Genomic DNA, 134,532 nt, shown 5'->3' with positions numbered 1-134,532 from the left:
TCCGAAGAAGCACGCTTACTTAACCCCCTATTAACAAACGTAATTTAAGTATCGCTTTTGCCTTTTGACACTTTTCGGCTGCATTAACGCATTGCGAGAACCAAAATTGCGCTTAAAGGGTGCGCTTTTGGGAACTCGATGCTGTTTACCGCACTCAGGATTGTTGAGAGAGTGCGAGCAGGGATGCGATACCAGGCGGCAACATTCTTCTTTCTCCCGAGCGGAGACGGCATACTAAATTGTGAACTTTTATTGAAAATGCACAACATTTGGGGTTTCGCGCTAACAGTAGCACTCATCACCGACGAACTGCTACCACAAATAGAAGTGGCGACGCGCGACTACACGCCGACAGGACGGCCTAGTCCCTCAAAACATGTCTGGAGCCGAAACCGCACTCACACGTGGAAACGCACGGTAGTTGGCGGTGCGGGCAAAAATATAGTTACTCTTTCTAGCTGCAGTGGTGTCAAGCTACACAAGCAGAACCAGAAGTTAGTGCTACGTTAGTCACGGGATGGTGCTAGCCCCTCCGTTCATCATCACCATCATCATCATTAATTTCGTAATAAGGCGATTCCAGACGTTTTCATTGCTGCTGGCTCCTTACGGTAGCGCTATTATTGACTAAAGTAGTTCATATCTCCGGCCGATTTTTCATTCAAAGAAGAAAAAACAATGACTGATCAGCTCACCGACTTCGTCATATCAAGGTTAACCGCCGCGACGTTTCGTTACATAGCGTTCAAAAACGCAGAGGCTTCGGTGGGGCTGCAATGGGGAATTGAAAAACTTCGTTAAATGCAGGAATCCGTTACATAAGGGTTCGCTACGTCAAAGTTTAACTGTATTTCTTCTGGTTGTTGTGGTTGTTGGATTCGACGCATTTAGGAGCCGGGGATGAGCTCTGGGCTGAGGCGACGGCCTCCCGGCCTCAGTGGTTTTCCCGGGAATTCACCCACGCCCTCACGAATTGTGCAAACTGTTCCATTTATGTTTGTACGGGTACAAACGAAGCTCGCTTGGTCGCCGTTGTCCGAAGAATCACAACGGGAAGCTCTACGAAGCAGGCGAAGTGCCTGTGCGGGTTTCACCGCAAAGTCGCGCACCGTCACCCGAGACCGTAGAGCGAATCTCCGTCGACAGGGGGTGCTGTGATGCCTATGGTCTAACGGTAGCGGCTGCTCAGTGCGCGAACGCGTGAGCTTTGTGCTGGGGCGGTATTCTGAAGTTTTGTCCGTTTTGTTCCCGTTTCAAAAGTGTCCGTTTTGAGCGAGCCCTGATTGTCTAAAAGCGAACACCCGGATGTGCCGCAACGCAAGCACGACGGAGCTGCTGCGTTGAGCCGCGGCTTCTCGGAACAGACGATTTTTCATCGCCTTGTTGTTGGCTCGCCAACGGAACGAAGGGGGGGAGTAAGGGGGCAATAAATTGGCAATAGCAATGTTGACTTGTTCAAAATGCCTGCAGAAGCAATCCGCCTCTCGAATAGCACGCCCTTCGTTTCTTCGCTACCGGTGGCTTTCAGTGAGCGGGCCGTAACGAACAGTAACTGCGGTAATGAAGAAACGCAGTCGCTGTCGCAGCGCTCGGTCACACAGGGAAATAAACGATCGTCTGCGAGCTTGATTGCTGCCGAGCAGACGGCCAAAATTTCACAAGCACTCTGCATGGAATATACAAACTTTTATTGGTGCTTGAAAAATACACATACCAGCTTAAAGTTTGTAGACTTGACGCGAAGCAGACAAGTAGTTAAAAAACGAAAATCTCCACCACGCACGCAGGTTTTCAATCGCAGAGTAGCAAAGAAATGCCAACGAAAGGCTCGCTTGAATATGCCACAAGTGCGTCGATGCAAAAATACGTAACTGAGGGTTATCATCTTGATTCACGGTCACTGCCATGGACAAAATACATTCAAATAAACACATAAAATGTAGTTTTAAATAGGTTTACTTGTTATAAATGCGTTTCCAAAAGAAATTGTACGAAATTCAAGCCAAGCCCACCTACAACGGAATGTACGTCACATCGAGTTAATACTACTGGCTCTAGAGGAAAATCTGCCCCGCCAGTCCGTGTATTGAAACCGTGCTAAACCTGAGCGCAGCCATGATGCCACCCTCACAGCGTTGCCCGCCGTCTTTTTGCCTACTAGAGTTGGCGGCAGTAGTGGGTATTCACCTAGCAACCAACGAATTCCATCATGGCACCCCGATGTTGCGGGATACAGCGACAGGTGCGGAGCACAAGGGTACGGACTGCCTCCAATTCGTGGAGCAATACATGGCGGCCAGACTGGACACACATGTGCGGGACACCCCCAGCCTCAAAGAGACAGCAGCGGGGCACCTTTGAAACAATCACACAGGGTGAGCTGCAACGTGCCTTGCACCTCTCGGGACAGACTGCCGCAGGACTTGACGGGATCCCCCCCCCCCCCTTCCCCACGGCTCTTGAAGAGGATGGGGCCAAAAATTCGGCCGCTGTTGCTGGATGCTCTGAATGCAGTCGTGTGCGATGGTGTCATCCCGGATGAATGGAAGACGCCCCTGATCAGGATCATATACAAGAAAGGTGGTTAAAAGTGCCGGCCTGAAAGCTACCGACCCATCACGGTCACCTCAGCCTTGTACAGACTCCTGGGCCACATCCTGTGTGCACGTGCGATGGCCTGGGCGGAAAAGGACCAAGTTTTGGGGGAGCTGCAAAATGGTTTCCGACCCGGGCGGTGCTTGGAGGACAACCTGTTTGTTGTAACGCAGGCAATGAAGATTGCCGCAAAAGAAAAACGCACTCTCCTGCTTGCCTTTCTAGACATCGCACAGGCATATGACACTGTGAAACACCCCAAGCTGTGGGAGACCCTCAGGGATCTTGGCCTGCCGGACGAGTTCTTGCGGCTGCTGATCAGCCTATACAGTGGCACGCAGGTGGTGATCCACTGGTGAGACTCGCTCACAGGACCAGTAGAGGTGTCTCGAGGGCTGCGCCAGGGTTGCCCGCTCTCCCCGCTCCTGTTCATGCTATTCCTGGCCGGAATGGATGGGCGCCTCCAGAAGAGTGGGCTGGGGTTTGACCTCAGTTACATGGAAAACGGAGGGCGGCGTGTACGCAGGTTGCCCGCCCTGTTCTACGCCGAAGACATTGTTTTGCTGGCGGGGAGCACGCAGGAGCTGCAATCCACACTCGACATCGTGTCCAGCGAGGGCGCGTCGTTGGGGCTCCGCTTCAACGCCAGGAAGTCCGCCACCATGTCATGTCGCCCAATCGAGGACATTGAGGACCCACCACTGCTCTAGCAGGATTACCCAATACAGTGGACCACCAGGTATAAATACCTCGGTGTAACGAACTCAAATGAACCCCACTACAGCGCGGCCTACGAAGAGGACCTTCGGGCGAAGGCGGCTGCTTGGCGGGCCTTCCTCGAGTCGCGCGCCCTATGGGCCTTCAGCCGCCTCGAGGTGTCCCGGGCACTGTGGAAAGCGGTGGCGGTACCGGCGCTCACTTTCGGGAACGCCGTGCTCTGCTTGTCGTCGTCCTCCCGCCAGGCAATGGAGACACGGCAGCGAGAGGTCGGGCGGGCTGCGCTGTGTGTGCACGGCTTTGTGCCGAACGAGGCGGTGCAGGGGGACATGGGTTGGTCCTCCTTTGAGGCGCCCGAGGCAGTGGCCAAACTAGCTTTCGAGAAGCGGCTCAGCGAGATTCCCGATGGACGATGGACTCAAGCCTTAAAAATGTATTGCGGTATAACTAAAATGAAAAAAAAATTAGTTTTTTAACTTATAGTTATAAATATTTTACATAAATACGAAATAAAATGGCAGCAAGGCAGACCCAGAACCAGAACCAAGCAGCAGACCACCTGAGCGGGACGGTTCTTTCCTCCCTGAGAAAGTTGCCGTGCTCAAAAGCAGCGTTTTTAGTTGATTTAATAGCCGTTCTCTGAAGCACTTCCTGTAACAATCACGCGCAACCTACAGGTGTGCTTCTATAGGTCGACGCGCAAGGCCTTTGCTGTATGGTTGTACCTTGGCTGTACCTCTTTCACGCGCATATGAGCGCCTATGCGTTTTATTCTTGTACACGCAAAAATAAAACATTGGGCTGACCGAATCAACATGAAAGCACACATGCGCTTCCGCATGTATCCCAATCACAGCCATTCTTGGACATTTTTAGGACTATCCCAGTGCGGAAGTCCCAGGGATGCCCATAGGCTGTGCTTTATGGGACATGGGATTTAGGTCCTTTTTTGGGATGTCCTTAGAATGTTTGGTGTTGTCTGGGCTGTTTGCATCACTTTTTCTAAGTACACTCTCCCAAACTGCACTCGAAATTTTTCGCCGAATAGAGAAAGATTTTTTCCATTTATGCATTGAAATGGGTGTGTTCGTTGATGTTTTTTGAGTGGCATATTTTTTAACGAGCATACAAATATCGGCAAGTGATCACTTATTTCCGCTGCAATTACCCCACTTCTTAATTTGTCGGAACTTATGTTCGTTATGAAAAGATCGCTCAATGACGATGAAGTTGGCGTTATTCTAGTAGGAAGGTTGATCACATTTGAAAGACCGCTAGAGGTTAACAGCACATCTAATTTGGTTTGTGTGAAATTGTGCCCGATCATATTTATATTCAAATCGCCACCTAAGATGACGTCAAACCTATTTCTACCTACAAAATCTAGAAATAACTCAAGAAAATCAAAAAAAGGGGGTGTCATCCCGCTCGGGGGTCGATAGCAGACAGCAAGTATTACACCATCTACTTGAACACAGAGGAATTCACAGTCGTTTTCGACTACACAAAATTCTTCTATCAATTCGCAATTGAAACCTTGTTTTACTAAAATACAAACACCGCCACCACGACTGCATGTGCGATCATATAGGATGTCTTGTAAGACGGAAGACAGAAAACATTTAATTCATCGGTAGTCCACGTTTCGCTTAACATTATGACATCAAGGTCATGCCCTACTTGCTGGAACAAAGAAGTTAGGTTAGACTCCTTACTTGTAATAGATTGCACATTCAGATGAAAAAATTTGAAGGATTTCAAATATGTCCTCCCTAAAGCAGTTTCACAGTCATGGGGCAAAATATACTATTCAAGAGGTTTATTTGGCATGTTAATTCATTTTGCTTAGCTAAGTTATGACACCAGCTTGCTTAAGTCACCAACACACGTGACAACTGCATCTTTGTCTCGGTCAGCCTTCCTTACAAGCACTCGTCCGTTGTTGTGCCGCACACACTTAAAATGTGCCTCTTTCGCCCAGTTTTTGGCCTCGAAAAGCAGAGCATGGGTTCTTCGTGTCAAGTTTTCTAGTATGAATGGGCTGTCATGGGAGCGTAGAAGCTTCTTTCGGTTTTGCCACCAGTTCTCTCGATCTGCAAGCTTGGCAAAGCAGCAGATTATGCCCGGGATGTTATCTCGCCTCGCTGGTAGGCGGTGAATTGTGACTACATCATCCTTCGAAAGGGGTGGAACCTCGAGTACTTCTCCGATAGCGCATTTATTTTAGCCCGCAAGTCCTCATTTTTTGTCACTTCCAATCCATGAAATTCTAGGTTAGGTTGTCGGCTCCTCCACTCTAGACTGTCAACTACAGAATCAGGTTTAGCGATTTCTTTATCTCGAATTTCAAGTTTGTTTAGCCTGCGATGCATGTCTTTCACGGCCCGTTCATGTTGCTCTTTACGGGCCAGGAGTTCGTCATACTCCTCACTCATGAACTGCAGCGAATCCTCAATCTTTTCGACCGTTGCTTTCACTTCCAGTAGCTGATCTAGCTTTTCATTAATGGTTTTCAGCCATATTCTTATATCTTGCATGTCAGAATCGATGCTCAACTTTTCAACTGGTGTGAGCGCATTTTTGCACCTCTGCACGTCGCACAGCTCCAAGCTTTGCAGTAGACTTCGCCCTTTGCCTTGACAGTCTTTGCTGAAATACCAGCACACTTGCCAATGTGGAATCTGCAGTCGCATTCTCTACATGCAATAGACACATCAGACTCAGTGAATGCTTCTTGGCATTTCTGACACGCCGCGTTAGAAGACATAGTCACACTTTGGCAGCAACAGCAGCAGTGAAACAAATTTGAATACAGTTGTAAGGTTAAGATAAACACCAACCTGCAAAGATTACGCAGCGACGCTCAGAAACAGTGTCGCTGCTCCTGCTGCCGCTGCTGCCAATGTGACGACCGGAGTGCGCAGCTTGCTTCTTATAGCACGCAGACTCGACAAAAGCGCCCGCTGATGTAGCGGCGGTGTCACGGTCCGTATTGGACCCGCTCATATGGATTCTGATGACCGGCGATACCCTGGCCGTAATGGTTTCCTGCTGCGACGGCGCGTCACGGCACAGTGGCGTTTCTTTAATCTGCAAAGATTACGCAGCGAGGGCCCTATTCTCGACTGCACAAATTGCCGGCATTTCGCCCGTGTTTTTTTGCGTAAGCACGACGTAAGCAATCAGTGACGTGCTGCGCCTATAGCTATGACGACATGCAGTGTAATTTGACGAGTCACTCATAAAGATCGCTACCAAGCTATAAAATATTGTGCAAGAAAGATATAAAAACACTTGGCATGTACTATAAAAATTAAGACGGTAGCTGAGGCTGACAAGAAAAACACATTTCTGCGGGTCAAATTTGGGGCCAACACCACAAGGCGATCGAGTAACGTTGATCCAAAAGCGAGCGAAAGGCGGCTGTCGAGCTAAAGAACATCACACATTTTTTTTACCGTATCTATTTATTTCTTTCAATCGCTTTTATTAACATAGCTTGGCTCTCTGCTTCAATGCAAGCTTTGTTGCGTTATCACCTTCCCTGCCGCCACCGCCGCCACGCCATCGTCTGCTGCTATGTTACAAGTTCAAGGCGTGATCACAGAAAAAATTCCCCCGCATTTCCCCGAGGGGGAGAATGTGAAAGTGCGAATGCACGGTTGTCGGCCCGCTTGCGGCGCTTGCGCTCGGCCCCCGCAGCCCACCGCCTCGCCGCCTTCTCTTCCATCTCTTCCATCGGGTTTGTAGTATCACGTGTACACCACGCAGTTATCAAGCCGCTATAACGCCGCTGAGTCGCCAACGCACGCCGCTGACGACGTAGTTTGAATGCGTTAAAGATATAAGGCGCGTTACTAACACTGACATCAGCGTCGCGTCCAAAAAATGAAAATATTTTAGTAGTCAGCACTGTACCCTAGAGTGGAACAGTGATTTTATGTCTTAGTGTAATGGGTTTGTTTTGTTGTTGTGTATTATGTTTGTAACAGCGGTGTTTGTCTGGAAATAAAGAAAAAAAAAAGCGTCCGTGGCTTAGTCGGTAGAGCGTCGCGCTGCGGCCGCAAAGTCCTCGGATCGAAACCTGGCGCCGGATGCTGTTTTTTTTTATATAGAGAGGACTGCGTTAAAGATATAAGGCGCGTTACTAACACTGATATCAGCGTCCCCGCGATTCTGTACGCAGCGCGCATCACCACCATCGATGCCGGCTCGATACAGAGGCTACACCGGTCGTGGGCGGTGTTTGTTTGGCGGTCACAATACGAGCCCATGCGCCGAACGAATCTCTTCTGGAGCGCGGAGGGGGGAGGCATAGGACTGATAAACGTAGAACTCAAGCTCGTCGTCCAGCGCTTCATTTTCTTCCGCGACCAGGTTGACCCGTTCCTTCAAGCGGCCATCCAATGCCTAGGCTCCTTTCACTTGCGGCCGTGGCTTGCCACGTCAGCGTCTGTCGATCACGGCTCTCGCATCACCGGGTTCTACGGGGAGATAGCGAACGCGGTGGCATCACTGCAGACCTATTTTTCTTGGGAATACCTGCTCACTGTGAACCCAAGAAAGTTATACTGGGACTTAGTAGCGCAGACTTTGCCACCACCTCTGTACCGTCAGCCTCCGGTCCCTCAGGGTGGAGGCGATGTGCTCAAGCGAGTCAGGCAATCGCCCATCCCAGTCGGCACAAAAGATTTTTTTTTTCGTTTCCACGCGGCAGTGTTGCCAGTCATGGCGCGTCAGCAGGAGCGGGGCTTCTTCCTTCCCTGGGGCGCCGGATGCCTCCTGTGTGGCAAACCTGAAACCGCAGAACACGCTTTCCTTAACTGCAACACAGCGATGTATTTCTGGCACGAAATACAATCGTGCTTCAGAACATCGTGGAACGTCACTTGGACGGGCCTCAAGTTCCTGTGCGTGGACACAGAGCACCCCGCTTTCCGTGATTGTGTCCTAGCCATTGGACTCCACTCCCTCTGGAAAGCGAGGGTAGACGCAGTGGAGTGCGCCCTCCACCCACAACCCGCATGGCGACACTTTCTGCGGGAGGTCCAATGGACGGTTAGTGCATTGGGCACATCTGACTGTGACCTGGAACTGCGAAGGAAGCTCGCCCGAGGCAGCCATGCGCTGAAGCGCTACAAAACCAATGAGGAAAGACGCAGGAAGGGACACGTCTAATCCATTAATAAAATAAAAAATGTGATTGGACCGTTTAACGAGCCAGCGCATCTACGTTGACCAGCCCCTCTTTTGAGGTACAAGAGAGATTAGCGCCAGCTAATAGGACACTCACAATTCCTTCAGCCCTTGTTTTTTTTGTATAGTCTGTGTTGCTGTTCTCTTTGTCCTTCTTTTTTGTTTGGTTTCTCTTTGCCTTTGTGTCTTTTTTCTTCTCCTGGATTTACGTTTGCTGTCATCTTACCACTCAAACATGTAACGGACACATCCGCTGTCAGAGCTGCTCCTGAACCATGTGTAACACTCGGCATAACGTGTATATTTATGTGTAAATAAAGTTATTGTTTCAAAAAAAAAAAAAAAGTCGCGTCCGTGGCGTAGTCGATAGAGCGTCGCGCTGCGGCCGCAAAGTCCTCGGATCGAAACCTGGCGCCGGATGTTGTTTTTTTTTTTTTTATATATAGAGAGGAGGACTGCGGACGCCGCCGCCGCCGCCGCCGCCGCCGGCGGTGGAAGGTTTGGGGTCGCTTATAAAGTGCATTCGCACTTAAAAGACGGCCGCGACCATCGCTTCTATGACACATAAGAGCAGCGAAGCGCTACGCCTGATAACCGCGGAGCGCACCGATGTCGCCGATTCACTCATTCGTCAAGCTCGACTGCAATAAGCGCTGTAATGAACTAAATAGTCACTTTTCATTGTTATTTTTCTCTCGAGTTCGATCATGTGACCCAACAGCTTACTAGGACAAGTATGGACAAATGCCATGCATTGGGTTCTCTTTGTCATGGAGAGGCTTGTACTGCCCTCTTATGTTGCGGTTACGCCAAACAAATAATTTTTATTTCATTACCAAACATAAAAGCAAAATACTGCACGTTATTTGTATGTTCCATGATCACTGACTTGGAAGCAGTTTAAACTATAATTTGTTTCGGTAGGAAACATGCTTTAAACAGCGCGCATGCGAAACTGCGCCTGCTGCAAATTGCCGCACATTTCGCGGCGCCGTAAGCCGGGGCAATACTATGCCCTATTTTGCTTGTATTTTTCGACAAAAACAGCCGCAATTTTCAAGCTGTTACGTAGCATTACGTCACTTTTACGCAGGCTGAAGTTGCCAATGCATGACGTAATCGTTCCCGCCAACTGTTTAAAATACGTCGCGCCTTCTCAGCCAATCACAGAGGGGGGGTGTATTACAAGCAGTATTGCTGTTGAATAGCAAAGACAGGCTTACGTTGTCATGTCCGCTGCATTTAGTCTGGTTTTTCATTGCCGGCCAAGAATTATGCGCCTTTAGTAACGAGAAATGAGGCAAACTTTAGAACTGGTGTCCGTAGACGACATGAAACGTCAAAATGACGACAGCACACACAATCGCTTTGTCAACCGGAAGCACGTGACCAAAATTGAAAGCCAATCAAAAAAGACTTCCTGAAAATTGCCTGAATTGCCGGCAATTTGTGCAGTCGAGAATAGGGACCCGAGGCTCAGAAACAGTGTCGCTGCTCCTGCTGCCGCTGCTGCCAATGTGACGGCCGCAGTGCGCAGCTTGCTTCTTATAAAATGGATTGTTGGGCGAGTTGGTTCATGGCTTCAAGAAAATTAAAAAGAGCGCAAAGGACGAGGACAAAGAAACACAGTAGACGGGACGCGCGCTCACTACCAACTAGTTTATTTCGAAAACCCTTCCCACATATAAATGTCAATACATCAGGGGCGCGCCTGCGCACAGAAGACCTAAAAAAGGCAAGCCACATGCGCGCTACCGATTACGGCACAAAAGGCGGAACTCACTCTCCCGCAAATACACCGATGTCTGGCTGACACAATCTGTGCCCCTTTTTTTAATATGGTATGCCTCCAAAAGTTCACGTGCCACCGTATCCCTGCTGCGGCCCAGTATCCTCAACTGATCAAACAGAGGCACGCATTTACATTCTTCAGAGGCACGCATTTACATTTACATGCTTCAGTGAGAAAGCTGCCGTGGCGATTTCAAAGAACTTTGTTCCCGTAAAGGCCAGAGTGGCAAAAGCAAAGACTAAGGCCGTGAACAAGTGCAACCAGCTTGAGCTGAAGAAGCTCGCAAAGAACATTTTGGGGAGCAAAGGTAATTGTCTGTCAATTTTCTTTACCGCGAAGACCCATAAAGAGGGGGCACCCTTTAGAGCTATTGTTAGCGAGAAGGGATCCTGGCAGCTGCACGTTAGCCGGTACCTGCTTAAACATTTGGGTGGTTTGACCATCCAAGACCCCTTTGCAACAAGAAAGTCACTTGATGTGATTGAATTTTTACGCGACAATGTCTCTATAGGGTATTTATTCTCGGTGGATGTGGAAGACCTTTTTTACTCGATCCCACACAATGAATTGTTTGTCGCTGTTAGAGAGTGCATAGAAGAGAATGGTGCCATACCCTTTCAAAATAGTGCTGGAATATGCGTTGACGACTTTATGTCCCTCTTGGAGTTTTATTTAGGTGCCACGGTCGTGTCCTTTGATAGCAAGTTATATGTGCAGAAACGAGGTATCTGCATTGGGTCATGTGTGGCGCCGGTACTTTGCAATATTTTTTTGTCGGCTGTTGACAGAAGTCTGCACAGTGCTTTTAATGGAAGCGAAGTGCTTAAAGTTTTTAGATATGTAGATGATATTTAGTTGTTTTTAAGAAGCTGGATTTTATCGATTTTAATGATGGTTTTAATAGCTTTACGGATGGGTGCAAAGAAGTGTTGGACACTTTCAACGAGATGGGACAAGGTTTGTCTTTTACACACGAACTGCCTGCCGAGGGGAACTTGCAATTTTTAGATCTTAAGCTTTCTGTTATGCAATCTCATGTATGCTGGGCGTACAACCCACGCTCCCGCAAACCACTGCTGCCGTTCAATTCGGCCCACTCAAAGACTGTTAAACGAGCAATTGCTAAGCTCGGTCTGGAATCCGCCCTCCAAAAGTCTTGCGATCATGCCGCCCACACCAGTTTTCAACAACAGATTCAGAGGTTGCGGTCGTCAGGGTATCCAAATACCATCCTGGTGGCGACTGCAGAATCCCTGCTGCAGAAACTAAAAGGCACGGCGAGGGAAAAAGAAAGGCAAAAGAGCACCGAGAGGCCCGAAGTGATTCCATATATCCACAAGGTGACACATAACCTTAAGAAAGTGGCGAACAGGCACAATGTACCCGTTGTTTTTTCAGCGCCGCGAAAGCTGGCAAAGTTGTGCGCGCGCATCCATGGGGATGCCAGGAAAGGGGCTGCCTGTGGTAAAAAGCACGCACTGCGTTATGTGGATTGCGCAGTGGCTGCAGTATATGAGTTGCCACTGGACTGCGGCAAGTCCTACATAGGACAAACCGGCCGATGTGTCAATGACCGGGCCCGCGAACATGAGCTGTCCCTCACAAAGGATTCCGGTGCGAATCTTCCGGCGCACTGCGCAGAATGTAAATGCGTGCCTCTGTTTGATCAGTTGAAGATACTGGGCCGCAGCAGGGATACGGTGGCACGTGAACTTTTGGAGGCATACCATATTAAAAAAAGGGGCACAGATTGTGTCAGCCAGACATCGGTGTATTTGCGGGAGAGTGAGTTCCGCCTTTTGTGCCGTAATCGGTAGCGCGCATGTGGCTTGCCTTTTTTAGGTCTTCTGTGCGCAGGCGCGCCCCTGATGTATTGACATTTATATGTGGGAAGGGTTTTCGAAATAAACTAGTTGATAGTGAGCGCGCGTCCCGTCTACTGTGTTTCTTTGTCCTCGTCCTTTGCGCTCTTTTTAATTTTGTTGCTTCTTATACCACGCAGACTCGACAACAGCGCCCGCTGATGTAGCGGCGGTGTCCCGGTCCGGATTGGGCCCGCTGATATGGATCCTGATGACCGGCGATACCCTGGCCGTAGTGATTTCCTACTGTGACTGGGCGTCACGGCAAACTGGCGTTTTTTTAATCTCAGAGATTACGCATGGAGGCTCAAAAACATTGTCGGTGCTTCAAATTTAAATGCAAATAACTCATTCTGCAAGGCCCGCCTAACTGGCGTTTGCTTTTGCTGGCCTCAGCCAATCGCACAGCTGGGAATATTACGTCATAGGTTCTAGTGCGGGAAAGGGGGTAGCATGGCCATTCTCTTTTTTTCTAATAATATAACCTGATTGAGTGAAGTTTGTGTTAAAAGTGGTGTCAGTGTTATTCTAACGAGGCAATCTTTCAAATAAACCAAACTTTCATTTTCTCTGCATGGCCTCTTTAATTACGCTGCATAAAGTAACAAACTCTGCATCATTAGAATCTGATGCATAGTTTTCGGTAGCGTTAGCAATGCTCCATTATCGGGACTCTTTCTCACAAAGGAGCATTTTCCTTTGATATATAATTCTTGGGTAGTCATGCAGGTAGCAAATTCTCTATTGAAAATATAATGGTACCAGATATGAAGGAAGAAAGGTCTCTATATAAATATTTCTCGATAAATTTGCAACCAGTATCCAAAAATTTATTCTGATTATATTTCTTAGAACTTGCATACAAGGGTTCATTTCACTGCTTATGCATGTGTATTTTCTAACTAGCGTATGTTCTTACAGACTGCAGGAGGTGTACTAATCGAGGATCTAGGCCACCATATTAACGACATGTTGCTGGGAAGCATTCCTTCTTATTTGTTTTCTTATGTGTTTTCTGTTCAGCGTCTGGCCATGCCCGGCTGTGTTATCTGTGTTCAAAGTGGAGCATGTGTTACCATCCTTTTTGTATGCTGCGCAGAATCAGAAGCAATTGCAATCAACCGATAAAGCTCTTGGATCGAAGCTGTTTTGTGGTACCCTATTTGATAGAAAGAGTCAGCACTAGGCTAGAATGTTCTTCATTGATCACCAGTATTCTCAACCTCGTCAAACAGTTCCAGATTGAATTGCATGGAAAAATAAATGCTCGCATGGAAAATGCCATGGCATTCGATTTGCCAACACTTGCTTGTGCATGTCACTTTGTTGACTGCTCCTTCACTGCTTGCGTGTTCTTTGAGTTGTTTGCTCCAACACACTTTGCTCCAATAAACTTTGTTTTTGAAGAAACATGTATCGTCTTAGGCTACATGACAATATTCACCCAGCACTGCGCGCAGTACTGTAAGGTGGCTATAATAAAAATGAAATCAGAAGCAATTGCAATCAGTTTCTGTCGGCACTTTTGGCTTGGTCAAGGTAAGACAATGTCTCAATGATTGTTATTTCAACCGATAAAGCTCTTGGATCGAAGCTGTTTTGTGGTACCCTAAATGTACTAATGTTTCACCGCATAATTCTCTCTTTCTGGATCATCAATGTTCAAATCTAATATTTTTGCTTAGCAGTAATTGCTTTTCACATGTAAGTTTTATGATCCTGAAATGACAATGGTAGTTTGAATGTTTGGTGATAACAGATATCAATAAACTTGCTTTGAAATGGTGGGGAGTGTTCATTGATATGTCGAGTTTAAATTGAAAATTCGGTTTGCGCTATGATCTCACAAAGTTTTATATGCAATTCCGCTTTTACAACGCTTCTGCTTAAATTAGCTTGGTCTATGCTAGTGAAATATAAAAAATGCCCCTAAATCTTAGCTACATAGGAGTAGATCTTTCTTGCAATGAGTACTGGCTTTATTTATTTATTTATTTATTTATTTATTTATTTATTTATTTATTTATTTATTTATTTATACATACTGCAGCCCAATTGGGCTATCGCAGGAGTGGGTTGGTACATAAATGCAAAACACTTTTCTGCACAGAATAACACAAAAAAACACAACACATTAATATTCACTTATTCATAAAATTTACACATAATAGATAATAAGTACGGCAAGACATTGAAATTATGCAAAACTGACATACCACAATCAATTTAAATTCTGCAAAAATTTTTCCAAAGGCAATGACCTAATTTCACCTGGTAGTAGGTTCCATTTTTCAATTGTTCGCGGGAAGAAGCTGTACTTAAATAGATTAGTTCGTGGAGAAAAAGTTGCAAGGTTGAGTTTGTGGCTATTTCTGGTAGATTTAGGTTCATCGGTTGACAAATAGCTATTCCGTTGTGAGTAGCGCGGAGTATTCGTAAGAATATGTAAAAGTTTAAGACATTCGCGTTCACAGCGCTCGGACAGGGGTTGTAATTCTAGTGTAGCAAGGTGGGATGACGGCGAAAAGCTCCAATCGAAACGGCGGAAAATGAAACGAATGCATTTTTTCTGAACAGATTCAAGTTTGTTAATTTTGGATACTTTATAAGGGTTCCAGGTGGTACAGGCGTATTCTAAGATGGGTCGGATAAGCGTTTTATATGTTAGCAATTTTGTTTCGAGTGGAGCTTCCCGCAATGTACGATTTAGGTAGCCTAACTTTTTTAGAGCTTTGTTGCATGTATAATCAATGTGCCTTGACCAAGACAATTTAGGTGTGAAGATAACGCCCAGGTACTTATATTCGTTCACCCGCTGCAGGGAAGAGCCGTTGAAAGAATAATTAAACAAAGAAACGGAACTGCGTGTACTGAAAAATAAAGTGACTGTTTTTGTAAAGTTAATATTCATTTGCCACGTCTGGCACCACCTGCAAAATTGAGCAAAAGAATCATTTAGCAAAATATGATCATTCGTGTTAATTACATTGTACAACACGGAATCGTCAGCATAGAGTCGGATGTTTGCGGATATATAATTAGGCAGATCATTTATGTACAATAAGAACAAAAGTGGCCCCAGGATCGAACCCTGGGGAACTCCGGATGACACATGCGCTACCGACGAATTTGTGGAGTTAAACGAAACTTACTGGGAGCGATCATGTAAAAAGCTAGCAATCCAATCAACTAAGGCCGAGTTGTTAAGTATAAGCGAAGTTTATGAAGAAGTTTTGAATGGGTAACGGTGTCGAAAGCCTTAGATAAGTCTATAAAAATTGCGTCAAGTTGATTTCCTTTGTCAAGAGCGTGGGCAATGTCATGGGAAAATTCAACAAGCTGAGTTATTGTACTAAAGCCGTGACGAAAACCATGCTGGACGTTACACAAAATGTAATTGCATTCAAGAAACTCCATAATATGACTGAAGATTATATGTTCGAGAAGGTTACATGATTGAGACGTTAATGAAATCGGACGATAGTTCAATGGTGACTGCTTGTTGCCGGATTTAAACATGGGAAATATTTTAGCCAATTTCCATGCTAACGGGACAGTCGCAGTAGATGAAGATTTATTAAAAATTACAGTTAAATACCCGCTCGTCCAGACACAATATCTAACCAGAAAAGCATTCCATCAGGACCGCAGGATTTCTTATTGTCCAGGTGCAAAATTAAATTTAGAACCCCCTCGACAGACACGGTTATATCGCCAATTGAGCAATACGACTCATGTGGGAAATCGGGTATTTCGAAGTTGTCTGTTATGAATACTGACTGGAAATACTCATTGAAGGCAGTGACGCTAGTTATAGGGTCACTAGACGGGACATGGTTAACTAGGATAGTATTAGTAGAGGCTGAAGAGGGTATAATTGAACTCCAAAATTTCCTAGGGTTAGTTTTCAGTAAACCTTTTAATGTAACCTTAAAGTAAAAATCTTTAGATGAATTCATTTTGAGGCGGAGCTCTTCTTTAGCTTCGTTAAATTCGGCGTTTTTAAGGGGATCACCTTTTCGTTTTGCACACCTTAACCTCGCAACACGACGCGACAGGTGAAGTATATCACGCGAGATCCTTGGAGGCGAGGATTTTTCTTTTTTGTTTTAAGGGGCACAAAGCGCTGTAGACAGGCTGCAACAATATTTTCGAACGAAGCCACCAAGAAATTCACATCATTCGATAAACTAAGTTGTTCGAAATTGTCAAAAGAATCGCTTAAATAATCGATAATGGAGGAGTCATCGGCGCGTGAAAAATCAGGAAATGTAGAGTAAACAAAGCAATTGTTGCGAACCGGAACGGGTATGGAAACAAGAACAGCCATGTGATCTGAAATGCCATCAGTAACCTCGCATTCATAGCCGTTATCTAATAGATGGGGACTAACAAATGCTAAATCCAAAACTGTGGCACCTCTAGTGTTGGCTTCGACGATTTGTTTCAAACCAAAGGATAATGAAAAATCTAAAAGAACTTTGCTTATTTCCACGTCATAACCAGTGAGAGATAAAGAAGGCCACAGAATACCGGGAGCGTTGAAATCGCCGAGACAGATCAGGCTTGAAGACGAGATATGCTCGTGCATGAACGTACCCATTGGACCACAGATATCCGTAGAACATCCGTTTTACAGCCGAACGTCCAAGTCCCGCGCTCGACGTCTGGTGGACGTACTTCGGATGTATTTTTCTGGGAAACGTGAGCGTCCGTTCAATTTGGTCCGACGGACGTCCGAGCTCTGTATGGTTGAAGCAATATTCATCGATCATGTTAGTAACTCATCGTAATTAGTCTCGCATTAATTATGTTCGGGAGGCAAACAATTTGTAAGCTCAGAAAACAATTGTAGTAGCTGTAACCGTCGCGCCTTTCTGGCTCGCGCACAAATAACTCGTTGCGGCCCGAACGGGTCAACCAGGTCCACTTTACCATCGCCTCCTGTATTTTTACAGGAGGCGATGACTTTACATAGTTATGTTCGAATTAAAAAAAAAACGACAGCAGATATCGTAAAGTTTTATAAAAACAGTTGGGTTGATATGCAATGTTGTACTGTTTGATTTGCTGCTAATTAGGCTAAAAAGTATTTTTTTGTGTTACTAAAGTTTTTCATTGTTTTTCTTTGTGCGATGCAAAGCCAACACTGATCAAGACACGTCAAGCCGTATAGCCATAGCCATTCGCGTTTGTTTGCAAGTTGCAAAGCGCCAACGAACTTCGATTATCTTAGAGAAAGAAACCCTGCTGCTTTCTTCTAGACATCTTTTTACGTCCTCAACGAAAGGTAAGACATTTTTATAAGTGCCGGTGAGTGGGGAGGGGGCGGGGAAATCGTCTTTAGCTTTCCGTGTACTGCAAATGCCGTACTAGCCGTACGCTGTGCCGAAGTTAGGCATAACTGGCTTAGCGCGTTTTGAATGACAGCGTAAAAATGCGCTCAGGGAATCACCTTTTCTTCGCAAACATAGGCGCGGTAAATTAGTTATACCGTTTTCTTAAAGCTATCAGCGGTACGTTGAGCATGCCCGCGTTCACATTCAGCCCGGCGCTACCTACGACGTGGTGTGCGCAGTGGCTACTTTTACGTTCACCTCAGGTTTACGGAAAAGGTTGTAACAATTTTTACTGTGTGAGCTCGTTGCGGAAATGCGTTATGCATTGGCCTTGAGGTGAAATGTATGCACGGTGTCACGAAACGTGTAAGAAGCCGTAAGGTGCGCTGTAGGGGGGGAGGGGGTGGGTATAGATAGACGCCGTCTAAGCGCGTAGGTGAAAAGCATGCATCGTATCGAAACGCACCCCACTGACTCTCCCAAGCTTGGAGTTGGGCCACTTGGTATATTAAAAATATTGAAATATGAGGGGTGGGGGCAGGCATTTAGCCTGGCCAATCAGGCTTTCGGTGCGCATAGTTACGTCCCCCCACAACAGCCAGTCACCGTGTGAATGTATTGCGTATAAAGGCCCATTCATACTTGCGACAGGAGCAACAAAAGCGGTGCTGATTTCTGTTCTTGTTGCTGCGATCTACATTAGCTGTAGATTCGATCCAACCAAAATAGTTCAAAAGCAGGCTAAAATTCTTTTTGTGTGTCTAATGCTGTAGCCATATATGGGACTACATAAACCATGAAGTTTGAATTTACATGTATTTGACTTCTGTCGGGTGGCTGCAGAAAGAAACCTGTAATTGTTGCTTTTTGTTTTGCAGGTGCTGACCGAGGAGTTGGGGAAAAGTTTGAGCCAAGATGTTCCTGGCATGAATCGTGATGGGCACATGAAAGGTTGTACTTACTTTGGGAGTTGTAAAGCGTTAAATAAAGAATTTTCAAGCTTTGCGACATTGTATCTGTTTTGCATTCCGTACTTTGCAACATGTAATATTTCATTCAGTATATTTGTTTTAGTAGCCTGCTTAACTGTTCAACTTCTTTTTCAAGCTAAGTCTTTGTTCTTTAGCGTGCATTGATGGAAGTTTTGTCTTTAGCAATTTAATGGAAATATCCCAAACATATTCGGTATGAATTCATAAAGCTTAATAGCGTAGGTTTCAGTTTTCTAGTAAACTTCAGAACCTGTACTTGCTGTAAATTTCAGTGCTTTATTGATAACATGCCTTGAATTACTCCAGCTTTAAGAATACTCAATACAAAAGCCCCTTCTGTAGCTTGTTTTGGCAAAACCCTAATTATAAGTGCTTGTACCACACACGGTGTGGACCGACAGCTCCACACCCTATTCATACTTTTCTTGGCAAGAGTGGGAGGGAGGAGGATAGACAGCATCGTAATGTGGTGTTGGGCCCTCAGAAGAGTGGGAGAAGTGATGCTTGCAGTAGCATAATACAGTTGAAAGTTGCGAGCTTATCGTAACCCCTTTTCAATGACGATAAGCTTGCAACGTTCCACTGTATTATGCTTCTGTAACGTCACTGTTCGCACTCTTGGCAAGAAATATGAATAGGGTGTGGAGTTGTCTGTCCACAGAGTGCATGGGGCAAGCATTTATAATTAGGGTTGTGCCAAAACAAGCTACAGAAGAGGCTTTTGTATCAAGTATTCTTAAAGGGGCACTGACACAAAAATTTTTCATGTTGTTTTTATTGTTGCGATAAGTAGCTAGTGACCTACTTATAAACTGTAGAAACCTCATTTACTTCAGCGTGTGACGGTTGTTTAATTAGAGGCATTTTCAATGCGGCCAGTCGCAGTTTCGGTTTCAGCGAGTGCCGCGAAACGATGGATTTTGTGGATTTTGTGTGAACAAAGCTGACCACGTGACCGTCGGAGGGATATCACAGAGCAGAGCCGCCGTAGCACTGTCGAATCCGCATCGACGGCAGTTTCTGCGAATGCCCCCACGTACTGATCTCGTGAGGCGCTCAATTAAAAAGCGACCGTGGATGTGACGCAGGCGCTGCGAGTGCAAATGCTATCGCGGCTAAAGAACGACGCGCGACGCTCGAGACGGTGGGTGGCAAGACGCGCGCTGGGAGCAGCCGGCCGGTCTGCCTACAGGTCCGCCTACAGATTTTTTGGGCTTAGCACTGCGGCTGATATTCGAGTGCCGCTCTCGTAAGCAGTGCAGATGACAATTTTTAATGCAACCCGCCATCGCATCATTAACTCTTTTCTCAAGTAAGCCACCATGGTCGAGACTTGGGGACAATTTCGTGCAGCGGTAACAAGCTATCACTCGAGCTACCTGCGCCGGCCTGGGCCACTTCGCGGCCGTGGCCGCCGCCTGCACAGCGACCGTGCGGCTAGCTCAGTGGGCTTTTCGTGCCTCCAGGGCGTTTTCGCATCCAATGGTAAGAAACAGTAATAGAAACAGAGTGCCTGGAATCGCTGTAGAACTTTCGTCGCGGCCAGCTGCCCGATTAGCCGACGAAATCACGGCGCCTCCGCCGCCAACGATCGGGTCGTTCGTTCTCGAGAGCAGAAGCTCCGCCCTCCGGCCCTCCTATTGGAGCGGCGAGCCAGGCGAGCCGGCGAAAAACGCCGGCAGTGCGGAAGCGGCAAACACAAACTCGTGACGTGTTTGGACGTTGTTTATTTACACAATAACCTCGGGATGTCGATTGCGCGTGGTCCTCTGCTTGCTGCTCGGTTGTGTTTCGCACACTTTAAAATTGATTTTAAATATGTTCTAGGCTGTATTCGCCGCTGATATTTTGCAGATGATATATATGTGTTCCCACCAATCTATCTCCGAAGTTATCGCGCCTTCAAAATTTTGTGTCAGTGCCCCTTTAAAGCTGGAGTACGGCTTCGAGGCATGTTATCAACAAAGCACTGAAGTTTACAGAGAGTACAGGTTCTCCCTGATTCGAAAAATTTAGGATTAGAAGCGGACGTCCAATATCCAAATTTTGTTATCCCCTGGAAGTCCCCTGTACATCTCGGTTTGTAAATGTCCGATTTTGAACATCCGCCGGATGTCGGGAAATCTGGCTAGGACGTCTGTCGGACGTTCGTAGGATGAGAAATTCCTTTGCATCGGACCATCCCACGGACGTCCCTAAAACGTCCGCTGGCTTTCTGTTGATGTCTAACGGACGTCCAAATGTTCGACACTGGATGTCCAACGGATGTTTTATAGACGTCTGTGGTCCAATGGGTACTAAGGGCGAGCATCTGAGCTACGTTCGATGACGATAGATAACACGAAAGGTAATGGAAAGTTCGCGAAAAAGATTTTGCACCAAACGGATTCGGTGTCAGGCGGGCTGGGGAGTACTAGAAATTGAAGGTCAGACCGCAAAAATAACGCAACACCTCGCCTCTCCCATGTCGCCGATCAGTTCTAAGAACAGCGAAACCTGGTGGTGTTATCTCGCTGTCGTAAACGTTATCGTGTAACCATGACTCAGTCACGCCAACAATATGGGGTGAATGGGTGGTGACCAGTGAAAGAAAATTTGGGAATTTATTAACTAAGCTTCAGGCATTAACATTAAGGAAGCGCAATTGCTCTTGTATGTTACTTGGCGTCAGGGGGTTACAGTAGCAGCGTTGGACGCGGCTTTTGGAGGGCGAGAAGGAACCCTGACGAGGGTGTTAGTATTATCGTCCCAGTTGTACCGAACTTTATCAATAAACGCGTGGTCGAAGCTTAAGTGAACCATCGAGCCATTATCACGGAAGGGCTTAGCTGCCTCCCATATTTTTTTCCGGATTGAACGTATGCGTTTAGAAAAGTCTTCTGAAATGTGAAAGTCAGAATCTTTAAGCTTGTGGCCATTTTTGAGGACGTTTGTTTTTTCGCGGTATTCAAGAAATTTCATTATAACTGGGCGCGGGCGATCAGCATGCTTCCGGCCAATCCTGTGGCACCTTTCAATACTCGGACAATCGATTTCAAGCTCTTTCCCGAACCACGCGGAAATGTTAGACAGCAGAATGTCGTGGGTTTCATCAGGCACCTTAGGAAAGCCGTGCAACAGCAAGTTATTACGGCGGGAACGATTTTCTAACTCATCATTGCTCAAAGAGAGTTGGTCGATTTTGATTTTTAGTTGATGAAGCTCACTTTCCACATTGCCGTTGAGCGTGGCAGATGGAAGGGCGGCAGGAACCGACTCCAGTGCGGAGACGCGTGCCTCTAGGGCGTCAAACCGGGAGTGGTTCATTTGATTAAAGTTCTTGATTTCTGTTATTTCCTGCGATATGCGTTTCTGCCCCTTAATTAATTCCGCAAGCATTTGAGGTACGGCCGACAAGTCAACAGCATTGGCTTCTGGGGCCACGGTTTCCTCAGCCGTAGAAAAGTTTCGCAAACGAGTATCAGAGGCCGGAACGTCCTTTCCCTTGTGTTGCTTATTGGGCCCAGGGTTAAGTTTCAACATCGCCACACAAAAGAAGGCTCCTGACGCAGTAAATTACGGCACAGCATAAATTCACACAATCATGAGAACAGGTGCAATCGTGTGGGCAAGAAAACAGCAGCAGAAAACGATTATCGGAGCGAATGCATTTCGCATTGTTCAGGTAACCTGCCTGCGCAAAAAGCAGAAAGCGGTTGAACATCACGCTAGCGCTGCTGTGTTCTTGCCCACTGAAGAAGGCAGCCGTCGAGGACACTTTTATAAGCTCTGCTGGGGTAGTCACCATGCCGAAGTCAGCGATGATTGGAGGGGCCAGAGTGACGTCACGGAAGATAGGGGTGCGCAGACCATCAGCTGGCGGGGCGATGAACAGGCCAGGACTATCTACAGTGAAGTAGATAGGGTCGTCCAGGCCCGTGCAAGCCGAATTTTCCACGTGCATAAGCATTGTCGGAGAACGGCTGACGAACACATCGGCATCGCAGCGAAGATAGCGGGACGGGCCGGGCACGGGAACGCACAGCAGGCAAAAAAAATTCCCCCGCATTTCCCCGAGGAGGAGAATGTGAAAGTGCGAATGCACGGTTGTCGGCCCGCTTGCGGCGCTTGCGCTCGGCCCCCGCAGCCCACCGCCTCGCCGCCTTCTCTTCCATCTCTTCCATCGGGTTTGTAGTATCACGTGTACACCACGCAGTTATCAAGCCGCTATAACGCCGCTGAGTCGCCAACGCACGCCGCTGACGACGTAGTTTGAATGCGTTAAAGATATAAGGCGCGTTACTAACACTGATATCAGCGTCGCGTCCGTGGCTTTTGCCGCGCATGTAGCATTTGCGAAGCACGCAACGTCCTCGAGTAACAAGCGGCTGATGTTTTCCAACAAAAAAAATAGCACTTGGATCAGAGGGGGCGTTTTCGTTCGAACGGTCCTCTTGCCTGCAAACACAGTTAAAGTCACCGAGAAAAATAAGCTTCCTGTCACACTCGAGAAGTTTAACTATATCCTCAAAAAAAATACGGCGCTCTTTGGGCTTTGTGGGCGCATAAACACACACAACTCTAAAAGGCTGTTGGTGATACACGAAATCACAGCAGACGAAACGGCCCTCTGAGCAGGCCTTAACGCTTTCAACCACGCAGTTTTTCGCCTTTCTTATAAACAAGCAACAGCCTCCAGAAGTTCCAGCCGCATGGCTAACGCACACGTAATACGCATCAAGGAACGGTTGCACCATGGTGTCTGTATGTTGCTCGGATTCAATTTTAGTTTCTTGCACGGCTAGCAAATCAATTTGCATTTCCTCCATTAGCTTCCGAAGCTGAAGTTGACGCTTCCTTGAACCAAGGCCTCGTACATTTAGCGTCGCTACTTGGAGGGGTGTATCGGCTGTCACCGATAATGAGTTACACACAGACACCATGATTTACATTTTAGCGGGAAACACAAGACTCAGTGCTTCTTAAAACGCGTCGCGGACTGTGACCGCGGTTGGTGCGATTCAAACTTGCCCTTTTTTTTTGTTGATATTTTCCATTCTTTCTCTAGGCGGGCGAGGCGTCGCTCTTCGCTCAATGTTGCATCCCGGCGTCGCTTTGCTGACTCGTCTCGACGTCCGGTGTTCTGTGCCTTCGTGCCCTCGTCCTCCGTTAGATACTCTCCGCTATGCAGTGTCCGTGTGGAAACACATGAGTGCTGGCTCACTGCGTCGTCGTCGTCCGCGCTGTCTTCGTGTTGCTGCTCGATGGGTGCGTCCTCCTTAGTGGCCTCGGGTGTACTTGCAACCCAGTCGCTGGTCTGTGGCTCGAGCTGTGACCCGTTGGCGGTTTGCTCCTCGCTTACTTTTGCAGTGTCAAGGGGCGTTTGGTCGCCAGCCACGTTCACTCGGTTTACGTCGTTCTCCGTCGCTGCCGCGGCCAAAGCTGTCGACGCCGCTGCCCTCTCCGCTTCTTCGTCATCCATGACTTCAGGATGTACTTCCGGTTCATCAGCAGGGCCGGTGACATTGGCGTAGGTCCTTACACATTCGTCTGAGAGGTGACCAAAAAGCTTACACTTCGAGCACCTCGGTGTTCGGCACTCTTTTCGCATGTGTCCTCTACGCTTGCACCGCAGGCACTGAGGCGCACGACCCGGCACGACGACAAGAACGGAGCCTCCGTAGAACTTGAACAGGTGGGGCAAATTGTCGGTGGTGAGGTCCTCACGCAGAGTCATGCGGACGAGGCGTGTCGTCGACTCCGCAGTCTCAAAGCCGGCTGCCCCCCATGCGTCTTGGCGAACGTCCTTCACTTCACCAAACTCTGTGAACACCCTGCGTATCGAGGCATCCGGAACGTGAAAGGGTACCCAATGTAGCTTGATGGTAACTTCTTGTTGAATGGGGTCTATGACGGCGCAGTAACGCCCCTTCACTTTCAGTCCTCCCGCGTCCACCAGCCGTTGGCGCGCCTCCGGTGTCTTCAGCTTTATCAGCCAGACATGGCCCATTTTAAAGGGCCCTATTCCTGCGATGTCCTTGAGCACGCCCATTTCTTGTAAAGGCGTGCGAAAGTCCTCAATCCGGTATGGTCTCCCACCAAGGTCACAGTGAAGAATTAAACAAGCTTTCATCGAGTCTTCCGACGATATCGTCGGCAGCAAAAACCTGTACCCCGAAGGCGCAGAAGGAAACCGTTCACCGCGGCCGGACATGGCCGCTGAAACGCCTGGCGCGGAGCCAGCCATCCGCACGTCCGTTCGCTGAGCCGTCCGTTCGCCGGTTGAAAATTCACACATTTTCAAGGAGCTAGCCATGCCAGATTAGATAGGATTTATGTGTCGGCAGAGCTAGGCCCCTCGTGCAATGATTATTCAGTCGAACCCGTCTCGTTTTCAGATCATTGTTTGGTTACCGCGCCTGTCGGAGGCAAAAAACAAAGCAGGGAAAAGTTTAACTGGACCCTTTGGAAATTAAATGAAAAGCTCCTTAAGGATGACAAGTTTCTTTCCATGATTAACGCAGAGCGAGATGAACTTTTTCACACGGAAGGCAAGAACTGTATCGAGAAGTGGGAGTGCTTTAAGCAAGAAGTGAAGATTGTAGCTATTGAGCGTTCTACTGAAATTCGACGTGAAGAAAGAAAACAAGAGAAGGATTTACGCAACGTGCTTAAACAGCTGACAGATGAGGAGACAAAAATGCCCGGTCTGTTTATGGCTGACATGCGCAGTGTAAAAGAAAAAATAGAAGCCATCGAAGTAGAAAAGTACAAGGGGGCGGCAATAAGGGCCCGTTCAGAGAACCTTATGGCCGGGGAAATGCCAACGAAGCGCTCACTGTCAGACGAAAAAAGGCAGGCAAAGAAGAACGAAATTGGGGGAATAGAATAGAAAGGATCCGAAGTCCGTGAACAAGCTGAAATTGAAAAAGCTTTTTTCGAATACTACAAAGATCTTTTTTCCTGTAAACAGGCACCGGATGGGTTTGAGAGCTCATTTCTTAGCCTTTTGCCCCAATTAGAAAAAGAGACAACTGAGAGTTTAGGTAGCCCCATAAGCGTGGAGGAAATCGAAGACGCGATAAACAATTTAAATAACGGGAAATCGCCGGGACCAGACGGGTTAGGTACTGCGTTCTATAAATTATTCAAGAAGGATGTGGCGCCTATTTTATATGAAGTTTTCCGTGAATCCTTCAGCTTTGGTTTTTTACCTCCGTCCTTCTCAAAAGCACATACAATTCTGATTCCCAAGAGTGACGATGCAGAACAATTGTCAAAAGTCACTGGCTATAGGCCCATTACCCTGACTAACACTGATTACAAAGTGTTCACGAAGGTACTGGCTAAGCGAATTCAGGGGGTCATCCAAACGTTGGTCGGGCCCCATCAAACTTGCGGGATAAAAGGACGAACCATTTATACCAACATCCATGTTGCACGGAGTATTCTGGAAGCATGTGACATGGATTTTAGGAGGGTGGCGATGATACAAATTGATTTTGAAAAGGCGTTTGATAAGGTGTCCCATTCCATTCTTTTCAAAATCCTGGAACGCGCAGGACTTGGAAAAGTTATACTTGACGGAGTTAAAATGGCCTACCATAAGTGCACAACTACGATTTTAGTCAACCGACGACTAACACAGAGTATAGATGTGTGTGCCTCAATACGACAAGGCTGCGCACTTTCCTCTCTTCTTTTCGCGCTTTACTTGGAACCTTTATGTAGAAGAATTAACAACAGTACCGGCATACAGGGTTTTACACTAGAATCGTCCGAAGTCAGAGTAATGGCATACGCAGATGATGTTGTTTTTTTTTTTGCGTTAACAAACAAAGTGTTTCAAATGCCTTGGACATAACACAGGAGTTCTGTGATGTCACGGGCAGTTCAGTTAATTACAAGAAGTGTGTCGGCCTCTGGCATGGCGATTGGCTGCAATTTCCACGCATCTTCAAGGGTGTCACGTGGTCATCAAAACCAACGTCTTATCTAGGAGTACCGCTGCAGCATTACCGTGATAACAAGACTTACTGGTGTGAAAAGGCACAGGAAATACGAGAACGGACAGGGAACTGGGGGGGTCGTAATCTGTCCATCTTTGCTCGTGTCACGATCTGTAATGTTTTTCTAGTGGCCAAGATTTGGTATGTTATGCAGGCTTTGTTTTGTTCCCGTTTGAATATTCAGAAGTTTCACCGCATTTTTGCCGTGTTCGTTTGGAATTCAACGTTCGAAAGAACTAGTCGTACTAATCTTTTTAGAAAGCTCAAAGGGGGTGGGCTAGCTTTGCCCCATCTCTTTTTAAGACAGGTTGTGTCGCGTTTTTTCTTTTTGCGGGACCAGTCTAACCCTTTCTTGCGAACTTTTATGCAGTTTGCTTTGGGTGATGCTTTGCCTGACTTTCTGGTTACTTCTGCTGTTGTGGCTCGTTACAGCGTTAGTCGTTTTTTGAAGGAAGTGATTTTTTCATATCGGTTTCTCACGGCACGCTTCTCGCGTGATTTTCTTTCTTCCGTGACACGTAAAAAATTGATGGGGGATTTGATCGAATGTTTATTTCCCGAACCCTTGTATCGTTCTATTTACAATGCGGGCCCAGGTCAGGATGTCTTGAAGAGAGTGAAGAAAATGCCAGTGCCGGGGGGAATTAAGACTTTCTTCTTTAAGATGCACACAGAAATTCTTCCGGTTATGACGTGGATGGCTGCCAAGGAGCTCTTCTTGCCGTGGGGTGCGGACTGTTCACTCTGCAGGAAACCGGAGAGTATTGAACACGTATTCCTGGACTGCTGGGACGCAGTTTTTTTTGGGGATGTCCTGCAGCGCACCTTAAAGAAAGAACTGCCTTTGACGCCCCATGGAATTCGATACCTCGCTATAGGTCCAGATGTTTTGCCCTACGACCTGTTCTTCCTCCTGGGCCTACATGCTATGTGGAGGAGCCGTATGGATGTGCGTAATGCAGATGTAAATGCTCGATCTGTATGTTGTTATTTTGTAGAAAGCATATGCAAATTACGCGAGGTGTTCCACAGAGCAGGCTATGATGAAGAAATATTGTCTCTAATGGATGACTTGGCTGTCATGAAAGTACATTTCTTTTAACTGCTCGCTCAAAGCGATGCAGTCCCCCCTTTTTCTTTTCCTTCTTTCCTTTCTTGTTTTATCAGTCATTGTGGCTGGTATTGTTGTATATGTGTTGTTTTGTCCTTTTCGGCAATAAAAAAAAAAAAAAAAAAAGTCGCGTCCGTGGCTTAGTCGGTAGAGCGTCGCGCTGCGGCCGCAAAGTCCTTGGATCGAAACCTGGCGCCGGATGCTGTTTTTTTTTTATATAGAGAGGAGGACTGCGGACGCCGCCGCCGCCGCCGCCGCCGCCGGCGGTGGAAGGTTTGGGGTCGCTTATAAAGTGCATTCGCACTTAAAAAATCGCGCCAATCCACCTTGTGAATGTGGTTGGAAAGCAAAGCTTTAAACGGCACCTATAACGATTACCCATGCGACGTCACTTAAATTCACTCACATCGCTCTACAAATAGTAAAACAAGAGAAAAGTGAAATGCACTTAACCACACCATTTATTGCTTCAAAGAGATATTTTTGGTAAGGTTAAATCAATGCATGAAGAATGAACGGTGTTTGGTTGAGTTGTATGGGTGCAGCACAAGAGAGGAAACGTTTTTTTATAAAATTAAAGCTCCAACCCGGTGTTAGACGATCTGACTTCTCCGTCTCTGCGCCGCGGACGGAGGCGACGAGGTTTGCGGCAGAGATGGAGGAGAAGGAGGAAGAAATACTTCTGTTCAGAATTCCGAACGGCCCAGAGTGCAACCCTGGTGAGTGATTCCTTCTTCTGTGGGGCCCATATGCAGCACCGCGCGGCCTGTGTTCTGTCCACCCGCTGAAGCTGGGTAGGTAGAGAAGGCCTGGACAGCAGCATCTCCCATTGCTCTTCTTGGGTAGTTGACGGAAAGAGAGGAGGGTGCTCAGGGCTAAAGTCGCACACCCCTATCACGGGTGGGAGTGTTCCTACTTCTGAGCAAAATTTACATTCAGCGTCGTAGCGATTCGGATGCATTAGGTGAAGACGCGTAGCCCGGACTGTATGAGCCGTAGGGTAGTTTGTTGTTCTCTGGAAAGGTAAGGGTAAGGCGAAGGTACGCTCTGTCTCAGAAGGCGATAATGCTTGGTTATCTCCCTGAACGTGACAAAGGGGTGACTGTCCTCGTGCAGCTCCATAGCACGGGAGGTAAAAGCGCAGGCTTGTTGGGTGGACGTATTTGTTGCCCTCCATTAAAGCGTGAGGGGGTGTCCAGATGAGCTGAATGGAAACGTTTGGGGAGGGGTTGTTTAGCACGGGCAGTGCAGGTCAGGACACCCAACCCGGCTGGTAATTCCAGTAGGCTTGCTGGGAATTGGTGACTACCCTCCGAACCCCTGGTTGAGTGAGAGCCAGGGTGATGGCTGCCTCTTCTGCTGCCATCATTTCTTGGGTCTTAAGCGAGGTACACGCGAGGAGGTTGGTTCTGGAGGTAGCCACGATGATGGCGTATTGCTGCCCTCGATGATTGGAGGCGTCTGTGTAGATAACTGCATGATCCCCACCGAGGGTGGTGTTTAGCGCTTGAGCCCATGCTTTTCGGTGACCCTCCTCATGTGAGGGGTTCATATTTCTATGCAAAGGGAACATCTTTAGTTTTAGTGGCCAAGAGTCTGGGAGTACGTCAAGCGGAGTGACATTCTGGGCTGCCCAGCCAATCTGGTGAAGCGTGCGGTTACCCACCGCAGTTCTGAGTCGGACCTTCTGGTTAGAAAGATGGCCGTCTATCAGCTCTTCCACCATGTTGTGTAACCCCGTGCTAAGCAGCCTCTGTGTGGACGCACTCATGAGAATACCAATGGCCCGCTCGACCGCCTTTCTAATCATTATATAAAGCATCTCTATGTCTTCCTTGTTGAGAAGAAGACAGGGGGTTGAAGTAAGTGCTCTGGAGAGGACAAAGGCTTCAATTAATCGAAAGGTACCGGATTCCTTTAGGCCTCGCTTCTTGGTGGCGACTCGCCTGATCATGTGTGTGATTTGATTAATGCTGTTTTTGAGGCGCTGCAAATAGACGTCACTCTTGGTGTTAGCGTCGAGATGTAGGCCCAGGATCTTGATGCTGGGGATTGGAGTGATGGCCTGGCAATCAAGGAGTATTTGAATGTATTCCTTGATTTGGCGTGAGGGCGGACGACAAGGAGCTGCGATTTTTTACGTGAACACTGGAGGCCACAGGCTTTAGCACACTGGCGTACTAGAAGTGAGATTCCATGCATTGGTGTGAGCTTCCTTTAGTTTTTGTAGCTGTTATCACATGAGCAAGGTGCGCGCAGGGCCGCTAGATGGGCGTGAGTGGTCGCGTGACCTTTCACGTGGCATTCAGCGAGAACGCAGGGGGTAAACCCGTAGACGTGCTTGGTGAGTACACCACCTGTCTGCCCTGTCTTCGCGTGGGCTCGTAGCTAAATCGGCAAGACAACGGGCTCTCGCTTTGTTCCAGGTTCCTCTTAGTTCCAGGTTCCTCTCTTAGTTCCAGGTTCGATTCCCAGCGGTGCCGGTAAATTCTTTAATTTCTTCGCTGTAGTTTTCTGGTGACACCAACGGTCGCGAAAGAACCCTTGGGAGGTAGAGGTAAAAAGCTTTGCTTTAAAAACTGCGCAAAAAGCAGAAAGCGGTTGAGCATCATGCTAGCGCTGCTGTGTTCTTGCCCACTTATGTATACCTTGCATTGAAATATTCATAATATGGTCTTGTATTATGAAAATTTCTGGTCTGGGAACCACAATTGCAGTCTGCGAGCCACAAGCCAATTTCGGGAGAGTACAAAAATTTGTCATTTAGGGTGCACAACGGTACAAGTGACTAAAACCAGGTAATTGAGTTTGCTTAGCAACTTGAGCATACATGTTGCAGTTGAAATTTAGAACGGAATTGTTTTGGCTAGGGCGTGTGAAATGTAAACCTGCATTGTATTGCCACAAATCTTAAATGGACAGACAGCCGATTTTTGTCGCGTATATGTTCTCTAGCTCATATGAAAGCCAGCGTTTTATATAGCCCGGTAACCACAAGCAATTTTTGAAAAAATCGGCGGAAATATTTTTAATTTGGCCGCAAACTTCCTGAAATCAGAAGGGTGGCGGTTCGTAGCGTCGAAACTTGGCGCTACAATATGTGTCCCTGCAGCGTTTTATATAGCCCGGTAACCACAAGCAATTTTTGAAAAAATCGGCGGAAATATTTTTAATTTGGCAGCAAACTTCCTGAAATCAGAAGGGTGGCGTTTCGTAGCGTCAAAACTTGGCGCTACAGTATGTGTCCCTGTCACGTGACCTGCAAACCTAGCAGCTACTGTAAGTGCTGAAACGTTTATTTAAGTATTGAAAACCTTTTAACACAAGTATTTGTGCAAGGTTAAATTGCATATGTATTTCTAAACATTAATTTGAAAATTTTTAAAGACACGCCGCCCGCCACCGCTGGGTTGCTCTCAGTGTGGCTAACTGAGCCACCATGCCCAGAATCAACGCCAGCGTTCAGTAAACAGAGCCAGTGAAGGAGCTTTGACAATTCTGCCTGAGTCAGAGGCGTTGGTTCTGCCAAAATATTTTATTTCAGTTTCCAAATACGCCATTGGCAGCTTAAAAAAAACGTCGCGCCCCGGGAGAATCGAACTTCCCACCTCCACAACGTGAAGCCAGATTCTGCCTATCGTCTATCCCAACAGATGGCGCATTCGTGCAAAATAGACCGTTGCATTAAAAAACACATAACGGAAAAGAAAAGCCGGTGATTCAAACTTTTTTAGCTGGGGACAAGTTTTTAAATATCGTTTTTCATTTTGCATACAGACGAAAGTATGTTGCCAAGCTACTCTATGTCATGGTTGCAGTATGATTTTTGGGAGGGACACATACGGCTCGCCGATCTAAAAATTTCACTTTAAAAAGTTCAAGGGCGTTATCAGAAAAACCGTTTCTCGTCAAGATGCTTTAAGTGATGCCCTTTCATTTGGGATAGAGAATATATACTCGACAAAAATCGGTTGTCTGTCCCTTTAAAATATATTTCTTCCACATGGTACACTAATAACTGCTGAGTCAGTTGCAGTTTTGCTTGTTTACCTGTCGCTATGAAGTAAGGAAGACAAATCACTTGCACAAATCTTAGCGCGTAGAGAAAAAACTATCAGCACTTGAAGCCTGCTGTAAAGGAAAAGGTGAGACGTAGGCGAACGTCGACAATAAGTTGTTTTGAAATGCCACTTTTTTACCCCAGTGGGAATGGAGTGGCTACTGAGAGGTGGTTTTAAAGGGGGAGAAGACCAATGACTAGTTGAGGGTGAGAAATAATTTGATTGCAGAGAACGGACTGTGACAATGCAGAATAGGAGAAGTTAAAACTCGGTGGAAGAGGCAATCATTCTGCAATGGACATGAACTTATGAGGATGGAATGGACAATGGTGAAATGCGATAGCACTCACAATATGAATGTGCTGTTTTCATACGAAGAATGTAATATGCCTGGTGAGGATGTAAACTTGCATTAAATGCGATTCTGGCCTTCCTCGATTATCATATTTAAACTTGATCCCCATGGACTCTCTGAGATGCTGTTCCGTATGATACGTACCTGTATTAGGCCTGTGGGGCTCCCTGCCCAAAAAGTGCCAGCAGACGATCGGACGTCTAAATTGAGTAGGCCCAGAATAGGCAAAACTGGTAGAAGTGCTCTCAAATGTTATAGAATGTAATTCGTATCAGGAGAGGGTAGTTTATTCTATGTATAGACGCAGTAATACTCACAGCTGGGGTAGACAGCTCTCAACGTTGTGAAAAATTGGGTGTGTGAGAAAGTACACAAGAATGGGTATTCACTGTGATAGTATTTACAATTTACAACATTAGTGAACTGCTTCATAACTACGGATGTGCTAATATCAAATTTAGGACTGCTAATGAAATACAAATATTAAAAACTAATTGTGAATCTAATATTTTCAACCACACATATCTTTGCTTTGTGAGTGTAGTGCTAAAACAAAGCCAAAAAAAATATCTTAGACAGTCAGGACTGAACAGATTTGAGTATCGAGTTGAATGGTACGACTACAAGATGGCAACACAGTGAAACAAAAATCTGGCATGCACTGCAATGAAAAGACGCGGGTTTGCTCCACAACTGGCTGTGAATACAGGCTGCAGTACCTCCAGTCATTGAAAAAGGGACCCTTGTTATGCATGTTAGTGGCTGGTGTCACCGGACTGCGAGCCAACGAGTAATTCTTGATTCTTCAATTCTCCTACCACATCAACAGTGAAATTCAGCGTATAAATTTTACCCAACTACCGTTACACCTCGGCAAACATACACCAGCGTTAGCATGCTCATTTTTTTGCAGGGCTAACCATGTTCAGCCTTTTTGCTCAGCTTCAACGTCGCGCAAACAAGCCAACCCACGGGGGCAGGTCGTGCAGTGAAGCTTTAAAGTTTGTAAGTCCTGCGGCAGAGCCAGCTTTAACTGCTCTAATATTGGTTCATCTTTGTCGAAAGTAAGATGATCACGCATTTGTGACCTGCGGTAAATAAACAGAAATATTCAGAACATTCTGTTGGTATATAATTGCATCTATCTAAATCCAAAAAATAAAATATTCGCCTTCCCGGACCGCTGGAGTTGTACACACAGAAGGCAAAAAGAAAGGAAGGAACAGTATGAGAAAGGCAGGGAGATTTAGCCAGGAAAAGTCCGGTTGATTACCCTACATGTACACCGCCAAATTGCACGCGGAAAACCGATTGGCAAGAAACAGCCACGTCGTGCGTTTCTTTAAGTTGGACTGTGCCGTGGTCAATCATGTTTTCTTTCGTGAATGTGTGCAACCCAATGAAGCTGAAACAGAATCACTGCAGCTGATCCGCCTCTATAAAAATTATGCAGCCTACCCATTTTGACGGTGATGTTGTTTACGTTGGTGGTTAATTAGGATGGTGAACGTGTGCAGCGAAACCCCGCCGAGCAATAACGTCATCGCGCGTGCCGGTGCCGCCCTTTGTAAACTACGTCCAATGGTAACAAGCGATGAGTGAGCCACCCTGCGACGCATTATTTACTGGTTAAGGCGCGACGGACGAAAATTTACCCTCCGAAATTGTCCTATCAGATGACGATGACGAAATTACTCGATCGTACTGAACATAAAAAAACACATTACAGTCAAAACGAACAACGCTTTTAGAATTTTTTTGATCTTCCGAACAAATTCAGGTTCCCGCGCAGGTGCCCATACGGCTCAATGCTTTTATAAACTCGGTGTAACGAAAAAGATTCAGCACTATTCCAGATTTAGCGAAGTATTTCCAGAAACAGACACATAAAAATGCAATTTCGAATGCCTTTCGTACCAATGCCACGAATATTATTGCAGAACGCCAGGAAAAGAAAAAAACGAGGCATAGCTATATATATAGTTTCGTTTCAACGGAGCTCTACGAGATAAGCTAGCTCAACGCATTCGCTGCAATAACGATGTCATGGTAGCTTCTGTGATGCGCCTCCTTTCAGACGTCTATAGAATTCACTACTTGTAAAACCACATTCCCGATATTACAAAGTTCTCTATTTAACGAAATGCTGCCCGGGGAATTCGTTACGTCGGCTTTTAGCTGTACGGTTATGGCCGAGTGCTAATTGCCCTTTGTTGGTCTAACAACGACACCACGCAGAAAACTCAGCCGAGCTAGTCTCCTGGCATAACCACGCTTGAACCTAGCCGAACCAAGAATAAGCTAGGTGGGGCCGCCAGTTTTGCCGTTTGCCCAGTCTTGGCGACACTAGTGAGAAGCTGCCCCTCTAGTGCAAAGCTCCCCCGGCAACTTTGTGATTTGTAGTTTGCTGGCAGCACAATGACGAAATATGCGAAGCAGTATTTCCATTGCGTCGTTGCCTGGCCGTCGAGGTTTCCATATACAAATCAAGCTCTTGCTGTCAAACTTACTGGAATGCTGGCGCGAAATTTTCGTGTTATATATATTTTTTCGCTGCTATGGGTGCCTACCAGCCCACTAAGAGTGGGCTGGTAGGCACCCATAGAGTGGCATATTAGATGGTCGATGGCAGCGTCAATAATTGTTTGCAACCTCATTGGAAAGCATTGAACACAGTTCTGGGTAGTCGCCGCTATAACAATGTTCCTAAAACGCTTACTATCAAGTTCCAACAATTAGAAGCGCGAGAGCTTGCTGAATGTTTCAAGACATTATTTGGTAAATAGAATTTCCCCGTGCGATAACTCCTTAGAAACAATGAGTACTTGGTGATGTTGCTATCCAAATGGCATTTTCTTTAATCCTAATGATTATGCCATTGAAAATTATGCCATTGAAAAATAGCCGAGCGTTAAGCATTGATAATTTGCAAATAAAACCCGTAAAATATTTATTTTTTATTTATTTATTTACACATACTGCCAATCCCAATTAGGGATTATTGCAGGAAGGGCACATACATTGTGGAAGTGCGAGATTTATACAAAGGGTACTCACTGAAATATTGCAATACGAGTGAAACAAAACCGACAGCAATACATTTTATGACTATATCAGTACATCATAACTACATCAATACCATAGGACATCAATACCAACTAGTATTGAAAAAAGAATAGTGAGCACTTCAAACAGTGTACAGGAAAAAAAAAAACTCAGTTTTGACATTCCAAAGACAATAAGTAACATTCAAGCAGGGATGAAAAAGTTTCCAATGATGGACTGTTTGTTATACTGATTGGCAAATTATTCCACTCACTAATTGCTAGTGGAAAAAAAGAATATTTAAGACAGTCAGTACGGCACTGATATTCATTTAGTGTCTGTGAATGCTTTTGTCGTGTTGGCCTTGTTTCTGCGTATGAGATGTACTTCGAACTGTCTATGTTTAGCTGTTCGTGAACTAATTGATACAGGAATTTCTGACGTGCCAGTTTAGCGCGGTTTTTTATTGTTAAGAGACCTGCTTTTTTTTAAAGTTCTGTGGGTGAGTCTGTCATTCTGTACTTGTTATAAACAAATCTTATCGCTTTTCGATGTATTCGTTCTAGGGCATTTATGAGATTGTTTGTATAGGGAAACCACGCGACGTTTGCATATTCTAAGACGGGTCTGACGAATGCTTTGTAGGCGAGAAGTCTGGTTTCATGTGGTGCAGAACCGAGACTTCTACGAAGGAAAAACAGTCGTTTTAATGCAGCTGATGTGACATGGCTAATGTGAGTATCCCATCTAAAATCTTGTGTTAAAGTTAAACCTAGATATTTGTGTTCAGTCACTACCGGAAGTGGAGAGTTATTTATAACGTAAACGAATTCAGATACATGCTTTTTTCTGGTTATCCTCAAGAGAGCGGATTTTTTAACATTCAGGGTCATTTGCCAGAGAGCACACCAGCTAGATATGTACTGCAAGGCATTGTTCAATTTTACATGATCTTCTGGGGCGTTAATTTCTTGGTAAAGTATACAGTCATCGGCGAAAAGCCTCACATTAACACCAATGCCAGCACGTAAATCATTAATGAAGATCAGGAATAAAATGGGTGCCAAAACACTGCCCTGTGGTACACCTGACGTAACATTGGCTATGGTAGAACTTTCGCGATTGACTTGCACGTACTGCGTTCGGTTACTCAGATAATTGTCTATCCAGTCAGTAAGTGGACCTGTGTCTATTGTTGCTTCTAATTTTCTTACAAGTTTTTTGTGTGGCACCCGATCAAAAGCCTTTGAGAAATCCAATAGAATAAAATCGGTTTGTTTTCTGCAGTCTACATTGAGGGAGATACCGTGAATTAGTTCAACCAGTTGGGTAACTGTGGATAGTCCTTTGCGAAAACCGTGTTGTAATGGCGATAAGATGCGATTGTGGTCAAGGTACAATGTTAGATGTTTAAGAATTATATGTTCCAGTAGTTTGCAGGTTGTGCTGGTTAGTGAGATGGGTCTGAAGTTTGATGGGTCAGCTTCGCTACCAGATTTATGAACAGGGGCTACCTTTGCGATTTTCCATTCTTGGGGGAGGGAACTGGTTGATAGGGACTTATTAAAAAGTATACACAAGTATTTGGCTACGCATTCAGCATATCTCCTAAGAAATTCGTTCGGCAAGTTGTCCGGACCGGCACCCTTTTTAGTACCTAATTTTAACAACAAATTACGCACTCCGGACTCTGTCACAACAAGTGGTTCAATATGTCGGTGGTTGCAAATGTCAACATCAGGCACATTTCCGTCATCAATCGTGAAAACAGATTGAAAATAGTTATTTAGCAAGTTTGCTTTATCTTTGCTTTCTTCCGGGGCCACGGGCCTGTTACGGTTTTTAGGATTGAGGTAGTTCCAGAACTTCTGGGGAGACGTTTTCAAAAAGTTGGGTAGCGTACTCGTAAAATAGTTTGCTTTGGACATTTTTATTTGGGATTTCATGTTACTAATAGCTTGACTCAACTTGTTCCGAATTTGTGGCGTAGGTTTTGCCTTCAAAGTTTTTCTGTGGCGTTTTACTTTACGCTTGGAATGAATAATTTCACGCGTTATCCAGGGATTATGTTTTCTTGTTTTCTTTGTTTTAGACGGCACATAGTTAAGAACGCAGTGTGTTACGACCGCTTTGAACCTTGCCCATAGGGTTTCTATATTTGTGTCTGAATCATTCGCAAGTAGTTCAAACGAAGCAAGTTCATGGAAAAGATGATCAAGTATGCTGGTGTCATCGGCATGGTTAAAGTCAAGATATGTAGTAAAGGAGTTAACCGGTATTGGGATGTCAAATATAGAAACAGAGCCTTGAATAACTTCGTGGTCCGATACGCCTTCAAGAATTACGATCTGTGCTTGATCTGCAGGAAAATGATCACTTAAAAACACCAAGTCAAGTACATTAGAACAGCACCCTTGAACACGGGTAGGCTGTTTTACAATTTGGGAGAGATTAAATGTCAACATGATATCAAGGAGCACATCCGAGCATGCGCTGTGGTGTTGCATTGTTTGCCAGTTTATATCGGGTAAATTAAAATCGCCGAGCAAGATTAGCCTGGCTCCGAGAACATGCCGATGCATATACGTGTGCAATGCTTGCAAGCTATCCTTGTCTGAAGATGGGCTGCGATAAACGCAGCCAACAAATACTGGGCGAGAAGTGAAGAGAAGCTTGCAAACTATTGCCTCGACTCCGGTAACCTCAGGAAGTATTTCAAAGGAAAGGTCTTTTTTTATGAGGATGGCCACGCCTCCCCCACGTGTCGGCCTATCTTTACGAATGATAACGTAGTTGGGGGGTGTTACCTCAAAATCCTTTATGTCATTTGTCAGCCACGTTTCTGTCAAAGCTACGAAGTCCGGTTCAATTCCAAGAAGTAAGGATTCAAGCGGTACTAATTTTTGAAGCATGCTGCGGGTGTTAATGTTAAGAAATGTTACTTCTTTCGTTGGCTGCGGCGTTGTGGCTTGCCTGGTGCTTTCGCTTCGTCGTTTTTTTCATGGTTGATGCTGTGACGGCGAGCGGTTATGAGCGCAATAGCATTTGTTTCCTCATCCCATCGGTACAGATCTTCGTTCACTTTTAACTTGTCATAGACCAGAAATACTTTGTCTCCAGCTTCTTTTCTTATTTTTGCAACTTGCCAAAGCTTTTTTCTGATGTCTCTTACTCTATTTGAGAAGTCCTCTCCAACAGAGAAAGCGGTTCCTTTTAGTTTCGTACAGTTTCTAAGAATTGTTGCTTTGTCTCGGAAGTCGGGGAGTTTTAGTATGACTGGTCTAGTTTTTTGAGCGTCTTGTTTTCCTATCCTGTGAATTATTTCTATTGGAACGGGTTTGATCTTCAGTATATTTTTAAGTATCTGCTCACCTATGGTTTGTTCGAGGGTTTCGGGGTTTTCGTCTGCCTCCTCCGGTACACCGTACACAAGTAAATTTGACCTTCTATACCTGTTTTCTAAGTCGTCTATTTTTAACTCCAAGTAGTGAACAGTTTTTTGAAGATTGGTTACTTGGGAGACACAGGACGTGATCTTGTTTTCCAGTAACGTTACTTGTTCTAGTTTGGCTTCAATAGCTTTCAACCGTTCTTTTATTTCTTTTATGTCATCTGCAATAACTTGAAGTTGTTTCATGATCATGGCCATATCGGGCCCCGGGTTTGTTTCAATGTCACCACTGAGCAACAGTAATTCCTTAATACAGGCACACATGTCACACAATTGTGCACACATCTGCCTAGGGCACGGCAGCACTATTAGGCATAGGTAATTTGAACGAATACATTTGCCATAACGCTTGCTCACCTGCGGCAGATAAACAAACGGGTTGAGACGTTGCATCCTGACAGTGCTGCCGTGCCCTGTGGCTTGAGTTGAGGGGTGTCCAGTCTTTATACCACTCCAGTCTGCCAGCAGCGCCGTCTTCATGTTGTGGCGATCTGCGTCAGCGCATGAAGTCACCCACGGCCGGGCTGGAGGAGCGGCGGGCGCGCACTTTCATACGGCCTGCGCTTCGGGTATAGTTCCCACCTTTCATCGCCGTTAGTTCGTGGCGCTGCGGACCAACCCTCGCCGGTTGACCTACAGCACGGGCGGGGTAGAGCGGCGGCGCGCGCGCATTTGCAACTGCCCTAGCCCTGCCGTAGCTACACGTGACCTGTTCGTGTAAATTTACATGTGCGCCATAAAAATAGGCGACTCCTTCCCCCCTTCTGAATTTTCGGTTTAATAGGGTCAAACAGCCTAACATTATCACTCGGAAGCGCCTAATCAAAAAATTGAAAGAAACATTTTAACTTGGGGCACACGAAGAAAAATACGCGAGGCCTTCATATCTTATCAGCGACTGTATTATATGAAAATGGTGAGGCAGGCAATAAACGCGGCATTTTCCGTGACTTAAATATCAGTTCTTATTTTTCCTTTCGGGTGATGCCTTGGTTTGCACGCGCACAGGGCACGACCAGTGACGCGAATGATTTCCCGCCGAGGGAGATACGGTTATCGCTTAGCTAAACGTGTTTCTGCTGCTCATGCTCCGGTCGGGCTGAGCGGACCGCTGGCAGCGAGCGCACTGTCAAAAAATTCCCGCGCCTTCCCGCGAGGGGAACACGAGTAAATGCAGAGCATTGGGGCCTCAGTACTGATTGAAGGCAGTGTTGCTTCCATCGCTTCTTCCGTGATGCTGGAGTAGCAGACACGAGTAAACGTGGGCACGAGCGTCAACCAAGGAAGGAAGGAGCAACGCAGTGACTGAAACACGAGCGACCGCTAGCCGCTGTATTTGCAGCGCGCGCAGTAGAGGGAGAGCAGTACGGGGGGGAGAGCGCGCATGCGCAAGCAACGCGCGCCCTTCCAGGACCCACCGCGCTGCTATCACGCACCTGTTAGGCCGAGACCGCGACGGAGCGGACGGGCTGACTACGACGCATGCGCGCGCCAGCTGCTGTTGAGAGAGAGGAGGGAAGGAGAGGCGCACCTGCTGCGGACGCGAAACTGTTGACACCGTCCGACGCAGGAACAGGCGAGGCTAAGAAATGCTCTGCATTTAAAACATACAGCTAAAACTCTTACTCATGCAACTGAAGGGCACAACGAGTCTTCTTTTCGGTGAGATAGCAGCGAAGGCATTCATTGGCACCAGTGATATTCCGCGGCAGATCCAAAACACGTGCGGCAAGCGTTGTCGGCTCGCTCGGCAGAGGCGATGCGTCGACTAAGAAAAAAGAGGGTTGGGAGGGTAGAGGGTTGGTTCGAAGCGCCCTCACTCTGTCAAGAATCTGCAGTATCGTTTCCTTGTTGGGTGCGCAGGCCGTATGAAAGTGCGCGTTCGCCACTCCTCCAGTCCGGCCGTGAGTCACCGAAGCAGGCCTGTTTCCAGGAAAATCGCCGAGCGTAGATTCCAAGTGCGCAATGCGCACATGATGCGCTTGGTGACTGGGAAGTGGTGCGCCGTCGAATCCAGATAGCAGAGCCGGGTCTTCGCTTCCTGCTTGCGTGAGCAGCAGGACGCCAATTATCTGCGGCAGATAAACAAACGGGTTGAGACGTTGCATCCTGGCAGTGCTGCCGTGCCCTGTCAATGTGTATTGCCTTTCATTGTTCCGGCATTGAATCACGTCTGCAATTTGGCAATGGGGTCCCGTGTGTTTCCTAATTGTATGAAAACAGCAAGGGTATCATTAATTTATAAAAGTGGAGATCGGAACGTGCCTTCAATTTATAGACCTATATCCATCCTTCCTGTGTTGTCTAAAGGTCTGGAGAAAGTAATTTCCGCTTGAATGACAAAATTTTATCAGAAATACAAACTTATAAGCGACTCTCAATTTGTATTCACTGCTGGTCGGTGAACTGAAACAGCTCTTCTAAGCTTAAAAAAAGCATTCTGCAGAAAATTGAAAAAAAAAAACTTATACACGGTAGGCATATTTATCGATTTCTCGAAGGCCTCCGATTACCTCAATTATGATATTCTTTCGAATAAGCTACAGTGGCACGGTATTCCTGGGAAGCCATTGAATCTGCTCGAATCTTATTTAAATGGCAGAGAACAGTCCATATATATTAATAATCACAGGTCCACCAGACTGCCAAGTAAGTGTGGTGTACCTCAAGGTAGTGAATTAGGGCTCTTTTATTTATTACATATATTAATGACATTGTGCAGTTTGACTCTTCTGTTACATTTATAATATATGCTGACGATAGCACACTGATACAGATGAGCTAATAACAAGATCCAATACAGTGCTAGCTAAGCTGTTACAATGGTCAAGATTAAAAATTATAAAGTTAATCCCAAGAAAACCAAAGCAATTTTATTCTGCGCCAAAAATAAAAATTAATTCCCCATCACATGCTACGTTTCGAACATCAGCAAATAGAATTTGTTCCAGAGCACAAGATTTTAGGGGTGTACTTTTCGTTTAACTTGAGCTGGGATGCTCATGTTGAATACCTCTGTCAAAAGCTATGTGCAGTAACGGCTGTCTTATCGCGTTGTAGTTCCATACTCCCAGTATTAGCTAAACTATAAGTGCATTACGCTTTATTCCTGTCATAACTGAAATATTGTCACCTTGTGTGGGCGACAACAAAAATGAACATGAATAGACTCCTGGTAAGCCAAAAACGAATGGTACGGAGCATTGGGTATGTCGAATGCATGTCCACCACAAAAAATGCCTTTTTAGAAAAGATTGTTCGTGTTGACCATATGTATGAATTCCGTTTGTTGTGCACGGTTTATTTCTCTTCTGTTGCTGTAGTAAATTTTGTAAAATCTCTTGCATGCTTAGAGCACAAACCAGCTGATGCACGCACCCGTAACACTGACGTATGGACGGTACCGCATTTCCGCACAAATTATAAGCTGCTGGTTCGGCTAGGTTCAAGCGTGGTTATGCCAGGAGTAACATTTAACAGATACAAGAAAACCACAAGTTTGTCCAAGAAACAATTAACTTCATTCTTTGTGAGATTGTAAGGGTAAGATTTCGTTGTGTTTGTATTTTTCCCCATTTTTGTTGTATTGTTTAAGGCATCACGAGGTATTATGTTGTATATTTTGTACCTACCCTAGAAATGCATGCTGCTGTACTTTTGCCATTTGTGTGCTTCAGCTATTGAAATTGTTTTAAACATTGTGCTGTCTAACAAGTTGTATTTTTTTCAAGAGTATGTGTTGTTTTTCATGCGCTGTTCGCTGCGCCTTGCCACGATTCCCTGGCCTATGTCAAGCTATTGCTGTAGCTTATAGCTAGGGAACCGTCTAGTGTTCCTGGAAATAAAAATTTTATTTGATTTGATTTATTTGTATCAGTTCCGGTTCCGGTCTGTTTCGATTCCGGTCTTGATGCGCGCGCGTTGTACCTGTTGTACCTGTCCCGTGAACCTTCAAATGCTGAATAGTCTCATGGCCAGTACCTTGATGTTCCCGCCGCTTTTCAGCGACGAGCTGTAATGCGGAGACCACCCGTGGTGAGAAAGAATCCGGCTCGAGGAGGACCCACGAGACCGGTCTGCCCAAGCAGATGCCATGTACCCTGGGATGGGTAAGGCGGGAGCACAAGACTCTCGGGAAAAAAAATACGCTCACCTGAATGGAAATGGGTGGAAACCTCACAGCCAACGTTATTGTTGGTTGCTTGGGGTGCGAGGGTCAAAATCGTGCAGGTGGGGGCTGCCCGAAGCGCAAGCACTGCCCACCGGAGTCCCACCTGCCGAATCGCAGGGAAAGGGCGAACCCATCGTCTCCTACTCGGGGCACGCAAGATGGAACGCGCTCCCTGTACGGCTGAGCAAAGGGCGACTAGCAGTTGAGGACTGGCCTCCAGAAGAGTTCCCAGTGCGCGCGCAGTACCCGTGTAGCCTAACGCGTCCCCCGGGGGCGTAGTGTGCAATAAAGATAACCACCCATCCGTAGTGTTCAGGGCCGAGAAACCACTCGAGAACTCTGTCATATGAGACGAGCAACTGGTCTAGGGTGACATTCCCCTGAACGGAGACCTCCGGCCGATTGCTCACCGGGGTCCCGGATGGGGTAGAGGTCAGTCCTGATACAGTTTGTGCATGAGCCGCTAGGTGGGTAAGTCGAGTCCGTGGCCACTCCGGCCAGGCCGAAGTGGTTTTACAAATCCGGGATTACCCGCACCCCGCGTGTGTGGTGGTTGGACGCCGGGCTGAGTTGGTCCGGCGCTCCTGAAACTCTTAAAACCCTTGGTTCCACCACACGGCCACTTAGGCCAGTTGCCGCGCACCCCTTTAGCCGTCGGGCTCGTGAGCCGGACGTTGCCCGTGGGACACCACATGGAGGCGGGTGCGGGCAGGGGGGAGTGTACGCCCACTCCTACTACTCCCCCCGGAGCAGATGGTCAATGTTCCTGGTCCTGGCCAACACATGAGCCATACATCCCCTACTGTTCCCAAAAGGGCTAAGCAAACACAGAACGCCCAAGAAAACACATCAGGCATTGGGAAGAAACATTTAAATTTGACTCCCCGCACGGGGCACCTTGAGTAATCTTGGTGACGGTGAGTGGCGACACCGCGTACCCCGAGCCCCCCATACTTAAGCTGTTACCTACCGTGGCGAGAAGTTGAAAGGTGAAGGGTTAGAAGCCGTGAACAGTGGCGGTCGGAGCCCTGGTCAAGCTCCGGCCGATGGGCTCCCTGTCTGTCTATCAGGCTGGGAGCTCCGGGACCTCTTTGACCATCAGGGTAACGTCAAAGAAGAAAGTACCCCAGTTCCCTGCTTTATACTATGTCGCATGGTATTTTCGAAACCCTCTCTTCCAAATGATCGGGCCCCAAAAAGGGCGCGCACCTATGTAATTTTCAAACCTCTGCCCAACATGAAATTTAACACCCCGGACAACTTTCCTCGCTTCTTAGTGATGCAATCTAAGAACAAAGAATCTCCAGTTACCTGCAAGTCGGTCTTCTTAATTGCCAAGTTCATTGAGAGTGTAGTTGGCGCGAACTACAAGGCAAAGAAGCTGACATCGGGGGACGTGCTTGTAGAACTATCTACTAAAAAACAATCTGATAGTCTCTTGAACCAGACCGACCTACTTGGCCTTGAAGTAGCTGTAACGCCACACCGGAGCCTTAACAGCTCGCAGGGCGTCATATCTGAGATGGACCTGCTCAATGAAAGTGAGTCTGACCTCCTCGAGGGCATGCGTGACCAGGGCGTTACTGCGGTAAGAAGAATAATGATCAGACGCGATGGCAAAGAAGTAAAAACGAAACATGTGATCCTAACTTTTGACCGAAGTGTCCTACCGGAGTCTGTCACTGCAGGCTTCCTTCATTGCAACGTACGACCTTACATACCCAACCCACGCCGCTGCTTCAAGTGCCAGCGGTATGGGCACAGTACTACCACCTGCCGCGGAAAACTGACATGCGCCAAGTGCGCAGGACATCATGACCCTTCAGAAAACTGTGCTTCTAACGTATTGAAATGTGCCAACTGTGAACAACCCCACGCTGCATACTCTCGGTCATGTGCTAAATTCAAAGCCGAGAAAGAAATCATAAACATGAAGGTCACCCAGAACATCACCTATCAAGAAGCACGACAGAAACACTCAATGTTTTCGCAAAGGTATGCCGATGCAGCTCCCCGGGGGGCGGAGCGGCGTCTAGTCACGGCGGCCACCCAGTACTGCGAAGCAGACTTGGTGCCGTCCCAGCCCCCCCAGGTGCTGCCCAAGGCAGCCCAACCATCGGACACGACACCTATGGCGCCCGCAAGTGTTGTGTTAGCTGCGAGTGTGAGGAGTGACGGCTCTGCCGTCAATCCTCCTCTTCCGGCTGCCAGACTGCAGGCGGCCATGGACGTAGATGTGGTCGGTCCCACGGCCACTTCTGTGTCCAACAAACAGTCGGGGACGGCAGGGGCTCTTGCCTCCACTTCGAACATATCCCGAGGTGGAGCCCGCAAGGACTCCATCTCGTCACTGTCACACCACTCAGATGATGACATGGAGGTAACACCGTCTCTGCCAGTGCCAAAGGCGGAAAGACAACAGCGCACCATGGCGGGGCAAGGCAAAAAGCCACCAGCCACCCGTGTCACGGGCCCAAGTCAGAACTGGTAGATAGTATACATCCAGCCCGAGTCCTCATCTACACCAGGTAAAATCTCCTCCCTAAACATTTATGGTAGCACAAATAATTACACAGTGGAACTGCCGGGGCCTTATTAAAAACCTAGATGATATATATGAAATCCTACACAAAACGCAATCAGCCATCCTATGTTTACAAGAGACACACTTGAAACCTAAGCACACCAATTTCCTGAACCAATACTCAGTATTTAGGAGAGACAGAGATAGCTGCACGCACTGCTCTGGTGGCGTAGCTATAGTTACGCAAAAATCTATCCCTTGCCAATCTCTTCAATTGCGTACCGCCCTAGAAGCGGTTGCAATCCGGGCAATTATTTTCAACAGATTAACAACAATTTGCTCACTATATATTCCCCCTGAATATCGTTTATCTAGCTCTGAATTTGAGTCTCTCATAGATGAGCTGCCGGAACCGTTCCTACTCGTAGGTGACCTGAATGCACACAGCCCACTATGGGGATCTGAACGCACAGATTCCCGGGGCCGCTTGATAGAAAAATTCCTCTTCTCATCCGGAGCTTGTCTCTTTAACAAAAAAGAGCCGACATACTACAACACTACACACAATACATACTCACACATAGACTTGGCGATCGGCTCTTCTGTCCTCTTTCCGGCTGTTGAATGGGAAGTGGACGACAACCCCTATGGAAGCGACCACTTCCCTGTCATCTTGAAAGGCATTGATAAAGCCCGTAACAGTTCCATCTGCCATAAAAAGTTTAAGGAATCTGGTGCTGATTGGTTAAAATTTAAACAATTATCTCAGCTTTCATACACGTCCTTAAGCTATTTGGGCATTGACGAAGCCTGTGAACTGGTGACTGCACACATTCTTCGTGCTGCCGAGGGCTCAATTCCGCAAACATCTGGTGCCACACCTAACACTAGGAGGCCGTGGTGGAATGAAGAGTGTAGGCTTGCACGACAGGCTCAAAATAAGGCGTGGGGTGTCCTTCGCAGGTACCCCACTACACAAAACTTGATTTCCTTCAAACGTGCAAAAGCACAAGGAAGACGCATTCGCCAGCAAGCAAAAAGAGATAGCTGGCGCTCTTTCGTAACTTCTATCAACTCGTACTCAGATGCAGGCAAAGTATGGAACAGAATTAAAAAGTTTAATGGACGTAAAACACACACCCTACCTTTGGTCAACAGTACAGGCGATACCCTAAAGGACCAGGCAAACACACTTGCGAAATACTTTTCATATGTATCGAGTTCTGCTCATTACACGAATGCTTTCTTACGACACAAAACATCCATGGAGAAGAAACCGATTCGTGATAACAAAAGATCTGACGAACCATACAACACCGAATTTTCCATAACAGAGCTTTTGGTCGCCTTGGGAACATGTAAGGCTTCAGCGCCTGGGGCAGATAGTATATCATACACAATGATACAACATCTGCACCCAGAAACTCTCCGAACACTCTTGCACTTGTTGAACAAAATATGGGCGGCGGGATACTTTCCGAGAGCTTGGAGAGAAGCAGCTGTAGTTGCCGTATTAAAACAGGGGAAATATGCCTCACTACCTGCCAGTTACCGACCAATAGCTCTGACAAGTTGCTTAGGAAAGGTTTTTGAAAAAATGGTAAATAAGAGGCTAATTCATTTTCTTGAATATAACGGCATCCTGGATAGTTGTCAGGCTGGTTTCCGATCAGGTCGAAGCACAACTGACCAGCTAGTTGCCTTTGAGTTGTATCTCAAAGATGCTTTTATCCACAAACAGCACTGTCTTTCTGTTTTCTTTGACTTGGAAAAAGCATACGACACAACTTGGCGTTACGGCATACTGCTTGATCTCAAGGCATTCGGTGTGTCTGGACATATGCTAAACACTATTGAAAGTTATTTGTCGGAGCGGACATTTAGGGTAAGAGTAGGGACAGTGGTATCAAGAACATACATACAAGAAAATGGGGTTCCCCAGGGTGGAGTATTAAGCTGTACTCTGTTTATAATTAAAATGAATTCATTTGGGAAATCGTTGCCACCCTCTATCTCCTACTCAATGTATGTTGACGACGTCCAAATAAGCTTTAGGTCATGCAATCAGTCCATATGTGAAAGGCAGATACAGTTAGGTGTGAACAGGCTTGCGAAATGGACGGAAGAAAATGGTTTTAAATTGAATCCTCACAAAAGTACATGTGTTTTATTCACAAGACAGCGTGGAATTCGTCGAGAACCTGATGTCACACTGAACGGAGAACGGATTGCTGTCAAGAAAGAACACAAGTTTTTAGGTGTTGTACTTGACGGAAAACTAACGTACGTACAGCACTTAAAGAAACTCAAACAAAAATGCCTAAACACCATTAACATTTTAAAAGTGTTGTCACATCAGTCTTATGGTGCTGATAAAGACTGCCTTCTACGTCTCTTTGTGAGTTTAGTTAGGTCACGTATAGACTATGGAAGTGTAACATACGGGTCCGCGTCTAAAACTGCCTTAAAAATGTTAGACCCAGTACTACATTTGGGCCTTCGCCTTGCCTCTGGAGCCTTCAGGACAAGTCCAATCCAGAGTCTTTATGTAGAATGCGACCACTGGTGCCTAGAGCACCAGCGTGCTTATACAGCACTCCTGTATGCTATTAGGACAATGTCTATGACGAATCACCCATGCAATTCTATTGTGAATGACATCTCATCCGTCCTTTTGTATTTAGCGCGCCCGTCGATCCCTGCCCCTGTAGCCTTGCGTGTCAAAGGCCTTGCAGAGGAGATAGGGGTGTCTTTAGATGATGGCATAAAAACCTGTATCGCCGATATAGTCCCACCTTGGGACATATCAACTATTCATTGTGACACATCCTTTAAACAAATTGACAAGCGTCGTGTACCCCGCGAATTGATTTTACAGCATTTCTTAAGTTTACAACACAGATATCCATGCGCCTCTTTTTACACAGATGCTTCCAAGTCTTCTTCTTCTGTGTCCTGTGCTGCACATGGCCCGGACTTTGCCAGCACAAGGACATTGAACAGAAATTGTAGCATCTTTACAGCAGAAGCCTATGGTATTCTAATCACAGTGGAACACATTACACAGAACAAAATACAACAATCAGTCATCTACACAGACTCCCTAAGCGTAGTAACTGCATTGGATTCCTTTCAGCCCACAAAAAACGTTATTCTAAACCGCCTTTTTAAAGCTCTTATAACTGCCTATAAGTCAAAGCTAAAAATACTTGTTTGCTGGATCCCTGGACACAGTGGCATTCTGGGCAATGAAATTGCTGACCAGAACGCCACTTTGGCGGCCCTACGTAGTGGTGTTGATGTAGCGCAGGTCCCTCACCTCAATCTGAAACCAGTAATCCGAAGGGGAATCCGTAAATGCTGGCAGCACATGTGGGACACACACACAGACAACAAGGTCCACTCAGTAAAACCAAACCTAGGAAGATACACAACAGAAAAACAAAACAGATTCATTGAAGTATCCATTTGCAGACTGCGAATAGGCCACACTTACGCTACACACGCATATCTTTTGAATGGAACACTCCCACCTGTTTGTAACAAGTGTGGGGAACGGCTCACCGTCCTCCATGTGTTCATTGAGTGCACATTCTGCAATGAAGCCAGAAAACGGCATTTCCCTAAAATATATACCTACAACATTCTACTACATCCTTCACTGTTTTTAGGAGATGAACCTATGTTTACAAACAAAAGTCTTTTAAGTTATCTTGCAGACATCAAATTTTTAAAACTCATCTCGTACAGTGCGTGACCTCAGAGACTACGAGCAGTGAGTGAAGCCCTCATGCTCCCTTTGTCCGCATGGGAGGCCCACTCTCGTCGCATGCTCTTTGGCTCGAGGTGCATCACGTTGCACCCATAATCCATTTTAGCCACCATTATGAACATCTTCATGCTTTAGTGGACGGGCCCTCTACACCCATATATACAGTATTTTAAGATATATCATACTCATCTCATACATATTTTAAGCACAAACATGCCTATTGAAAGACCACATAACATAGTTCTGGCGCTCTTTGGTCTTAGAAACCCTTGCGCCAATAAACCACAAACATACATACATACATTTAAATTTGACTCACTTTATTTGACCGACAAGTACATTTTGACTTTATAGCCCACAAAAGACAATCGCCAGCACTGCATTAGGGCTTAAGAACTTTTCTGCAGTTGGCTTTGGCAACAAGCAAATGTACCATTATGTACTGGAAACACATATGACAAGCCACAGCTTTGAGCAGCCCATTGGTTGCACTGGGTGTCAAGAGATAAAAAGGAAGAACCCGCACGAATGCTTTAATGCATGCACATTAATCAAACATTAATTCAGAGAGTAGAAAAACATCCCTTCCAGCATGTTCGGTTGATTAAACCATTTGTGGTCACACATGGTCACAGGATCAACCCATTTGCGATGGCCTTATCTAAGTGAAGGCAAGAACGACTGTATGGCAAGATTTAAATGTGGGCTTTAAGAACTGTAGGTTGTCTGTAGGGTGTCTGCAGCCATAGTTACTATTGTTCGCCAAACACTCTAGTACATTGAGTGCAGTGAACTTCAGCAATGAAAGTAATCACAAGAAATTTCTATCATATGTTGACCCTTGCGAAACCTAGTAAACCTTTACAAGCACCTGGCATGTTGGCAAGAGAGAGGGAGAGAGAGTAAAAATTTTTGAAAGGAGAAGATGTCAGCCTGAGAAACTGAACTTGGGTCTGCTACTTAAATCCCATTGGGGCAAGGAAGGTACTGAATATTGAGGGTGTGAGAAATGACAGTGAAATCAAGCAATGAACTTTGTACACTTATGATTGACAATCCAGCGCGCGAAAACACGGCATAAAAAGAACGAGAGTTAGGCAGGACAGCGCTGCACTCACAACTGATTTATTTTGAAGAAAAGATTGGTCATATATACAGATCAGTCTCCCACGTGGTGGTAAATTATTGCACCCGATAACAACAAACATGAAAACGCGATCATTAATCGGTTTGCACATGTGTAGTCTTTGGTTTACTTAGTCATGCAAAGGCGTCACTCAGATACGCGTATTCCCGGTCATGCAGCACTATTGAGGGCATACTTATACAACGGTCAGCAGCTCGTCTGATTTGAAAGGCCTCGATAATTTCCCGTGTTGTTTTATCTTTGTGTCTCGACAACACAGTGGTTTCATTAAAAAGCGGCTCACAATCTTGTTTGCAGCAGTGTTTTGCCAGGTGGCTGTGTGGATTCGCTTTAAATGAACGCTGGTGCTCGGACAACCTGGTGTTCAGACACCTCCCGGTTTGTCCCACATATATATGTCCACACCGAAGTGGCAACATATACACGACACCCATTGCACATTTCACAAATGGGTCTGAATGATTTATCGGGCACACTTTTTTTGTATTCTGGGAAGCTAATCTTCGGTCAACCCTACTGCACAATTTTCCTAATTTATTTGGAGCCGAGAATACCACGTCGACTGCGTATCTTTTTGCCACGTTTTTTAAGTTATGAGAGAGCCGGTGCTTATACGGTATCACAACATCACAACGGGGTATCTTTTTCTTTGCCTTGGTGGCTGCGTCACAGAACCTGCCGTATATTTTCCTTTTATCCATTTGACTAACTTCTGCACGACCATGAGGAGAACATTGTCAGGGTAGCCAGCCGTCTGCATTCTACTTATCTGGTTCGAGAAGCTGTTACGCTCAGCCCTTTCAAAGTCATGTGACCATCAGCTGAATGACAGCTTCTCGAACCAGATAAGTAGAATGCAGACGGCTGGCTACCCTGACAATGTTCTCCTCATGGTCGTGCAGAAGTTAGTCAAATGGATAAAAGGAAAAGATACGGCAGGTTCTGTGACGCAGCCACCAAGGCAAAGAAAAAGATACCCCGTTGTGATACCATATAAGCACCGGCTCTCTCATAACTTAAAAAACGTGGCAAAAAGATACGCAGTCGACGTGGTATTCTCGGCTCCAAATAAATTAGGAAAATTGTGCAGTAGGGTTGATCGAAGATTAGCTTCCCGGAATACAAAAAAAGTGTGCCCGATAAATCATTCAGACCCATTTGTGAAATGTGCAATGGGTGTCGTGTATATTGCCGCGAACCATACATTGGGTTTGTTTATTTGTGTTTTGCTTTTACCGCCCGGCTGCGCCGGTCTGTGTTATCTCTGCGCCAAGGGAAGCGCGTGTTCCATTCTTTCTTTCTGTGCCGCATGTGTTATCTGTTGTGATAGTGAGAGCATTCTGATCTAACGTGAACAGCCCAGAATAATCTTCTTGGATCTACTATGTTCTCGATGCGAATCGACGTTTCGAGAACCACGCGCGCCAAAAGATAAAAAGCCTGCAGTGCGGACGCCGGGGCATTCGATTCGACGACACTCGCCTGTGCAAGTCACTTTGTTGACCGCTGCTTCGCCGCCTCTGTATTCTTTTGAGTTGTTAGGGGAGCACAAGTTCGCTCCAATAAACGTGTTTCTCATTCAACACAACTGCATCGTCCTTGTCTTCGTGACATCTGGTGGAGGTGCTGGGTACGCACCCTTCATGCCCACTACAACCTCGAAAAGCCGCCAAGCCAGTCCAACAAGAGCCAGCCCCCGCCTGCAAGATTTACCGCCCGAGTTTGGTTTGATGCCAGAAGGGCCCAAGAAAAGGAACGCTGCAACCAACACCATGGTGCAAGAAACAACGTCGCCAATCGTCCTGCAGCAGCCCCGGGAACCGCCATCGTTCCGAGGAGCCCCCGCAGAAGACCCAGAAGAATGGTTGGAGAAACTGGAGCGCGTCCGGAAATTCAACAGGTGGGACGACGCAGAAACGTTCCGGCACGTTTTCTTTTACTTGGAAGATTCGGTTCGCACTTGGTTCGAGAACCACGACAGCTCCTTGACAAACTGGGCTCAGTTCAAAAGCGAGTTTACTAAGACCTTCACTACCGTCGTGCGGAAAGAAAGAGCTGCCCTTTTGTTGGAAACGCGCACGCAACACCCCAACGAAGGTGTCGTGATCTTCGTTGAGGACATGAAGCAGCTATTTCGCCGCGCGGACCCCGAAATGACGGAAGAAAAGAAGTTGCGCTTCTTAATGCGCGGAGTGAAGGAGGAACTGTTTGCTGGACTTGTCCGAAATCCGCCCAAAACCGTCGCCGAATTCGTGACCGGAGCCAGCACCATTGAGAAAGCCCTCGAAATGCGTGCTAAGCAGTATGACCGCAACTTTGTTGGCGCGGCCAATGCGAACGACTTTGGCAGCACGCGGATCCCGGCCGACAGCCTACGCGAGACTATCCGCGCAATTGTGAGAGAGGAGCTGCGGAAACTTCTCCCAACGCCGCCGCAGCCCCAAGTCGCTTCCCTCACCGACGTGATTAGAGAAGAAGTGCAACAAGCGTTGGGAACTTCTACGCCATCCGAGGTACACCGAGAGCCACAAGCTATGACATACTCCGCGGCTGTTCGTCGACCCCGCCCTGCTCCAACACGCCGTCAAGAGGCCCCGCCGTACCGCCGCCCACTGTCACCCGCCCGACCCCCGGTAGCCCGAAACCAGACGCCGAGGAAGACGGACGTATGGCGAACTCCCGATAACCGTCCTCTGTGCTACCACTGCGGAGAGGCCGACCACATTTACCGTCGCTGCCCATACAAGAGACTCGGACTGCGTGGTTTCTCCGTCGACGCACCTCGCCCTCTCCCTGGCCAACGACCACGTGAGATCGACGAGTATCTATCTGAAACCAGCCGTGGCCCAGCGCGTTTCAACCGTTCGCCGTCGCCCTACCCCTACCAATCGCCGAACCGCCGTAGCAACGCTGACTTCGCCCGTGGAAGGTCCCCCAGCCCACGCGGGGGAAACTAAAGGCGGCAACTTCTGGAGGTGAAGTTGCTCTACGGCGAAAAACTAGAAACCCTCCAACGACGCAAGGACGCGCTGAAGACAGTGATTCACGACATGCCCTCATCCCGACGACCCGACCTAACCCTGACGAGACTCCCGAACACGACGACAGCTACACGGCGCGACGCGTACCCGACCTGACCGAGACGTCCGTTGAGAAGACGACGACAACGACGATGCACAGTGCCCGACCATCAACACGTACAAGCAGAGATACGACGCCCCGACGAACCCGGAACTCGAGGACGACTGCATCTGACGTCAAGGTGTCCATCGACGGCTTTGACGTAGTCGCCCTCGTAGACACGGGAGCTGACTATTCGGTAATGAGCGGACCATTTGCGTCTAAACTGAAGAAAGTTATGACCAGATGGGACGGTCCGCACATACGCACAGCAGGAGGCCACCTCGTGACGCCAAGTGGAACGTGCACATCGCGCGTCACCATAGACGGCACAACGTACCCTGCGGCGTTCGTCGTTCTGCCTAACTGCTCCCGCGACGTGATCCTCGGAATGGACTTTTTGACGGACAACGGCGCAATAATTGATCTGCAGACCAAGTCGATAACATTTTCCTCCAATCACTCCACGACGCCGCAGCCGAACCCCGATCACCGTGCTGCTGTCAGGATCGCCGACGATCACATCACCCTGCCAACCCGCGCAAGCTTGATGATCGCCGTCCACTGTGAGGATGCTGCTTCTGACATCGACGCTATCGTAGAGAGTGATCGAAGGTTGCTTCTCGACCGCGGTGTCTCCGTCGCAAGAGGCATTGCGCACTTTAAGCAACGCCAATCTCACGTTTTGGTCACTAATTTCACCGAAGAGTACCAGCATTTAAACAAGGGAGCTGCAATTGCTTTCCTCGAAGAAACGCAAGAAGCAAGTGATGTGATCGCAGTCGCCGACTTTGAACGCACACCCGTAGAAACATTCAAGCTCCCGCAGCCATTCGACGTGAATCCGGCGCTACCGCAAGAACAACGGAAAAAATTATTGGCTTTGCTGCGTCGCTATAGCGAATGTTTTTCGTCGAGCGCAAAACTACGTCAGACCCCTCTAGCGAAGCACCGAATAATAACCGAAGATGGAGCCCGACCTACCCGACAGTCACCGTACCGCGTCTCTTCACACGAACGGGGAGCCATCCGGACTCAAGTCGACGACATGCTGAGCGATGACATTATACAGCCATCGAAAAGCCCCTGGGCTGCGCCCGTCGTACTCGTAAAGAAAAAAAACGGCACATTAAGGTTTTGCGTTGACTACCGGCGACTGAACAAAATCACGAAAAAGGACGTGTACCCCCTCCCCCGAATCGACGACGCCCTCGACCACCTCTGCCACGCGAAGTACTTCTCATCGATGGACCTGAAGACCGGCTACTGGCAAATTGAAGTGGACGAGAGAGACCGAGAGAAGACTGCATTTATAACCCCAGACGGCCTATACGAGTTCAAGGTGATGCCGTTTGGGCTGTGCACAGCACCAGCGACGTTTCAGAGAGTCATGGACACTGTGCTAGCTGGCCTGAAGTGGCACACTTGCCTCGTGTACCTCGACGACGTAGTGGTATTCGCCCGGACTTTCGACGAACACCTTGCAAGGTTGGAGTCTGTACTCGAGGCCATTCGTACGTCGGGGTTGACGCTGAAGCCTGAAAAGTGCCGTTTCGCATACGGGGAACTCAAGTTCTTGGGCCACGTCGTCAACGCCGCGGGAGTCCTACCTGACCCGGCAAAAACTTCAGCCATTGCGAACTTCCCAAGGCCGAAAGACAAGAAGGGCGTGCGGAGATTTCTCAGGCTGTGCGCATACTACCGGCGCTTCGTCGCAAACTTCGCACGCATTGCAGAGCCACTCACGCGCTTGACGAAAGATAGCACCCCTTTCAGCTGGGAAAACGACCAAGAAAGAGCATTCGGCGAGCTGCAAAAACGCCTGCAAAGCCCGCCCGTGCTCGCTCATTTCGACGGAAATGCCGAAACGGAAATGCATACGGACGCCAGTGATATAGGCTTGGGTGCCGTCCTTGTCCAAAAGCAAAGCGGCTGCGAAAGGGTAATCGCCTATGCTAGCCGTGGTCTGTCGAAGGAGGAGAAAAACTATTCTGCCTCTGAGAAAGAGTGCCTGGCTATTATATGGGCGATTTCAAAATTTCGCCCATACGTGTATGGAAGGCCATTCAAGGTTGTAACAGACCACCATGCGCTGTGTTGGCTCGCCAATTTGAAGGACCCCTCTGGCCGTCTTGGGCGGTGGAGCTTGCGCCTGCAGGAGTTTGACGTTACAGTCGTTTATAAATCCGGCAGGAAACACTCCGACGCCGACTGCCTGTCCCGCGCCCCCGTCGACCCACCACCACAAGACTCTGATGAAGACAGCGCGTTCTTCGGGATCGTGACGGAGAGCGACCTAGCCGCCCAGCAGCGTGCCGACCCCGACTTACGCGTCATAATCGAGTATCTCGAGGGATGCAACGTTGCCGTTCCTAGGACATTCAAACGCAGCTTACCAGCATTCAGCCTGAGAAACTCCGTCCTTGTGAAGAAGAATTTCAGCCCCGGAACAAGAGCGAATTACCTTCTCGTCATCCCCGCGGACCTTCGTGACGAAATTTTGGAAGCGTGCCACGACGACTCGTCTTCCGGTCATCTGGGCACAGCCCGCACTATTGGAAAAATCAAGGCGAGGTACTACTGGCCCGGCCTTACCTCTGACGTCACCCACTACGTCCGGAGCTGCCGTGACTGCCAGCGACGAAAAACGCCGCCGACAAGACCCGCCGGACTTCTGCAACCGATCGCCGTCCCATCGAGACCATTTCAACAGATTGGAATGGACCTTTTAGGCCCGTTCCCTACGTCACGATCACAGAACAAGTGGATTGTCGTAGCGACAGACTACATGACGCGCTACGCAGAGACCGCCGCTCTTCCGAGGGGGACTGCACAAGAAGTGGCGAAGTTCTTTATAAGCCAAGTTGTGCTGCGACATGGAGCCCCGGAAGTCCTAATCACAGACCGCGGAACGGCATTTACTGCGGAGCTGATGCAAGGAGTATTACGCTACAGCAACACGGATCACCGAAGAACGACGGCGTACCACCCCCAAACGAACGGACTAAAAGAACGTCTGGACAAGATAATCGCAGATATGCTGTCAATGTACGTTGACGTTGAACATAAGACTTGGGACGAAGTGCTCCCGTATGTCACGTTTGCGTACAACACGGCTATCCAGGAGACGACACAGCTGACGCCGTTCGAGCTTGTCTACGGTAGAAGGCCGACTACGATGCTCGACGCCATGCTTCCGCACGTAGAAGACGACGACCTCAACGCCGACGTCCACGGATATCTTCAACGTGCGGAGGAGGCCCGCCAGCTCGCTCGAGTTCGTATAATGGACCAGCAGCTGGTGGATGCGGGCCGCTACAACCTCCGACGCCGAGACGCCGAGTACCAACCAGGGGATCGTGTGTGGGTTTGGACTCCCATCCGACGACGCGGACTCAGTGAGAAGCTCCTGCGACGGTATTTCGGACCCTACCAGATTCTACGACTTGTTGGCCAACTTACCTACGAAGTGATCCCCGATGGTGACTCCGGCACATCACGACGACGCACGCGGCCTGAAGTCGTCCACGTGGTTCGCTTAAAACCTTTCTACGGACGATGACGAACTTTTATTTTCATTTGTTCGGACTGTCGCTTATGTTAGCATCGGGTCGATGCACTCTTAGAGGGGGGGGGGGGTAATGCCGCGAACCATACATTGGGTTTGTTTATTTGTGTTTTGCTTTTACCGCCCGGCTGCGCCGGTCTGTGTTATCTCTGCGCCAAGGGAAGCGCGTGTTCCATTCTTTCTTTCTGTGCCGCATGTGTTATCTGTTGTGATAGGGAGAGCATTCCGATCTAACGTGAACAGCCCAGAATAATCTTCTTGGATCTACTATGTTCTCGATGCGAATCGACGTTTCGAGAACCACGCGCGCCAAAAGATAAAAAGCCTGCAGTGCGGACGCCGGGGCATTCGATTCGACGACACTCGCCTGTGCAAGTCACTTTGTTGACCGCTGCTTCGCCGCCTCTGTATTCTTTTGAGTTGTTAGGGGAGCACAAGTTCGCTCCAATAAACGTGTTTCTCATTCAACACAACTGCATCGTCCTTGTCTTCGTGACAATATGTTGCCACTTCGGTGTGGACATATATATATATGTGGGACAAACCGGGAGGTGTCTGAACACCAGGTTGTCCGAGCACCAGCGTTCATTTAAAACGAATCCACACAGCCACCTGGCAAAACACTGCTGCAAACAAGATTGTGAGCCGCTTTTTAATGAAACCACTGTGTTGTCGAGACACAAAGATAAAACAACACGGGAAATTATCGAGGCCTTTCAAATCAGACGAGCTGCTGACCGTTGTATAAGTATGCCCTCAATAGTGCTGCATGACTGGGAATACGCGTATCTGAGTGACGCCTTTGCATGACTAAGTAAACCAAAGACTACACATGTGCAAACCGATTAATGATCGCGTTTTCTTGTTTGTTGTTATCGGGTGCAATAATTTACCACCACGTGGGAGACTGATCTGTATATATGACCAATGTTTTCTTCAAAATAAATCAGTTGTGAGTGCAGCGCTGTCCTGTCTAACTCTCGTTCTTTTTGTGCCGTGTTTTCGCGCGCTGGATTGGCAATCATGAACATTCACCAACTCGCCCAAATCACAGTCCTCTTTGTACACTTAAAGCACGTATAACATGCAATGGGGCGCATAAACAGAATAATCACTGTGCAATTCGCATCACATATTTAACGTCCATAAAAAAATTGTTCCGCAGTTTGTGAAATTTCACCACCTAGAGCCGAGTCCAGACGGGAAATGCAGCGATTTGACAGCTCGATCTTGCTGCTTCATGTCAGCCCACGTGCCCAAAATCTTTTGTTCGGACAGAGGGTAAGAATTCAAGCGTAGTAAGGCTGATTCAAGGTCTTTTCACTCACTAGTATATACCTTGGCCAAACACTATGCAAATAATCAATTCTCTCTGTACACCTACACAGAAGGCAGTCTGGGTTGTCCTCGCGTCCTATAGTAATTTGGTTTGTTGGGTAGCATTTCGGCTGGCGTACCCGCAAATTTTCCCGCCATTTTTTTTGCGGGGCTACCATGGTTGCCAGACCAGGAATGCCCTCCCCGCTAAAAGAGCGGCTGCAGGTGGTCGCCAGTTTCAGTCCGCTCTGGTTACAAACCCCTGCGCGCTCGCGCCGCGGGCTCTGGCTCGGGCCCGGGTGCGGATCTGTCAGTCCGCTCTGGTTGCAAACCCTTGCTCGCTCCCGCCACGGCTCGGGCTCTGGCCCGGATTCGTTCTTTTTTTTTTCGCTTCGTCCCTAGGGGAGGTACTACAAACGTATGGGGCCCGTAAAGGCCGCGAGAAAAGACCGTAAAGGCCGCGGGAAATTGCGGGGAAATACAGACAGCTTTCTCCATGTGTTGTGAAGTAGGCGTGGCAGTGACCCTGGCTCGTCAGTAAGCAGAATTGGTTTTCCCAGTTGGATAAAAATCAAGCAGACTGCGTTGAGGGGCAGACGAAGAGTGCTGAGCATGTCAGACATACTTTTAGCCTGTGCGATCAGTGTACGTGCTTTGTGCCATTGAGAAATTTAGCAGGTATATCCCGTGTATTACGTTTTTTGCAAGTTTGTCCAGCACACCTTTAGACGCAGCGTTATATCATCCATTTATTTTAAAAGCAACACGAAGAGAACAGGCGAGAAAGAAAAAGGTATGTTAGTAATACTAAAGGAAATTCAGGCAATTAGCAATGGTTCATAACTACATGTAAACAATCTTTGCTAGCATGCACAGTAGTTGACGAAATACTGCAGTGTTACATTAGCACATGCAAACGTGGTTGTAAAGAAAGTAACGGCCTGTACAGGTAAGTGTTTATAAGGTTGACTTAGTGCTAATATGCTGCATGCACACGTAAATAACAATACCCTGCAAAAAAGATGAACAAGGCAACTGAGGATTAGTAGCAAATAGAAACAGCAACTACACAGAGTCACCTAGATGGTATGCTTAGAATGTAGTTCAACACAGCTCGTAGCACCTGTTTGCAGAAGCCACTGACGAATCAACTAGCCTTCCATAAATGGGCACGATCACATAAGTTTGGCGACATCGTAAATTTTGGAGCACACGAACACAACACACACGGAAAATGACACAGTAACTCACGACAGATATCCGGCGCATTTTTGAAAACTCGCTGTCACTGCGACGCACCATTGCTAGCAGATGAGACTCTAGATTATCCACGTATACACTCCTGCTGCGACACGGATCTAGACACTTTTCTACCCATCATTTAAGAACACGCAAGCACGGAGCAGTATCACAACATCTGCCTCGCGTGGTGATACCGACGCAACACAGTGTAGCATCGATGAATGCAGCGCCAGCAGCTTTACACAAACCATAAACCTCTGGAAAACTACGACGCAATACAAAACTCGGTCGCGTTTTGAAGGCAACACTGTGCTTCGTACCTTACGGCACATTTTGGGGCAACATTTGGCTCTGATCCGGCGGCCATTCCAGTGTACGTATTTGATATCAAAACGCTGCGCTCTGCGCAATCGCTGACCAACACTTCGCGTTGCTGCCAAGAATAGTTATCGAACTTTGAAGCCTGTGAATTACTGCAGAAGATACAAGCGCGGAGACACAGGTCTTGATAGCTGTACCACGGAACAGACAAGCCCGTAAGGATGCCAGTACGGAGGCAAAATTCGCTCTTCGACGGAATTCGACCTCATCTTCATGCCTCTCGTCCGCAGGTCATCCGTTAAACCCGTTGTAAATCTATAAAAAGTGCTTTATTTACACAATTTCTTCTACATTAGTGTCTAAACCAAAAACAAACTCCAGTTTCGGAGAAGAAAATATGATGCAAACAGATACAAAGCATGTCTAGAACGTCATGGTGACTAAGTGACTTAATATTACCAGGCATTAAACTCGAACTAAAAATGCATCTTAAATTTTGTAATATTAAAGGGACACTGAAGTGATTTGTAAACATTGCGGGATTACGAGCGCAAATTGCAGTCCGGGGTCCCTATAGGCCCTGTTTCGACCACTCTGAGCGCGTTTACGCGAATTTATTTAGTATAAAAATCAATTCGATAATGCTGTCCTCCTCTCTGCACCCTCTACCCTTTTTTAGTGGCGTTTTCGTGGGACGTCGGGAGGAGATGAGCTGGAAATTGGCTGCACCCCGGTGACAATTGACGGCTCCCCGGCCTTCAGACAGAGTCAGTCGGCCCAGCGTTTCGTCCGCCGGTAGCCGACGGGTCGTCGCAATTCGTTCGCTCAGTTGAAACGAAGCCAGGACACGTTTGTGAATGGAAGAATGTGCCTTTCTTTACTTCGTTAGTTTGTACATTGTATCTAGCTCCAAGTCAAGGTCACTTCACACAAGCGCTGCACAAGCGCACATGCGACGCTTTGCTAACTGGTACTCCAGTAGGAAACTATAAGGCCTCTTAAAGGCGGGAGAAGAGTCAGCGAAGTCAATATAGGTACTAAGGAAATAAAATCAACTGATACTTTTACCGCACAGCGTAAAACTAGGGTGCTGGAAGAACTTTCTTGCGCTGGGCGAGCAAGCACAGCGGTCAGCAGCACGACTACGCATCTGCGAACGCTTTTCCGAGAAATGGAATTGCTAGACGTAAGATATTGTGGAAACTTGGAGGACGCTTACTGCACGAGCGCAATACAACAAATAGTCACCTAAGCAGCTTGAAATGCTAAAACTAAATAAAAGGGTAAACTGGTAATACATTATATACCTTTTTGTGTTCATGCCAGGACGACAAACGGGGCGGCACACGAACGTGGCAGGAACGGGATGGGTTTATTCCATCGTGACAAACGGGTGAAACAAAAGAGAGGGCTCGCTAGTAAGCGAGCTGTATGTTATAAAGGAGGCTATGGCTGTATATATAACCACTGAGAGGGGAGCCGAGGCCGCGAGTGTGGTGACGACATGTCACGTGGCCCAAAGGCGCGCAATGCAACATCCCTCCGGCCTTAATTTATGACAACATAACTATGGTGAGTATCTCTCCGGCGGCTGCCTTTGTCGAAGGGGGGGGTGTGCACGGGGGCCGGTTGAAGGCCCTGACCCGTGGCAGGCTGACGCTGGGCACCGCTGCTGTCGATGGGCCCCAATGGAGCGGACGTGTCTTTCTCGGGCGGCACGCGAACGATGTGGTTCCTGTGACGAGTCCACTGAAACACACCACGAGGGGTCGAGGGGTCATGACACTCAATTTGTAAGTCACAGGTCCAGGTCCCGTACGAGCGAGAATTATCCCCGGCAACCACTTCTCCCCACGCCTGAAATTTCGCACTTTCACACTATCACCCACAGTCAAATGTCTCTCGTGTCGCTTCGATGAGCCTCTGCAGAGAGTCTGGGTGAACTGTTTTGCTGCTACCTTTTCTTGAATCGACGGTTTGACCGCATCGAGTCGGGTGCGGAGGCGTCTTCCTAGAAGCAACAAGGCTGGAGCTTTGCCTGTGGTAGTGTGGGGGGTGTTACGGTATGCCAAAAGGAAATCTGCAAGAGCGGACTGCACTGGTAGCCCTGCAGATTTTCGCAGCGATGCTTTCAGTGATTGAACAAAGCGCTCTGCTTTAGCGTTGCTACTTGGATGATAAGGCGCTGTTCGAATATGACGCGTACCTATACTACGCATGTACCCAGCAAAATCTGCAGATGCAAACTGCGGCCCGTTATCTGAGACGAGCGTCTCGGGAAACCCGGAGTGGCAAAACAAATCGCGCAAGCAACTGATCGTTTTTTTCAGCTGACGTTTGCTTCATTACAAACACTTCTGGCCACTTTGAATGCGCGTCAATCACAACGAGTAGCATAGTACCTTTGAAAGGTCCTGCAAAGTCTACATGAACACGCTCCCAAGGTCGGGTAGGCCAGGCCCATGGGTGCAGTGGAGAGGGGCAGGGCAGGTTACGTTGCGACTGACAAGATTGGCATGCGCTCACTTGCCGTTCAATGTCGCGGTCAATGGTGGGTCACCAGACGTAACTTCTCGCCAACTCTTTGGTTCTGACTATGCCAGGGTGCCCTTGATGAAGTTCTTCGAGCATGAAGGACTGGTAGTGCTTAGGAATGACCACACGGGTACCAAGCACGAGGCATCCCTGCTGCAAAGACAACTCACACCGTCTGTGGAAAAATGGTTTCAGTTCGTCGCTTGGAGCGCGATCCGGCCAACCACTCAGCACGTAATGCAACACACTAATCAACACAGGGTAGCGGCAAGCCTCACCTGCCATGTCCCGACCGTTCACAGGCAATGTACTGAAAGACAAAACGTAAAACATCTCTTCTGAAGGCTCTTCGCTGTGATCAGGAAGTGGGAGGCGTGACAAAAAGTCTTCAGCGTATACGTGCAAGCAGACCGAAGAACGGCCCAACGTTGCAGCCTCGCTGCAGCAATCGTTGGAATGTATGTCTTCGGGCCCAAGATTGTGTGCAAAGGTTTGTGGTCCGTAACGAGGACGAAGGTGCGTCCATACAGGTAGTAGAGAAACCTCTTCACTCCAAAAACTAACGCAAGCGCTTCCTTCTCTATCTGGCTGTAGCCAGTTTCTTCCTTAGAGAGCGTACGTGATGCGTACGCAATAGGACGACACTGGCCTTTGGCATCCACATGTGACAACACCGCACCGATCCTATAGGCTAAAACGTCGCACGATAGTTGCAGTGGAGCGGTGGGATCGTAGTGCGTCAGCACTGGGGGCGCCGACAGGAGACCCTTCACCTGCCGGTAGGCTGACTCGCACTGGTCGCTCCATGACCAGGGAACGTCGTTTCCCAAAAGCCTATTGAGGGGCGAGACAACACTGGAAAGGTTGTGCACGAACTTTCCATAATAATTCACAAGACCCAAAAGTGACCGCAACTAATGCTTATCATTTGGTAATGGCGCCTTCACTATAGCCTTGATTTTATCGTCTGCTGGTTGCACTCCCTCGGCGCTTACAATGTGGCCCAAATACTACAGCTTACCTTTGAAGAACTCGCACTTGGCCGGTTTCACATTCCCTCCTTTTTCAGACAAGCGCCGCAGCACGGATTCCAAGTTGCTCATGTGTTCTTCGTCCGTTTTTCCCGTTACCATGATGTCGTCAATGTAGCACGTCACTCCTTTCACGCCTTTCAGTATGTTATCCATAGTTCTTTGAAAAATTGCCGGAGCCGAAGCAATTCCGAAAGGGAGGCGATTTACTGCATACAATCCTTGATGGGTATTCAGTGCGAGATACCCTTTTGAGGTCTCATCCAACTCTAACTGTTGGTACGCTCGGTTCAAATCCAACTTCGAAAACTTCTTGCCTCCTGCCAGGACTGCGAACAATTCGTCGGCTCTGGGAAGAGGATAGTGTTCAGTGTCCAAGATTGGATTTACGGTCATTTTATAGTCACCGCATAGCCTGATGGACCCATCGCTCTTGATAACTGGTACAACAGGCGTCGCGTGCTACTGGTGACAGGCGAAAGTATACACAGTCTCGTCAGCTTCCCAATTTCCTCTTCGACTGAAGGTTGGCGCGCAAAAGGTACTGGTCTTGCCTTTATAAACCTAGGCTCCTGATTATCCTTGAAATGAAGTTGTGCCTTCTCACCTTGAATTGTTCCCAGCTCGTCACTGAACAGATGACTGTACTTCTGGAGAAGTGCCTTGAGTTCTGCAGGCAGCTCCCGTGGGGCTTGCGACCCCGTCTTGATGGCATGCAGCTCCTTGAGGCTTGCCCAGTCGAGCTGTATGTGCTGTAGCCACTCTCGTCCAAAACGTGGTGGGCCTTCCTGCTGTACAACGTAGAGAGGAAGAACATGTCGCTTGTGGCTGTATTTCACTGTGACGCTTACCACTCTGGTCGGCGTGATGAGCTCTCCTGTATATGTGCGCCGCCGAAGACTAGTGCCCTTGAGGCGCATACCAGGGAAAAGGCGCTTGAAAAGATTTCCTGGAATAATGGACACTGCAGCTCCTGTATCCAGTTCCATCTGCAAAGTAACACCTTGCACAGTCAGGGTTACCATTATGGGCGTTGACACTGCAGAAGTTGTCACGTCGTTCACGGACAGCTCCACATCGGCTTTTAAAGCCCTAACATGGAACCCTTGCTTACTTTTTCCAAACTTTGCCTTGCAGGCACGTTGAATATGCCCTTTTTGATGACACGTAAAGCACGTGGCTTTACTAATTGGGCATTGCCGTGCTCCGTGTTTCGGTGACCCACACCGTTAACAATTACCTGTTTGCAACACTTTCGGTCTCGAGCTTTGCACTTTGTGCAGTTCCGTGTCTTCCTCGGGCTGTGCGTGCGTTGCCGTTGCATTCTTTAATGCCGCCTCTAAAGACAAAGCGCGCTCGACGGCTTTCTGGAAGGTCAAATGCTTATCTTCCGTGAAAAGATGCCTCTGAATATCGACGCGCTGAAGGCCGCATACAAAGCGGTCACGCAAAGCTTCATCGAGAAAGGTTCCGAACTCGCACGTTTGGGCAAGTCGCCTTATCTCCGCCACATACGCTGATAAGCCCGTTCTACATGGAGCGAATTTCGCCTGCGAATCCGCTGGAACGAACATTCGCACTTGCGAAGTTCGCAATGCCTGGAATTGTCGTCTACATGGGGCCTGCGAAGGCCGCGATTTTCGCATTTCAGATGCGCCTTGTTTGCAGACTGAATTAAGTTTGCCACCAGCAAAGGTTGTTGTGATTTTAACAATGGTGGTTTTATTTTACTTTCTTGGCAAGTTGTTTCTGCCTGGTTTGCGGTAAACATAAGTTTATTTGCGGTTTTATATAAGAATCGCCAATTCTTTATCAATATACGCACACACAGCAGAGAAGACAAACGTTTTGGTGTGCCCGCGCTTTTGTCGCGCTCAGACAAGCAACGCCATCTGGTTTCCAAGCGTGCAAGTGGTGCCGAGCTGTGCTCCTATTGGCCGCAGGTCCGGGTCCTCTACGCCGCACACGCCGCACGAGCGGCGTTTGCTCGACCGCTTCAAATGTTTGGCACTTCGCCGCAGCAACGAAAAAAAGTGGTTTTGCCGCACGAGCGGCGCCGCATCAGCGAATTCGCAGGCGAAATCGCTCCATGTAGTACGGGCTATATCGCTTCGCCTTCTTTCTGCGTTCTGCGGTGAAATTTTGCACGTTCCGCAATTACAGATGGCTTGGAGGAAAGTTGATTCCGAAGTAGTTCAAGAAGGGTGTCAAACGATTTTGTTGACGGCTTAACAGGGATGGTCAAAGATTTGAGTAGTGCGTATGTGTTCGGGCCGATTAGGCTTACGAAAGCGTCAGCTCGCAAATCCTCGGGCACCTTGTTAAAGCTCAAGTACGCTACCAAACGCTCTTCATACGAAAGCCAGTCGTTGGTAGACTCGTCAAAATGCTCTACTTGCCCGAACCCGAAGCCCATAGCGACGGTTCCAGCTGCCGAAAGCGTAGTCATTCCCACTGTTGCAGCGTCGTCGTCCATGTTGCAGCGGCCGTGTCACTGTCATTCGTTGAAGGAGGCGTAGTCCCGTCGCAGGCTCGTTGTCCTCGTCGCCATTATGTTGTGTCCATGCCAGGACGACAAACGGGGCGGCACACGAACGTGGCAAGGCACGGAACGAGTTTATTCCATCGTGACAAACGGGTGAAACAAAAAATTGGGCCCATCTCCCCGCGAGGGGGACTCGAGTAAATGCGTCGCATATGGGGCGGGTGTATTGCGTTAACGTTTAGTGTTTGGGGAGTTGGTGGTAGTGAATGCGTTGTATCAGCAGCTTCTTGTCGTAGTTTGAATGAGTCAAGGATATAAGGCGCGTTCGTAGCCTCCCATTCTGTGTCGGCTTTGTGGCGCAGTGGGTAGAGCACCATGTACATTGCGTTCCGCCCCCAGGGTCGAGGGATCGAAACCAGCGCCGGATAGTATTTTTTTTATATATAGTGTAGGGGGAGGGGTGCGGACTACGACTACGGACGTCAACGCGGGTGACATCGTGAGTTACTGAAATGCTCTGCATTTAAAAAGAGAGGGCTCACTAGTAGGCGAGCTGTAGATATAACCACTTAGAGGGGAGCCGAGGCCGAGAGTGTGGTGACGACATGTCACGTGGCCCAAAGGCGCACAATACAACATACCTGCGCTCGCCCGTGGCCGAGTGATTCTACTTCCGGTCGCCCTAGAGTTCGGACGTGTGAATCATGAGCTCCGACGGAGCGGTAATGGCGGCTCAACAGAGCCGCGGAAACAGGCCTAACGGAAGCGACAGCGAGGATTATCAGGTAATACTGCCCCAACTGCCGACCGGTCATATTGTCGTGAACGCGTTATTTTTGCACGGTGATGTGAAAGCAAGACCTTTCAAGGTCGAAGACTTCAGGGACGCGCTTGCACGGACTGGTTTGCTCTCCGAGGTTGTCGCCTTGGGAGCCTACGTGTGGGCGATAACATTCAACAGTGCCGAAGCGACGAAGAGGATGTTAAAAAATAAACGTTCCCAAATGAAATGAAAAGACAATAAATAAAAGCGGGAACAAACCTGTACCAGCGTTGCTATAACAGGTTAAGGCCAATTAGAAAAATAAAAGAAAAGGGAGCCTAGACTCAAAAGTTTTAGACGGAAAGCCAATTGGGAAAAAAAAAGGCTCTTGCTTCGGTCGACAAAGAACAACACAGCCCAGAACCAACACCTTTATTGAACTGTAGCATAGGAAAGACGCCTCTTGCAGAATGCATCATTAGTAAACCCCCCCCCCCAACGTCGTGCAGCCCCCCTCCCCGTCCCCCTACGGCAACCCAACCCTGCCTCCCTCCCGACGCTGCCGCCCCCCCCCCCACCCTTCCGAAACCACCTTCAGAGTTCTGACCATACCCAGCAACACATCTCAGCTCGAACAGCCCACTCCCCACAACCCCCGCGAACACCATGGCGTCCGCCAGCCCACCAAAAGACCCCAGAAAAGTCCCCAACAGCAGAAAAGGTCCCGCATACGACCCCGCTCACAGCCAGGTCACAACATCACCGTCCTTGAGACCCCCACCACATCCACCTCACCCCTCCTCATTGTCCCAGAAAGAACACCAGTCCAAAGAAAAAAGTTCACAAGCTGTTCCAATGCACCGTTGGTCCAGACACTGAGTCCAAAACATTGTCCAATACCACAGCGTTCGGCGTCCACCCGGCTCCCCCCTAATTCCCCCCTCCAATCTGCCCCCGCACACCCACTACACGAAGTCCCCACACAGAGTCCCCACACAAGGTCCCATTTGGCAGGCACCTCACTAAAAGATTGTTCAATAGCCGTCCCGGCAATTCCACCTCTTGTCCTGTGGCACTATTCCGAGAAGAGGCAGGCAGAACAAGGAACAGTCAGCGCATAGTGCGGTCGAAGTGACAGGTGCAGCAGCGACGCCAGAGCAGCCGCTGCCGCTCAGACACAGACCGCTGTCACCGTCGAAGTCTGCGGCTTGCGGTCTGCGCAAAGGCAAAACCAGCACCTCGAGCCACTCCCCGACCGCCACCACGATCCATCTGCAGGATCCGCCTATGCGGCGCTCCAAGTAAGCCAAGCAGAGCGTCTCCGAAGGCCAGAAGGACGCGGGCCGTACTCCCCGCAGAACACGTCGCCAGCGCCCTGTGTGCCTGAAAAAGTACTGAGACAAACAGAACACGAAAACCTGCTCTGCAGCCTCCCGCAAATCCTTAGACGCAAAACCCAGTGAACTCCTTGCATTGTCCGGCTTGTCAATGATAGCTTTTCCTGCAGGAGCCAAACGCTGCCCGAGACCACTGGAGGGGCGTGTTTTTCCTTCTTTCTTGTTTAATATTTTTGGTGGTTGGTGATAACGTGCTAGAGGACGGAAGAAAAATGTAAGTATATATGTGTATGTGTGCGCGATCCACGCGCATCTCAAGTGCGCGTGGATCGCGAAGGAGCGAAGGGTACAGACCTGGAGATGTCGCCACCCCCAGTAACGCCGCCAGGCGATCGCGAAATGAAAGGGTGCCAGCACAAGAGAGCATGTAGTGATCAATGGAAGTACAGACAGAGCCACAAAAACATGTGGGGGACGGGAGCAACGAAAGGCCGTGTAAATAAAAAGGAAATCTTCCGTGGCCTGTGATTAAGAAAATAATTCTCTTGTGAGGGCGAAAATTTGGCGGTAGCGAACTAACAGCAGGTATCCACGTAAAAAGCTCAGTTCCCCTGTGGTTGGTGGCCCAATCCTCTCCCCACCTTCTCCAGAGCTCTTCTCTCAGTGCTGACCGCACAACGCGGGCCGAAAGTAAAGCCGCCCTCGGCTCACCCACAGTACACGCGCACACCGCCAGGTGGTCCGCCACCACACCAGCATGTCCCTCGATGTGATAGAGAAACACCCGCAGCCTATTCGAAAGGGTAGCATAGATGGACCTGATATCTTCAATTTCATTACTACGCGTGCGTAGTGATGCTAGCGCCATCAGCAATGAGAGACAGTCGGTGTACAAATGCGCAGGCAGCACCGTGTGGTATCCGAGAAGGTATATCAAAGCCTCTCTCAACGCCACAAGTTCGGCAGCAAATGCGCTGCCAGCCGACGACAGCTTAAATCTTTTTGCTTCCACAAGACGGCCCGTGTGCGTGTAAACCACGAAGGCTGCCCCCGCCGACAGACTCGAGAACGCTCCGTCGGTGTACACGTGCAGGCCCGGCCTCCGCGCGAGATGCATCGCCTCTGCAGGGGTTAAAGGGACACTGAAGTGAATTTGTCAAGCTCCCGTTTTTGCTTGCACTGCGTAAACTGGCTCAAATTAGCACACTTTTCATCGTTTATCCGGTTGACAAATCGGTAATTATTTTACAAAGCGCGAAAGAAGAAATACTACCATGCGCGGTTTGCGGCGGCCGCCCCAACTAAGCCTGTGACGTTGGGAGGAGGGGCGCCGTGATTGGACGATGCCCAAGGTTAGCAATCACACAAGTTTCGGTTTCGGTTTCGGTTCTGTAAAACATAACCAATGGCGTTGTTGGATGGGCATTCTCAATATCTCAGTAATCATCGTAGCGCGCTTCTGCCATGTTGTCGGCTGTAAAATGCACAAGCTAAGCCTCCCAGGACGGCTTGTAGTCGTAGCATTCACTAGCCGAGACCTACGCAGTGTATGAACGCCCTCCGCGTACCCGCAGACGCCCAAATGTCATGCGCTTTTCCCCCATATTTGGAGCTTGCCTCCCTCATGCCTGTATCGTAAAAAGCGTGTTCGCACCAGGCCAAGGGTCTGTTCATTCTGGCCTTGCCCACTGCCTGCAAGCAGTCGGTGCTTATGGCAACAGCACGCCAACGAGAACTCGCTAGCGCGCCAGTGCCAGCCTGCGCGCGTTTTGTGAACTAGTTCGTGTAGCCATGAACGTTGCGGCCCAAAAAAAGGTGAACTAAATATAGAAAACATCGGCGGAAAACAAAAAAGTTAACTTACAAAAAAAAAAAAGCACGTACCCGCGGGGATTCGAACTCGTGACTTGCAAAACATTGGGGGTGACATACCGGGCGCCCCAGACCACTGAGCCACGAAGCGAAACGTGGAGGGGTTGCTAATATAAGGTATATATTGTACAGCCGGTTTACACTTTTATTTAGTTTTGGCATTTCAAGCAGCTTAGGTGACTATTTGTTGTACTGCGATCGTGCAGTAAGCGTCGCCCGAGTTTCCACAGTAGCTCAAGTCTAGCAATAGACCCTATGCAAAATGCGCCCCGCCATCTCACGTCGACTCCGGTAACTAGGTCCGCCATTTTGGTACGGTCGTTTGAAACCGAAACCAATTAGAAAAACATAGAAGGCGGGCATTGACCGCTCTTGGTGATAGACTACAATGCCGGAGCATTGATTCGTGCCGCAGAGCACGCAATGCGGAAATACCGGTTCAAATGGAGAAAAGGTTCGTGAAGTTCCACGATTTTGAGCGAACTTTGTGACGCGAACTGTGCCGGCGCGAGCAACCTTTGTGACACGCTGGGCGCGGTGCGCTTGGAGCGAATATTTGTCGTTGGTTCGCTAAGCGCGGGGTTCCGTAGTCGCTGTCCGTATGAAATATACAGCTGTGTTGGAGTTCTGTTGTCTAGCCTTTGTATTCTAAATGAAGCCTGAGCGTGCGCTGCCTATTCACGCGACTAACAGCGGCGCTCGACCGGGAAAAAGTACCCCACGTTGCCAAAATTAGGCTGTTTCTTTACTCGTCCCTTTGGCTCTGCGCACGCTTCATTTCATTGTTAAATGGTACCGCTTAGCCCCTACACGAGCTTTTATCCTACCTAGGGCTGTAAACAAACTTTTCTTGCCGCACTACGCCGTCACGGCGCGGTTGAAAATTTCCTCTGTGGCGGGCGCGCACGGTATGGGAGTGTGTTGTTGGTTTCTTTACGTTGCATTTAGCCGCGTGTCGTTGCAGAAGTGGCGAACACAGTTTTATGATGATCTAACGGTGGAAAATTCGAGCTTTTGCACTTGGTTCCCGATTTGCTGGGCTGAAAGGTTTGTTGTAACGTCAAGTTAACTTGGTGCCCATTGTCATTCCAGCAACGATGTATTTACTGTCGAATATTTTGCGACTAAAATACACTCACTCCTCTAGTTTGTCACATGCTGCAGGCATGCCTCCGACGTAATGATAGTGGCCATTGATGTAGGTAGCTGAGACAATTTTCAAGTTTTATTCAAAAAGAAAAAAGAAAACGGCCACAGTTGCATCAGGCCGCCGCGCATCAGATTTAGTGCTTTTGCGTTTTTGTGGATATAACTGTAGATAGAAATGGAACAAAAAGAAGCATTCGCGCACCCCTGCATGTCGCGGTCTAGTAAACACGACGTTGCCCAGCCTCTGCGTGCTTGCGAGATGACCACGGCGAAATGTGGCATGAATGCTTGCTGGTAGCTCATAGGTGACCCTTCAGGTGCCATGCCAGTCCTTGTTGCTGTCACTGGGGGGGGGGGGGGGGAGGAGGAGGGGGAGGCCAGCACAACTGGGGCAAAAAACTAATTCCCAAGGCTACCAAGTTTTCTCCCAAGCGCCTTCAGGGCACTTTGTTGCTGCTCGTATTGCTCCTGTACTCGACGTGCATCGAACAGACGCATTGGAAAGGGAAGGGAGGGGCCATTTTATCGCGGGCTTCTCCAGTCAATGTTTTGGACACTCGCTGGCTTGATACCCTCCTGTCTCGAACGTCCCCACTGTTGTGGCAGCTCAGTGCACGCAAGCTCCGGTGGCGCCTCTTAAAACCTTCGGCTTGCAAGAGGGCGAGTAGGTGCACAGCAGCCAGGATGTGACTCCATGCTCCACTGCAACCCGCCGGGCACTCGCACGATGCCTCCCCAATCGCCCCACTGTCCGTCTCAAAGGTGAGGCACACAACATAGGGCCGGCCACTTTTCTTCTGGGAGCGAAAGCAGCTGCTGAGCACATGGATGAGGCCCAACCTGCAAGAACAGAGAGAGTATCAGTAAATAACACTCAGGGAAGAACAGGACTAGTCCGCTACAGTTTATGGTAAAGGGACAGAGCAGAAAGCAGTGGCCGCAAGGAACAGACTCAAAATGGCCAGATTTTGTGTCTTGCTTAACACTGTTGCAAGGGCAATAATCTGCACCTCAAATAGCAATGATGTCAAAATTGTTTGTCAAGTTCGAGCGTGCAAGTATCTCTGCATGCTTTGTTAATGCATTTTTCAAGAGAAGGAAGGTTAACATTTAAAAACCTCAGTGTGGGTAATGATGTCTACCAGTACCCGCATAATCGTGTTCGTCATAACTTAAGCAAGCAATAATATGATTATCTGGAATTCACTTCCAGAATCTTTCGAGATAAACAGGTAAACATTCGGGCTATACCGATGACCCATCGAATTAAAAAAAATCTTCTAGTTCAGTGAGTTCGAGCTAACGAGGTTTTACTGTATTATCTATTCGTGCACACAAAAAACATGCGCTTTAGAAACAAACACAACCACCCCACCGCCAAAAAGGGAGAAGAAAGACACACAAACAGATTTTTGCGCAGAGCATGCGCAATAAATAATGAACACACACAAAAAAAGAAAACTCAAGGCGTATGTGCGCTTTTGTAGTTGACTTCGCCGCAAAGCACGATTGCTTTGCGGCACACGCGCGGGCGGACGACCGTCACGGGAAACGGCCGCAACCTTTCCTTAAACATCTTCGCCAAAAATCAGCCCGTAAATTCCATGTACAGCATTTGAAAACACCTAATCCACCCACTAGCGGTACGGTCTAGCGATTGTCTCTTTCAGGGTTACTGCAACAGGGTCGCCGCTACGCATTTGCGTGGTAAACAACAATGAACAAAGTGCTCTACAAATGCTCATACCGGTTAACTCGCGTCAAGTAAAAACAAAGAAGGATTTACTTACTGCGAGTCGCACGTGTTTGTCCGCACCGATGAAGGCGAGCAATGCGCCTCGGTGGCTAGGCGGCATGCCCTGCTTCGCTGCCGCTCGGATGGGTCTTTGGCGCGGCACCCCGAGTGGTATGAGTCTTCAGACACACTCGGCAGCGCAGGCAAGTCCTTCGTCCACAATCCGCGGTCGAGAGCCGGAAAACACCGTCCAGTTTGAGCCATACCGCGTTACCGTCACCTACTCTTCCACAGTAAACAATACGGGACTTCCCGATCGGCGCCCGTACCAATATGGCCGACGGTCTCGTTTACATCAGTGTTGCTAGATCACCAAGCAATTTCGCATAGGGTCTATTGCATTTCGTAGACGGAAAAGCGTTCGCAGATGCGTAGTCGTGCTGCTGACCGCTGTGCTTGTTCGCCCAGCGCAAAAAAGTGCTTCCCGCGCCCTAGTTTTACGCTGTACGGTAAAAATATCAGTTGATTTTATTTCCTTAGTACCTATATTGACTTCGCTGACTCTTCTCCCGCCTTCAAGAGGCATTATATTTTCCTACTGGCGTACCAGTCAGCGAAGCGTCGCATGTGCGCTTGTGCAGCGCTTGTGTGAAGCGACCTTGACTTGGAGCTAGATACAGTGTACAAACAAACCAAGTAAAGAAAGGCACATTCTTCCATTCACAATCGTGTCCTGGCTTCGTTTCAACTAAGCGAACGAATTGCGACCAAGCAATTTTTTTTTAACCTCCTTGATTGCGACGACCCGCCGGCGGCCGGCGGACGAAACGCTGGGCCGACTGACTCTGTCGGCCGGGGAGCCGTGCAGTAGCGCAGCCGTGGCGCAGCCAATTGCCAGCTCATCCCCTCCTGACGTCACACGAAAACGCCACAGAAAATGGGCGAGCGTAAAGAGAGGAGGACAGCATTTTCGAATTAGTTTTTCTACTAAATAAAATCGCGTAAACGCGCCCAGAGTGGTCGAAACATGGCCTGGGGACTCCGGATTACAATTTGCGCTAGTAATCCCGCAATGTTTACATATCACTTCAGTGTCCCTTTAACCTGTCAAACGGACAAATCACCCGGTCCGCCAGGTGGAAGCGCCAGGGATTGAAAGGCGCCTGCACATCCGCTGCCGTGACATTAATGTGGCCGTAGGAGACGTCCTTACGTAAGTGGAACGCCGGAAAATGCAACCGGCAAGCGGAGAGGGCCTCGCAAGTCGGCGGGATGCCTGTTAGTGCATTTAGGGCTTCGGTCCTCACGGCTTGTACCGCTCAAGTCAGCGCAAGTAACGGAAGGCGCTGAATTGATTGGAGTCGGCTTTGGAGGTAAATGGTATACGGGAGGGCGATTACCATGCCGGAGAGGCATAAGTGATTACTGGCTCCACGAGCTGGACGTAAAGCCGTCGGAGGCTATCAGGAGGGAGTTTATAGTGCATATTGAATGCAGTTATTTTAAGGACTACCACCTCAATTTTGGTTTTCAGGTAGCTTAAGTGAGGCATGCAGGTAAACCAGGGGTCCAGAACGACACCAAGAACTTTCAGTTATTTTACACGTTAGAGACTAATTCCAGCTAGCCGGATCGTAGGAAGACGGCGCGCCATACTGACTCTGCCATTAGGGAATAACATATAGGAGCACTTGGCGGATTTAGGAAGAATTTTACCGTGCCGGCCCACTCGGATATTTTGGCCAAGGCGAGCTCTGCTAGGCTCTCCAGCTCTCTCCTCTGGGCCCCGGAAACCACGAGAAGAGTGTCATCCGCATAGGCCTGCACGTGCACCCCGGACGGAAACGATATGTCGAGTAGTCCGTTCAAGACGATATTCCATAAGAGCGGGCCCTTGTGGACTACCGACTGACTGCTCCGCAAATACTTCCCCTTCCCTCGATCTGAAGACCACCGTTCGCTGGCTTAGAAAAGAACGTAGAAGCCGGAAAAGGTTAGTCGGGCAAGAATGCTGCCGGAGAAAATTTAGAACGGTCGGGTGCCACACCGAATCAAATGCACCCTGAAAGTCCTATGAACTTATTACGGAGTGAAGGGAATTTTGACGGCGAGCTTGTAGAATCTCGCGGAGCTGAAATAAAGCCAATGTGTTGTTTTTGTTGTGAGTAAAACCAAATTGTGCCGAGTGATGGAGCTTTTGTTTCACCATAAAGAAATAGATACGAGATAAGAGTAGTTTTTCGAGCAATTTGCCGAAAACCGATAGCATGCAAATCGGGCGGTAGGAGGTCGGAGCTTCAGGGGGGCGGCCAGGCTTCAGTAAAAATACCACCTTTGCCCGTCTCCAGGCGGCGGGGAAATGACCCAGACGCAACGCCGTGTTGAAAATAAAAAGAAAAAAACTGTGGGTGAGCCTTGTAAAATTCTTGTATAAACTGCGGCGAAAGGTCATCCAGCCCAGGAGCGGAGCGGACGCGGATGCCCCGCACGGCCGCTCCGACCTCGACAGACGTAAATGGTCGATCGGAGGATGCCGCAATGTAAGGCGGCCCCTGCCAAACAACGCTCCGCGCAATGCAATGGGCCGTCTGTGGAAGGGTCGTCGGCTTTAATTTGTGCGTCTTAGAGAACTTGGGCCGACTGCAGCTGGGATGAAGTCAGTGAGCCATCAGGTTTCAGCAGAGGCGGGAGGATAATAGGAGCCCGAAAATTGCCGAATGCCAATTTGAACGGGTCCCCAAATAAGAACTTTTTTGGAATTTTCCGCGCGAAACTGCCGCATCGATTAGTCTTTTGCCTTATCTATTCTACACTTATACTTTTGTAGGGCCAAATAATACATATCATTACGAAGTAATCATTCAAGAGGATCTCGGGCACGCTGAAACCTGCGGCGCAAGGACCTCACCCAGGACCGCTCTCGAGCTATTTCTGCAGACCACCACGGCACGGCTTGGCCTGCGGGTACACTTTGACCGTCTGAACATTCGCCGCCTTTAATGAATTGAAGATATCATAGAAGTGATCCACGACTAGGTCAAGCGACTGCGGATCGTTTAGCTCGCATCGGATGACCCGGCCGAACCATTGCTCTCTAGCGATTGAGCACACAACCCTGTTCATACCTGCCCGCGTCAAGCGCTTACAGGTAGGAAGCCAGTGCGAGCGAACTGAAAAGGCTATGTACTTATGGTCGGATAGAGTCGGCGTATCACACACTCTCCAATTAACCAGCGCGTTTCCCCACGCGGGCGAAAATATGGTTAGGTCAATCCACGCCTCAGAGTAATCCGTCACAAAAGTGGGCGGTGAAGACGGCTCATTGATCACGTCCAAGTCGTTGGACATTAAAAATTGGGCCACTTCGTTACCGCGAGAATCCATGGCCCGCCCGCCCCAGCGTGGGCTTTTAGCATTAAAATCCCCCGCTATGATTACGTGCGGACTTACGTTTGAAAGCAGTAATTGGCTACACAGGGACAAAATTTCAGAAATAGCTACGGATGGGGCGGCATAAACTGCTACTAATAAGAAGGAAAAAGACGGAGGTAAATTTCGTAGCTACCACATACTGGGAAGTCAGAATTGGGAAAGGATCATAAGGAACAGAGTGAGTCAGAAGGAGAACTTTTGGATCGGTTGGGTGAGCAAATTGTGTAATGTTATGGGGTAAGCCGGGTAGACGACCTGACCGAACGTAAGGGTCCCCGACCACGGTGAAGTGTATAGCCTGATTTTGAATAAAGTCGATTAAATGTGAGGTAGCCGATCTGGTATGATCTAGATTTGCCTGTAGAAATTTTAAACCCTCCAGTGACATGAGCAACAATATTGGCTCTGCAGGAGATCTCAGGCGGCTGCGGGGTCAATCCCCGGCCCCTCTCCGTAATCTGTACGAGCACGTAGTCTGGCCACCCACGCCGAAACAGATGCGCAGGTACTCGCTCCGAAGGAGTGGTTGTGTGGCCTCCTCCATTTGCGGCATTCTTTACACACGTAGCTCGCATGTTTGGCCAGCGTGCACTGTGAGGTTTCATGGTCAGCCGCACAGTTGCTGCAAACTACGCTGCTAGCCTCACACCGAGCCGTGGCGTGTCCGAGGGAGGAGCACTTAAAGCATGTCGGGACATAGAGGTTTTCCGTAAGGGAACAAGAGGTCCATCCAATGTGGAGTCTGCGTTTTCGCCTCAGGGAGTTAAAAACCTGTGGCGAAACCTCAACGATGTGCGCCCTCATGCCATGCCGTTCGGTAAATACCGTGCGATGATGGAAGTCCTCCGTAGAAATAGCCAGATCATTTTGGGAGTTGATTTGGCTCAAGAGCATAGCCGGCACAATGGACGAGTCTACTCCGGAAATTTTTAATTGAGGGAGGCGTTTAACGTGCTTCATTTTGGGAGTTGATTTGGCTCAAGAGCATAGCCGGCACAATGGACCAGTCTACTCCGGAAATCTTTAATTGAGGGAGGCGTCTAATGGGCTTTCTGATTTCTAAAGCCTATCTGGTTATTGGGGTAGTGGTTATGGCGCGTTCTAAGTTATCGAGGTAACGTTTGGTCTTAGATGCGATCGTCAGACCTGAACGCCCGGGCCTTAATGAAACCGGGCCGACTACGATTTCACCTTTGATGAATGTAGACTTTAGTAGCGTTGCGATGTCCTTTGCTGGTGCGAAGCTGGAGAGTGTGCTCCTGCCGGCCATCCCCGGCGACGGACGACACCCGGGACAGGGGGGGGGGGGGGGGGGGGGAGGAAGCCGGCGGAGCCCCCGGCGCCACGGCGGGATGCGCAAGAACATCCGCGTAGAGCGTAGAAGCCGCCACGGAACCCCCATCCGCAGGCCGGGGAGGACAATCCCGGAAGCCCTCCAGCTCCCGCCGAAGTTCAAGGACTTGCCCCTCGGCACACGACTTCCCTGCGGTAAGAGACATTATCAGGCGCTGCAGCTTGAAATAGATTTCCATGACCCTCTCTCGCACGGAGCAGGGAACTTTATTTCTGGAGTCACTGAGGAGATTCAGTCCTGAGATAAACCAAGCGCCGAGCAGTCCTCACCCGGCAAATCCCCACTATTGGGGGGATTGACCCCCACAACGCCATCAGAGGGATTGACCGAAGGCACCGAAGCGCCCTCCAAGCCAGAGCGCGGGGTATTTGCCCACGCCGCTGTTTCAACCGCATCCACCGCCGCAATGACTGAAGCTGCCTCATCTGTTGATATCGAGCTGCATGTGGGCGACAACGCCGAACGCGGAGGCAGCTGACCCGCCTCCTTGCGAAAGCAAAACAAGGAGCTCAAGCTGCGCAGCAAGGTTAGCTCAACATACCCCAAGACTAGCCTCACTCGGAGCAGCAGTTAAGCCTAATTCCGAACGCAGGCCGCGGGGCATAAAAAACCCACATTTCCCGTGGCCGCCCCAGTTGTGGCGGAGGCCGGACACGTTAAGGAGCCTGGCGAAGCGTGAGAAGGAGGTATAAAAGGAACGAGCTCACCAAAATGCTGCGAAAATACGCAGCCGACGAAAAGGATCATCTTCTTCGCTTCCGAAGCGACGAAGAGGATGTTAGCGGTCACTGAGCTACAGGTGAAGGGCTGGCGGTGCGTCATCATTGAACCGCAAGACCAACAGGTACGGCTGAAACTGCATTGGCTGCTGCACGGCGTCGCCGACGAAGACATTCGTGCCGCCCTCGCGCCGTACGGCAAAGTGGCCGAAGTGAACCGCGAACGCTGGCGTGTCCGAGGCGTTACAGACAAGGGGTCAACGACGAGGACGGTGCCGCTTAAGCTGAAAAGAGGCATCAAGCTGGACGACTAGCCACATCAGATAAGAGTCGCGGGAGAGCTCGCCCTAGTCGCCCTAGTGGTGGTGTCGAGGCGGCCTATGCAGTGTCTTCGCTGCAATGGACAGGGACATGTGCGCCGTGAGTGTAAGGTGCCGCGTTGTACCCAGTGTCGGCGATTTGGACATCTCGCCGCGCAGTGCGTGCCCTCGTACGCGTCGGTAACGGGGCGCGCTGACCCCGAGGAGTCTGCTGAGCACCTCATGGACGTCGCCGAAGCAGAGGAAGCAGCGCAAGGAACGGGTGGCAGCTAGACCCCGGGAACTACCGCGACGACACCGAGTGAAGCCGACGCTAGCGCGGAGGAAGGAGACGCCGAGGACCCACGCGGAACGCTGACCAGCGAGGAGGAGGGCGCGGATAAGAGCGACGAAAGACGCTCGAACGCCGGGGCCTCCGGGGAAGCGTTGGTGCAAGGTACACTGTAGTGCAAGGGGAGGAAACCATGGACGCGGACATGGCTGTGACTGCTGCGGGTTCAGCCAAGCGTCCGCACGTTGAAGAAAAAGACGACGCAGGAGACGCGAACCCTGCTAATTGCAGTAATTTAAACTTTATTCGCGCAATTTTTAAACGAACTATTGCTAAGGCTAAAGAACAATATAAGTCAGAACGGCTTTATCTTCTATCAGACCCGCGGAGAAAAAGCACCCTGTTTAAATTATTACGCAGTTGGAAAGTGGCTCCTCCCGATCAGAATGTTGATTCCGTTATCAATTCCCCGGATGAAACTCAAGATTTTCTGAACCGGATCGCTCTAGGACTGCATACGCATTTTACATCAGTGGTGCCACCAATCCTCACAGGATGTGGTCAGGATGACTTTGAGGAAGCCACTATGGAAGATCTCGAGAAGGCATTGCGTCTAGCCCCTGACTCGGCTCCAGGACCTGATAACATTACAGTTCGCATGCTGAAACTTCTCTTCAGCGAATCTCTGCGCCTGTATCCTCTGCCTTCCCGCTCACTGCCTCTCCTTCGCTGCCGAATCTTCTTTCTTTAATTTTCTTACGTACTTTCCACGATTGTCCTTCGGCCTATCCTTTCCTTATTCATTTGGGTTGATTTTGTAGTTGGTGAGCTCTATCTGCTACCGCACCTCATTTTCTGGCAGTTTGCTTATTATATTTTTATTCCCGTTTATACTCACCTTTTTCCTGTATTTATTCACTTTTCTTCTTTTAATCCACATTCCAGTTTTTCCTCTTCTCTCAGTTAGCGCCCATTTCCTGGCCAATCCCCCTGAGTGGGTACGAGCCATTTTTTTTTTGGAACCAACCAACCAACATCGGAGAGCATGCCTTTGGTGAAGCTGGAACGACAAGCTTTGCGTTGCTGCTTAGGCCTACCGGTTACGTCCCGATTCGGGTATTGTACTTGGAGGCCGGAGTCCCAACGCTGAATTCCAGGTTTAAATATCTCACCATCAATGCATTTGCAAAGTTCCTAGAGTCACCGCTGGCCAGATCACAGGCTGTGTTTGTCTAACACGCATTTGCGTTTTTCGGCTCTAATTGGTCTCGTATCCGGCGCCCGCAGGTCATTTTTGCCAATTCTTTACTTCAACCATTAAATTCCACGCTCCTATCAGTTCTCGTCTTCCAGTCTCAACCCACAGTAGTGGAGGTTTCTTTTGATAACATTTTCCCAAAACATGCTAAGTTGCTTCCAACCAACTTAATTAAAAACATTCTCCTGGCTCACCAGTCTGAATACCCATCGCACGTGGTTATTGCAACCGACGCCTCTGGAAAAAATGAGGAAGTTGGGGTGGGTATCTTCTCTCCGGCATTGAATTGGTCTTTTTCATTGCGTCTACCAGATTATATTCCCATATTTTATGCAGAATTTCTGGCTATTCTTCTTGCTGTTCTGAAACTCGATTCGGCGCAATCTTCAGTGATGATACTCACGGATTCCCTCTCCGTGTGCATGGTCCTTTCTTCAGAATCTGTCAGTCCCATGCTTAAAACTTTTTACTCCTTCGTTCCCACGTATGTGCGGGCAATTAGGCTTGTCTGGCTCCCTGGCCACTGTGGATTAGCCCTTAATGAAGCCGCGGATACATTAGCGAAAATGGCATTGTCGTTACCTATTGTGGAGGTGCTTCCCCCGTTTGCTTTCGTGTTGCTAGCCCGTTATCGACAATACCTGTTGGCCCAGGGCGTGTCCGATCACGGGCTGCACACCTCTCCGGAACTCGAACACCTCAGGTTTCGGTGGAAAAGAAGCCTCTGCCAAACTCGCTCCTGTGAAGTTTCGCTGACTTCGTTTCGGTGTGGTGTTCCCCCACTTAACAGGTATCTATACCGGGAAGATCTAGCAACCTCACCCTTGTGCCACTTCTGCCATGAAATTGAATCGGATGAGCATTTCTTCCTTTTTTGCCGCCGATTCTCGCATCACCGGAGAAGGCTGCTGGAGGCTCCCCTGCGGCGTCTTGGAATGCCACTAACCTTGCCAGTGCTTTTGTCGTTTGGAGGCACGCAGCTAGGCCACTGCCATGGGGATGTCTGTCAAGCCATTCATTCCTTCATTTCAGAGAAGGCTCGTCTGCCTTGTTAAAATGATTCTGATCAGGCTCTCTCGCTCCTCTTTCTTGTTCTATTTCTATCTTCAACCTATATTCTAAATTCTTTCTTCGACTGCACCTCTTTGCCTATTTGGTTTTTTAGTAAAAAAAAAAAAAACACTCTTCTTGGCCAATCCCCCTGAGTGGGTATGCACCACTTTATGGGCCACCACCACCACCACTACCAGTGAAAGCGACTCAAGGGCGACGGCTTTCGTTGAGGCCCAGGCCCACTATCCCACCGGATAGGAACCCTGCGGAAACGCCGCCCGGGCAACGCAGCCCGAGTGACACTCTATAAACGTTGCCGAGAAGTGCGATGCGACTGCCGCTACATGCGTTCGGGAAGTTGCATTTGCGTTGTCGATCTACCCTGGTTTAGGGCATCGGATGCGACGCGTCCCCCAAGCGAATTGTCCTGCTTACATGAGATGCGATATAGTAATGCGACAAATGAAATGCGATACGCTACTGTCGCATCCAAAGCGGTTATAGCGGCAGAACGACACGCAAAACGGCCGACGGCTCCAAGAGAATAAAACTAATTGAGCTGGAAGGAACAATTGAACTGTCTGGAAATCGAAGGTAAGAAGTGCTTGGCTGTAATCGAAGTCTTTCATCATCCCCTACTCAAGCGCAGTCCATATGTGCGGAGTCGACTGATGGGCTCACCCATCAGCTCCCCTGAAATTGAATTTCCCGCTAAAAGTGATGTCCCACGAAATGCCTACGCATTTTCCGTCAGAGCTACATCACAAAACAGCGTAATTTTAGAGCAATTTTAGAGCAAGTTCTTTGGCGAAATTATTGAAGCGTGGAGTTTTCGGCCTGTTTGAGTGCGAAACTTGCGCGCGCAGCTGCCGAAACAGTCGTCTCGTCTGAGGCCGGCTGATCGTTGGCTCGTTGGCCTGATCCATTGCATTGGAGGATATTGAAGATGTTGTCCAAGGATGTGTGCGAACGGTGAGATGTCCCGATCACGGTGTTCTCCGGAGCGCTGCGAGAGCTAGTTTTGCTCGGCCTGCTGTTGCATTGCCGAGCGTGCCGGCATCGGGGCTAGGAGTCGTCTGCGAAGCAGGAGGAGGCCGCGTCCTCGCGAGGGCCCAAGAGCGGCGGCGACGCATTCGGCGAAGCGGAAGCAGCGCGGGTGCGGGGAAGGGCCGACGTGGTGGTGCCTACTGTGGTCGAAGTCGCCGCCGCCGTCAGTGTGGTGCGGTGCGCAAAGCGCGCCCGGTGATGTGTGCGGGGCGCGGGTGAGTCTCTTCTTTCGCGCTGGTGGCTGCGCTCATGAGTGGTCTCCCGGCCGTGATAGGGCTCAGCTGATAACCCGTCGCCGATCCAAGCCCGGAGCTCGGACGCCTGCACGCTGCGCCCTGACACATCGCGGAAGCCCCCCGAAGTGAGTCAGCGGTTTGCGCTCTCCTAGCGCTTCCCAGGGTTACGGGGGCTGCGCTTTTGCCAGGCTGGCGGCTTCGTGACGCCACGGGCTGCACGCGCCTTGACACGGTTCAAGCGGCGGCAGCGGCCAAGCGTGGCCGAAATGTGCGGCGGCCGCGAATTCGCTTCCCACACGACCTGGAAGCCAACGGGCTCGTTCTTCTTCGCACGGGCGGCCGCGTGACTGAAGCGACGGTGACCGCCGTTCCGGTGACAGCGCGGTCCTTCGATCGGCCGGTGGCTGCCGCAAAGTGCGCTGCGACCGACGGGCACGAAGCGCAGGCCGAGGGCCTTGTTCGACGGGAGCTTTTTCTCCTCCTTTAGGTGTGAACACTGTTCGCTGACCAGTGGCGAAAGACCAGACGGGCGAGTTTCCTTGGTTTCCTCTGGGCACGGTGAGAGTGAGAAATCATCCCTAGCCGAACTTCGGGCACAGCACGCGCACTTGACACAAGCAAGTATTGCACAGGTTGCGGCATACCTTACTGGTCCCATGAAACCTGGCAAGGGTCCCGTGGCGAGCTTGTTAATGCCGTTTTCTAGCGCTATCGACCTTTCGCGGCGGATGCCTGGTCATTCGTAACGCTACTTTCCCCGAGGTGCTCTTTGCAGAAGAGCTTTCTGGGTTACTGAGGATTCGCTTGCTCCTTCGAAAGACTATACCGGCGATGCAGTGGTTGTCTAGGCTCAAAATCCGCTTCCAATGGCTGCAATGTGTTCTCTCGCGAGAACAAGTCGGCAAGGGCTGTTCGCAAGTGAGGCTGTCAAATGCTACCCCTTGAAGATTAGTGGAGCCGTTCGAGGGCTCCTAGAGCTAATTCAGGAGCCGTCGGCACACCGTGCAGGACCGAATATGCAGTTATGTGCATACACGGGAGGACTCCAAGGTGATGTGATTGCTAGAGTGCACAGGTGCTGGTGTGTTCATTGAGCAGTTTGTGTGCGTAGTTGCACATGGTGTGGTTGCAGGGAGGTTTGATTGTTTTCACGCCTGGCTGAGGTGAAGACGTTGATATTAGCATCGCAGAAGGAGTGGAGGCCCTTCTTTTTTTTCCGAAAGCACGTGTGTAGCCGAGCCTGTGGGGGCTGGCACGTGCAGCGGCAGCTGGGCCGCTTATCACCGCAGCCCCTATCAGCCACCGATTGTGCATTTGTGATAGCGTTCGTGTGTTTAAAAGGGCACACGTAGCGGCGGCCTCTTTGGCCAGCACAGCTGCTCGGGACGTGTGGAAGCAGCCCCCTCCCAGCAGGGCACTGCGGAGGGGCTCCAGGGTGTGCTTCCCTCGTGCCCAGCAGGGAAGCAGGGATTCCAGAGAGGAGCTGTGTGTGGCAGCCATGCGCAGTCGAGGGTCCCGTCCAGTAAAAATAGCGCACCCCGCCAAAGCTTTAAAGTACAAATTGTTGGCAGGTGTTCAGCAGCAAAGCCAGAACTATGTTTTTCCCCCAAACTTTACGGGCGCTGTTTGGTTGGTGTTGGTCGCTTTTATTGTGAGGGCTCACAGCTTACGTTGAGACGAGCGAAGACGGTGGTGAATCGCCCCCTTCCACTGCTGTCAAAGTTAACTCGCATTACAAGTGGCCACATTTACAGCGCTTGTGTTGTCTTTGGTTTTCCCATGTGTGGCCTGCGTTGAATGCCGTCTTTGATCAGTGATCAAGTGGAGTGGCTAAAGGAAGCTACGGGGACTGCTCTGCTCGGGTGCGGTGCGAATTCTGTAGTGGCAGGGTTTTTGCCAAGGCCAGGCAGGGATTGCACGTGGCCCCCACGGAAGGGGCCATCCGGGAAGAGGCCCACTTGTCCCAGGTGAACTGGTCAAAGCGGGCATCTGGCTCTGGGTGGTTCTGTACTAGGGAAACTGGCAGCATCGACCTTCTCGCTCTTGGAAATTTCGTCTCGCAGTTCCATTTTTGGCGGACTTGGGGAGGGGAGGGGGTGAGTCAGTGGCTTCAACCCTGATAATTGGTCCCAGCTTGACCTGTTCGTAGTTCGTGGACTGGCCTCTCTGTTCGTTTGTTTGCAGGTGCTGGTTGAAATTCGCCTTTTGGTTTTGCTTTCCCTTTTTTGTTTTTCTTCTCCTTCTAAAGAAATTGTCCCACTTTTTGGGGGAGTCGCCTTTCTTGTCCTATCTTCATCTTCTGTGCTTTTGTTGTTCATCCACTAGTTAGTGGAGCTGCACGAAGAGATGTTTTCATGTTTTGGAGGGCGCCCACGTGGTGGAATCTGAGATATCAGTGTACATATACGTCATTGTAACAACAATAAGAAAACGAAGGTTACCCATTTGAGCTACTGTTGGCAAAACCTGACAATCATCATTGGTGAGAAGATAAAAAATAATAAGATCGCAATATTAAAAACCGAAAATACAGAACCAAATCGGAAAGGCCTTCGCAATACAGCTCCATCACCTGATTACCTAGAAGTAATAGTGTGAAATTAAAAAAAGCAGAAAAAAAGCAAATGATACCTAATATTTCTAGTGTCCTTGTGCGATTACCTGAACGAAGCACACAAAAAAAACCCAACAAAATGCGCTGTCTGGTCTGGCATGTTCCTCCAAGGCCATCCGGGAAACATTAGGTAAGAAAGGGTGAAAGGATGTGTACACTTAAGTAGCGCATTAAATGAATTCCTGCATTCTTTTCATTTGAACATGACCGACGAAAAACGGAAATTGCGACGAGATGGGCAGTTGCCTTAGGTTACGAGTTTCTCTAGTGCGAGATGGCCTATGATGACAAGTTCACCTGGGATGAGTTGGCTGTGACGAGTTCTAGACCCGGGCCACCCACAGCAGTGCTGTGGGAGAGGGCAGGTTTTTGCACTGGGAAACCACTGTGGTATCCGGGGGTACTGGAAGACCGCCGTAGGGAGCATCATTAGGGTAGCAGCGGTTGTGTTTATTTCAGAGTGTGTACATCAAACGTAAATGCACGATACAAGAGACAAGAGTAAAGTTGTAGCATCGAAGTAGCAAAAGAAGGTGATGTTCAGAGGAGCAAATGAAATTCCTGAGGGACCCTGGCCTAATCAGTCTGCTGTGACAACAAAGTGACGGCTGTGAAATAGCTGCGAGGGGAAAAATGCCGTAGATCTGTGGCCCCTCCAAGGAGGAGGCAGGGTCAAGGGATTGAGTGCAAAAGGGGGGCACGCAGGAGTTTTGACAACAGAATCCCGAAATGTGGTGCGAGAAACATGGTGCAACTCCCAACGCAAGGCGGGACAGGAATTTGATGGTGGAAATAGTTCCAAAGTGCTCGTGAGCTTTGCACAAACATTGCAGCAATGGCGTACTGTCAATCAAATATTTACGTACTGTCGTCAAAGCAGCCACAATTCGGCACCTGTTGTTACAGTGCCGTCAGATGCTGCAGTTGCACTGATTTTTAAGGCCTTAAGGCCAACTGCACTCAAATTTTTCTTTGTCCAGATTTGATTCAGATTGTGCTATTCATGCTCTAAAAATTACACTGGCGAAGTTCCAAGCCCGATACCCACATAGTACAGCAGCTGCAAGCGTTCAAAGTAGCTTGAACAGGCGATGCACCTTGCAGCGAGTCGTCAAAACAACATCCAAGTGGCTCGTGACGCAGGAGAGGAACTCTTCCCGTGGAGCTCGTGCTTCTCCAGCGGCTGCCTGGCGCACGCAGGGAGCTTCTCTGCTGCACCGCCGCGCTGTGTCGCCAGTGGCATCGCATTTTAAAACGGACCGCACAGCTAGCAATGCCCACAATTTTTCAATGCTACAGGAGAGATCGGAAGCCGACAAACTATACGCGTGCTTGCAATGCCCTGGAAGTTGGCAAAACTTTTTATTTGAAAATATTTTTACTCGCGAAAATAGCACAAAACGCGCACTTGCCTTTCATAAATATTTTGTCAGTCCTTCAGCACTTGCACTTTGGCGTGCAATATATGTGCTGCATTTGGGCTGGCTCCACCCCTTAGACGACTCCAACAGTTGAACGACCAGTTTTGAGTTCTACGTGCCGGTGTAAACATTTGTGCTACTTTTTCTTCCTTGCTAAGTGAACTAAAATCACCCTTGTTAGTGGTAACAAATATGTCAGCACTAATGTCGGTTGTCATCTTCACAAAGTGCGAAAGCGTTTTTAAATCGAGGAACTTATGTGGGCAGCATGTTAACTTTACTTTACCTGACTGTAAAATTTTATCAACCACACACGTCCTTGTGGGAACTTAGCAAACCACGGAACTTTTCGCATTTAAGGGCCTCATCGAGCTTTTGGAACGGACATGCAGTTCCAAACCAATTCTACAATTTGATCCTTTATGTGCAGCAAGGTGAAAGTTACTGGGGGCATATTCGATAATCTGTCTACACACAGCAAGAGGTTGGCGATTGATTGCCATCCGTGCGCAGTTTGTTCCAATAAAAAAAATGCGGAAGGGAGGGGGGGAGGGGCTGATAGCCAAGGCACCGGCTAACCAAAGCTCCTTTTCGACATCATGCGAGCAAACAGCATTGTAAATCTGAACCTGCTTTTTTACTCGCAGTGGCAAGGATTTGTACTCCAGCAGGTATTCTAAGTCCAAAATAACTGTCAACTGTCTACTTCATCTCGGTTGATAGCACCACAAAGTCAGAATTGCGCCCAACTCCATTGGCCTCGGCAAAATGATAGTGGCAGTTGTGGGGAAATAAAAGTGCAAAACGCGATGCTACCGCGCCTATTTGGAGGCTGCTGCAAGCGGCCGCCGGCACCGACACACCACTTCCTTTCCATCACCTATGTCACGTTCAGCTGCCGGTAATGTCAGCCTTTTCTCCCAGTTTCGGTTCCGAAAATGCCAATCTTCACGAGCGGTTTGTGTCGCCCGCCTTCCTGTTTTCTTTTTTTACGGTGTTTTGCAGTTGTCACTCCTTTAATGTGTACTATTAGATGGCACTATTTTTGCGTTGGCAAAAATTGGAGTGCTGTTGGCCTTAAGTGTCCCATTCTAGCGTTTTAGGCGAATGCCTTACGTTCCCCATTCCGCCAAAAATGTCATTTGAAAGGGAAGGCCCCCTTCTGCCAAAAGCTTCGTTTTAAGGCGAAAGCTTTAAGTGCCCCATGTGAAAAAGTGCCGTTGTTGTCCAGTCAGTAATATGGCCACCGCTTTAAAACACGTGTGACCCAATGGGATTTCATCCCAGGAGTGCGCAGTAGCAGCCCAGTGCTGCACCAACTGCGCCAGCTCTGCATATGGCCAGTGAGGTAACAAAAGCTGGCGTCCCTTGAATCGTGGCACATACTTACATTGTAGCCATGTGCATCACACAGCTTGTTGAGTGTCATCAAATTTCCCCTGTTCCAGCATTGGGTTTGGGACGGTCGCTCTACCGTCGCTTCATTGCAGTCGACCAACAACTGCGCTCCGGTTCTCGATAAGGAAAGAGAAGTTGATCTCGTTCTCTCTGATTTCAGCAAGACCACATTCCACATGGCAGAATGATGGGAAAAGAATTGCAACGTATGGGACTTGCATTATTCCTAATAGACTGGAACTCCACAGTCGCAACCAGTATGTTGGTACTGACAGACTAATTCATGTACCCTTCCCATAATGTTTGGCATACGCCAGGAAAGTGTGCTAAGCTGCTCGCTTTTCTTTAGTTCATTGTATGACATTGCTATTGTTTCACATGACTGCATGCTCTCTACATTATTGGTGGCATCATACATTACCCTGGGCCTAATGCAACTGGGCTATCTTATACGTCTATAATATCAATAGTGTGTTCAAAACCACTGATAGCAGCTGCAAAAAGGGGTAAAAGCAGCACATAGACAGTGTAGGGTGTGGGACCAAATGAGTCCTTATGAATTTGAACTCGAATGTGGCTGAAGACTGGAGATGTCTCCAGGAAGGCATGGCCTTGGGGAGGAAGAAAAGCTGTCGTTTAGGAGCAGCCTGTCTTTGTCACTCACAGGTAGTAAAGGAGCCACGAGTGACTTTTGCGGGAGAAAGTCTTGGCTAGCCTTTGCCGTTCTGATCTGACCACAGTATGGAGCACAGCTTCAGCACCTGCCAACTGGAGCTCTCTCGTGCGATCGTTGGAGCAGTGTACACACCTCAGGGGGATAATGCATGTCACGGCGGTCTGTTGTGCAAATGGTGTTGGCGTCCTTATTTGTGGGACTAAATTTTGCAGGGGCACAGCCAAGAAGCAAAAGCCTGGTTGTTTCAGTAGCGAAGTAGGGCAGTGGCGAAGGCGTGCTCGAGCATGTTGGGGAAGGAGGGGTCTGTGGCGCACTTGTGCGAGCCTGCGTCCCTTGCAGGAGGCGGCGGAGGATGTGCATGGCTGCGGCGGCGGCTGCGTGAGGAGCGGGAGTGCGCACTACCACCATGGGGGGCGGCTGCTGCGGCGGCCGCGGGGTTGGGCGGCGGGGCCGGCTGATGCTCATGTTTGGCATGACGACGGCCTTCTTCCTGGTGGAGATCATTGTGGGCTACGTCACCAACTCCATGGCCCTGGTGGCCGACTCCTTCCACATGCTCTCGGACGTCATCTCCCTCGTCATCGCCTTCCTCTCCATCAAGGTGGGCAGGCTCTGTGTGGTCTAGCACGTCTCGTGCAGACCGCCCAAGAGGCCGTGAGATGCAGTGGTGGCCGTGTGCGTGCAGATGTCGCCCAAGAAGTGGTCCAAGAACACGTTTGGCTGGGCGCGTGCGGAGGTGCTGGGGGCCCTGGTGAACGCTGTCTTCCTGGTGGCCCTGTGCTTCTCCATCCTGGTGGAGAGCCTCAAGCGCTTCTACAAGCCCGAGGTCATCGACGAGCCCGAGCTCATCCTCTACGTCGGCATAGCCGGCCTGCTCGTCAACATGGTTGGCCTGTGCCTCTTCCGCGGTACGCCCCTCCTCCTCCTCTTCAGAGGCCGTGCTACTTACTGTGTGGCCCGAGCGTTGTTTCGGTGCCATTGTCACTGACCGCCTTGCATACAAGTGCGCTCAATAGACGTGTGTGGCTGAATGCGAGAGCAGACCGTATCGACTTACCACTGGCGCGTGCACGTCCAACAGACAGTGGCAAACTCAGAGAATATTGGCACTACTGGCTTGAAATGAGACAGCTGTCAACTTTATTGGTCAATTGCAAGTGTATTTTTTATACGTGCTTCCAGGAGGCAATCCTTGTGGCAAAGCTTTGCTAAGGGTGTTGTAGCGGAGTGGAATTTGGTGAAATGTGAGAGCACATTTTTCTGGCAATACAGTAATTTAAAATGGGCGATGCTAGGAGAGCACACATCAAAGTAGCAATAAGCAGCTGGCTTCTTGAACTTGACGATATGGCTGTACTCGCTGGCGCCAAGAAGGCTTGGGGTTTTGGGGTTGTGCCTGAGTTGTCCCCAGCCGCAGTTCACATCTCCTTTGTCATCCCAAGCAAGCGTGGAGTCCACAGCTGCAGTGTGGGTTCCATAGTGGGTTTCTACCTTGCTTCACTAGGTTTAAATGTAATGCATTTAGTGCATGGTACTGTGGTGGACAACGGAGGGCACAGTTGATGTGGAAGCACAGCACAAGCATTATTTACTTCTCATTTTATTTGTTTATGTGCATGCTGCAGGCCATTGAGAGGTCAAATCAGGACAGGAACTTTTCAACAAGAACACAACAAAAATCAAAACAGCATAATCTGCATAAGGCGATTGACATTCTGACATTGAACATCATCGTCCCAGTCACTGAACGAAATACGGCAAATTTTTCGAGTTGATCATGGTACGTACATCTCGACAAGGGAGTTAAGTAATTGGTGGGGTCCAGCCCAAGCATTTTCTTAAAAAGCACGGAACAAAAGTCTAAACGAAGTGTCCTTCGACGCATCTGGGGGGAAGGAATATCATCATGAAGCAATAATTTCGTTGCAGAGTTATAAGGTAAAAACGTAGAATATTTGAATCTCACAGTTTTTTATTTTAGTCTGTCCAGTGGTTTGAAGTGCCATATAGAACACAGACAGCAAACACAGAGTAGACAGATCAGTCCCAGAGACAGGACAGGACAGGGCAGGATAGTATAGTACAGGACACGGAGCAAGAATTATTCAGGAGGCGCAACTGGGCTTGCTCCGGTGGCGGGATAAAGTCACGGTGCCAGGCACGGCACCGACGCGCCCTCTGTCGCGAGGCGCCAAAGGGAAAAGACTCGCCGGTTCAAGGTCAATCAGTGCATAGCCGGCTGCCGCCTTGGGTAGCCTCGCGCGACTAGACTTTCATTGGAGTCGGTTTGCGGCGGATGAAATCATCGCATTTCAAACATTTTCCGTAGGACGAAGAGGCTCTGATTTTTTCCGAACATGAGCCTACACTAAAAAACGTGGTTGAGAATCTAGGTACGATTAGTTCCAGTGAATGATGGTTCTTATCTTCAATGCCATTAGTTCATATTTAGACTGCCATAACTTCGCCGCCCTGCCTGTGAAGCATGAAAAACGCGCGCAAATCTGAGAAGCCGCCCGCGAGAGGAGAGAGTGGCGGGCGTGAACCACTCGTGACGGGAAGGCGGTGTCGGCAGACGTCGTCTGCTTCCAGTGCTTCTTTTCAAGCGCGGTACGGCTTCTAACTAGGGCAGTATTTATTAATATCTGCTGCTAAAATGTCCAGCACTTCTATTTATTTATTTTACAGGAACAAATCTGGCAATTTTCACAATATTTTGGATGATATTACGATTTTTGTGAGTCGCGCCGTAGAAAAACTTGTAAACTATGGCAATGCGCTTGATGCGCCATCTGTTGTGCTGCTCCGCAAGGTGCATTTCCCCCTCGCCAGACAGTGACATTAATGCGCCGCCCGCCCGCGCTGTCCCAGCCCAGCGGATTCCCCTCCTGAAATACTTCTTTCTCCTTGGTACAGGACAAGACAGTGGGCAGGATAGGATAGCACGTGTCCTGTCAACTCTGTGTTCTCTGTCCGTGTTTTTTGTTGTGCTTCGAACCATGGGAACTACTCGCCAACTATTACCCAGCAGCGAGTTCTATTCAGCTACATTTTTTCCAACGTGCTTATGTGGGGAGTGGTAAACGGATCCCAAATTATGCACATGAGCTTGAGTTTAGGCCTAAAGGTGTGTCCCTCTTGCAGATTGTAGACGTCTCGCAATGTTTGCGACGTCGCAAAGCGGCCAGCCATCTGTTGCTGTTTGTTGCTTTGCCACGGCATAGCCGATAGCTCTCGGATCGAGTTTCCTCGTCACGCGATGCCATGGCAAGCCAGTTGGCCAATCGTGGCCGCAGAGTGTGCTGACGTAGCCGGAAACCAAGCTCTTCTTTTCTTCCGGCATTGTAAACGGCAATGGGCCGCTGTTGACAGGGGACTCGCCGTGCGCTTCGCTTCTTTGCTTTGCGGGTTCAGCATACAGATGTACGAATCAAAGAACAGCGTGGAACTTACCATTGCGCAGAAATGTGTTTGAATCATAAAAGCAAGTAATTTTCATATACAGCTGGATGGATATGGGGTGGTGGGCTGACTCGCAGTCTTGTCATATGAAACACCGAGAATTTCGAAGGCGGCAGAATTTGTGTCTAATCAAAGAAGCAACCTTTACGGGTGGTAATGCGACTGTTGTGGCGTTATAGCTAACGGGGGTATTTCTGTCTGCAATAATATGTTGACAAGCACCTGCTTGACGTTGTTAGTTGCGGCTTCTCTTGTCACTCACAGTATGGTGGTGTTTTAAATTTAGAGTGATTTCTATCTGTCCTTGCTGTTTGTGCTGGTGTAACACGTTTTTCCTCCAGTGCAAATGTCGTACAGGATGGGGAACAGCTCCACTAAATGCGATTGCATCGTCACTAGTCGCAAGTGCGAACACCGCATTATCGGGCGGCGATGCTTGAGTTGCAAGTGACAGGCCTTAAGGGGGCAGTTGTGTCTTTGGGGCCGAAAAACGGTCAAAAAATGCGTTTTTTCAAAAATCGCATTTTTAGCCTCCACAGCTATTTTTCTATCAGTCCGTAAATTTCCTCATTAAAGGGACACTGAAGTGATATGTAAACATTGCGGGATTACTAGCGCAAATTGTAGTCCGGAGTCCCCAGGCCATGTTTCGACCACTCTAGACGCGTTTACGCGATTTTATTTAGTAGAAAAACTAATTCGAAAATGCTGTCCTCCTCTCTTTACGCTCGCCCATTTTCTGTGGCGTTTTCGTGTGACGTCAAGAAGGGATGAGCTGGCAATTGGCTGCGGCGCTACTGCACGGCTCCCCGGCCAACAGAGTCAGTCGGCCCAGCGTTTCGTCCGCCGGCGGGTCGTCGCAGTCCAGGAGGTTAAAAAAAATTGCTTGGTCGCAATTCGTTCGCTTAGTTGAAACGAAGCCAGGACACGTTTGTGAATGGAAGAATGTGCCTTTCTTTACTTGGTTTGTTTGTACACTGTATCTAGCTCCAAGTCAATCACACAAGCGCTGCACAAGCGCACATGCGACGCTTCGCTGACTGGTACGCCAGTAGGAAAACATAAGGCCTCTTGAAGGCGGGAGAAGAGTCCGCGAAGTCAATACAGGTACTAAGGAAATAAAATCAACTGATATTTTTACCGTACAGCGTAAAACTAGGGCGCGGGAAGCACTTTTTTGCGCTGGGCGAACAAGCACAGCGGTCAGCAGCACTACTACGCATCTGCGAATGCTTTTCCGTCTACAAAATGCAATTGCTAGACGTGAGCTACTGTAGAAACTCGGGCGACGCTTACTGCACGAGCGCAGTACAACAAATAGTCACCTAAGCTGCTTGAAATGCCAAAACTAAATAAAAGTGTAAACCGGTTGTACAATATATACCCTATATTAGCCAAGCCTTCGCATCCCGCTCCGTGGCTCAGTTGTCTGAGGTGCTAGGTATGTCACCGCAAGTGTTTTGCAAGTCACGAGTTCAAATCCCCGCGGCTACGTGCTTTTTTTTTTTTTTTTGTAAGTTAACTTTTTTGTTTTCCACCGATGTTTTCTATATTGAGTTCACCTTTTCTTCGGCCGCAACGTTCATGGCTACACGAACTAGTTCACACAACGCGCGCAGGCTGGCACTGGCGCGCTAGCGAGTTCTCGTTGGCGTGCTGTTGCCATAAGCACCGACTGCTTGCAGGCAGTGGGAACAGGCCAGAATGAACAGACCCTTGGCCTGGTGCGAACACGCTTTTTACGATACAGGCATGAGGGAGGCAAGCTCCAAATATGTGGGAAAAGCGCATGACATTTGGGCGTCTGCGGGTACGCGGAGGGCGTTCATGTAGGTCTCGGTTAGTGAATGCTACGACTACAAGCCGTCCTGGGAGGCTTATCTTGTGCATTTTACAGCCAACAACATGGCAGAAGCGCGGTACGATGATTACTGAGATATTGAGAATGCCCATCCAACAACGCCATTGGTTATGTTTTACAGAACCGAAACCGAAACTTGTTTGATTGCTAACCTTGGGCATCGTCCAATCACGGTGCACCCTCCTCCCAACGTCACAGCCTTAGTTGGTGCAGCCGCCGCAAACCGCGCATGGTAGTTTTTCTTCTTTCGCGCTTTGTAAAATAATTACCGATTTGTCAACCGGATAAACGATGAAAAGTGTGCTAATTTGAGCCAGTCTACGCAGTGCAAGCAAAAACGGAGCTTGACAAATTCACTTCAGTGTCCCTTTAAAAGGCACCATATTTTGTTGTTATTATATTGTAATAGCAAATGTAATACCCCTGTCACACAGCAAATCTAATGTCATTCAAACTGAATGACATTAGCTGTAAATGACATTTGGCTCGGCCGTGTGGGTCTACACGGTGGAACAAATGTCATTTGATTGGGATAGCGGTGACGATTAGCGAGCTCGCAAAACCGCAAAATTACATTTCAAGCGCATCTAGAATGTTTTCACACGTAATATTTAACAAAAAAACGTAACAAAGGAATATTTTTTTAAATAAAAACAAGAAAACCACCAATTTAGATGACATCAGTAGACATCACAAGCTGAGACGAGTCTGAGTGCGCACTGGGGACGAGATTTTCTTATTTGTTAGTACTTGCTGGTCTTTCTTTATTAGAACAATACAAAAAAGAAAATATACGTTTACTGACAGTTTTTAGAAACACTATTCTTTGGTTTGTTCCTGAATGTTCCTGTCTAGGGACGCACTACTGCTGTCGAGGCTACTCATTCGGCCGCCAATTGAGGTGTAACTGAGGTCCGGGACCTCAGTTAGCCAGTAAATGTCATTCGCCTTGAATGTCATTTGGTATTCTCGTGTAGCGCCGAATTAATGACATTTAGAGCGAATGACATTTGCTGTAAGTGTCATTAGATCTGCCGTGTGACAGGGGTATAAAGTGCACTGTACAGTTCAGTTAGCGTGGAATTCAATGGTGAAACGGCACTTTTCTTGCAATGTAAAGCTAGCATTTGATCGTCAGATATCTCGGCACCCAGAGCAGGTACAACTTTAATTCATTTTGCTTCTGATACCGAAATGTGCGGAGAATACAATGTTGGAAACAAATTTTTCAAATGGAGGCTTTGTAAAATTATTATTGTGTTCAATTGGCACCACCTGCGAGCCATTTCTGGCAGAGCGTGGGAGAAGCGAAGTTCCCTGTGTTGTAAAACGACCAAAAATAGCTGAATCAAAAAAGTTCTTCCTATGTTGTATTCTTTAGTCATTTGTCTGCCTAGCCACGTGGTAATTGCCATTCTGTATGGAGTCTTTATTTTGTAACTGTGACCCAAAATTTTATTTTTTTTTATTTATTTTTATTTATTTAATACTGTAAGCCTTTCTCAGGCTCATACAGGGTGGGCGTGCAAATATACACACTCGTGTACAAACCAAGCAATATCGCACATACCGAAAGAAACAGAATCACAAGATGCTGGGGAAACTAAAACTAAACGATGGAAGCTTTGCACAAAAAAGCTTGCACAAAATCATGGCCAGGTCACAAAACATCATCGTGGCATCAGCAGGTGTTACAGTGATCAGTACTGTAACACCTCAAGTACTATAATGGCAATTAATAATTAACTCAAAATATAATCAACTTACAAAAAATCTAATGGCATATTTGAAATCAGCACAAAAGCTCCATAACACAGTGCAGTTTCATTAAAATTGGTTGGTAAATAAAAAAAATAGCTCTAAGACCAGTCTGCCCCCTCAAGAACAACTGGGAGCGTAAAATTTGGGGGGCATATTTAAGTCTGTCCTTGTTAGTGTTTAGAAGCGTAGCTCTTGAAAGGTAGATAAACAGTAAGAAATAATACATTTGCAATAATAGTTTACAATAACAATAGTAATGACTATTCACAATAAGAACGCAGAGGAAAAATTACATTACATTGAGCCACAACAGCAGCAGCAAATCCTGATGTATTGAACGTCAATTGCTGCAAAAGTGTGTCCCCAGGTTGGCTTTTCCTCGTGGCCAGCACAACCTAAGGGTGGTTTAGCCCAGCTGCTCGCGGGTGGCCCTTTCTGCTTGCCATCCTTATCCCGCTGTGCTAGCCCAGACTGCGAATAACGGGCGAGTTGTCTCCACACTTTTGTCGTTCGCTGTAGTATTTGCATTTCTTAGGCTTTCTTGTGTAGTGTTACTTTGATGGGTCGTGCGAAGCGGTGTCCCCGCGGCGCTCAAGATTCTAAGGAATGAGGCATACATTGCTCGTGTGTGTAGGGAGCCAGATTAATCTTCTTTCCCTCGTGTTGTGTCTAGATTATCCTTGGCCTGCTTGAAGTAGGTCCTGGGCAGATGTTACGAAGGAAACCGTCCAAAGCTGCTTCAATGTGCCGGCGGTGACTTTGCAAGGCCTGATGGGTGGAGTAAAGCCATCACAGGCTGGAGCGAGCGCTAAGAATTTCCCAAATGCCATCGCCGGATGAGTGGTGGGCGAGTTTGTGCGTGTGGACAGCGGCCACGTGGTCACTGGAGACTGTGGAAGCAGGCTTGCCAAGCGCTAGTGCAAGCTAAGGGAAGCTGCCGAGATCCTCTGCCCACACGCCTAGAGGTGCACTCGCACTAATCTGGCACTTCTGCACAGATGCTTCAGCTGCTGCGACTCCTTAGGCAGTGGGGAGAAGTGCCTACTGTTGCAGACGGATGAAGATACAGGACTGTTTCGTGCAATTTACTGACCCGGTGAAACCCCACAGATGCGCCTTGCGTTTCAAGGTGACGGTAGTGGCGACACCGCGGACCCGAGCCCATGTGGGTTGGACCCACCCATGCCCTTGGCTGTGCGTGGCTTTGCCGTTTTCGGGGAAAAGGGCATCCTGGTGGTTGAGCCAAAGCCAGGGTAGCTTTGGACCTTTATGGGCCCCTGGCAGAGGCAACACACCACTTCGGCCCCCGCTTCCCGTAGACGGTGCCCCCAGTCTGACCCGGCCAGGGGGTAAACAGCCAGTCGCCTTTTCCTGTCCTCCTCTCCCTTCTTTTGCTTTCCTATTGTCTTTTCTAACCCTGTCCTGTCATCTTCTCTTTTCTTACACATTTCATACACATTTTAAGCTCAAACCTGACTATTGACGGACCGCTTAACATAGTTTTGGCACTCTTTGGTCCTCAATACCCTTGCGCCAATAAACACAAACATACATGCAGATCCGGCGAAAATACAGCCTTTTAAAATAAAGCCTACTCACTTTATGATTTTCACTGATGCACACTCGCCAGATGACCAATTTGCTGTCAACACTGCCCTTTTGTGGTGTGCAAAAAATGGGGCATGGTGCCAAATTTCGATAAATCTGTTTCCCTCCAATTTTCTAACATGAAAAATCCCCTTCAGTTTTCCTATTCCTCCCTTAGCCAGCCCTTAAAAGAAGTTAGCCAGTATAAATAGCCTGGTTTAACAGTAACAAATAAGTTGTGTTGGAATGTACACATTGCTGATGTTTCTTCCTTGGCTTTCCGTACACTGTCTTCTAAGGCACGAACTCAAAGACGCCCCCTCGCAAGTGAAACTTTTAGCATATGGCTCTTTAATACGTCTCAACCTAGAATACACTTGTACTGCATGGGATCTGCATAGTAAATCTAAGATATATTTCCTTGAAAAGTTTCAAAGGCGAGTAGTGCATTTTATTTACTCAAAGTATGGTCATAGTACTTCTGTTAGTTAGCTAATGTGTGATAATGAATTCCAGATCCTTCAATCGTGACGTCAGCTTCTCCGTCTAAAATTCTTGAACTCGCTAATTAGCAACACACCTGTGGTAGACCCATCGCATTACATAGCCCCAGTTTCGACCAGGAAAACTCGTCATTCTCGTGTCCTATCTTTAACTCCGTATTTTGCGCTTACCAATTTATTAATTTTTTCCTTTTTCCCGATAACTGTCACAGAATGGAATAACTTTCCCCTCATTGCCTTTAAACCTTAGATCTTGTCAAACCAAATGTTTAATTTTGTGAATTTTTGACCACCACTCCGAATGCCTCTCGAGTGCTTTGATTTGATGCTTTCCTTCAACTCTCTATCCTCTTACTCAGATGTATTTCAGTCCATCTGTGTCATGTACTGATTTTGTGGTTGTATTTGTGCCCCTCCTGCTTGGGCCTTTTTGGCCTGCAGCATTACACAAGTGGAATAGTGAGGTAAGGTAATTATGTCAATAGAATGTTCTTTTGTGCTTTTACGATGCCCATTGCTTATATCAAAGTATGTCCTGTATCGAGCTGGTCGGTGTATTTTTGCGAGTTGGATATCACTTACTGGTGTTGACACACTCTGGCAAATGGCAGTGGCTGCAGTTGCAGGGATCCCTTGAATCTCGGCGTTGTAAAGCCTCGAGTAGTGTGTGAGTGCGGCCACCCTTCTTCCCAGAGCTGTGCCACTTGCTGAGCGTCGTCGTGGGCCCCGTTGTTGTGCAGAGCACGGGCACAGCCACAGCCGGGGCCACCACCACAGCCTGCCCACGGTGGAGGAGGTGGTGCTGCAGGGGCTGGAGGAGGACATCAACGACAACCGGGTGGGCGGGGGCCCGGCCGGGGGGGCCCAGCCGCACAGCACGGGGGGCCAGCTCAACATCCGCGGCGTCTACCTGCACATCCTGGCCGACGCCCTCGGCTCGGTGGTCGTCATCATCAGCTCCCTCGTCATCTGGCTCACCACCTGGGAGCAGCGCTACTACGTCGACCCCGCCCTCAGGTGACACGGCGGTCGCTCGCCAGCGCTGGCTCAGTATCGTCGCCTAGCCCGGGTATTGCAGCGAACTTGCGCTCCGCTAAGAACTCCAGCGGCGAAAAAGTAGTCAAATACACAAGCAACTGTTGGCGAATCAAATGCCGCGGTGTCTGCCTGGCAATTCTTAGCGTTGGCGTCAACAGAGATGTTATTAATCGCACTCACATTGAACTCGAGGCAATACTTTGCATTCGGTGATGAAGAGTTTGTACCGCGAAACACAGTCGTGTTTCACAGTCGTGCTTAGCATGGACAAGTACCACCATCCTGCGGAGCCCGACGTAACGAGTACTGGCGCACTCACACGGTTGCATGGAGGAGAAGAGGGGTGCCTGATCTGCGGGCCGTGTGCATATTGTCGCGTAGCAACAGACGCTTGGCCACAGATATGGCGGCGCACACTTGGTTGCCTGCATGCATTCCATGCCATTGAATACCGGCTATTCGTGAACTGATTTTCAGCAATACTCCTGCTCCAGTGGCCGGTGACAAGTTTCAGCAGCTACAGTGTGTGCCGATTTGTCAGGGGTGAGACAGCTGCGCATATTGCGCAGTTTTGATACAAATTCGTTTTCCTGCGCCAGGCTGCTCCAAAAGCTTGAAAATTGCAAAAATTGCGCCAATCTGCTCCGAAAGAGTATAAGAGCCAAGGATTTTAACGCTCCCGTCAGTTTCAGTGAGTAAAAATCCTTACTGACAGCATAATTTTCCAGCACCTCCAAGGTGATGCTGTTTGTAAAGGTTTAATTGATTGATCATTCAATAAAATAAAATTGTCCACGGGATAGTTTTTTCAAAAGTCACAATGTCGGGTTGCACATGTTATATTGTGCGAATTTTTAAAGTTTTTCTATATAAACTTTTCACAAACTACTCTTGCCAGTTGATTTTAAAACAGCAATTTTGGGAGCGCGGCATCTCCAGAACGACATTACTGGGCGCCGCAATCTTGGTGCGGTGAAGATTGGAAAACATGGCCGCTGGGCGAAGCAGTTTCTCGTGGTTCAGGCAGAGTGCTCTTCGCCGATTTCTACCGCGGTTTTGGTTATGGGGGTGGCCGGGTTTACATTTAGTCGTTTGACCTATTGCAGGAAGTTACGCGACTCGAAAGACAGGGTTTCATCAAAAACAACGGGGTACCCGCGATATCGCCGTGTTTCGGCCTTGCGTGTGAGGCACGGTGCGTGCTTGAAGTGAAATTTGGGACTCATTGCGGCGTTGTAAAACGCCGAGTTATTGTTGCTATTGACAGTGAGCTTGCGAGCAGCGGGAGTGGGACGATGGACACTGCAGAAGGCTGCATCATGGCGGTGATGCAGGCTGCATCACCCCCAAATGTTCAAGCAGTGTCCGATAGCGGGACGGGCTACTATCGCACGCTATTAATAATGGTTCATCTATCTGAATTGAAATTTAATGCCAAAAGGGAGGTGACTACACATACCAATACTCTAATTACGATCGTAGTGAACGCCCACCTTGGGGCTTGAAATGGGAGGGCTGGTGGGGTGCGACGACTGTCACCTTGCTTTGCGCAACTTTTGCCAAGGCTCTCAGTTGTGCGTAACGCCAAGTCTGGGATTACAAAAATAACAACTTCGGCATTCACGGGATAATAAAAATTCCTTAAAATTGCTTAGTTTTTCAATTCCATATTTTCAACGAAACCCTGCGTTATCTATGCATAGAGCCCAAGAATGTAAAAATGGTTTGAAAAAGGTAGTGTAGTTCGTTCCTTGTGATACTCAGGTAGAAAAAACTTTATTGAAAGGCTGTTTCAGTGTTATGTAAGTTCAAAACTGATTAAAAAGTGCACTCCCCCCCCCTGAGTGGCCAAAAATTTGATTTTTTAGGCTCCTAAGGTGACATAATAAATGTCATTCTTCTGCTCCAAATCAAGGTTCTTCTGCTCCAAAATCGAAATTTCGCTGCTCCAAAAGCTGCTCCCAAATCTGGTTCAGCTGTCTCACCTCTGATTTGTGCATACAGCGCACAATTGGTTCCTTGCCCACTGTCCAGGCCGATGATTGCCACGGTCATGCATGTATCGGTGTTTCTGCCTGCAGAGATGCTCTGTGTTTTGTAGTGTTATTAATATTCTGTAAACAATGCGTTGTATGCAGATACTCAGTTAAGCTCATGTGATGGATGGCAATGATTGACATTTGTCCGTACAAACGTATGCCATGCCAGAGTGTTGCTCGCATAAACGGCTGCCTGAACTGCTGAAATGTGCCCACCCCGAGCCGGAAGCACTGATTGGCTGCAGAATTTAACCCTTTGAGGGTCGACTTTTTTTTATTGCTGATTTAAATTCTCCGGATGAATCTATTTCGAGAAAAAATTGTCCTAATTTTTTTAGGGTGACCATAAAGTGACAAAAAAATGGTTTGTGTTGTTACATATATGTGGTTTATTCATGAGTGACACAAGAAAAATTCTAAATAAAAACGAGAGAGTAACAAGCCGGCACCTTTTGAGTGAATCAAAATCAGATAGACATCAGTTTCGCAGGCACAGGAAATGGGAAGCGCCTAGAGGACGATACCAAAACCAGTCTCTGCGCACGCTCGGGCGCGCGCGGCAGGATGCAGGAGCGATAGACGGCGCACCGCCCATAAAATGCAAAAAAAGGAGAAAAGAGCCTCATCGGTTTTGCAGGCGACCTTGGTCTGGGGCAGGCGCAAGAAGCGAGAGGCGCCCGGTGGGTGATACCCAGCACGCCCCCTCGTTAGTAGATGCGCAAGCTACAGCCGGCGCGCCGCTGAAGTAAATCATACAAAAATAAAAAAGAGCCATCGGCACAAGAAAAAAATTCGCCGTGTTTCCGAAGTGTGGCAGCACATGCCAAGCAAGGGAAGTTGGCGAAAAAGGCGCGTTTTTTAAATATACAAGCAATGCCGTACATGTACGTCATTGACCATTTTGAAAGTGTTTGCCGATGCCGTACATGTACGGCTGTCACCCTCAAAGGGTCATGGCATGTAATCTAGCGAGCATGTAATCTAGCATGTAATCTAGCGATTGCATGCTCGGAAACCTATTTAGGGCGTGTGTAAGGAGTAGCGATGCTTCTAATTCAGTTACTTTTCTTCTGATTTTGGCGCACGTTAAAGATCCCCAGGTGGTCAAAATTAATCTGGTGAGTTAAACCCTGCAATCAATAGATTACTTTTCTTCTGTAATCGGTTACAATATCACCCATTGCTCTTTCTTTCCCTCCCTTCAACAGCCTGGTGATGGTGTGCCTGATCATGCGCTCGACGTCGCCCCTGCTGGTGGACTCGGCACTGATCCTGCTGCAGACGGTGCCCACGCACATCCAGATGGAGTCGCTGCAGCGCAAGCTGCTGCAGGAGGTGGAGGGCGTGCTGGCCGTGCACGAGTTCCACGTCTGGCAGCTGGCCGGCGAGCGCATCATCGCCTCGGCCCACATCCGCTGCAAGGACCTGCACGACTACATGCAGGTCGCCGAGCGCGTCAAGGAGTTCTTCCACAACCAGGGCATCCACTCCACCACCATCCAGCCCGAGTTCGTCCAGCTCGAGGTGCACTGCTTCTCCTTCTCTCGTCTTCCATTCCCGTTTCGCATGCCAGTTTGATACTCAAGGGGGTGCAGTCTTCTTGAAAGCACGCGCTAGGTGAGAGTCAGCGCCAGTCCCTTCCTCACTAAGCGGGAGCCTTTCAGCAGAGAGAGAGGTCGTGACTCGGTTGGCTCCTTCGCTCACACGGAGGAGGTGACCGCTGGACGGATACCAGTGTTCACTTTCGCCAATCTTTACCGAAGAGCAGAGCTGCTGTAGCACCGGCAGTTGTGCGTGAGCGGCAGCTTTTGCTCAGGCTGCTACATACTGCACCCGTCCGCCATCCGAAAAGCGGCCATGGACATCATGCAGGTGATGCTAAGGCTACTAATTTTTGCCTCTTTTAGAGAATGAGGCACTGGGCAGGAAAGCGCGCTTGGAATGCGCTCAGCCTAGAGGTGTTAGGCTTAACACTTCGGCAGACATTTGCCATATTTATTTGAATCTAGGCCGGCCCCGATTCTAAGCCGACCCCCGAAAGTCTGAAGCCACAAAAAAAAAAAAAAAAAAAAAACTTACCTCGAATGTAGGCTGAACAAAAAGGCGAGGTTCACAAAAAGAAAACACGTTTATTGAACATGAAGATGCAGTGCTCATTCTGAATCATCATCGCTGCTATCCTCTGAATGCCATCCTGTTGCAGCGCACGCAAATATCCTCTCCCGTTGCGTCCTCCAACAACAGTCATTTTTTTCATCCACGCCGAAGTCCCGCCCGGCTTGAACGTTCGACGACAACTCCGCGGCTAAAACAACTTTTCTTTTGAAAGCGGCACTATAAATTGGCACCGCTTGTTTGGTGCCATTGCGCTGTCAAAACCAAACGTCACACCACACACAGGCCACTATCCACACAGTTCAAAATGGCGGCATCGTTCCCAGCTATGGCCCCTTAAGTGGCTACTGGCTCGTCTGGTAATGGCTACAATACTTTCTTTTCTGGGTGGCGCTAGCTGCGCGTCACTTCCCTCAATTTCACTTGGAAATTGGCGCGTGTTTCAAAATCCTCGAATCCAAGCCGTCCCTGGAGTTTGGTATATCAGTATTTCAAAAAAACTATCGGCTTAGATTCGAATAAATATGGTGATTGCTGCTTTGAACACAGCGCAGAGGATGATACTTAAGGGGGCACACGGGTTTCTGTGACCGAAAAATCGCGAGAAAGTTGATTTGTTAAAAACAAGATTTTTAAATTCTGCAACAACAGTGGAACCCCGCTGATACGTCCCCTGGACTTACCACGACCCACTGTGGTCCTGGCAAACTCCCTGTATAAACAATGCATTTTTTTTAAAAACCCTGATGACATGACGCTGGGGTGCACATGGTCCGCCTCATGCGGCAGACCCTGGCGCGGATGAACGCGTTGTTCCCATTATTTACACCGCTTCACCGCCTCATCTCGACCTTTCTTTATTCTTAACCCCCGGTTTGGCGCTTCTTGGCAGGCCAGACCACTTGCGGAACAGACGCAATGCTAGGAGCGGGTACTAGTGAGTGGGAGTGAACTTTTGAGCTCCCCACGCAGCAGCATTTTGCCAACGCGCCAACCGTGAGAAGTCACAGTTCAGATGGCAGGCATACCGTGAATTTTAAGCTCCCATTGAGCCGCCCACGAATGCATACCATGCAACCCCACGGCGATGGCCGAACAGCCGCCTTCCCCGCCCGCTCGATCCAAGTTTCTTCCTTTCACAACGCTCTATCTCTGCTCTCTGCGTTGTCATTCCGCTCCTTTCTTTGCCAGGGGGCCTCGATTCACACCGGCCCACGCAAGGGGGGGAGACACGCATACGTTGGCGCCGCCATTTTGGGTCACTCGCTGGCTGCCGCAGCAAGTCACTGTAGTAAGACTGCGCTGTAATTTTCCCCACAGCACGGCCTACTCGCGAAGTTCAAATCACCTTATCTATTTCGTGTTGCTGGGTCTTGTGGGAAGTGAAAACAGCGATGTGTTGAGCACCTTGACCCAATAGCGACCGTTCAAAGGCTGTCTCCAGCCCATACAGGAATGCCGTTTTTTTTTTTAAAAGCGAAGCATTTCTTAGGCTCGCGATGTCACTCGTCGATGTTGTCAGCGCCGTCCACACGCTCACTGTGCATGCGCGTCGCGTCGAGGTGCAGGTGCGCGTCTCTCCCCCGTACCCTCCTCGCTCTCAACAACAGGTGCGGCGGTGCGGGAGGAGCGCGTGTGCCCCGTGCGCTCCGTCGCTCTCGACAACAGCTGCGGCGGTGCGGGGGGAACGCGTCTGTGCGCGCATGCGTCGTAGCTACCCGTGCGCTGCGTCGCGCTCAACAGTAACGGCAGCAGAGCGTGTACACGTGGTAACGGCGTGGTGGGTGCGTGGAAAGTTCGCGCGCTTGTGTACGGAAGTGTGCGCATGCGCGTCTCTCCCCCGTACTCCTCTCCCTCGAACGCGGGCGGTGTGTATATAAGCGGTGGAGCGTGCGTTCGGAATTCAGTCAAGGGCATCTTTGCTTGGCTTTCGCTTGACTTGACGCTTTGCTTGACGGCACCAAGCAATAAAGACAGACTTTAACTTTACACTCCTTGCCTTCGCTTCTCCTTCATTCAATAAATAAGAATAATAAAGACGAAATAACAATTAAGCATTTCCAAACCATACCCAATTACGCAACATTCCCGCGATACCCCCACCACTCTGCGACTCATTTACTCGAGTTCCCCCCGTGGGAAGATGCGGGCGAGTTTTTTTGTTATTTTTAGCCTTGGCAGTTTCACACTCGCTTTTTGCCCTCTCAATTTGCTTGACCACGTCGGCCTTATCTCGCTCGTGCACTGCGCGTGGCTGGTGGGCTATAAATAGTGCCATGAGTCGCATGGCGCGCGGTGCTTGGCTGGCTGGCTCGCTGGGTAGCTTGGACGCTGTGGAGGGAAGGGGGCTCCGAGGCACAACGTAGGCGTTCTTTTTTTTAACATGGGATTTTAGCTAAAGCTTCTCAAATCACACGAGAACGAACTAAACATGGTAGTTTTAACAAGTTCTTAGCCCACCTGTTGTGTACGACGGTCTACTAGGTCGGCATTTACCTGAACCCCGGTTGTATGACACCCCGGTCATACGACACTCTCTCACTGTCCCGTGCAAGTCCTATCATTTGGGGTCCACTATATTATTCTTTTTATGTTCTAAATTTTGTGCCTTGTGAACCAGTATTTACAACGTGACATTGATTTATAATGTGCGTGGGAGTCGAATTTACACTGAAGCCAATGCAAAAAAGCTGCTTTTCTTGCTTTGCATTGTGGTCGACCTGCATGCTAAAACCCTAATATTGTATGAAAGAGAATGGCTGTATGGATGTCCCAAACGCATCCATACAGCCACTGCTTGCATAGAAAAGCAGTGCCAAGAAATCCCCGCAGCCGGTAATCCTATTTGCTGAATGAAGGCACGTGACCAAATGCTGCCTCCTGATTGGCAGAGCCTGGTAGGTGCGTTGTCTGCTGTGGTAACAAGCTCATCTGAGGCGACTCCATCTTGCTTATCGTGTTCGCACAACTAGCCAAGAGCCAGTGGCGTAGCCAGGGGGGGCTGACCGGGCTTCAGCCCCCCCTCCCCAAAAATTTTTCCGGCCGTCGCCGTTTCGCCTGTATGCCTGGTACGTTGCCTGTGAACAAAGCTGCATATTCGAAATGCTACGAAAATGCCACAAAAGTGCATGTCTGCCCTTCGCATGGGGGTTTACACAAAAGCACGGCCGTACTCGACTTGTTTTCTGCGCTGCGGAAAGGGAGTCGAGTCCGGCCGTGACAAAACAAAGCGCCTGAGGTGTGCGAACCGTTGAGGGATGATTTCGGAGGGGTGCAGCCCCAAAAGTGACGGTGCCTTCGGGTAAACTCAGCGCACGGGACGCCAAAGGCATGCGTTGTATCCCTTTGTGCGAGACATGCGACAAGACAGAGAATAATTGCCGGCTGAGTCGTTCTCAGCAGAGGACATTGACTCGGGGAAGCAAGGAGTGGACTACACTAACTCGCGGTGGAAAAAAAGAGGGACTGCCGGCCATTGATGGTTGAAGACTGGTACAATGCAGGCCCGAAAGGGAACAGACGATCTTTGTATGTTAAGCAGAACAACAAGCAAGCGGCCCTGGGCACGCATTCAATACTCCTGCAAGGTAACTTAAGGGGGGACACTGCTCTTAAAAAAACATTTTTAATTTTTGATTTAACTCTGTGAAACTTGTCAGTCTTGCTGCTTTTCCTCCACTGATTTTAAATATGGCATTATTTTTTTTTGTTGGTCGATTAGGTCCCGAGATAATTAGAGGTAATTAACCATTTTTGGAGGAACAATAGACAAAACTGTGTTGGTAAGAAAAGTGTAATCTTCACATTTTCCAACACTATGAACACTGGTGAGTGTTCAATCAGTTTTTTGATGCACAGTTTTTTGATGAACAATCAGTTTTTTGATGCATCGCTTGGAACTAATTTTACAGCTCATTAAACCTTGGTGGCAACACTGGCAAGGATCCATTTTGAGTGCCAACTTCAAAGACTGAAGTTGTGGGCGCTGCTGCATCCACCATTTCTTCTCCACCTGCCCAAAGCTCATGTGAGGGTACGGAGGAGATGGAGATGGGGGAGTCCGCGGCTGCTCCCGCCCCCACCGCACCGCCTATGCCACTTCTGGCAGTGCCGATGCCATCGGTGGCGGTGGTTGCAGAAAACAGCACCCCCAAGGGTGCTAGGTCCAAGGAGCCCAGTCCCTTGGGCGCTCCGAGGACGTCCAACGAAGACATGGACGTTGGACCCTACCTGTCTGCATTGCAGCGGAAGGAACGGGTACCATTGTCCAAGTCATCCGATAAGCCAAAAAAACCAAGAGTCACAGCCCCGAAAGACAATACATAAACACTCATTCTCACACATTTCCAATTGCTACTGCAAATAATGGGAAGGGAAGATATTGTACAATGGAACTGTAGAGGCCTCATCAAAGATCTTGACAATGTATATGAGATACTGCACACCAAGCATTCAAGTATAATGTGCCTGCAGGAAACTCATCTGAGCAGCAAAAATACAAACCTTCCTGAATGATTATATGGTTTTAAGAAAAGACAGAGATGGATGCACACACTCTTCTGGCCGTGTGGCTACTGTATGTATATGATCTTTCAGTCAAGTTTAAAAAACATGAAGTTGTTCCGGCATGCATACAACTGTGCTTAACATGTAAACATTAACATTAAATATTATTCCTAATTTTTGATTAGTAATCATCCACAGCAAATTTGCCTTACTATTTGAAAGCACTTCTTAATTCTGAAAAATGTAATTGTAAAGACGCCACAGTGATATATTTGCATGCAGCAGTTAAAGTTAGGAATGTGAAAACTTGGACGAGTTGGTGATCCATGTTGAACCACAGCGCAAGCGACAAGACAGGACGATAGTGAGAGGACACACAAAGCGCTTTGACACAGATGACACTGGATGCATGTGCGCACATCACCATCCGGGCTTCGTGTGTCCTCTTGCTATTGTCTTGTCGTTTGCGTTGTGATTCAACAAACAATTAAAGTGTTTTTATTTGGTGTTCTATGCAGCAGGTCTAAACATCCTTTTAAGGAGGGAGGGTGCGTGCAGTCAGTGTGCTTCCCTACACACATTCACCAAATCCGAGTGGGCTGCGACACCTCAGCAAATAAACTGCAATACGTGGAATAATCTGTTTTTAGAACCGCGAGGCAACTGGCAGTTCATGCTGAGCCCCTGGCAGTTTGCAAAAACTTTGTAACACTTGTGGGTCAGGCAGTGAGTTGAGAAGAACACAGGCAACGGTCTGTGAACGTTCAGAAGTGTCCGTGCACAATATAAATCTCAAGGTAAATAGAACGGGGCATAGCATAACTGAGGCCCGCAGTTCTCGTGCTCGGCCTGGAGCTGCAGTGAGTAAAGCCGAAGTCGCATGTGGCTGCTTGCATTCTTGCTTAGCATCCTCTTTATGCCTTTCAGAACAGAAAGACACTGCGAGGAGATTGCCGTGCATGGCCAGACATGTAGTTTCACTGCGCCAGGGCAGCTGGTAAACGTTGCAGTAGCAGCTCCTGGCGGTGTCAAAACTGACTGGCATGGCTCGGCGCCGCTGCTTGCGACACTCCCCGTATTCCAGTCTACTCTAATTGTGGCCTCGTTGCTTGTTTGCTGTGCGTCGTAAGCAGTTTCTGCATTTGCTTTTATGCAGCAAATGGTGGACATAGTTGAAGTTCGTGATGCCTGGGAAGTGCACTTTTCAGCAGTTGTGGCTTAGCAGGGACCCAAATGGCAGGAAATGCAGACCTTGTGGAAAAACAACATTTCATCAATGGGCAGTCTGCTCCAAAAAGCCATGGCAACATGAAGACAGCAAGTAGTAGCACCTTAATTCTTTTGTTACCACGGAAAAATGGCCAATTTTTAGTGCTTCGACGAAACATTTTTTTTTTCTCTTGAGCTACTTGACAAATGTACCATTGCTATGCATGAAATTGAAGCCTGTAGATTGCTCTTTCAAACACATAACAGCAGTTTTGTGAAAGGTACAATCATTTACAGTTCATTGGTCAAATAAACAAAAAAATGCACAAGAAAGGTATACACACAATATATATATAGGCAGTTGTATTGAGCCTAAGAATTGTTTTAGGAATTCTAAGATATAAAAGTTGTTTCTATGTTCCTAAGCTATCTGGCGCCACCATTGCTCAGGAAGCTGCTTGGTTGGCTGGATGTCTGGGGAGCTGCATTTTATTCAGTTCATCAGTTTTTGACCAGTTTTTGTCATTGCAAGCAATGCTCTCTGGCTGGAGAGGCAACCCTCTATGAGTTCGTCCACCGTGTTGCTTAGTTTAAGGGTGTTTAGTTTGTATCTATTAGTTAGTGTCATGTAGGGCACTGCGTATGTCAACCTCGATAGAACAGAGGCGTCGATAAGACAAATGGTGTCATCGTCTTTCATGCCCCGGTGTCTGTTTGCGCTTGCGAATCATGTACTTGTTCGGTCGTTCTGGCCAGGTGCTGGAGCATTATGTCGCATTTTGCATAAGCTTGTACGAGAAGCCCAAGTACCCAAGTGTACCGTATTTACTTGAATCTAGGCTGGTACTTTTCTTATAAAAGTCGTTTACGAAAGTTGGGGGTCGGCTTAGATTCGAGGGTGCAGCTTTCCTGTCACCACTAGCCACTCAACGCCATCTCGCAGCCATAAGCTTGCAGCTTGCAGTTTTGCAGGCGCCATTTAGCTTGTGAACTCGGCTCTGAGCGTTCTATTCGGCTCTGAGCGTTCCATGCTTGCTTGTGTTCGTCGCTGCGTGACCTCGAGACGCGCCCGTGTTCACGGCACTATGGTGCCCACCAAATGGTGCCACTACACCGCAGCTTTTAAGCGGAAGGTAGTTTTGGAGTCCGAGAAAAATCAAGCACAGCCCAAATTCGGCGTCGATGAGAAGAACGTGCGCCGATGGCGGAAGCAGCGGAACGAACTTTTCAGCTGCACTGCCAAGCAAATGGCCTCCACAGGACCCAAGAAAGGTCGACACCATGAGGTGGAAAAGGAAGTCGCTGACTTTATCCGGCAGCAAAGAGAGGGTGGAATGTCTGTGACGACGGAGATGAAACAGGCAAAAGGGAGATCGCAAATGTACGAGGTGTCTCACGGACTCAGTTCAAGGCCAGCAGGGGCTGGGTCACTCGCTTTATGAAGCAGTTCGGGTTCAGCCTGCGACGGCGGACGTCTGTGTGCCAAAAGCCGCCCCCTGACTTTGAGGAGAGGCTAGTCGCATTCCAGCACTTTGTCATCAAGAAACGGGTAGAAAAGAAATACCGACTGGGCCAGATCGGTAACGCCGAACAGACCGCGGTGTATTTCGACATGCCTGTGGCCTACACCGTGAATGACAAGGGCACGAAAGAAGTCAAGGTCAAAACTGCAGGCTACGAGAAGCAGCATGTCACCGTGATGTAGTGTTGCACAGCTGATGTGCAAAAGCTGCTGCTGCCGTACATTATTTTTAAGATGAAGACTCTTCCAGGCGGGGAAGGTTTTCCTAAGAACGTCATTGTGCGAGCGCACGAGAATGGTTGGATGAGTGGTGCCCTCGTTGAAGATTGGGTCAAGACTGTTTAACAGCGACATGCCAGTGCTCTGCTGTTTAAGGAGTCACTCCTGGTTCTTGACTCCTACCGCAGCCACTTGACAGATGCCGTTAAGTTCGTGCTTTTGGAGGGCGGTACGGACATTGCGGTAACACCTGGCGGTATGACAAGCCAGCTACAACCGCTTGGCGTGGCCATCAACAAGCTGTTCGAGGACAGGCTGCGGGAGCATTACAAGGACTGGCTGACGCTGCAAGATTACCAGCTGACAGCGACCGGACGCATCAAGCGCGCTTCACTCAGCCAACTGGCGAACGGGGTCGCCCCGGCATGGGCCGAAATTCTTGCCGAGGTAATTGTTCAGGCCTTCCATAAGTGCAGCATTTCAAACGCGCTGGACGGAAGTGAGGACAGTGGCAAAAAAGACAGCGACAAGGAGGGCAGCGATGTCGACGACGACGACGATGAGTGAGCATTGAACATTCTATGACAAGCGCTGCAAGTGTAATAAAGTAGTACATGTTCTAGTCTCAGTCCAGTACCCTTTTTTTTTTTTTAATTCGGCTTACATGCGAGGTAAGTTTTCTTTATTTTCTGACCTTCTGAATTTCGGGGGTTTTCCTAGAAATGAGGCCGGCCTAGATTCGAGTAAATACGGTACGTATAAATTGATTTTGATGCTGTCCTTGTCATTTTTAGTGTGCCGACGCCGGACCACACAGATTTCTGACTTCTGTGGTGAACACTCCAGTCTGCTTTTCTTTGCGTATTCATTACACTTTACAATGTTGCAGGCAGTCTTGAAGTCTGCCGAGTGAGTCAGTGCCACTCCAGATGAGCACACGGGTGTGAGTTGCCCGAGTTTGAGAGTGCAGGGGAGTGCCATTGCAGTGGATGTTTCCGACACAATTATGCGTATATCGATTTGCAGCTGTGAATTGAATATGGGTGGCAAAAACTCAGTACAATTTGAATTGAACACTTTAGAGTACAGATCTTTGGTTTAGTGTGTATATGGCTCCCGAAACATAGCCACAAAACAAGAAAATAACTTACCAAGTCAACTTAGCACACCTGAGTGTAAATGTGCTAGTGTGTGGTAGCACAAAATTAAATATAAAATATTAAGACAGGATTGGAAGGCAGTGGATCAAGAAAGTGGCATACATTGCCACGAAGATGTGTGGGTTCCTCAACATGCTAAAGAGGCAGGAAGTATAGTTGACTGGCTGCAGTTATGGGAAACAGGCTCAACGTCCGTGTTTCTGGTGTGACCTTACTGCAAAGTCAAGAATCAATTGCTCTTGATTTCTTATGAAACTATATTGACAGCAGACAGTTTTTTGGCCCTTATGTTTTACCCAGCAGCATCATGTCAGTTTAGCTAACATACATCAGGGTCAACGCCTGCTGATTTCACGCAAGGCTTGCAGTTCTGGCAGCGAGGGAAAAGGCCAGCCCAAAGGTGCATGCCGTGTGGTGAAGCTTGAGTGTTTTGATGTTGTGCGGCAGAGCCAACTTTAATTTCTGAAAACTTGCTGCACCGAAAGCGGCGCTGTGAACCGAATGAGTTGTCGGGCATTGGAATGGTTGCTTTGGTTTGCCCCTTGCAGAGTGGTGATGACAAGGACTGTGTGCTGGACTGTCCGAGCCGCACCAACTGTGTGGCGCAGACGTGCTGTGGGCCACGCGGGAAGGACGGCGGCCCGGAGGGGCCCCCCGCGGTGATGGCCGATGGGGCGGGCACACTGCGGCAGCGGCCACCCACCGAGCAGCTCAGCACGCCCGCCTGAACTGTGCAGTCATAGGCCGCGTTAATATTTAAGCCCCGCCTGGGGGGCATCCAGGCCGTTTGTGAACGGAGGTTGACTCCTGGGGGCACCTGGAAGACATCGAATAAATGCGAGGCCTTGCGTGCACTGCAGGGTGCGCACTGAAGGTGGCGGCCTCGAGTGCTGCCACACTGCCCTCAGCACTGCACCAAGGCCTCTGCCGTGTGCTCAAGCTAAGAACAGAGCCTGTGATGGACAACCCAGTGGCAGCAGTGACTGGCAGTGATTTCAGCAAGGGGACAGCTGCCGGGCCTACGACAGCCGTTGGGGCTGTCCCGGTCATTCCGCGAGGCTCGTCTTGAAGGTGCACGAGGTAGAGAAACAAAAGGCCCACGTGTGTACAGCCAGTCGCAGTAAGAAAATAAAGCGCCCCTGCTTGATGCACTGCTGTGTGCAGCCCATGCAGAGGAATGTTGGGAGGAACTTGGCGTTGGGAGAGAAACCCCGTGGCTGCTCCACTCACCAGCCGTGGCTCTGCAGAAGAAATTGTGCGATCTCTGCAAAGTAGCTCAGTAGCATTTCTCCTTCCCTGTAGTGTGTACTGGGGTGCATGCAGAGGCAGCCACGCACACGTGAGTCGAGCGAGGCGTCTTCCCTGATGAGGGCATGTCCCACGTGGCAGGTGCAGAGGGGGCCAAGAGAGAGCGGCCAGGGTGGGCTTGGCGGGAGCATGCTGTGGGGTGGGTTGGGGCACACTGCATGAATGGGAGGCTCTGCATAAAGGAGTCTGACCAAGTGCACAGAGCACTGAAGCAGGCTCCCTTCTGTGCACGTAGGCTCCGTGCCCCGGTCAGGACAGCACTCGCATCGCTTGTCGGCCGATGGACCGCCACGAGAGCTGCAGACTGGCCAAACGGCTGCCTGCCTAGTGCAGCGCCAAAACAGCCTCGTCGGGTGTTTGATGTCGGGCTTTTTTTTTTGCCTACTTATTTCGGCTCCAATGCCTGGCTAACGGAGCTTCTAACCTCCCATCACAAGCGCACATTTTCCCCATAGCAGCGCGGCATTACCCCGGAATGGGGCTGAAAATTTTCCTTTATTATCTACTTAAGTAAAGCTTGATGTCGGGCTTTTTTTGCGCACTTATTTCGGCTCCAATGCCTGGCTGACTGAGCTGCTTACCTCCCATCACAAGCGCACATTTTCCCCATAGCAGGCGGCATTACCCCAGAACGGGGCTGAAAATTTTGCTTCATGATGGACTTCAGTAAAGCTTGAGGTCGGGCTTGTTTTTGCCTACTTATTTCGGCTCCAATGACTGGATGACAGGTTCTAACATCCAATCACAAGCCCACATTTCCCCAGCAGCGCGGCGTTACCCCAGAATGGGGCTTAAAATTTTGCTTCATGATGGCAGTAAAGCTTGATCGAATGAATGAATGAATTTGGATTTTATTGGCGCAGCAGCCAAATTTGGCTATAATGCGCCAGACACAAGGTAAATATTTTGAACACACTACGGTAAAAGGCTCATGTAAAAATCTTGTAAAGTGGCAAAATCAAAGTTTCTGTAAAAGCTTGAGTGCAGTCAAAAATTTAAAAACCGCTCAAGAAAAAATGATGTAACATGGTAATATCAAAGTTTGTCTAAAAGCTTGATGGCACTCAAAAATTTAAAAACCTTTTCCAAGGGAACCAGGGGTTCATCGCCAAGCAGTAAAGCAGGGTGCAATGGAATTTGAAATTTATAAAAGTGGGAAAAAAATTCCCGACATTTGTTTTCGTAACTAGGACACTCGATAAGTATGTGTATTACTGTAAGGCGCTTCCCACATTGCTCACATTCTGGAGGGTCTTCTCCCAGCAATAGGAAGTTGTGGGTCAAGCGCGTGTGCCCAATTCTTAGGCGACATAACACCACCTCTACAAATCTTTCTTTATGTCTGCAGCTCTGCCACTCTCTCGGGTGCGGCTTCACAAGGTGGAGCTTGTTTTCATTGAGTTCTGTCCATTCAGACTGCCACTTCTTCGTTATTGATAATTTTAGTCTCCGTCTGTAATCCTGGTAGGGTAAACGAGTTTCTGTTACCTCCAGCTCTTTTGTCTGGGCTGCGAGGGCATCTGCCTTTTCTTTGCCGTCAATTCCTACATGACTCGGTACCCAACAGAAACTCACGTCTAAGTGATTTTTGCTACAGTCCATTAGTTGGTTAAGTACTTGTTGGACAAGTGGATTTTTGGTTTTGTTTCCTGAACACAGGGCTGCTAGCGCACTGAGAGAGTCAGAGAAGATGATTGACTGTGGTGTCCTTTCAGTGCATACTTTGTTTAAAACGAGCTGTATGGCATGCAGTTCGGCAGTGAAGATACTAGCGTCAGGTCTGAGCCGTTAGCATTCGTCATTATAAGGTCCAATTGCAGCTGCTCCCACATGTCTTTCTCCTTTGGAACCATCCGTGAAGTAAGTAGCACATCCAGCATACCTGAACTGGATATCTAAGAACTCTTGCTGTAGTAGTTCTTTGGGAGTGTTGTGCTTATTGTACTTCAGCAGGGAAAAGTCACATTGTGGCTTGCGGTATTCCCATGGAGCATAACCGGTACTGTGGGTGACCAGCATGGTATCATCTACATAAAAGTCAAGGGCTTCATTAAGAATGCGGCACCTGAAAAACATGGTTGGAATAGTCCGAGGCCTGTTGGTAAAGAGAGTTTCAAAGTGAGGTTTCAGAAACAGCTGTCGACAAGGGTGAGTTGTGCAGGAAAGAATTCTCATTATGTACATGTTTCCGAGGAGTACTCTCCGTTTGTTAAGTGACCATTGATTGGTTTCTGCATACAGGCTTTGCACCGGAGATGTCCGGAAGGCTCCGCTGCTTATTCTCAAGCCACAGTGGTGAACGGTGTCGAGCGCTTTGAGTACAGATTCGCGACCAGATCCATAGATAAAGCAGCCATAATCCAACTTGGAACGGATTAGACTGTTGTACAGCCGCAAAAGGCAGGTGCGATCTGAGCCCCACGTTCTGTAGGATAAATGTTTTAAAACATTCATTGATTTCAGACATTTGTGTTTTAGATAGTTAACATGGCTTTTAAATGTTAACTTTTGGTCAAATATTAAGCCAAGAAATTTGTGCTCAGTTCGAACAGGGATTTGGGCCGATTTTATGTGCAGCTGAGGATCTAACACAATTCCTCGGTACAGACTGAAAGGCACACAGACTGTTTTTTCTGCACAAAAGTTGTATCCATTTTCCTCGGCCCACTGCACTAGACGGTTGATGCCCATTTGCAGTTGCCTTTCGCAGGATGCTAAGTTGCACGAGGAAAAGCTGATCAGCATATCGTCCGCATAAAGCGAATACATCAAAGATTTCGGTATTACACGTGCGACTGAGTTTAGCTTGATTAGGAACAAGGTAACACTAAGAACACCTCCCTGAGGTACGCCATTTTCTTGAGTGTACACATCCGATAATACTGTTCCAAATTTCAATCGAAAGGAGCGATTGGAAAGGTAACTTTTCAGCATTCCAAGCATTCTGCCTTTTACACCATAACCCTGCAGATCTAGCATTATACCATGTTTCCATGTGCCTTCAACAAGTCGAAAAATACGGAGACACAGTGTTGTCGTTGAACAAAGGACTCCCTAATTTTCGTTTCTAGACGGAGAAGGTGGTCAGTTGTTGAGTGCCTTGCACGGAAACCAAACTGAAGGGCATCAATAATGTGATTTTCTTCAAGAAGGTGAGTGAGCCGCTTGTTGATCATCCGTTCAAAACATTTCCCGAGGCAGCTTGTCAAGGCAATTGGCCTGTAGCTTGCTGGTTCACTACGGTCTTTACCTGGCTTCAGTAGTGGGAGCATAATGGTTTCCTGCCACGCTACTGGAAAGTAGGCTTCAACCCATATTTTATTAAAGAAATGCAGTATGACTTTTAAGGTTCTTGGGGTTAGATGTCTTAACATTTCATAATGTATTCGGTCTGGTCCTGCAGCCCGACTGCTTCCCTGAGCAATCGCCAGAAGTAGTTCAGCCATAGAGAAAGGTGCGTTATATGCTTCTTCATTACTCAGGTTTATCTTAATTATACTTTTTTCAGCCCGTTCTTTATACCTGAGGAATGATTCAGAGTATTGGGCTGAACTGGACACTTTGGCAAAATATTCAGCTAGAATGTTTGCCTGCTCAGCAAGGCTTTTGCTACCATCAAAAAGTGGCATAGTAAATGCACTATACGCCTCGAGCTTCGCGATCGCTGCGCCGCCTGCCGCCCCTTCTGCGCGGCGTTGACGGGATTTGAGCTGCGTGGCTGATAGGGGCTCGTGCAGTGTTTTGGTTCTGTTTCGCTTCGTTTCGCCTTTCCGCACCCTAAGAAAAACTTGTTATGGTGACGTCTATAGGCAAAGAGTACGTTTAGGTCACTTAAAAAGCAGCTGCGTCTTCGTAGAGTACGCGATCGCCTGCAAGAACTACCCGGGGATGCGGTTCTGCGCGCTTCGTAACGGGCGTCACCGACGGTAGCAACATATCACCCCTGTCACCTCCAAAACATCAGGCACAAATGAATTCTGCTGTCTCCTCGTTTAGACCTGATACTGGCAAAATGAGAGGTTGGCTTTATTTTGCAGCGTGGACAATGTATGCGGCTTCGTTTCGAATATGTACGTCGCAGAAAAATGTTTCGGGGGATGCGATAACCCAATCCCGGACAATAACTTATGCCTTTTATAAGAATATAAACCCTGCGAAAATGTTAAGTATATTCCAAGCCTGTGCGTCGTTAAATGTGTGCCCACACACGCCTTATAGCAAGAACCAAAGCAAGTTATGAAACCACGGAAAAATAAATGATGTGCAAGTGCGGAATTAGGAAACAGAATAGCTCTAACAGAAATGACAAAAAAAAATACATTGCTACTTTTGACATGCTTAAGACGTTCGTCCAAACTTAAGCCAGGTTGGGTTCACTAAACCAACTATACGCGAAATGCACTGCTATTTCGCGAGACATCGGTAAGGGGGGGGGGGGGGGGGGGGGGCGGGAGGGAAGGGGACGCTGTGTACAAATGCGGAGCGGAATCAAGCAATGAACGTTTTAGTAATCACACACACACAAATCTCGCGTTCACTTTCATTTTGTTTTTCTACTTCAACGAACAGCTAATCGTACGGCGGCCGCATTTATGGAAGTACAGAGGATAGGCTGTTCAGCAAGCGATGAAAGGTGTAGTTGGAAGAGTGGTATATGTGATAAACCCTCTGATTTCAGTTTCTGCTTTATTCTGCCGGCTCCCTTTGCCATATGACGATATTTAGAAGAAGCATTAGTCCCGGACGCGGATTATATTATAAGCCCGTCGCCGCGCTGCTCGCAGAGTATATGTGTAGCAGGTACATTTGTGGGCGCTCACTTCACGAAAAGACGACTCTGTCGTGTGCTGATCCCCGAGTATAATTATGCGTTGTCCATCGTACTTTTGTTGAATATTCCCGAAATTAACACAGACTGGCTTGTAAATGGGGGTGATCAATATCCGAGGCAAACGTAACTGGCGTGCTGTCAGGTATGAGTGCTCCGCTGATTATGTCAGCGCAATTAAAACCGATCTAAATCGTAGCTGTATAGCCGTAGCATGAACATCTGAGGAACCGGTGGTTACGGAGACACGGCTCGTAAATTCAGGTCAGTGTAACTACAATCGGCTTCATCATACGCCGGTTCCGCGACGCTGGCCTGTGACACACACCTGGCGCTTATACATACCGAATATACCACACTAAGATCGCGTCAGAAACATTTACACTCGTAAACACACCCCAATTGGGAACAGAGTGACTGCTCCACATAAACATGGATTTCAAACGCCCGCAAACAGTAAATCCCTGTCGTGAACGAGCCGCAAAAGCAGCGGCGGAACTGGGGAGCGGGGCGCGGACTCCCGCGGCTGCTTTCGAAACGGGCCGCTAGGGGGATTTCAGTGGCGCCCCTACAGGCCGCGCTCGAGGCGTATACGTTCCATTCACTTTCCTGACCCTATCCCAGACCGTTTTTGTGCTTACGTTACTACTTATGGAACTTACAAAGTCCTGCCATGAAGCCTTTTTCGACTGACGTCTTATCTTGCGCGCCTCTGCTCTGAGTCGTTTGAAGTTTATTAGACATTCGGCAGTGGGGTAGCGTCTGAAACGGGACCATGCGCAGTTTTGCTTCCTACGGGCATCCCTGCAATCAGAGTTCCACCACGGCTTTGACCTCCTGGGGAGTGTCCCGGAGGACTCGGGAATAGACACTTTTGCAGCTTCCAAGAGCCGTGAAGTTATTAGGCTGCAAGTTTAATCTGCACTCAAGTCCTGTATTTCGTGCAATTCGATTTTACATGCTTGTTCGAACAGAGACCAGTTGGCCTCCTCCAACTTCCAACTTTTGGTGCGCACTGGTAGCATGGGTATACACTGCCGGTGTGGAGTCCAGAAAAACCGGGTAGTGGTCACTGCCGAGAGGATTTTGAAGTGTTGACCAAGTGAAAAAGGTACTTAGGGATGGCGTTGCAAGAGAGATGTCAATACATGATTCGGTGCGGGTTGATGAGCATATGTAAGTGGGACTCCCATTATTGAATAAATGCAAAGGAGTTGCGAACACTACAGCCTCGATAAGTCGGCCTCGTGTGTCACTTCTTGCACTTCCCCACAGTACATTGTGCGCATTGAGATCCCCCAGCAACAGGAAAGGCTCAGGCAACTCATCTATGAGTCTGGACCAGTGGCGTAAATCATGGGGGGGGGGTCAGGGGGGTCCTGACCCCCCTTGTGTTCGGGCTGGGGGGGACACCCCTTGCAAGTGTCCCCCCCCTTGAGATTCCTCTTTCATTTACCTTTGAAAGCTAAAACAACTGTTGTTTTTGTGACTAATAAGTACTGCACGAGCTGAAATAACCATCCCGTTCCCGCTAAATAAAAAGAAGGTTCGTTTTCCACAATCGGAGACGTGCACAAGGTGCAAGCGGAATCACTGAAAGCAGGTCAGCTTTCGAAACGATCAGCCCGCTGCGCGTTTAGGGTTGCAGGCAGCGCTGCGCGCATGGAGGAAAGAATACATGGCTGCGCGCAACGACTCGTCGCCGAAACTCGAATACGCGGACGGCCCGGCAACCAAACAGATAGACGCACGCACGCAGCGTCGGCGAAGGGCCACATGAGGCGCAAAGAACTACCGCTTGAAAAGTTGAAAAGATCATCTTCACTTCTGCACGCGGCGGCGGCACACAACTCTCCGACTGCGGCGTGAACTTCGACGGGTCCGAAAGCTCAGTAAACAAAGATGTTTTCTGCCTCTCCCGTCCGACCACTTTGCCCGCACGATCAGGCCGCTGCGCGTTTCGGGTTGCAGGCAGAGCTGCGCGCAACGACTCGTCGCCGAAACTCGAATACGCGGACGGCCCGGCAATCAAACGGATAGACGCACGCACGCAGCGTCGGCGAAGGGCCACATGAGGCGCAAAGAACTACCGCTTGCCGGTCACGTGAATAGAACACCTCCCATCAGTCTTTCCTTTTTATTTTTTATGACTAGGCTTCACGATTGTCACGTGATGCTCCATCCTAAACTTTTCTTTCCTCCATGGTGTTCATTCACTTACTTTGGGGTGACCGGTGAAGTTGTGCTCGCTGCTGCCCGATTTTCTTTGCGATCGGAGATTTCGACACGTTTTAGGCAACGATGCAGTGGTGCCGTGTCCACGCTTGAGTACGTGAAAATGAGCCGCATGACCAACATTCCCTCATTAAAGCGTCAGTCAAATACGTTACTAACCTACTTTTCAAAGAAGACTCTAAAAACAGAATCCACGGACTTGGCCTCAGCGTCCGAATGTGAGGCGCCCATCTTCGAGGATTCCGCGATCCAGGAAGTGCCATCACATCCAGAGGGGTCGTGTGGAAAATCCATTTTTTCCGAGCCTGCTCCAGTCCCCGAGCCTGTCAACACTACCGACGTTGGGGTCTACGATGGAAAGTCGGTAAGTGCGATCAATTCGGTATAGTCGAAATTCTGTTCTGATTACGTAAAAAACGAGCGCGAAGTTGACCGCGTTTGCGGATGTGCAGGTCAAGATAAGCTGCAGCAATTACAAGCGCAGAAATGAAAATTTCAGATCCCCCAGACAAAAAGTATAGGTGCGCTAATGTGCGTGTGTCACACATATAGAAAAACCTATTTACATCGTACTCGATCTCACATTATTCCTTACGTTAAATAGTCTGAACATTCCGGTGCCATGAATTATTTTATGTATTGTGCGCCTCGTACGTCGAAATATTGGTTATTTAAACTGGAATAGGCTATGTGTACGTATAACACGGTTAGCTACTCCAGTTTAATCGAGGCGGTTTTCTTGTTTCTTTGTTTAAGGTAGCCTTCTTACCACAGGTACAATGTCAAGAATCCCTGGGCATACGGACATCGAGCGGAAGATTAGAATCCCAGCCTCTTGAAGATGTCGCCATTGCGAAGGCTTCCAGACCCAGCAGGCAATTTCCCGCTGATCGCAACGTCCCGGAATGTGGTAAACCTTCCTTAACTAGCCCAGACCACGGAGCAAGATAAACAGGAGCGCCGACTTCGCTCTCTCCGGCGGGCTCTTAATGTCCATAACTCGCGGAGCACAATGTAGATGGCGCAGCGAAAGGGACCTTAGCCGGCGGCGGCTAAGCGGCCGGCGTTCCCCGTGCGCCGGCGGGCGAGTTGGCGGAACGCATTCCGTCGGCTCTGTCGTCTGCTTCGGCGACGGTAGTTTTGGGCACGGACTGCTTTGGGCCTGCTTTGGCGCTGCTTCGCGTTCATTGCGCGCCTCCTTCGCACAGTTGATTAACTTGTTCGACAGCACCTTCCGGGTAACCCGGACCCGAAGGAATTGAGTGGCCGTACGGCAAAGATACGTTAAGGGTTGGTTTGCATGGCGGGAAAACAAAATATAGAGTGCACATACAAACATATGGCTGCTATACAAACACTACCTTTTGCGCGGTGCTTGCCGAAAATGTGGCTCCGTTTTGTAAATTTGGGAATTCCAATTTGGCTGTGCTTTAACAGGTTTAACAAAAGGTGAAAGGAGCAACTGGTTCTGATCACTGGCGATTATAAAAGTTCCCTCAGCTTTCTCGCAGTTCTGCAACTTGCGTCCAAAACAGAGTGTGCCTAGAACACGGGTCGGCACTTACACGCTCATCAGAAAAGAACAGAAACGCGATAACATCACCCGCGACTGCCCGCGACGTAGCAATCTGCTCAAGATCAAGTCCCTGACAGTGCGGTCTTTTCACAAGCCTTCATTTAGCGATAACTCGCCGAAAGAAAAGGTTTAACGAGCCGGTTGTTTTGCTGGTCAGCTGCTTAAATAAAAAAAAATGCCGGGAACTTTGGTAGGCCAAAAAATTGCAGCCATACAAATCGCAACATTTTATTTGGAGACCTCGGTGTTATCGACGAGATAACACGACCGTAGAGCGCCAGTGAACATCGGGCGGTAAGTTGCGGCATGAGTTAAAATGAAGTATGCGTTTGATATTCTTGGGTTCCTTATCAAGCTGACAGTGTTTTTGTACACTTGATACAACAGGGCAGCCGTCCAATTCAGTAATTGGCACAGAAATGTGCATCATTGCCGTTTGCCGATGGAGTCTCCGGGCGACCCTCGTAAGCATTGTCCGTGCACAGAAGCAGCATAAATAATTAAGCACGCGGCCGGAGAGCGGGATAAAAACAGAGGGTAACCTTTGCGCTGCATCGATTCGTCGTAAAATCACGCTAGACTATGTTGTGGCGTTCCATATTACTCTTGCTCATTCTTTGGTGCTTCTGAAGTCGTCGCCGTTCAGTTGCGTCTTACATGTGCTGGGTTAGTACAATATTTTTAGTGGATATTCATAATGTCAGACTAAACGTTCCGGGAATAAGCGATCGCCATGCATGCGGCGGCGGGCGATTATCTGCGCCGTCTATTGCGGCCGCGATCGGGTGTTTAAATTCCGCGCGACCACGCATGCCTCCTGCATAGTAGGACAGGCATAAGACAGGCGTCGCTGCGCAAGAAAAGATGCCTCTGGGGAGAGCGAAGAAGGGAAGAGCCATGTACAGAGGCACAGCGACGAGAGGGCGAACGAAGGAGGAAGAGAGCAATGGGAAAGCTGGGCGGCCGGCGGCGCGTGGACATTATCGGCCCGAGCAAAACATTTTTTCTGGGCCACAGTCGGCGCTCCTCTTTATATCTTGCTCCGTGGCCCAGACCCACAACAACCAAGCAGGATCCCAGTGAGGCTTCCGGGGGCGCCTTCTCATCCAGACGTCCATCTAATGCCGACTCAGATCGTCACAAAACCCGGGGATGGCAGTAAGACAAACAAGAAGAAATGCCTTACATTTCAACAAAGCTTGTTCGACGCATTCCCATGGTTTCACTACGCTACAGAAGTTTCCGGAGTCGTCTGCTACTACTGTGCAGCAGCCAGACAACATAATTTTTTGAAGCCATCGAGACAGCCAGCTCCGGACTCTTTCACTGTAACTGGATTTTCAAATTGGAAAAAGGCTAAAGAAAAATTTTCGATGCATGAGAATTCAGAAGGCCACAAGAACGCCGTCTACCAGCACAGCAGCCTTCAATCGACGTCGGTTCATAATCAAATCAGTACACACACTGCGAAGCAGCAAGAAGTGGCCAGGCGGTGTTTAAAGATTATTTTTCAAGCGTCTAAATATCTCTTACGTCAGGGCTTCCATTTCGTGGTCATTCAAACAGGGAAGGAAACTTCTACCAGTACCTCATGTCACGCGAAGAAGACAATGCAGAATTCACGGCCTGGATGAGACGCAACACGACGTACACGTCTCCACTACTTCAAAATGAAATAATTGATCTATTCGGAAAGGCGATCCTAAAGGAACTGAGCAACAACATTCCAACAGACATCTACGCTATCATCGTAGATGGCACGCGAGATTGCTGGCATCGAACAAGAGAGCGTATGTGTGCGCTATGTTGATGAAGATCTGCGACCAGTTGAGGTCTTTTTAGGTCTTTGTGCCCTGCCGAATGCCAGAGGAGCGACCATTGCGGAAGCCATTACTAATTTCTTGAGCACGGTGGGGCTGCCTCTCTCTGGCTGCCATGCGCAGACGTACGACGGCGCTGCCAACATGAGCGGGGAGTATAATGGCTGTCAGGCGATTATAAAATCGGAAAACCCGCTTGCAGTTTACTTTCACTGCGGAGCTCACAGCTCCAACCTTGTAGCCGGTGATGTCTCCAACTGCTGTCCGGAACTTCGCGATGCACTCATGGCTGTTAGGGAATTAGGTGTGCTCGCAGCACGCTCCGGAAAGTTCAAGCAACTTTTCTGTGAAAGAAAGTCGGAGAAAAACATCAAACCCCTTTGCCCAACGCGCTTCTTGTGCCGAAAGCCAGCTATATCTGCCGCGTTGGACGAACACGATGCCATAATTGCTGCTCTTGACGAAATGATGAAGGAAGCCCCAGCCGAGCAGTCTGCGAAGATATCTGGCATTTTGCACAGCATGGAGTCGGGAAACACGCGTCTCCTCTTGAAAATAGCGTTGAGGGTGTTCTCTGTGCTGGAGGACTTGAACACATACCTGCAAGGACGTTCGTCAACCGTCCACGGAATGCTCCAGGTCGTGGAGACATCCAAGCGTGAGCTTCGCCATCTGCGCTCTGTGGAGATGTTCAGTGAACTGTTTGATGAGACTGCCAAAGCTGCCGAAGATGGAAAAGTGCATCCTGTGGAACCGCCGAGGTCCCGACGGCGCCCAGCGAGGTACGAAAACGGGAGTGCCAGTGACGCCCCACTTGAAGCAAGGGCCTACTTTCGACGAATATTTTTTTTCAATAATTGATGCAGCTGTAGCGGGCATTGAGAAGAGGTTTAATCCAGATTCTGAGGGAATCGTGACGTACAGGGCACTGGAACTTGTCCTTCTGAACCGGTCATCAGAAGCAGATTTAGACGTGATCCGACGATACAAGAGCATCGATATCGGTAAAGTCGTGTCTCGCGTGCGCTTGTTGCACGAAGAACACTGCAACCTCAAGTCCGTCGACGACGTGGCAGCAGTACTTCGGAACATGCACACGTCCACCCGCCAGTATTTCAAGGAAGTGGAGAGTGTTCTCAGGATTATCTTAGTGATGCCGGTCTCTTCCTGTGAAGCAGAGAGATCGTTCAGTGCCTTGAGAAGACTGAAAACATGGCTGCGTAGTACGATGGGGGAGGAACGCCTCAACTGCATGGCTTTGGCACACGTTCATCAAGACATTATAGACCTCATAACGTTGCCAGGGTTGTTGAAAAACTTTGTCAGTGCGTGCAAAAACCGCGCTCTCGTTTTTGGACCCTCTAGAAGTGTCGAAAGCTAGGAAACATGTCATAGGTGATCAGTACTCATATTGTACAGAGTATTTCTTATTGATCTTTTTTAGCGTCTGCAATAGCACAGTGCAATTACGTGAGGTATGAAAGCATGCTCGTTTTTCTTATTTTAATTCAAATCACGATAGTAATTTGTATATAAATGAAAATAAAGCACAAAACAAAATGGCCGCCTTGGCAAGATGTGTGTCCCCCCTTGTGATTTTTCTGGATTTACGCCACTGGTCTGGACAGATCGTTCTGGGTCACTGGAGCGGTTGGTGGAATATACAGGGAGCAAATCGTGAGGGCTATTCCAATGTGCGTTCTTATGGCTACTGCCTCCAAAGTGGTTTGAAGCTTCAGTTCGTTCGTTGGGATCGACTGGGGAGTGACGATTGCATGCCACTCCTCCAGCAGATACAAGTGAGTTTGTCCTGTCTTTGCGGTGGAGATTGTATTTTCTGAAAGGATTATTGTGCACAGGAGATAAATGAGTTTCCTGAAGACAGACAATAGATGGTTGGGACTTCTCCAACAATTCGTGAATGTCATCTATGTTACACAATAGCCCACGACAGTTCCACTGTATTATCCGCACCATACCAGTCTTTTTGGGTTTGCTCTTTTGTATTCAAGGAGGTATGGGTGAGGTCACGTCCATCTCCTCCTCTCCCTCTTTCCTACTGTCGCCTGCAGGACGCCCAGGCTTCCCGCGGCCCTTCGGTACCCTTCGAGGGTCGGGGGGTTCCCCAGGCCGTTGCCGTGCAGGAGCCGCACCTGCGGCAGTGCCACTTCCCGGCGGCGCCTTCTTCTGGGGCGTGTCGACCGTCCCCCGAGAAGGGGGAGCCGACCGTGCAGCCGGGGCAGAACCCGCTGAGCTGCGTGTTAGCCCCGAAGCCTCCTTCACCCCATCGGTAGCCGGTACAACGGCATCTGGCCCGACTTATGTAGAGGGCTGCGGGAGTGAGCAGTCCGTTGAGCGGTCCACTCGGTCCACCTGCGTGCCGGGCGTTGGGGCCGGGCGTTGGTGCCGGGCGTTGGGGCAGCCCAGCCTCTGGGACAGGAGGGGGCCGTACCGCTGACACCAGGTCCCTCAGCTCGACCTGTGTGCCTACAGACACCAGCGATGGCGCCGGCCCCCGCCGCACCACCTCCGCAAAAGTTCCTTTTTGTTGGAAACTTAGCCTTCTCTTAGCCTCAGGGTAAGATAGATTCTGGTCGTCTTGATGGTCATTACTTCTTTCTCATTCTTCCAGACCGGACAGGATCTGGAGGAGTACGCACCATGGTTGCCAGAACAGTTAACGCAGTGGGGTTCTTTTTCGCATCTTTCGTTCTCATGCGCTTTTCCTCCACACCTAGCGCATGTGGGTTTGCCGCGACAAGATCCAGACCCGTGACCAAACGGTTGGCACTGAAAGCAGCGCCTTGGGTTTGGAATGTAGGGCCGCACCCTGCAGCGCAGATACGCTGCATTTGCTGAGTCCGGTGGCGTAGTAGAGCTGAATGTTAAGACAACATGTTTGGTTTTAATTTCCTCTCCATTTTTCCTTATCAATATTCTACGTGCTGCGACCACTCCTTGTTCCGCCAGTTCGGTCTCAATCTCCGCGTCGGAGCAGTGGAAAAGCTCGGACTCGGAGATTTTGCTTCATGATGGACTTCAGTAAAGCTTGATGAGTGAGTGAAATACTTTATTAAGGACGACAGGCCATGAGGCCCTGTGGGGAAGTGAGGATGGCGGAGGGGGAGCAGAAATTAAGGGAGAGGTCACAATTCATCACAATTCACACAGTGTACACACTTCTAGTTTTAAGGTCCTATTCACAAGATGCACATTTCACTCTGTCAGTGGCACCAAAAGGCACAGTTTCCACTGTTGACATTGGTCGTGGATGGGACTGGCCAGTCCGGGAAAGTCTGTCAGACCGCTATACCAGCTTGTACAGACCGTTTTCAAGCGCGTACTGATGTCGGGCTTTTTTAAATGCGGAGCATTTCTTAGGCTCGCCTTGTCCTGCGTCGTTGACGGCGGCGCCGTCCACACGCTCACTGCGCATGCGGAACTCTCCTCCTTACACCCACAGCTCCGCGATACTACACTATAAAAAAAAGAAATAGCGGCGCCCGGTTTCGATCCCACGACTCTCTGGCCGCAACGGGAGGTACGCGGTGCTCTTCCCACTACGCTACAAATCCGAGACAGGAGCAAGTGCTACGAACGCGCCTTATGTCCTTGACTCATTCAAACTACGTCAAGAAGCTACTGATACAACGAAGGCACGCGAAGCTGAACGTCAACGGAAACGACGAACTGAAAACTTTAGAGGGGGATGCTGAATTTCCCGTGAGAAAGCTGTGGCGGGAAGCGCCACGCGCCTTGCAGCTCAACCAGCCCCGTCCGCAGCGCCTCTGATGCTGATTGTGGCAGTATGATGCCCCTAGGGATTGGGCAACCAAATAATCCATCACGAGATAGGTTCGCGTTCAACCACCGTCGTCATGTTCCCGTAGGGGAACCGCCGAAGAAGAAGAAGAACGAGAAGACAAAGCTGCGAAGAGGAGGGCGTGTACTGCTCTCAGCCGGTGCACCAAATTCAACAACCTTTCAACAACCTTTCAACAAAAAATTCAACAACCAAAGCTGACGGAGACTACCGATTCTACCACAGAGACAAAACGAACAAGAACATGATGGACGAATTTTGGCGCCTCGAGAACCACCGCCCACTCACCGTAACACAACAGCACTTGCGTGCCTTTGCCACCGGTGTGGACCCGGACGCGAAATTCCCTCTGGCGCTAGTGAAAACCAGATCACTCAACATAACGGCAACACAATGGAACCACATGGAACCGCCACGATGCTTCGCATCCTCATCAGGGTTCCCCACGGGAAGATGGTGTAATTTTTTTTGCCTACTTATTTCGGCTCCGATGCCTGGCTGACTGAGCTGCTTACCTTCCATCACAAGCGCACATTTTCCCCATAGCAGATGTTAGAAAATGTATTCTGGTTCGTAGATTTAAATCAGGCACATACCTAATCAGAGATTGGACAGCAGGTTTCCTACCAAATTAGTCTGAACGCACGCACAAACTTCTTCTTTTCTTTGGGGTATGTGTCAATAAACACCTCATGTTCGATGGGGCTGTTCGACGGGTTCTGGACTCTGGTCTTTTCGCAAAAGTTTGGTGCCGAAATCGCCCTGCACACTCGACGAAACATCTCCTAAAGACCACTGAAGAATCAGCCTGCGCGACTGAAGTAACAAACGGCGCTTTTACAATGTGTTTAGTCCCGACCCGACGCTTCTAGCTGCCCTCAAGCTTCACGCCGGCTCCACCTCAACGCAGTGGTGTGCTACGCCGTACCTGATTACGCGGAGTCGATTGCATGCCTAAGCCCTCCACAGAATGGATCGACACAAGCGCAAGCGGGTCACCCTTCGAGCTGGCGTGACGAAGACTACAGTCGAACACGGATATATCGAACACGGGTATATCGAATTATCGTCTATATCGAACTTAAAAATTATCCCCTTGAAAATTCTGTGTAAATGTATAGGAATTCGTACATTTATATCCAACGGTATTTTTCCCGACATTTGGTATATCGAACGCCGCGCGAGCTGGAAGGTGCTCTTCAGCGGTCGCAGCCCACCCAATGTCCGCAGTCGCTTATATATTGCGGGCGACATCACGCCTTCGCCAAAACGCGACAGGGACAGAAGCGCGAAACGCTTGGAAAATGTGACAGTGCGAGGTAGAGACGCCCTGACTGCGCTCTAACTGCCCACGTTCTCTGAATTGAGGAACAGCTCTTTATTTTTCGGCTGCGTATGTTCCCGGGTTGCCAGAAAGATTTTTTTTACTCTCTTTCTGGGTCTGTCTTCCCCCCCGACATCACTCTGGGAAAGGGAAGAGCAGGAACGGAGGCGCTGGCGGCCTCCTCCTCGTTTTGCATTTTGCTGCTGTTGTTGCTTTGCGAGTTGTCCCGCACCTTTCGTAGACCGCTGTTTCTCTCAGAGGTGCGTTGTTTTTGGAAAACTGCTTCCGGAAGGCAGGCTTCGTGACGCCCGAACTTTCAGAAGCTTGCGAAGACGGCAACGATGACTACGAGTGCATGGTCGACATGTTTCGCGAGTTGCCGCCCCTTTTCCCGGCTGCTGTTCCAGCCGGAGTGTCTGTCGATGACTTTGTGAACACTGACAACAATGTTCAGGCTGTTGCGAGCCTCGGTGACGAGGGTATCGTAGCTGCGGTCGCAGGAACCCAGGTACTCAGGACAATCTCGAGTGGCGGAGATCGTCCTGACGAGGATACGGCTACACGATCGTACTCCGCCGGTGAAGTGGCGGCTGCGTTCAGCTTGATTCGCCGTTGTTGCGCCTACATGGAAGGAACTGGGCTGTCCTACATAGACAGCCTCGAGAACATCAAGACCAGCGTCTTCAATTTCATTTCCAGGACGAAGAAGCAGGGCAAGATCAGTAATTTTTTTCACGCAAATAAAGCCTGCTCTTTCGTCGTGAGTGCGGAATTAGTTGTCATTTTTGAATCGGTAAGTGATCGTCCACCATAGGTACCGTCTCAGAGCCCATATTTTTTATATCGAATTTGTCATATATCGAACTATTTTGCTATCCCCTTGGAGTTCGATATATCCGTGTTCGACTGTATTAGTGACAGCAACGCTTTGTTGGACTCCCAGACGGCGTCTATCGGTCAGCTGCAGGACCTTTTGAATGTTCTCGTGATGAAAGAATCAGCACTTCGAGACATCGACAAACAAATTGAAGACACCGTTGATGAGCAGAATTTAGAACAAGAGTGGGAAGCTTCGGAAGGGTATTACGTTTCGATATGTGTGGCAAAATCCAAGCTCTCCCGAATAATCGAAGAAATTCAGCGACCACAAGCATCAAACGGCCCAATGAACAACGTAGAGCCATCGAGCGCAGTTCGTCTGCACTCAAGCGCCTCTATTAAGCTCCCTCGAATGGAACTAGGAAAATTTGATGGAACCATTCAAGGCTGGCGTTCCTTTTGGGGCCAGTATGAGGCCACCATACACTGGAACTCGCAGCTGTCGACCATTGACAAGTTTAAATATCTCAAAGGCTACCTTGCTGGTACGGCGCACGATACGATCAGTGGACTTTCCCTGACTGAAAGCAACTACCAGATAGCGATAGATCTACTTGAGGAACGCTTTGGATGGAAGGACCTTGCGATCAACGACCACATGACTCACCTCCTACAACTGCAGGCTAATGATTCAGCGCAAAACGTTGGGGCACTGCGACATCTTTACGACGAAGTGGTAAAGAACTTCAGGAGTCTTGAAGCGCTAGGGGTGAAGCAGGAGCAGTGCAGTGCTCTGCTCAGGGTGGCTATCGAGAAGCGGCTACCTCACGAGCTTGTACTTCAGTACTGTCAACAGAAGCCTGAGGAAGCTGACACTCGTAGCACATTTTCAGCGCTTCTAGACTTTTTGAAGAAGGAAGTTCGCAGCAGGGAGGAGGCCATAGAAATCGCTTCGGACGGGTCAACAGTCCACAAGAAACTCCACGACAAAGCGCGACGCCACTATGTACCTTCAGCAGCCACCTTTACCACCACTTCCGGATCGGACAAAGAACCGTGTTATTTCTGCAGTTCTGAAGAACACTCCTCTACTGCGTGTGATAAAACGTTAACCGTTGAGGAAAAGAAGAACATACTGAAGCGAAGCGGCCGATGCTTTAAGTGTTGCGAAAAATTCCACCGAGCCAAGGACTGTTGGAACCCGAGATTTCTGCGTTGTCAGAACTGCCAAGGCCGACACTTCAAGTTCCTCTGCGACTCCAAATACGCTGCTCCTTTGGCAATTGACACTCATAGGCAGTTCGTCACGAAAGGAATTCAAGTGACCAGTGCTGTGACTCAGGCCCAAGATACCATATTCTTCTACAAACAGCTAAAGTTTGGGCACGTGGCTCCACTCAGCCGCGACTTGTCCGCTGCCTTCTGGACGGCGGTATTCAACGAACCTTTGTCACGGAAGACACAGCCAAGAACCTTAGCTGCAAGGAAGTCGGAAAGGAGACTGAATGTGCAAACGTTCGAAGCAATGGGCCCATCTAAGCAGACTCTACGACGCGTGGAACTGTGGATTATAAGCCGTGACGACACCGAGGCCATTCTGATTGAAGCCCTCGAGGTACCAACAATATGCAGTGGAACTCCGTTCTCAGTTCCTACTTCTTGCATGGGAGAGGACGTTCGGGATCTTCGCCTCGCCGATGATGCTGATGCTCCAACAGATGACACTATTCAGGTACTTATAGGATGCGACTATTACTGAAAAGTCACAACTGGAAAAATTCGGCGTCTTACAAATGGCTTAACTGCCGTTGAGACGTCTTTCGGGTGGACGCTACAGGGCCCAGTAAAAAGCACGGAGAATATCCGAGGAACGTTTTCCACTAGCGTCATGAAGATGTTGGCCCAGAATTTCAGTGACGACAACGAAAAACTGTCTCAACAGCTGCAAGCCTTTTGGGAGGTTGAGCACATGGGTATCCTTAACCACAAGGATGAAGAATCTGTCGAGGATCCAGTTCTCACTGAATTAAGAAGAAAAATAAGGAGAAAAGATGAAAAGAACGAAGTTTGTCTTCCCTGGAATGATAACGCTCCGGAGCTTGATTGCAATCTAAAGGAAGCGAAAGGTTGGCTTGCCAAGCTCGTGCGACGTCTTTAGAAAAACGAAGAGCTTCTCATTCGGTACGATGCGACGATACGCGAATATGTTCAGAACAACTTCGCCGAACCCGCAACGACACAAGAAGCAGCCGATCCAGTCTACTACCGCCCGCACCGAGCAGTCATCCGCAACGACAGGGAAACAACCAAGACTCAAATTGTCTTTGAAGCGTCATCTAGTTCACCTGGAAAACTGTCACTAAATGACGTGTTACACTCTGGTCCGAACCTGAATCCATCGGTACTTTCCCTGCTTCTGAAGTTCAGGATGTACACAGTCGCCGTAACAGCCGACATAGAAAAAGCATTCTTGCAACTTTTGTTGTCGGAGAACGACCGTGACGCACTTCGGTACTTTTGGTATGAACACCCACCGACTCCTGGACAGACCTTGCAGAAGCAACTTGTCTGGAGAATGAACCGTGTTCCCTTTGGTGCTACCTCAAGTCCCTTTCTACTGAGCGCCACGCTGCACTACCATTTTGAAACTTCGACAGGTCCGCATGACTAACTTACAAAGGCCATGAAAAATCAATTTTACGTTGACGATTTTGTGACAGGCGCCGACTCTACGAGCCCAGGAAAGTGAAATACGTTCGTGGCAAACAGAGTGAGTGAGATCGCCTTGAGAACCGAGTGAGAACCGAGAATGCATTGTTGTTATGTGACAATGCAGCCAAAGTTTTTAGCAAAGCAGGCATGAACCGCAACTGAAGACCGCTACTGAAGGGGACAACACCGTTAACTCTGATACTGAGTTCACGACCCCTCAAAAGAAGAAAGTTCTAGGTGTGTTATGGCACCCGGACGAGGATACGTACGGGTTCGACACGTCTGAAATTATGCTAGCCTCAATTCCAAGCACGAAGAGGAATATGCTGAAAATCACAGCCAAAATATACGATCCATACGGCCTTATTACTCCGTACACAGTGAAGGCCAAGGTACTCTTTCAGAGGGCTTGGAAGAGGAAGGTGAACTGGGACGGAAATTTGCCGGATGACTTAAAAACTGAATGGGACAAGTTGAGCGAAGACCTTCGTCTTCTTAACGTGATACAGGTACCACGCTTTGTGCTGTCAAATGAACCCAGCAAAACAACCTTCTACGTATTCTCTGATGCAAGCACCTCAGCTTATGGATCTGCAGTCTACGTGCGAGTCGAAACTACCAGTGGCATAATGACTAGACTGCTCATCGCCAAGACAAGAGTCGCCCCCGTGAAAACACAGACCCTACCAAGGTTGGAACTTCTAGGGGCTCTAACAGCAGTTGGGCTGATGTCAACCGTACAGAAGGAGTATGGTACCCGCGGCCAAGTTTCGTTTTGGACAGACTCGTTTGCGGTTCTAGGATGGTTGAACTCGAGCCCAGGAAAGTGGAATACGTTCGTGGCAAACAGAGTGAGTGAGATCCATTCCCTAACCGATATTGAACAGTGGCGTTACTGCCCGACAGATCAGAACCCTGCAGATTTATGAACGCGGGGAATATCGGCTAAGAAATTGCAAGAAAGCAACCTTTGGTGGGAAGGACCGGACTGGCTGCTCAAAGGAACCGACAAATGGCCAAATAGAACATTTCGCGGCGAACCGTATGCGGAAACCACAGAAGAACGGACACAAGTTTTACCCGTAACTGAAAGGAAGGGTTCCGAGCCTTTGGCCTTGCAAGGATCAACAACATGACAAAGGTCCTGAACATCACGGCTTGGATAATGCGGTTTGTCCGCAATTCTCGTAACCCTCGCGGAAAAATAACTGGACCCGTAATCACTTGCGAAACTAAAAACGCCAAGAAATTTTGGATTTACAAAGCTCAAGAACGGGCGTTTTATCCTCAATATTTGACCCATCCAGTGATCAGCAAATTTTTGCCCTACTGTGATGAGGATCGTTTGATTAGAGTGGGAGGACGGCTACAGAATTCCGACTTCACGACCAGCGAGCAACACCAGCTCCATTCGATTCAGACGCGATTCCCTGCAACGCCTGCAACGTTGCACGGTGCGCTGCACCAAAGCGCTCGATTCGCCGCTGCAGGAATGGTGCCGTGCATCGCGTCGCTCGATTGCTCATGGTGCAGCAGCGTTGCCGCCGCGGTGCAGAGAACCGCTGCACCTGCTACGGAGGAGGTGCAGCGATTCGGTGCCGTGAGCGTTGGGGCGTTGCGGGTTGGCGGGCGGCTACCGGCAGTTGCGGCGACCGCGTGAAAATGTCCGTCGAGCTCGAAGATACGCGGGACGAACTTAGCGTCGCCGCTGATGCGTACGACGCAACCCAGATGGCCGTAAACATCCAGTTGTAGAGGACGACAAGCGAGGATGATTAGCAGACGACTATGCCTGCACCTCGCTCGATTGTAAACACGCAGGGGCGCTGCTGACGGTGCAGCCGTGATGCACGGCACCGCGGAACCACGCTGCTGCACTGCACCGGCACCACAGAAATTTCTCTGCAACGTTGCCGTGCACCCCTTCTGAATCGAATGGAGCTACCGAATCGTACTTCCTCCAGACGACGAATTTACAGGATTAATAATTGAAAACGAGCACAGACGGTTTTTTCACGTGGGCGTTCGAGATACGTTGGTGCAGTTACGTGAGTGATATTGGATCATCAGAGGTCTTCAAATGGTTAAAAAAGTGATCAGTCAGTGCAATACATGCAAGACACATTCAGCGAAGGCAATGAGCGAGCCATTCGCCCCTCTCCCAAGCGATAGAGTCACCAAATGCGAACCGTTCAGTATCATTGGAGTTGACTTTACCGGACCATTGTACCATCGAGAAGGAGACGGAGCCAAGAAATGTTACATTGTCATCTTCACTCATAGGCGTGCGCAGAGTTATCGTTTAGGGGAGGCAAAGTCTTACCGATGCGCCCCCCCCCCCCCCCCCCAACAGCAACTCCCGACCTCTTCCCACTGAAGGCCTAGCGGTCCGAATGCACTGCAAAGAGGGATGGTTATAAAATTTTATTTCAATGCGATGGAATGGCAACACGCCAAATATTTCTGAGCAGGAATTTTTACTTTCATGTGTTACATCGGCAAGGTATGGGGCAAATTTGGCGCCCCCCTTCAGATGATTAGGGGGGGCGGCCGCCCCCCTTGCCCCCCCTGTGCGCACGCCTATGTCTTCACTTGTGACGGCGTGCGAGCAATACACCTCGAGCTTGTGCGAAGTCTCAACACGCAAGACTTTTTAGATGCATTCCGTCACTTTACAGCCAGGAGGTGAAATTGCAAGGCAATATATTCAGAC

General features: G+C 48.8%; 3 protein-coding genes and 1 pseudogene across 4 annotated transcripts; 2 read left to right on the top strand and 2 right to left on the bottom strand.

Annotated features, from left to right (window-relative positions):
* Positions 1–2,672: 2,672 nt before the first annotated feature.
* On the top strand, positions 2,673–3,305 carry LOC144175734 (uncharacterized). Its single transcript, XM_077704763.1, has 2 exons — positions 2,673–2,950; positions 3,122–3,305. The coding sequence occupies exons 1-2, from the start codon at positions 2,673–2,675 to the stop codon at positions 3,303–3,305; spliced, it is 462 nt and encodes a 153-aa protein (XP_077560889.1).
* A 34,634-nt stretch (positions 3,306–37,939) lies between these two features.
* On the bottom strand, positions 37,940–63,408 carry LOC144175733 (uncharacterized; annotated as a pseudogene).
* A 7,887-nt stretch (positions 63,409–71,295) lies between these two features.
* Positions 71,296–72,929, bottom strand: LOC144175732 (uncharacterized). Its single transcript, XM_077704762.1, has 2 exons — positions 72,649–72,929; positions 71,296–71,698 (listed from the first exon to the last, which is right to left on the bottom strand). Exons 1-2 carry the CDS (start codon positions 72,855–72,857, stop codon positions 71,296–71,298), a joined length of 612 nt encoding a protein of 203 aa, XP_077560888.1. The 5' UTR covers positions 72,858–72,929.
* Positions 72,930–81,861: 8,932 nt separating this feature from the next.
* On the top strand, positions 81,862–112,564 carry LOC144176011 (proton-coupled zinc antiporter SLC30A1-like). 2 transcript variants are annotated; one of them, XM_077705109.1, is made up of 6 exons: positions 81,862–81,972; positions 88,732–88,993; positions 89,078–89,300; positions 98,307–98,583; positions 101,852–102,167; positions 111,923–112,564. In XM_077705109.1, exons 2-6 carry the CDS (start codon positions 88,799–88,801, stop codon positions 112,100–112,102), a joined length of 1,191 nt encoding a protein of 396 aa, XP_077561235.1. In that variant the 5' UTR covers positions 81,862–81,972; positions 88,732–88,798; the 3' UTR covers positions 112,103–112,564. The 2 variants fall into 2 exon arrangements, with proteins under 2 accessions (XP_077561235.1, XP_077561234.1); XM_077705108.1 differs by having other exon boundaries at positions 81,874–82,408.
* Positions 112,565–134,532: the final 21,968 nt, after the last annotated feature.

The sequence above is a fragment of the Haemaphysalis longicornis genome, unplaced genomic scaffold (assembly GCF_048455015.1).
Source record: "Haemaphysalis longicornis isolate Haplotype H1 unplaced genomic scaffold, Haemaphysalis longicornis Haplotype H1 scaffold_3, whole genome shotgun sequence".
Classification (NCBI taxonomy): domain Eukaryota; kingdom Metazoa; phylum Arthropoda; class Arachnida; order Ixodida; family Ixodidae; genus Haemaphysalis; species Haemaphysalis longicornis.
Note: the sequence above shows the minus strand (reverse complement) of the source record. Positions and strands in the feature narration are given on the sequence as shown.

Excerpts from the sequence above, each read along its gene's own strand:
- LOC144176011 (XM_077705109.1), top strand. The coding sequence starts at position 88,799 with ATGGGGGGCGGCTGCTGCGGCGGCCGCGGGGTTGGGCGGCGGGGCCGG. Across the intron at positions 98,584-101,851 it reads TACGTCGACCCCGCCCTCAG|CCTGGTGATGGTGTGCCTGA; the intron begins GTGACACGGCGG and ends TCCCTTCAACAG. Across the intron at positions 102,168-111,922 it reads CCGAGTTCGTCCAGCTCGAG|AGTGGTGATGACAAGGACTG; the intron begins GTGCACTGCTTC and ends TGCCCCTTGCAG.
- LOC144175732 (XM_077704762.1), bottom strand. The coding sequence starts at position 72,857 with ATGGCTCAAACTGGACGGTGTTTTCCGGCTCTCGACCGCGGATTGTGG. Across the intron at positions 71,699-72,648 it reads ACAAACACGTGCGACTCGCA|GTTGGGCCTCATCCATGTGC; the intron begins GTAAGTAAATCC and ends CTGTTCTTGCAG.
- LOC144175734 (XM_077704763.1), top strand. The coding sequence starts at position 2,673 with ATGGCCTGGGCGGAAAAGGACCAAGTTTTGGGGGAGCTGCAAAATGGT. Across the intron at positions 2,951-3,121 it reads ACGCAGGTGGTGATCCACTG|GTTGCCCGCCCTGTTCTACG; the intron begins GTGAGACTCGCT and ends GCGTGTACGCAG.